Below are 144179 nucleotides of genomic sequence, written 5' to 3' on the forward strand. Positions count from 1 at the left end.
TATGTTAGATCACTCGGTGCGGTATTTATCCTGGAGACCTTTCTTCTATCCACAAACACTTATATGAGCAGTGCTAATATTTGCACTAATGTTGAAAGTCTAATGTTAAAGGGGCACATTTTGATAAAACCTTATGATGGATATATGTTGTCATTAAGCAATGAGCTGTAAGTAACGGCAAAACAAATACAAAGGATGTATGTATGATGGTTACTATCTGTGACAGACATAATAGTGCGGTCAGGGGACTTATGAGGTTGGATTGCAAAAGTGGTTGGGGCACCTGGACTCAGTAGGCTAAGGAGGACAATAAGGTTTTCATATGAAGAGCCTTCTAATGTTAAGGAAATCTACCATCAAAATCATCCATAATAACTGGCGACCCTTACGTATAGTTTCTAGCATTGTGACTATGGTAATCTCCTTTTATTTATTATGCATGGCATCCTTCCTTCTAGAATCAACTTCTAAAATCAACATTATTCTAATGAGCCATAAGGGCTTGAGGGCATTGCTAGAGCCCCTCTTTGCTGCAGCTTCACAGGCTGTGCAGGAGCAATTCCCCCTAACACTGTGTGGTGAAGGAGACAGTGTAACAGTCTGTAAAGCTAAAGCAGTGAGGGGGTTCTGATAACACCCACCAGAGCCTTTTGGCATTAGGTCAGTATGGTTGGTAATATTCCTCACTGTATAGTGGTAGTATTTCACATTGTTTGACGGTAATATTCCTCACTGTATGCCAGTAAAATTCCTCAATGTATGGCGGTTGTATTCCTTACTGTATGAGGTAATATTCCTCAATGTATGGCGGTATTGTTCCTCAATGTATGGCGGTAGCATTCCTCAATGTATGGTGGTAGTATTCCTCACTGTATGGCGGTAGTGTTGCTCACTGTATGGCGGTAGTGTTCCTCACTGTATGGTGGTTGTATTCCTAACTGTATGGCGGTAAGATTCCTTACTGTATGGTGGTAATATTCCTCACTGTATGGGAGTAGTGTTCCTCACTGTATGGGGGTAGTGTTCCTCACTGGATGGGGGTAGTGTTCCTCACTGTATGGAGGTAGTGTTCCTCACTGGATGGGGGTAGTAATCCTCACTGGATGGGGGTAGTGTTCCTCACTGGATGGGGGTAGTGTTCCTCACTGTATGGGGGTAGTGTTCCTCACTGGATGGGGGTAGTGTTCCTCACTGTATGGGGGTAGTGTTCCTCACTGGATGGGGGTAGTGATCCTCACTGGATGGGGGTAGTGATCCTCACTGGATGGGAGTAGTGATCCCCACTGGATGGGGGTAGTGATCCTCACTGTATGGGGGTAGTGTTCCTCACTGTATGGGGGTAGTGTTCCTCACTGTATGGGGGTAATGTTCCTCACTGTATGGGGGTAGTGTTCCTCACTGTATGGTGGTATTGTTCCTCTCTGTGTGGCGGTTGTGTTCCTCACTGTATGGGGGTAGTGCCCCTCACTGTATGGCTGTAGTGTTCCTCACTGTATGGCGGTAGTGTTCATCACTGTATGGGGGTAGTGTTCCTCACTGTATGGGGGTAGTGTTCCTCACTGTATTGGAGTAGTGTTCCTCACTGTATGGGAGTAGTGTTTCTCACTGTATGGTGGTAGTGTTCCTCTCTGTGTGGCAGTTGTGTTCCTCACTGTATGGTGGTAGTGTTCCTCACTGGATGGGGGTAGTGTTCCTCACTGTATGGGGGTAGTGTTCCTCACTGTATGGCGGTAGTGTTCCTCACTGGATGGGGGTAGTGTTCCTCACTGTATGGCGGTAGTGTTCCCCACTGTATGGGGTAGTGTTCCTCACTGTATGGGGGTAGTGTTCCTCACTGTATGGGGGTAGTGTTCCTCACTGTATGGCGTTAGTGTTTCTCACTGGATGGGGGTAGTGTTCCTCACTGTATGGTGGTAGTGTTCCTCACTGTATGGCGGTAGTGTTCCTCACTGTATGGGGGTAGTGTTCCTCACTGTATGGGGGTAGTGTTCCTCACTGTATGGGGGTCGTGTCCCTCACTGTATGGGGGTTGTGTTCCTCACTGTATGGCGGTAGTGTTCCTCACTGTATGGAGGTAGTATTCCTCACAGTATGGTGGTAGTGTTCCTCACTGTATGGGGGTAGTGTTCCTCACTGTATGGTGGTAGTGTCCCTCACTGTATGGCGGTAATATTTCTCACTGTATGGTGGTAGTGTCCCTCACCGTATGGTTGTAGTGTCCCTCACTGTATGGCGGTAATGTTCCTCACTGTATGGGAGTAGTGTTCCTCACTGTATGGGGGTAGTATTCCTCACTGTATGGGGGTAGTGTTCCTCACTGTATGGCGGTACTGTTCCTCACTGTATGGCCTTAATATTTCTCACTGTATGGCGGTAGTATTACATACTGTAGGGTATTAGTATTTCACACTGTATGGCAGTAATATTCCTCAATGTATGGTGGTAATATTCCTCACTGTATGGTGTTAGTATTTGACACTGTATGGCAGTAATATTCCTCAATGTATGGTGTTAGTATTTCACACTGTATGGCGATAATATTCCTCAATGTATGGTGGTAATATTTCTCACTGTATGGTGGTTGTATTCCTCACTGTATGGCGGTAATATTCCTCACTGTATGATGTTAGTATTTCATACTGTATGGTGGTGTTTCTTCCTGCATAATGATATTATTGGTGATGTTGGACTTTCTATAGTGGTCTGTTTATTATCAGTGTACTGGTATTTATATTGTTGTAATGGTCATCATGCGGCAGTATTATATGTCCCTTATAGAGTGATATTGTTGGTCATTTTAGTCTAAATAGCTATGTTGGCACTTGGTCTCTAAAAGGTTCGCCATCACTGCTGTAGGGTGACAGTGGGCGCCTTTACTTCATGGGTCCCCTCCTTTTGCCAATAGTATAATCCACCCTTGGTTACTATAGTGAAATCTCAAAGGCTACTGCCCCTGTACCTAGGGCTTTGACAATATAAGACTGATCACATGCGTCTCCATTGAATCACATATGTGATTGGTCATAGGGGCGGGGGGCGCACTTGCACCACAATTCTGTTGGTTTTGCGCCAAAACACTGTCTAAAATGCCTTGCACCACAGTCAATTTTTAAGACATTTTTGGCAGTCTTTTATTGTCGGGCCATGCCATTTTTTATGTCTTGTATTGTCGAAATGCAAGACACCGGGTGCAGGTTACTGATCGCAAATGTTTCCATATAAACGCATATGAGATTGGGCCGTGGCACGCCCCCCGTGAGCTTTCATTGCACTTTTAAACAGAATCAAAGTGGTATGTGTGACAGCAACATAATAATAAAAATGTTAAAGCATACTGACACTAATAATCTCTGTGTATGAAGCGATGTAGGGTTTCTTTTTGGCAGGACCAACCAAAGTTTTTTATTAATCACATTTTTTAATCACTTTTTATTAAGCATTTTTAGCTTGGATTTAAAGATGTTTTTCCTTTTACAGCATCCTCCTATGTAATGGGGAATTTAGATTGTAATATATTTTTATGTTTTTTTACACCCTCTCTCCCAGAGATATTGACACCCAATCATCATCTCCCATTGAGAGGTTGATAGCTCTAAATGGAGGGGGCTCATCCACTGAGTCTTCTCTATACAGGTCAATTGACCTGCAGTGTATTGTACATATACGGCATGTATATATGGCATGCATTATTAGAATGTTTCGTCATGAATGTCAGCTTCTGCAGTGCAGAGATTTCAGGCACATAACAAGCCCATTTCAGGTGTTTCAGTGGATTTTTCAGCGTGTCCACTTTACACATGTCCCATGTAAATGTTAAAACTTTAGCCAGCCTTAAAGCTTTATACACAGGAGGTTGATCCAGCCCTTTGAGAAATGTTCCATGAGGCGCAGGTGGAGTTATGCCATCATTTCATGTGTTTCCTGCTTCCACACAGTAATTGTTCATCATTACTGCAGATGGAAAAACCTCAAGTGGAAGCGGCCGCTCAGTACGTTTCGTTTTGCAGTACATATTTCGCTCTGGTCGGGAAGTTTTGATTGGACGTTTTTGCTAAGTGAACTTTTCAACAATCTGCTGGATAAACATTTACCCAAAACTCTGAAGATAAATCTCTCTCATCAGGCAATGGGCAGCCACTCCATGCAGTTCTGCCTCACACTAGATCAATATTTCCAACAGGGGAATGTTCCTGGTAAAGGGAAGGGAATCAAAATTGTTTTTAGATTGCGATGGCGGCTATTTATGGGGTGCGGGACTTGGCCATTGAAATTGGAAAAAGAAATCTAAAATAAATACTTGAGACTTTAATTGTGCTGTAAAACTATTCGGAGGACGACAGGGAGTCCCTCCTCCACCACCCTGCATGGGGAAAGGGGGAGTAGATTATTGTAGAGGAGAAAATTCTCCATGTATTTGGAGAATGTTCAGATGAACCAGTTTTATTCTATTTTCATGGATAAATATCCTTTCTGTCTAAGAACCAAAAATAACAAAGCAAATATGTTGGGCCGACCGTGCTTCCCTGCTCTTTAATGGGCCGCAGGCTGCGGCTGCTGTGTCATTTTTTACAGTCCATTAATAGTATACAGTCAGGTTCTTACAGTTCGGAGTGCGGACATGATTGGAGTGGGGTGAAATACGTTTGGGGAGGCAACCCCCTGCTGCTCTCCACTTTTCAGCCAGTAGCTGATTCAGCTCTTTGTACAAGAAGAATTTACCCTAAGTATCTGCAGAATGGACACATTGACGGGGATTTATTAATTCTGTCACAACCTTGACAGTCGGCATCTTAAATCCGACGACGGAAAGCATAGCCCGATGTATTAAAGTAGCACACGGCTGTAAGTAATTAATGCGCAGACGGAACTAATCAGTTGGGTGGCATAAAAATGCCGACACAAATGAGGTGTGTGCCAAAATAGTTTTACTTTTTCTCTTGATTTCAGACCATTTTCTTCCTGGTCTGTTCTGCGCCAAAAATTGCAGCTAAAAAAGCCGACAAACTCAACATAAATGTGGCGGATGATGTGGAAAATATAGGCCAAAAAAGGACAGCCGAGGCGGGATAATCGGAAAAATCTGTTCTTTCTGGTCCAAACACATTATAAATGATCTGCAACACTTTAGTGCCAAAAAAAATGTGACTTCCGAACGATTTTTTTGGTGCATATACGATAATACATCTGCCCCATTGTTACAGATTCAGTCTGCTTCGAGTCATACAACAATCATGGAACACTTTACATGCATGCTCTGATAATCCAGTCAGCTATCAGGAGAAAGCTGGAAGGTCCACATGTATATGAGATAGTCAGACAGTCCCACCAGCATTGGGAGGTTTGGCTAAAATTAATCTGATGTGCATGGCCAGCTTAAAGGGAACCTGTCATCAGGAGCCCTTCATTTTCTGGCTCCCCCATGTCCCCAAAGACATTAGGTATTGCCAAAAAGCTTTTATAGTAAAACTGTCTTTTTCTGAAAAAAAGATAAGTTAGATCAAAGTTTACCTTTCTGTATGCAGAGCTGTGCCCCTAGTCCCATGGGAGTGGCCACTGAGAAGTGGTTCAAAATAAAAACAAAACCTCCAATGTCCCCCATATCACCCCACCCCTATTGCTTGCCCCTCAGGCGGTCAAACATGTCTCCCCCACTCCTCACTGGCCACTCCCATGGGACTAGGGACACAGCTCTGCTTACAGAAAAGTAAACTTTGATCTAACTTTTTTGTGGAAAAAGACAGTTTTACTATAAAAACTCTTTAACAATGTGTACACTATTCTTTATGGGAACATGAGGAAGCCAGAAAAAGGGCTCCTGATGAAAGGTTCACAAAGATAGGAGATCTGCAGCAGATATTGCAGCCTTATATAAGAAAATAATGCTTTGAAGGGGAGAAGAAATATGAATTGTGTAAATTTAGTTTATGTTTAACATTGTAAATGCCTATTATAAACAATGATTTTGTTTTATAATATTTTCAAAAAATTTTTCAACTTTTCAAAAATATTTTGCTGTTTGGAGATTAATACTTCAGTTGTTAATACAGCTGTAAAATGCTGTATTTTTAGAGAATGTGTTGTTTTGTTATCCTGAGTATATTTAAAGGGGTATTCCCAAGAAGACAAGATTCTTAATATATACTCAGGATAACAAAATAACACATTCTCTAATTCACTGTTATTAACAACACAGATATAAGTCCAACCTTTCTCTAACAGTCCTGGTGTACACAATTTTGGTTGCTTTTGGATCCGACCCTCAATCTTCTTCTGACAAGGGTAAGGCATGGCAGATTTGTCTCATGAATAGTTTCACCTGTCTATTCTCTGCCCCCACCCTTGCATTCCAAAACGAGCTCACACAGACATGGTGAGGACACTAAATCTACAAGATACAGAAAGATAAGATCTATACAGCAGGGGAGGGATGCATACATCAGAGCTCTCTGTATGTGTTACAGCTGAGTGAGTTAGCGGAGCTGGAGTGTGTCATTGTGTGTTATATGCAACTCATGGATCTTATCATGTCTCATCTCTGATCTGTCTCATCTCTCTTTCTATGTGTCAGATGCTAGTGAATGTTCAGAAGATTTATGAAAGCGTAGATAAACCTGGATCCTGTTCATTTAAGCACATGGTCAAATCACAGAACTAGATGGATCATAATGTGTCTGCTTAGAGCGTCCCTGTCCACACACTGACCATCACTGAGTGATAGGAGCTAAAACAGCAATAGTAGAGTAACATTGTAAAGTAAGGGGTTAAAAATTATCTTGATTGTGTAAACATCACTAGGGGATTGAAATTTGAGAACTTTCTTTCATGGCAGAACCCCATTAAGAATCTTTGTGGTAAACCCCTTTAAGATCTCATAAATGTATTTGATATGATGCACTGTAACAAGACTATATCAGCATGGCTAGATTAGGAGGGTTTTGACTTTTATAAAGTAAAATATCTACAGTTGAGAAAACCCAATAAACTACTAGAAAGTTACAAACACCAATGAAACTGTATAATTACCTTGCCCTCAGCCCTCATTCTTTTCTGCAGTCATACCACTGTAAGGATAAGTTCCAAAAACCTCTATATTCCGACCCTCACTCTTTCTCCATACAGCCATGGATCCACTCACCCCCGCGCGGGGTTACTAGCACAGAGCTAATCCCCCATCTGTTATACAGATCACAGAGGTGTGAATCATTAGCCAACTGAACCAGGCACAATTTGGCAACTCTCGGCCACCAATTAAAAAGTACATTTATCAGAATGGCTGGAAAATCTGTGTAAAGCTGGAAAGTTCCGGGAACATTGTCCTATAAATTACATGTACAGAAGATAGCGGAAAAATAATAATAATAATACTGCTCTGTACCAGGAAGGTTCTCACATAATTGTAAATAATTAGTCTCACTGGGATATGAAATAAAGAACAAGAAATTAGATTTTATTACTTCAGAGAACCACCACCTGTCACATCCATGGATGCCATCAATCATTGTTCTACACATCCACCTTTTAAATAGTCATGGTAAAGACATGAATGCAGTCACCTGTCCCACTAGCCTCTGATAGTCTCAGGCATACCTAGGGGCAGCTGCTGATTAGGATCTTATCTTTCTTAATGTCTTCAAGTCTCTTAAAGTGAGGGGTGGGATAGGGTGAAAAAGAGAGTGTGGGGCATTTACCAATTTTGTTGCAGGGTTTATGTTTTTGGTGCACAAATCGTTTTTTGCGCACATATTTTCACTGGGATATTAGACTGTGACACAAGGAGTTAATGAATTGGTGCAGAACCAAAAAGGGTTAGAACTGTCTCCACATTCATGAAGGTGAAATAGAGCTACAAAAAGCTGTTCTATTGAGTTCTAAGTGTGCACCAAAAATTGTACCAAAAACAGTGTTGTGGAAACTAGAAGTGCAGGAAAAGTGCCGGATTCCAAAGTGGCGCAAAAATAGTGCACCCAAAAAAAAGAAACATTTGTGAGTCTCCGAAAAGCACCAATATTGTGGCACCTTCACTTTATAAATTAGGCACAATAGGCGCAGGAAAAAGTAAACAGCAGTGTTGGAAAGTCAATAATGAATGCCCCCAGTGTACTTAACCCTGTTTGGTCTTTGGCACTGATGGCTCAGCCGGAAGGGTCATGAGACCTGATTTGGCCAATTGAGGGCCTCCTCAGAGCATGGGACATCACATGAGAATGTGACATCTCTTGATCTGACATCCCTTTACCACTTATTGTTGAAGTACTGGGATGCCTTGGGAAAGATTTCATTTTTTGGCACCCCACCCCAGTTCTGTTTTACAGGAATCATGATCATACGTTTGCAAACATTCCCATTTGTAGCTGCTCAACCTTTCTTTGCTTTACATTAGGCCAGCTTTACACAGCAGTAGTCTGGACAAGATATCATACAGAAATCATCTTCTGAAATCAATCTTTTGTGATTAGCATCCATTTCTGATTTTGGTTTGCTGATGTCAAATACTGACCAGAATACTGTCATGTAAATCTGGCCTAACTCTTTTCCTTCAGAACTCTTCCTTCCCTTCTTTTAATCCTAAATGTTCCTTCCTTTTCTATCCTGTCTCTGATCCCCTCCATCCTCCAGCCTTATTTCACTTTTACCTTTATTCTTGCCCCCTTCCTCTGCTCCAACTGTTTCCCCTACTTTACTTCCCTCAAATCCACTTCTCCTGCCCTTTCATTCCTTTGCTGTGTTTTCCTTACCCCTCTTTCCATCACTTAGCACTGTCTATTTACCTTCCATCCCTTCACCTTTATTCTCAAATTCTTTGTTTCTCACTTTTCATTACCTACACCGAACTTATAACTTCTTAATCCTTTATCCACAATCACACTCTAATTCTTTTCTTGCCCTGTACCTTCTCTTATTGTCACCCCCTATTTTTTACTTCTGTTATTTTCCTTTTACATTTTTCTTGCCTTCTTTTTTTTCTCTTCTTTCCCCTTCTTTTATGCTTCATCATCCCTTTACCCTTAACTAAGCTCTTCTTTCCATGCCTTTTACTTGCCCTTATTGTAAATTTTCCCTCTAATCCCTTCACCTCTCTTGTATTCTTTCCTTCTTAATTTCTTCATGTAAAATCTTGATGTGGTCAATTTCTTTCTCTTCCACAAGATCCTTGAAATCCGTCAGGTCCATCTCAGTAATGTAGGTTGTAATGCCTTCACACTGGAATAGGATATCACACTAAATTAAGATGGTGATACAGGAATGTGCATAATAAAACAGACAGATATTTTTCAGGTTCCTCTGTGCTTCTGTCTCCATCTTGCAGTCTTCTCTCTCATTAGGTCCATACCTTGAAAATTCAGAGTGTGCTGTCTGCTTGCATCATGTAAGATGGGCCAGGGGCAACCATGATCACCTGTGTGTACATTGCAGCGGGCAATAGACTCTGTACTGGTGTCACAGCTGAACATTTAAGGATCAAACTGTGTTAAGGTAACTTTCAATGGATAGAATGAGGTGCTTCCAAGTCAAAACACAAAATAGGGAACCTTCTAGTCTTTGATATCATTATAGAACAAAATAAATCCTAAACATCAGGTAATGAAAGGGTTACATTCTCTTTTTTTTTACAGTGAAGTCTTCACTGTAGCTAGAAAATTTGTAAAACACATAAAAAAAAAGTTTCCTGCGTTGACCTACTCAGCAGAGAATAGTGGGTGGGGGATCTAAAGTTGATGGCACAATATACATTAATAATGATAAGGGCCCATAGCTTGCATGTTATCTTACTCATGTACATTTGTTGCTGTTTGGATTTTCACTCTCTCTCTATATATATGCGCTTGTTGGAGGGGGAACAGCTGCTGTTTTGTATATTGCACCTCACAGCTTTGTAATGTGTTCTAAAAACCTCCAGGGAAATGAATGGGGAACAAATAATAAACGGCAACTAATGGCCGGCGTGGGCTGCACAGAACATTTTGTGTTTATAGTAAACATTCATATACAATGCATTCATTAAAGAAAATCTACCATCAAAATCAAGCATGGGTCCAGGCACAGTGACTGTGGTAATCTCATTATATTTGTTATCCATGGCCTCCTTCCTTTGAAAATCAACTTCTAAAATGATGCTAATGAGCCTGAAGGGCTCTGGAGGGAATTACCTTGCAATGTAGCTTCATAGTCTGTTTTAGCACCAAGTTTTTTTGTACAGGTTATAGTCAAATTGGCTGTAAAAAGGATCTCTGCCCAGACCTACCTTGTGCCCCGCAGTCACATGGAACAATTGGACACAGAATGCTGCAAAATAGCGCAAAAACTTGATATGTTCGTACCACTGTCTCCTGGACAGTGGGGCAACTAAGATAATTTGTATAATTATTTGAAACACATGAGATGATTTCCAAAACGGTCTTAAAAGAATTTTCTTTGTTGCCCATAGCGACCAATCACAGCACAGCTTCATTTTTCAAGATTATGAAATCTTATAGGTTGCAATGGACAACAATGACATTTTTTCTTACTCTTTTGAATAATTGCATAAACCTGCCCCATTGTATTTATATAGAACATTTACTACATTAATGATGTTCATGAGAACTACATTTGCCTTTGTGTATTGGTCACCATACTGTCGTGGGCCGTGCTGCTGTTTGTCTACTGGGCACTTCCGCTCTAACAACTTCCGGCCACCTGCCACGCCCACCCATTCCCTGTTCCAGGCTGTATCAGGCACTGTATCAGGAGGAGGTAACTACAGGTTTATTTTGTGCAATAGCCCACCCCTCTGTGCAATAGACAACCCCTTTAAACTGGGATGTCAATGTGTTGTAATTTTAGTTATTTCTTATGGTGCATTATTTTCTTTGCAATGCGCAGATGTCAGATGACTGAGTGTCAGGATGCAGGATTTGTGCATCCTCTGGATCATCCTCCTGGGGGAGGTAGTACTAGCTGACAACTGGGACTGAAATCTAGGTGGCACCTGGTCTGGTGTAACTAGCCTGCGGTGGCAGCCAAGGTCAAGGTACCTTTGCAGGAGACAGTCTCATCGTAAAGTTCAGGCACAGGGTCAGGGCAAGGCAGAGATGCCAGGTCAATTCCAATCCAGGGTCAGCAACGGGCGGTCCAGGCAGATGGAAACGGGAACACAGGAACGGACAGGAACACACAAGAGCACGGGAGCAAAAAAGACGGAACACACAGAAGCACAGGAAGAGACACACAGGAACAGGAACTCAGGAACACACAGGAATACTGCAGGAACACACAGGAATATCGCAGGGAGACTTTGACAATGGCTTAATCACAAATATCTGGCAGGGTGTGCAGGAAGAGGCAGGCTTATATGGAATTCTGAAAATGGCCAACGCCAATTAACGGCACGCTGGCCCTTTAAATCTAGAGAAGCCGGCACACGCGCCCTAGGAGTCGGGAACACGCACGCACGGCTAAAGGAGCCAAGACTAGAGTCGGGACAGGTAAGATGCGCGGGCGCTACACCAGCCGGGCACAGGTGAGCCCGCGACCCATATCTTCCATGACAGTGAGCTTTTGATAACTGATGCTTGTGTATAGAAAGGGTAATGACACCAGAGTAGGACAACTATACACAGACTTGGATAAAGAGTCTTCGGCTACTGTATAGATCCCAGATTGTGCTTGTGACAGAAGAGGCAAGACTTTATAAAGTGCAGGTGAGCAAAGGAGAAGAGGTGTCTTCCTTTTCCTCTGAATTCTATAAAACATTTTCACTTACCAACATCTGATTTCCAATTGCAAACTTGTCCAGTGCACACTTCATTAAGTTTTACCGTATTTTGCTGACAGCACCTTCTTATAAGTAATGGAACAGCTGAAGGTGACTTTATAGAAATATTGTCAAATCCAGCAATTTACGATCTATAAAATCCTTTTTGTGTAGCAGCTCTTGATTGCAATCAAAATACGTCCCAAAAATATAATAGTTTACTCTGCAATCAGTTTATAGCAGCAGTAAAATCCTCTCTGGAAGTCGGGGTAGCTGCTGGTTTTATCTACAAAATTCATACAAAATCTGAATTTTACCGCTGTAGACAGAGAAGAGAAGCTGGACAGGACAGTTACATTCATGCAGCAGGGGATATGGAATCTGTATAGTGTACAGGAAGAGGAGCAACAGAGGGGATGCTGTGGCTATACCCAGGAATTAAAGTTTTTTGCAAAAAAAGAGGGCAGATCCACACTACTGAAGAAGTGTTCGATTGGAATTAGACACTTAAGGTCCATGGGCCAATTTTGACACTATTGAGCTATTGTCAGCATAAAAGATGAGTGAATTATTGAAGATTCAAATTGTAGAAGCTTTTCCTTGTAAGATTTGATTCTGGTCCAAAATGATGTTGTTTAGACATTTTAATCGATCCATAAAACTTCTGTTCTTATCTAATACACAATCTAATGTCGAAAACAAATTGAAAAATATTCAGAAGCAATTAAGTACGAGAAAATGCCCAGATTAATACCGAACTAATGAATCGAAGAATCGATTCACACATGATAGTTCATCAGTTTCAGATGATTAGGAGTCCGACACCTGGAACACACCAAATAGCTGTTACAGGAACAACAATATTACAGTGAAAGGAGCTGGATGCAGAAAGTTCCTCACGTAAATAGCTGTGGGGTCAAAGGAACTACATTGGACTGAGAATAGAGCATCAGTATTAAAAATGGCCGGAACTGTAAATAAACAATTACTTCATCAAATTATTATGAACAGTTCTTTCTAACTTTCTATTACATTTTGGTCCATGTGCATATTTATGGTGGGGTACACTCCTCCTAAATGAGTATATTTCTAATGATGAATGTCCCCTTTTATGTTTCAATTCCTTGCCATTTTCAGGATCTCTGCTTGCCTTCCGTGAACACGAAAAACATGAAAAAAAATACTAAGCAGCCGCTAGGTGATGTTATAGAGGATTCTTTATGGCAGATAAAAGCGTCACCATTCTCATTGATGGCAGAATGGACGTCACTTCCATTGTAATCCCCATTTTGAGCTATAACAATGTATGGAGTATAAATTTGTGGCAGAGGACAGGAGTATGAGGCTTAGTGAGCAAGCAGCTAATTATCCTGGATAACATAACAATGATTCAGCACCAAATATATCAGCATTCAACACGACGTTATGAGCCTCTTGTCCCATTCTGCCTATAGCCTCCCCCATATAAAACATGCAGGCGATGGCACCGAGAGCAGCTTATTAGAAATGTATCATTTAAATGAAGATCATGAAGCCGCCTCCTTCTAGCCTTTCTGAAGAATGTTGATTTTCAATAGCATTTTATTGCCTGTGTTGGACAGAGATAGCAGCTATAATGACTGGCGGCGGAATCACTGGTGGATTGGGAAGACTGAGTCGTGTTGTAGTTATCTGGGCTTCTGGATGTGTTACCTTAATACCGCCCTTCTGATTAGTCTCAGAGATACAAGAAAGATCAGTGCAGAGAATGTCACTTTCCACGTAAATTTAAGCTGACAGCGCCAATTGTGCGAATGTCTGAACCAAAAATCCTATACGGCCTAAGCCAAATACTTAAATATTTAACAAATCCTATTTAGCCGTAAAATCAATAGAGCTATCAGGATAAAGTCCGGGTGGCCGGAGGCGCTGCCGAGCGGCATTACCAATGTAAGAATGAAGCTGGTATTTATTTGTAGTAATCTGGGAAGAGGGCACCATCCTCACACATCTCTAATCTGTTTGTCCAATATATTATCAGGCGTCCAGGAAAAATAAATCCTCAGTAATTACAGATCTGGAATAAGTGTTTTAGCCAATCTTCAAATGACATTTCCCGCTCGCTGACCCCCAATCAAAGTCACAAGTCATCAATGCAGGTGCTCTATCTTTTACCTTCACATTCAAGGAGACAAATCAACATGATCAGATCTGTTGAAAGCTGCAGAGGGCTCTTTAAATTCATTGGGGCACATTTACTAAGGTCTTTGCGCCAGTTTTCTGATGGACTTTGCATGTTGTTTTAGGTGAAAATGACTTGCACAGGTATTTAAGAAGTGTACGTTCTATTATTGTGTCATACGCAACCCTATTGTGCCGCAGCTGCACTAGCCTCCATGCGACAGGGGGCGTTCTGGCACTTAGTCAGACCAAGCGCCGTATTTAAATTGCAAATTGTGTTGCACTTTTAGTGAAGTTTCTGACTATATTAGTGAATGTTCCCTATTGTGTAGTAAGTAAAAAAATTTTTAGTATCATTTTTTATTTCTGGGGTTTTGAATTCTAGTTGTCATGGCAAGACTCATCCTGATGCTGCGTTTTGTCCTCTGCTGTGGATTGTCTACACTGAGGTCTACAGTTGGGGACAGGACTGCTCAGAGGGACTGCTCAGAGACAAGTTTTTAGTATTGAGATACTGCGTTGCGGTCCCAAAGGTAAAAGTGCAGCTTGCACCCCAGAATAGCACATGAAGGCAATTCTATTATAGCATAACCCACATATCATATGGCTTCATTGTTCTACTACTTTAAAGCTTTTAGTATGAAATGTGGCAGAGACTCATTTAGAAGAAAGTGAAATGAAATATAAAGCGCAGCCGCCCCGGGACGGGAATGAAATATATGCTCGCTGTAGCTGTCGCTCTCGGCTGATCGCACTGATTATTTGGGGCTCTTCACACAGCAAATCTAAGTTCTGCAGTTTATGATCAGTTCTGTGCCATGCTGAGATTACAGAGGGGCATACAACACAGTGTAAGCGTGCAACTGGCAAAATGCACAAAAGATAAAATGATAATGAGGATGTGCTGCATCCAAGATACATACAGAAAGACAATGAGGGACACTAATGGCTAAAGTAAGCGTAGAACAGGTGCATCTGGCAAGTAGAGCAACACAAAGTATCAAGTATTTGTGAAGTTTAAAGAAAATGATAGCTACATGAGCCATGTTTTAGCAAATTAAAAATTGTAAGGTTAAATTCAGACGAACATGTACCGTAGCACGGCGGGCACATGTCGGCGCACAAGAGAAGAGGAGGGGGTGAGCGCTACGCGCCCTCGTCCCCCTCCATACAGATACACAGTGCACGGTGCCGTATTTCAAGGGAAAGATAGGAGATGTCCTATCTTTTCCCCGGGTACGAAACGGTATGGTGCTGCACTCCGCATGGCTCCCTGCGCCCATTGCCCATTTGTCCTGCTGGAATATGAACAAAAAACAACTCACAGGGACACATTTACTTACCCATCCCCCGCCGATCCGGAATGGCCGACGAGGATTCGGAGCTGCTGCGATTCACTTACAGCATGCGCCCGATTTCTTGAATGTGACGCTTTCCCGCTCAGGTCCACCGGAGTTCATCATCTTCTTTGTAGTGTATGTGAGTGCTGATTTGAATTTGAATTTTAATATCCGCTGCTTGTCCAAATGAGTCAGGTTGGCCGATGGCCACGCCCCCGATTTGTGTTGCATGAAAGCCGGCGCCGATGCGCCAAAATCCGATCCCGTGTGCCAAAACCCCTGTGCAATTCAGGGCCAATCTGAAATATTCGGGAAACCAGATGGAAATGCGTCCGGTGGACCCTTAGTAAGTATGCCACACAGTCTCATGTCGGTTATGCCGCCTACCAGGTTTTCCCCCTAGATTACCCAGTACTAATATTCCCATAAACTTTGAACTGCTTCTCATTCCCTGCTGAAGCAAAGTATCCCAAAAGCATGATGCTGCCATCACCATGCTTCATGTTGAGGATGGGGTGTTCAGGGTGATGTACAGCTTCCGCACATCATCTAACCAGAGCACTTCCCATATACATACCAGGCATTTGAAGGTTTACTTTTATAAATGTCTTTTTTCTTGCCACTTTTCCATTAAAACCAGATCTGTGGAGAACATGACTACTAGCTGTCCTGTGGACAGATTTTCCCACCTGAGCTGGGGCCTGTAGTGTGACCCTGGGTCTCTAGGCTACTTCTTAAATGTATGCACTGTTTATCTGGACTGTTAGTTTAGGTGGACACCTTGGCCCAGATTTATTAAAGTTCCTGCATCAGTTAGTCTGACTTTGCATTAGTTTCAGTGCAAACTGCTTGCACTTGTATTTAAGAAGTGTCCGTTTTTTTGGCGCATGTTACACATTTATCATGCAGAGTCTGACAGAATTGTGTCACACACCCTGGGGGGATTCAACAATGTAGGACTGTCGGTTCCTACTTTTTGAACCACTGACAATTTCCCTAAGGCCACGTCCCCTTAATCCGACAAGTCGGAAAAGTGCCAGAAAAAATCTAAAACCCTGATAACTGTGGTGCAAGTGTGTTTATTAGAGATGAGCGAGTATACTCTTCCGAGCTTGATGCTCGTTCGAGTATTAAGGTACTCGAAACGGCTCGTTGCTCGAACGAGTATTTCCCCTGCTCGAGATCGAGCATTTAATTAAAAAAACACAGTGAAGAACAATGAAGAATAGAATAAAAACAGTGAACACAGTGAACACAGGATCATTTAAGTGAAAAACACAGTAAAGAACACAGTGAAGAATAGATTACAGATGTTCGGCACATCTGCTTACTTGTCGGAAGATACGCGCGGAACGGTGCGAACAAAATAGCATGTGAAGAACAATATATATGTGTGAAGAACACATTGAAGAACACGGTGAGCAGGACAGAGACACCGGGGAGCAACACAGAGACACCGGGGAGCGGCACAGAGACATCGGGCAGCGACACGGAGCGGCACGGAGACATAGGGGCACGGAGACATAGGGGCACGGAGACATAGGGGCACGGAGACATCGGGGCACGGAGACATCGGGGCACAGAGACATCGGGGCACGGAGACATCGGGGCACGGAGACATCGGGGCACGGAGACATTGGGGAACGGTGACATCGGGCAGCGGCACGGAGACATCAGGCAGCGGCACGGAGACATCGGGGCACGGAGACATCGGGGCACGGAGACATCGGGGCACGGAGACATAGGGGCACGGAGACATCGGGGCACGGAGACATAGGGGCACGGAGACATCGGGGCACGGAGACATCGGGGCACGGAGACATAGGGGCACGGAGACATAGGGGCACGGAGACATCGGGGCACGGAGACATCGGGGCACGGAGACATAGGGGCACGGAGACATAGGGGCACGGAGACATCGGGGCACGGAGACATCGGGGCACGGAGACATTGGGGCACGGTGACATCGGGCAGCGGCACGGAGACATCAGGCAGCGGCACGGAGACATCGGGCAGCGGCACGGAGACATCAGGGCACGGAGACATCGGGGCACGGAGACATAGGGGCACGGAGACATAGGGGCACGGAGACATAGGGGCACGGAGACATCGGGGCACGGAGACATCGGGGCACGGAGACATCGGGGCACGGAGACATCGGGGCACGGAGACATCGGGGCACGGAGACATAGGGGCACGGAGACATAGGGGCACGGAGACATCGGGGCACGGAGACATAGGGGCACGGAGACATAGGGGCACGGAGACATCGGGCAGCGGCACGGAGACATCGGGGAGACTTCAGTGGAAGAAGAGCAGCGGATCCCGGGACAGCGTATCTCCCGACAAGTAAGCAGATGTGCTGAACATCTGCAATCTATTCTTCACTGTGTTTTTCACTTAAATGATCTTGTGTTCACTGTTTTTATTCTATTCTTCCCTGTTCTTCACATCTGCTAACTTGTCGGGAGATAATATACGCGCGGAACAGTGAAGAATCGATTGCAAATGTTTGCATACATCTGCTAACTTATCAGAAGACATTCTTTTTCAATTAATTAACACATTTTATTCCCGAACCATGGTCCCTTTGAAAAATGCTCGAGTCTCCCATTGACTTCAATGGGGCTCGTTATTCGAGACGAGCACTCGAGCATCAGGAAAAGTTCGTCTCGAATAATGAGCACCCGAGCATTTTAGTGCTCGCTCATCTCTAGTGTTTATAAATCCCCCCTTTGTTAAAGCTGCACCAAAAAAAGTTGGTGCATTCTGCCGGGGCTATTCTGGGGGTGCCAAATTAATGAAGAACGGGCGCCAGGTACAAGTTACCGTTCTGTGTCTAAATCTATGAAAAATGGTGGTAGGGGAGAGGCTTTTATCTACTGCCGGTCTCTGTTATTATCCATAATAGAAGAAAATAATGGAAACCTTGATTGTGGTAAGAATCCTACAAGGAATGCAGTATGGCTTTCCTTCTGCGTATCATTGTATGTGCCCGGTCTCCTCATCACTGACTAGTCAGGAGGCATTACACTGCTATTAGCTGTAAGAAAGCCGCTGCAGAACATTATAATACCCACCTCAGAGCCCACATTTATTAAATTGTTTGCACCAGATTTGTGTTTGACCTTGCACTGCTTAGAACGTCTTTGGATCTGGCACATGTATTTAAAAATTGTTTGCGCCAGTTTTGCTCACCTCTTCATAGAAGCAGAGCAGGTTAGTCTGAGAACTTCTGTCCTTAGTAAACCCATGCTGGATGTCACTTATTATACTATTTGATGCCACATACACCTGCATTTACCATTTTAGTAACCCTTCCAGTAGCTTCCCACAATTGCAGTTAAGCTTACAGGCCTGTAATTGCCTGGCAAAGTTGTAGAGCCTTTTTTAAATATTGCCACCACAAACCCCTTGCGCCAGTCACTTGGCAGCGTACCAGTCAATAGGGAATCTATTTTAGACAGCGGCACAGAAATAATAGAATTGAGTTCTTTAAGAACTGTTTCAGGAGCCCTGTGCACATTTATTTTATTGAGCTTAGATTGGATATCTACATATCTACATTCAGCCAGTCTAGTATATTACAGGATGCATGATCCACACTGGCACCACTCAGAAGTTCTTTCTTCTATTGAATAAACAAAGCCAAAAAACCTATTTAGTATGTCCACCTCCTCTTGGTCTCCAGTCACAAAAGCTCCATTTTCAGTATATAGGGTTTTCACCTACAGTGTTCTGTATTACAATACAGAATTCAATAAAAACAGTTTACAAAAATAACAAATATAAGAAAATTATGGTCATGTACCTTGACCTATGAGTAAGTGCCCCTGCTTTATCATGCTTGATTATGACAGTAGATATCCTATGGTGGCATACATCACGGGTTATCCATATGCTATGTTATTACCATTCACAATGTAAGCAATAATAATAATCTTTATTTATATAGTGTCATCAAATTTGGAACATATAGAACAAGAGGAGTGGGGGCCCTACTTACGGTCTATGAAGATGAGGGGGTGACATAAGAGGTATAAGAGCTTTTAGAATGGTCCATTTTTTTATAAGGGAACAGTATAAAATAATTTAACTAATAAAAATTCTGCTACTTGAACCAGCCATCAGCCGCAATCTTATATGCAAAGTCCAAGGTGAAAGTGACTGCAGAGAAGCATAAAGTTTGGTATATATCTGGTGTTTGCCGGATAAGCAATGGGAGGAGGACATAGGATACATTAGTAAAGGGAGAGTTGACATTTCCCCCAGTTAGCAAGTGTGATAGGCTTGCCTAAAGAGATGGGTTTTAAGAGCATGTTTGAAACCTTTGGAGGGTGGGTATTAGTCTAAGAGTCTGGGGAATTGGTGCAGCTCGGGAGAAGTCCTTGAAACGTGCATAAGAGGTTCGAATTAAGGTAGAGATTAGCCTAATTTTACTAGAAGATCGAAGAACATGGGTTGGGCAAAAGACTGAGGTGAGGGAAGAGAGGTAGAGGGGTGCAGCATTATGCAGAGCTTTGTGGATGAGGGTTATTATTTGAAACTGAATTCAGAAGGAGACAGGCAGCCAGTACAGCGACTAGCACAGACTAGAGGCATCCATGTAGCGTTTGGTCTGAAAGACCTGAGTGAAGTAGCCCCCCACACACACACACACATACCTTTTTCAAATCAAACAAAAACGTTTGTGCTATGTTTGTGCTGGTTTTCAACTTCACTCAGGTTGTAAGACAAGCCTGGGTGCTACATTAAGAATTGATTGCAGTGTAGAAAGTTTAGTGAGTGGAAGACCAATTAGTACGGAGTTACAGTTGTCAAGTCGAGAGTGAAACAGAGCAGCAAGTTTCAGTTGTCAGAAATAGTCATATTCTGGAGATGTTTCTGAGATGCATGCGGCAGGAGTGAGCAAGAGATTGAATATACAGTGCAAAGGAGAGGTCGGAGTCAGTTAGTCAATGGTGGAAAGAAAAGAAGTTCAGTCTTAGAAAGATTAAGTTTCAAGAAGAGAGATGACCTGATGTTAGAGACAGTAGAGAGACATTGGGGGTCATTTTCCCGACGTGTTACCCGAATATTTCCCCTGAACTGCCCCGGGATTTTGGCGCACGCGATCGGATTGTGGCACATCGGCGCTGGCATGCATGCAACGGAAATCTGGGGCGTGGCAGAATGAAAACCCGACGGATTCGGAAAAAACGCTGCATTTTTTAAAAAAAATCTGTCGCAGAGGTTGCACTTACCTTCACTCAGCCCGGCTCGGTGAACTCTAGCGCATTCCGATGCTTTTCACCGCAGCAGCGCCACCTGGTGGACGGCGAAGGAAACTACCTTAATAAATCCCGTCCAAACCCGAATCCAGCGCAGAGAACGCACCGCTGGATCGCGAATGGGCCGGGTAAGTAAATCTGCCCCATTAACTAGTGTCAGAAAGGAATGAAGAGTCTTGAAGTGCCTTTTGGGATTGTTAGAGAGAGAGGATAGTAGATTAGTAAAATAGACCTGTTTAGCAAGGTGAAGGGCAGAGTTATAGGTTTTAAGCATTAATTTGAAGTGTAGAAAATCTGCGCAATTTTCTCCACAGACGTTCAGCAATACTGGAGCACTGTCGAAGGAAACTATTTTTTCCATGTGCCAAGATTGCCTGTGTATGTGTTGAAAATTTTCAGATAGAGAGTGGTGCCATCTCATCTAGCGCACTTCTGACAGTATGATTATAGTGGTTAGTAGCCAGGTCTGGACAGACAAAAGAGGAGATGGGGGACAGTGCAGACTGTAAGGTGTCTGTGAGTAGGTGAGTATTAGAAATGAATAGATATGCATTCAATGTGGAATATTTTAAGTCTAGAATAATAGTTTATGTTATTACTGCAATAATACAATTGATTTTGTAAAGCTGCACATATACACAGAGTACTCAGATATGAAACTGCCAACATGTGTCCAGACACCTGCACTAATAACTCTTTATACATGATGGGGTGTATACAAAGGGGGTCAGAATGTGACAACCCCCATTAGTGTCCAAACATTCATCCACTTACCAAAATTACTGATCCCCTCAGTGTAATAAAATGGATCATGTTACCAGTGCAATCATCCCAATCGTGTCAACTGAACAAAGCTTCTAACATGTAAAATCTGCCTTGGAAGTTACATATGGCAACGCTTACCCCTTGTCATTAACTTCAAATGAAATCCAAACGACACAGTGAATTATCTTACTAATATATAAATATAAACTTATCATTCTACGCTGCTTATTATCATTACAGCAAGGCAAACAGTACATTAACTCCTGCATCAGCGGAAATATAGAAATGCTGACAGCTGCTTATCTAGAAATATTTACGCTTCACATAATGAATGATTCCTATTTATATCATCTAGATGAGTGAAACATAATCACCATAAAATTGTCATAATGCATACTATGTACAATAATAGAATGGATACAATACAACCCCTATGTTCAAGAATACATCTACTATAATACTGCCTTCCAGTATTATACACTACCCCTTTAATGCAAATCTATTTACTTTAATACTGCCCCTTATGTTCAAGAATATCACTACTATAATACTACCCCCTTTGTACTAGCATATCACTACTATAATACTACCCCCTTTGTACTAGCATATCACTACTATAATACTTCAATAATGATTACTACCAGAAAATCATTACTTTTACAATGTTACAGCTAGCGCATGTCCCCATTTACAGTGTGCGGCTACATTCAGACGCCCATTGCTTGCCGTACCGTAGCACTGCGGGCACACAGCGGCGCACAGGTAGAGGAGGAGTAGATGAGTGCTGCTCACCCCCACCCCTCTCCATAGGGATATATGGCACACGGCGCCATATGCCGTGAAAAGAAAGGACCTGTATTATCTTTTCACGGGATACGGAACGGTACGGTGCCGCACATGTGCTGCACTGTACCACTCCTGTAGGGCGACTTGCCCCTTTGCCATCTATGGGGGACGTATATTGGCCGTATATAGGTCGGCTGCATATACGTCCCCCATATGGCCGTCTGAATGTAGCCTCAGCGCTACTGTTCTGCCAGTAGACAGGGGACTCCATGCATCTTATTTCACTATGATGCAAGGATTTAATATCACTGAACTGGGCTTGGTCTGTGGGATCTAACCAGCACATGGTTCAATGACCACAAACTGAGCACAGTTGGACATTACAATACTGAACTTACATTTAAAATATAACCACAGTAATACTGCTCTAATAACATATTAATAATAATTGGTAATAATGCCCCTTATTTATAAATATATCATTTCAATATTGATATAGTATACAGCAATATTATTCCTAGAATGCTGCCTCTTATGTTTAAAACTATAAATGCTATAATACTGCCTCTTTGTAAAATACTGCTATACTAATGTTTCTATGTAGAGTAATATAACTTCTGTAATACTTCCCCTTCTGTAAAAAAATATGATTATTATAATACTTTCACCTTAGTATATCTAAGAATATATTTACAGGACCACCATGTATTGGTCTATATTATATAGACTATTATGTCATTCACCTCCTTACTAATGTGACCTATTATGTCAATAGGAGAAACCAGTGTTCAAAGGGCAATAAGGACCTTTGCATTTTGGAATCCTCTCCATAAATTATAGCTGTCAGGAAACCCTTGCTGAACATTCAATCCCTACAGGATTTTTCTTCAATTATGTTTGGTGTTTTTCTTGTTGGGAGGATTTTGCTGAATAATTTGCTGGCAACGAGTAACTTCACATATTACACGTATGTAAACATAAGATGGGAACCGCGAGTTTAGAAATAAATGGGAAAAATGTGTAATAGTCAATGGGGCCAGGAAACATGTGGAAATGATTTTAACCTGGAGAAGACGACGTATTACTTGTTCCCTCCAATTAACATAGGAGTATCTGTCACTTTATGCTGTGGCCACAACGCCACTACTCTGTTTTTACTGGAGATCTGCTTTCCAGATTCACATCTAATGTGCAAAAGTTCTGCTCAAAATATTGATACCGGTTTGATCCCAGGATACAAACGCCATGGGAAAATTTGCTTCCATCAGCAGTTTTGAAAAAGTCAAGTTTATTGTAAACGACACCAAAGTTCTATATTATTTTGTGGCATCCAATCCTTATATCACAAAGGTATATAAATTGTCTATTCTTGATGACATGGGCGGAGAATTGTGTAATCACAACAACTAAATTCTCACTTCATCTGTTAAAATTAAAATTGTATTCCTTTTCAAATGAAAATAAAATAGTTGCATTTATTAATAGTCGCAATTTCCACAACAATAATTGACTGTGGATTCATTTTGCACTGCAAGCATTTTATGCAGCATTTGTATAAATCCCATCTACTACTACTGTGGCAGCAATCCTGCTATAGTTACCCTTGTGCTTCATGTGTCCTAGGCCATAACTGGATTAAAAACTGCCACAGCACCCCTTCAACATGCTTCACCACTACAGAGCTGTAATCCAGGCCATGGAATAACACTTAGCACTACTCTGATAGTAATTAAATGTCCGCTTAATTAATGCTATCATCACATGATCATCACAATTAAACATTTAATCCCGACAATACATGATCATGGACTGAAGCAGCTGGGTAGTTCAAGCCGTGATCCTCCTTTCATGCCTACCAGAATCTTTTTTCAGTGCTGTCTCAGATAACCACCCTTAGTCTCCATGCTTGCCTGCTGTAACTCTGTATAGAGAATGAAGGCAGGAAAGAGGTGTTATAGTTGCCAACAGCAGCTGAAAACTTCTGATATTATCTAAGGGTTCTAAATTTCATCAGCTTTGATGACTCTCTGAAGTCAGATCTCCTTCTCCATCCACATTTACTGTAGGTATAACCCCCTGCATCCACCATATCCCTTTCCACTCCAATAATACGACTGCAGCATGAACTCTGGGACCTTTCCAGGGGAAAGAGTATCTCTTATATGTTCATTTACCTTCTTCCTACCAGAAAACTTTCCGATCAAGCTTAGTCTTTTGCTGCAGCATCTGGGACAAGCTGAAAAGCCTTTACGAATCTGCGCAATTTTATGATTCGATTGTAAAACGCCCAATGATGTGTGATTGAGGGGATCCAGATGGCGGCAGGAATGCTGAGGTTAAGCGTTTGTCATTATCACATACCCAACCTACAATCTGGTTCTGATTCCAAACCTGAGAGGATCACTCTGTGCCCCACAATCCAATCCAGGAACATGACAAATGCCCTTTGCATCCTGCCAACCCCTGGTTTACCCTTAAGAAGTTGTGCTGTCTTTGGGTGTGTCCTAACCTATATAGATGTGTAGAAACTCATAAAAACATCAGATGTAGAGTTTTGAGTACCATATGTATAATACAGAGACTATTGGTTTAAGCAGTGAAGACTGTTAGATATTACTAAGGAAAATGCTACATATGGACTATGACTGTGAGGGTCAAATTTAGCAAAATAAAAACAATTATTTATTGATTAGTCCAATTAATAATATGTAAATTAAATCACTGAATAAAAAAAGATCTGCCAGTGTTAATTCTGAATTTCAAAGCTTAACCATTTTCACAATTTTTGCTGCCAGTAAATGGAAACATCCTTGAGTGTATTCCAGGATTTTTTATAGGATTTAATAAATATTAGGCCACTCATGTTCCATACATCAGCACCCCCAATGATCAACTATTAGAAAAGGTTATAGGATTTGGTCCACTTTTGCACCTTTTATATCACTTGATTTAAGAGTTTATACATGGCTCATCAGTGGATGTCCCAGGGGTTGGCTAGGTGAAGAGTTAGTCATAGCCCTCATGCAGACAAACATGAATTTGGGACATGTGCTAGCTGTTGTTTCAACATCTCATAGGCTCATGCACATGGTCATTTAGTCTTTTTCAATTGGCATTGGTATGTGATTTTCTCTTATCTTTAAAGAATTATCAGGAAAAATAAATAACTATATAAGTTTTCACTGTCAAAAGCTGTTAAGAAAAGCCATGTCTTATTCGTGTCTCTGACAATGGTATCCCTTTGTTAATTATCCTTGATTGCGTCGATATACCAAGCATAGATGGCTCATCCACACTGGCAATGCTGCAACTTGTCTATATAATTCTCAAGTGATCTATATGAATACGATCCATGGAATCCCTGGAAAATATTACTTGGGGTTGAATAACATGCATTTCCTGACATCACATTTCTTGCTTATATATTAACAATAAAAACAGTTTAAAAAAAAAAAATTACTTGGGGTTGTTTTGCTGTGAGAACGTTGAGAATATGATTTGGTGTCATCGGTGTCTGCAGGAAGTGTTACATGGAAGAGGTTTACATCTAAACTGAAATATGCATAAAACATATTAAACAACCATTTGGATAATGTGCTAAGACCTGTCTGCAGTCGTTCCATCCACTGACACGTCGCTCCACCCATAATGTGTCCAGGTGGAGTTACCCTACAAGTGTTTGCAATGTGAAGGGTCTAAGCCAAGATCAGATCAGGAGCTGTGGATGTAAGTGAGACACTTCCTTCGGACTATATTGTCATCTCCCTCTGGGAATTCAGAAAGAATGTGCTAAGTCCATCTTAGAACACAAAACCCATTTACTGAGGCCAAGAAACACTTTGATTCCTAATGTGACAACATACATGTATTAGGTATAGAAGAGACATTTAACATGCTAGGTCTCAGCTCATTAAGACACAATGTAACACGAGCTTGTAGGCAACAATTGGTTTCAGCTGCTGCTCAGGATGCCGGGACGTTTCTGCCATATGGTGATAATGGTAATCAGCTTTCTTTGGCGCAGATAAATGTCTGGATCTGGCTCTCCTGGGTGAAGGCGACTGATGAAAGATCCTGCTGTAGAAGCCTTTATCAGTCAGTACTAGTCAGTGTTACATATGTATCTGTACATCGAGAGCAAACGTCTAACTTTACCCGACCAAGCACAATCTGATGCCATTAATCAAGGAGCCAGGAAGGTGTCCGCCGGGAGAGCTGCTCATTCCCGACTAAATACTAGGTTACAGGAGAACTGAGGACACACAGCAGAACCACACATTGTAACCAATAGGTTCAGCACATATTCATGTCTAAAGGAGGCAAACTAGACTAATCTGTACACTCACGTCAATCCAAGGTTCATGAAAAGTTTGGAAATGGACTCCATGCATTTACATGAGGACGTGCAACACTCTTCATAACATATCTGGTACATGTCACAGAACAGACATTTCTTCCATTAAAACCTATAAACTACTGCTATTTGTGCATTTATTGTATTGCTCTATAATCACACTTGAATAGGTTCTATAGCAAAAAAAGTGACAATGTTGGTTGCCTTCAATGATCGTTCTACCTGACACCCTCAGGTCTTGGTAAGATTGTATGTATTCTGCAGATTCAAAGGAATAAGTATACATTCCTTTTCAGGCAGATATTTAACAGCTGCATTACCGTTTATAGACACCATAAGGCTCCCGAAGGTGATCAGTCTACGAGGCATACATATTTATTTTGGAAGCATTATTTCATAACACACTGCGTTGGCAGGGGTGTTCACACCTACAACTCCTAAACGGAGCTGAATCGTTGACTTCAGCAGTTATATACAGTAGGTTTGGTCTGGTAAACCCGGAAAACAAATTTACCAAAACAAACTCAGGAAATAGATCATAGATGGGATCTCCTACCTGGCTCCCTGTATGCTGATTGAATAGTACCGGCAACAGGTAGCAAGTAGAGTAAGGGAGGATTCGCCTACAGTCTGGATCCTGTGGTGAATGCTTTTCACATCTACTTGGTTGTGGGATCAATAATTAGAAAGTGAAAAGGCAGAACAGAGACTGGAGGAGGGTGCAGCTTTTAAACTAATTGCCTATACATTCAAATTATATATTTTTAATGTTCTCTGAAATGTTGTCTGGGTCACAAGTAGTGGATCCTCTCTACCACCGTGGACAATTTAGAAGGTATTTAGAAGACAGCCACACCATATCTCCTGGAGAGAAAACTGGAGGAGGCCTGTGTCTCTTGTCAGACTGGGTCTTGGTGTGGGAGTAGATGTCGTCTAAAGACAAAAAGAAAATTCCGCCCAAGGCAGCAGGGCAAACCAGTCGTCCTATCAGGCTGAGACAAAATGGCGGAGATAACAGCCCAGGGTCTGATTAACCCTCTCAACTTGTCCATAGGACTGTGGATGGTACGCAGATGAGAAGTCCAGTTTAACTTGACAGAGACTGCCAGAAATGGGAAACTAACTGGACCCCATGGTACGAAACAATGTGCAAGGGAATCCCATGTAGCTGGAAGATGTGCAGAAAGAACAGGCTTACAGGCTTGGAGCCGACAGCAGGCCTGGGAAAGGAACAAAGTGGTACATTTTAGAGAAGCGATCCGTTACCAGCCAGACGACTGTTTACCGGAAGAAGATGAGAAATCCGTAATAAAGTCCATGTTTTTGTGAGTCAACGGGCAACTGGGTATCGGCAACAGAAGCAGCAGACCTGCTGGTTTAAGACATGATGACTTGTTATGGGCACAGGAAGCGCAGGTAACCACAAAATCTTGAACGTCCTTAAACAGATCTGGCCACCAGTAGTAACAAGATAGGAGGGCAATAGATATCTGCACCCCAGGGTGCCCAGCCACACCAGAGCAATGTCCCAAAGTCAGGATTTTCTTCCAAAGAGCAGGTGGGACATAGATCTTGCCAGGAGGGAGCTGCTGTAGGTCCACAGGAGCCGCAACAACCAGTCCTTCCGAAGCAACAATATGACGAGGAGCCGATTCCCCAACCACATCAGAGGCACAAGAGAAGGCATCAGCTTTGACGTTCTTCTCGGCTGGACAGAAGTGAATCAGGAAGTTGAATCAAGAGAAAAAGAGAGAACAGCGAGTCTGACGAGGATTGAGATACTGAGCAGTCTGGAGAAACAGGAGATTCTTGTGGTCAGTGTAGATATGGACCCGATGATGCGCTCGTTCCAGAAGATAGTGCCATTCTTTAAAAGCTAGCTTTATGGCCAGAAGTTCCCGATCACCAATGGAATAATTCATCTCGGCAGCTGAGAAGGTCTTGGAAAAGAAGCCCCAGGTGAGGGTTCAACCTTTGGGCCCTTTCTGTGTGAGGACGGCTCGAGCTCCAATGGATGAGGCCTCAGCCTACAACTGGAATGGCTTCAACGTGTTAAGTGGTGTGAGAACTGGGGCAGAGGCAAAGGCAGACTTAAGCTTAGTGAAAGCCTCTTCAGCTGCTGTAGGCCAAGAGTTTCAGATTGGCGTTCTTCTTGGTCAGCGCCACAATAGGAGATACAAGAGCAGAGAAATGTGGAATAAATTGCTGGTAATAATTGGCGAAGCTAAGAAATCTCTCTAAGGCACGTAGTCCCATTGGGCAAAGCCACTGAAGTACGGCAGACAATTTGGCAGGATCCATCTGTAGTCCTTCGTCAGAAATGATGTAACGCAGGAACTGAAGACTACTCTGATGCAATTGGCATTTCTCAAGCTTGGCATTTAAGGAAGGAACCATCCTCCTTGTCCACAAAGAAGAATCCAGCACCAGCAGGGGGAGGCTTCTTGCAGATGAATCCCTTTAACAAATTCTCCTTGATGTAGGCTGTCATAGCCGTGGTTTCAGGCACAGACGAAGGGTATACTCGATCTCATGGAGGAGATCTACCCGGCAGCAGGTCTATGGGACAGTCGTAGGGGTGGTGCGGTGGAAGAATCTCTACTTGCTTCTCAGAGAAAACATCTGCATAATCCTTAAGCAGGGGGAAAACCTGTCAGCTGCTTGGGAGAGTCCACAGAAGACATTAAGGACACCGGGTGAAGAGCCATGAGACAACGGGAATGGCACTTCAGTCCCCAGCGAAGGATTTCCCCAGTCTGCCAGTCGAGCACCGGAGCGTGTTGCTACAACCACGGGAACCCCAAAAGCACTCAGGATGTAGACAGGGGGAGCACATAAAATGACAGTCTCTCCTTGTGCAATGCCCCAATTTTCAGAGACCGGGGCTTAGTACGATACTGGACCAGGTCATGGAGAATCTTTCCACTGATGGAAGAGATAACCAGTGGCTTCTCTAGGCGAACCACAGGGTAGTGATGCTGGAAGACCAAGGCAGCATCCACAAAATTCCCTGCAGAGCCAGAGTCCAGGAATGCTGGGACTTGAAGCGGGTTGCCTGTTCCAAAACTGAGAAGAGCAGGGACGTTTAGACAAGGAGAAGCTTTGCTCTCACCTTGGGATGCTTCTCACAAGAACCATAGGTGCGGGCATTTTCCCGGATGCTGTGGACAGACTATACAAGACGTAAGAAAGTGCTTCGGGCCGGCACAATAGAGGCAGAGATTCTCCTGTCTTCATCTGGAACATTCTTGGAAAGACAGACGAGCTCTATCAACTTGCATAGGCTCCTTTGCAACAGGCACGGAAGATGGCTGAGGTGGTCTTTGGAAGACTGGAGCCAGGCGGGGCAGACGATGGGTCCTGACTTGCGATTGTTCCAGATGTTGCTCATCAGAGTGCTCAGTAAACCGGAGGTCTATCTGAGTGGCCAGAGAGACTAGATCACTCAGCTTAGACGGGAGTTACCGTGTAGACAGGGCGTCTTTGATCTGACCAGACAGTCCCTTTTTAAAGGTTGCAACTAAGGCAGCTTCGTTCCAGGCTAGCTCAGAAGCCATGGTACGGAACAGAACCACATAGTCATGACAGATGAGTCCCCTTGACACAAGTTCAGTAGGGCGGTCTCAGCAGAAGACGCCCGGGCTGGTTCCTCAAAGACGGACCGGAACTAGGCAAAGAAATTGGTGATATTAGCCGTGAGTGGGTCATTCCTGTCCTAGAGGGGAGTAGCCCATGTCAGGGCCTTCCTGGAGAGGAGGCTGAAGATGAAAGCCACTTTAGACCGTTCTGTGACAAACTGCGTGGGCATGAGTTCAATGTGCAGAGTGATAAAGCCCCTGCACAATTTGGGATCCCCATCATATTTAGACGTCATGGAGAGTCTCAGCTTGGGTTCAGCAGAGGGCAGACAAACCAGAGTAGCAGAAGGAACCGCAGGAACTTGACGCTGGTGCTGAGAGGACAACACTTGCTGCAGCATGGCAGTGACTTGTCCCAGTTGCTGACCTTGCATGGCAATCTGCTGGGACTGCTGGGCCACTACGGTGGTAAGATCAGCCAGCACAGGTAGCGGAACCTCGGTGAGATCCATGGCTGGTCTTACTGTCAGAGTCGCAGGTAGTGGATCCGCTGGTCCACCGTGGGCGATGTCGTAAGCCGACACCTGGGACCGGAGTCCAAGTGGTACCCAGTTTTCACCAGAGCCCACCACAAAGCGGATTGGACTTGCTGCGGCGTAGTACCACCAGGTCGTTCCACAGGCGCGACTTTGCCTGCAGTGGCAGCCAAGGTGTAGTACAGAATCATCAGGAAAATTCCTAGTCAGAGACAGGCAGCACATGATCAGAGTCGGGGACATAGCTGTAGGTCAGGGCAGGCAGCACGGGATCGGAGTCAGGAACAGAATCAAGGTCACAACGGGAAATCAGGATAAACACAGAGGGATTGGAATACAGCTTTCTTTAAGGCATGGAAGCACAAAGATCCTGCAGGGAACACAGGAAGGGGCTGGAATATATCAGGGCAGGCTGCTGGCCAGCGCCAATTATCCGTGTGCTGGCCCCTTAAATTTTACGGAGGCGGAGGTGCATGCACCAGGAGACGGGAACGTGCGCCGGGGCACAGGTATCGCGGGGACTGCCGCTGGAGCCAGTTAAGGTGACTTTACTTGCACTGGGGCACACGAAGGGCTTAGGGCTCTTTCACAGTAGCGTTGTTTTTCACAGCCGTGGTTCAGTGATTTCCACGGATGCCTCACAAAGCCATTGATTTCTATGGCAGTTTTCTCATTGGCTTGTATTTTCACTGATCCGCTGGCCATGGAAAAAATTATGAAACAAGTTCTATTGTTTTCATGGATTCGGATCACGGAAGGCAATTGAAGGTCCAAAAAAAACTGATGAGGCTGAAAAACCAGGTTTGATGTTTTCAAACCAATATTAAACCTTCAGCATTTTTTGCAGACACCGAGACAAAACGGATACATCCCGGAGCTAAAATGGAAGAAAAATGGAGGCAAACGCAACGGATGCACTACTAAAGCTGAACATCAACGCCAATGTGAAAGAGCCCTAACATGGACCAATGTGGTGCAATCATCCAGAAAATTAATTTTGAAGTGAGATGTAAATTGGTTGTATAAAGTCATGGAGGTGGAGAGTTTAGCACTGCTAGAATTGTATTCATTATGTTATAGAATTATGTTCATTATTCCCAATGTATTAGTTTCAAGGTCACAAACTGTTCTGTGAAGATTATATGCACTTTTCTACAAGCTGTACTATTCACACATAAGGGGTCATTTACTAAGGGCCCGATTCGCATTTCCCCGACGTGTTACTCGAATATTTCCGATTTGTGCCGATTTCCCCTGAATTGCCCCAGGATTTTGGCGCACGCAATCGGATTGTGGCGCATCGGCGCTGGCATGCACGCGGCGGAAATCGGGGGGCGTGGCCGAACGAAAACCCGACCGATTCGGAAAAACCGCCGCATTTAAAACAAAAAAATCTGTTGCGGAGCTTGCACTTACTTTCACTCAGCCGAGCCGGTGAACTCCAGCGCGTTCCGATGCTTTTCAGCGCAGCAGCGCCACCTGGTAGACGCCGGAGGAACTACCTTAATAAATCTTGGCCGGACCCGAATCCAGCGCAGAGACCGCGCCGCTGGATCACGAATGGACCGGGTAAGTAAATCTGCCCCATAGAGATTTCTCATGAGAATGAGACCTTGGGGCTCATTTATTAAACTGGCTGTGCCAGTTGTCTGCCATAATCTGCACATAAAACAAGCACTACAATTGGTTACATTGCTTTTAAGGATTTCGTTATTGCATATTAAAAGAAATCTACCACTTAATTTAACTTAGAAAATGTTCGAAAAGCACCAGCAGCCTACCAGTGCTTTGCTGAATGCCAACATTCCTCTATCATAGATTATTGCCAGCTCTGGGCTCCGGCACCTCCCTGCAGCACTTTTAACCTCCCCTACTGCCTCCTTTGGCCCTCCCCTAATGATAACGCCGGCCGCTTTAATGCCGGCTGCTGAGAATCAGACCACAAGAGGGGGCAGGGGTGAGGAGGCAGCAACGGGGTTAGGAGTGCTGCGGTGGGGCCTAATGTTGAGGCCTTTGCTAAAATGAACATAAATATAAAATGCATTTTTTAAAGGAATGAGACGGTTATTATCTAAAGATATCTGAAGATATGCCAACATTAAGTATTTTAACCTCTATAATCACTGGTGGTGCTATATAGAGGTTAAATCAAGTGGAAGATTTCCTTAAAGTATGATATGTTCACTTGTGAGTGTCGAGTAGTAGCAGGGGTGGATTATGACTGCCATGTACCCTGGGCTGTATGAATATTATAAAAGTCTGGAATTCACTTCCTATATATTGTACTATTAAGGATGCGTCCCTTCTGCCTGCTTTCAGTCTGTAGTTTCAGGACCTTTGGATGACCTTCAAAGGTCCCAAAATGGCTCTTGTGTACATGTGTATTGAGAACAGGAACAGATGTATGAGGATTTCAGGGTAAAGGTTCTTCTTAGAATAAAATTTGGTGGGTGGGTTGGGTGGCCATGAGCCCCCTCGAAGGCTCAGACCCTGGGCTACCTCCCGAACCCCCTCTATTATAATTCACTACTGAGTAGTAGTCATGGATGTACATTTTAGTAGTGTGCATATACCTATGTAAGACTGCTTAGTATAGTAAGTATGAAATCTACTGTAAATCACATCAATTTGGTGTGACCACCAACCAGCACCAATTCTTCTATATACAATTGGACACAATTTTGACTGAATTACAACAAGGGTTGTTTCTAACATTTTGAAGAACTGTAGGCTTGCTCATGTTCTTCTAATCCTAGACAGAGCCAATGATGTCACCACTTCTAGGACTCCTTGTTCTTTTTATGTTAAAGATAGTTCTTACTTTACATACTTTATTACAAACTTTTGCACAGTGCTGTAGTTTACAACTTTATTAGTCAAGTGTTACAATATGAACATGAACTTACATAAAATGTGAAGTTAACAAAATAAATATAACTATACTTGGCTGTCCTTTTAACCATTTATGGACACCAGTCCTCCTCAGTGGGATTTGTTGACATGACTTCTAAGACTTTTCTGTGTATATCCACTATAGCCTTGTCAATAATTCCAAGTGAGAGGACTGCAGAGCAGCAATGAGCGTGTAGGTTGGGAGGACAGGTAAATATAGCTTTATTGGTATTCTTAACGCCCTCCCTGCAATAAGACTCATTTTTTTAAAGATGTAAAGCCCTTTTAGTATTGGGGCATGGTTAGTTTGATTGCGGGTATGCCCTGTAATAGTATATCTGACTCTAGGTGATGTAACGGCACAAGAGCAGCCGGCACAAATCTTCTGTACAGGAAAATTACAAAAGAAAATTTCCTAAAGTGAGACAGATACAATGAAGCGAGCTGTAGAAAATAAAATTGTAAAATGCTTTTATTAATCCCTGCGCTCCCTGCGTGCCTTTACTGACAGCCTTTTATATGTCATTAATTTCACATTCTGCCATCGCATATTCCTTTTATCGTCGCTCTAATTTATTCCTGGGAAGTACGAGAAATGGACGGTTAACTACTGCTTTAATTAAACGAGCAGGAAATAATTAACTGAAAAGTAATAAACACACAAATACTCAATAGAAAACATCTCAAAGGCGGAATATTCATAACTTTGGAATCCGAGACAGAAGAGAAGACTGGAGGATCCTATCCAGGTAAACAGAAAGTTGAAACTTTTTTCACATAAGGTAAATTCTGTGTCCTACAGCACTATGATGTGTCAAAGAATGGAATAGAAAGCTGTACAGTAACTTAAGTTAAATATCGTGACCCTCCTCAATCCTTAACACACAATATAGTTGGTTGATTAACATATACAACAGGAGATGTAGTGATCTATACTCTAAGATGCTATTAAAGGACATCTACCACCAAGATGAAGGACTGTAAACCAAGCACATTTTTAAGAAAAAACGGCTTTATGGATTATGCAAAAGAGTGTGAGGGGCTGGAACACCCTGGCTCATTTGCATACAGTTAACAGCCTTTTTTGTAAAAACCAGATCAAAAGAAGCTAAAAGAATATCAGAAAGGGAGCACACTCCAGTATGCCTGTGCATCCTGGTGGTAGATATCCTTTAAACATGATTCCCTTAGACATGAAAACTAGAAGGGTTTGCTAGCCAAGAAATCGGGAGCTAGCAAAATTGTGAATGGAACTACGCAGATGCAGTTTCACATAATGTTTCTCACTGTTACCTGTGGTGGATTTGGATGATGTGACAATTCTACCTGGCAATTTAAAGTAATCTATAAGCAATGATGAGAAAGGAACATTTTTTAAGAAATCACATGATAATGTGTCAGGGCAGTTCTGATGTATTTCAACTCAAAGGAGTAATAATTGTAAATGAAGCTCCAGGTGTTACAATGTAGGCCAAATTCACACAGCAGAGATTGATGGGATTAAAATTTTTAACGAAAGGCTCCCATTAAGTGAGCCACGAAAAAAAAAAACTATTCTAAAATAATAATGAAATTATTTCAAATACTCATTATATTCACATCATATTTAAATATTTAAATTAACCTTTTAATCAAAATCCAAGCCTAGAATTCAAAATAAACATTAAACTCAGGGTACATTCACACAACCATCAGGGACAAGAATATCTGCTGCCGGATATGTGTCCCTGGTAGATGGCTATATATGGCACCCAAGGTTCGGCACGGTTAGCACAAGGTGTCTCACTGTTCCGTGCCATGCTCGCACAAAAGATCAAGCTAGCTTTATCTTTGGCCGTAAGAATCTCCTATGCAGAGGGGAGGGGTGAGCAGCACTCATACCTCCTCCTCTGAAGCACATTCTCATGTGCTCGCCCAGGCCACGGCAGGGCAAGCACACATCCATGTGAATATGAATAAAACCAATCTGCACAGATTACTTAGCTATAGATCTATATGCTGTCATGTATAGACAGCCCCTTTATCAGCTAATAAATACAAAATTGTTGTGTTAATTTCATAGATACAGATGTTAAAACATCTAAAACACAAGGACCAATTTTAATATAGCACCAGAGGCAAGATCATACAATAAATACATTCACAGAAGGAAGTTCTAAACATAAATACTGCACCAGAAACAAGCCTTGTACATATTTACTGCATCAGAACCAAGCTCAAAACATAATGTAAACACAGCACAAAAATGGAATTAAATACAACACAAGAGTCAATCTCATACACTAAATACAGCCCCACAAGCAAGTTCTATACATAATACAGCACCAGAACCAAGTCCAGTACATACAGTAAATGCAGCACCAAAATGAAGTTTTCACATATTTAAATAACCAGAACAAACCTTTGTACATAAATATAGATAGAGTGCCAAACCCAAAACATAAACACAATTAAGCACAAAATACAAGTTTGTACATATTTACATCACCAGAACCCAGCTTAGTACATATATTCAGTGACAGAACTCAGTTCAGTAAATATATGCAGCACCAGTACACAGCTTAAAACATAAAAGCAGCACCAGAACCAAGCTGGTGTATGAATACTTAGTATTGATTGCAGAATTGTGAGCTGATGGATAATATCAGCATTTACTGTAATTCATGCAACTCATAGACAATCCCATTGATCAGAGAGTCTCTTTTCTTTTTCTACCTGGCTGCCATGTCAATTTTTTTTCAGCTGCAACTCTACAAAAATGTGCAACATAAAAATTTTAGGTTCTTCACTTTATCATCATCTTAATAGTGTTCAATTGTTCCCTTAGAAATCACTATTAAGTCCCTACAATAGCCAAAAAAGTAACAGTGCCCTCACCTTAGCCAATATAATAACAGCGGCCGCCTACTGTAGGCAATATCCACACAGCAGCCAATCACATTCCTCCCTCACAGTAGCCATAGTGCCTACTTTCAGTAGCCAATGTTCACAGTGCCTGCTCCACTCTAGCCAATAATGATAGTGCCAACCGCACAGTAGCCAACAGTAACAACCCCTGCCCCAAGTAGACATTAGTAAAATAACCAGCCCTCTATAGCTAATACTGTAAATGCCTGCCCTCAGTAACACAGTAGTTACATTTTTTTTTCTGCAGGAGCCAGTAGACACAGTGACTTCCCCAAACAGTCACAGTGTCAGCCCCACAGTAGCCAATATTCAAAGCACTTACCCCACAGTCGCGAATAGTCACCTTGGTTGACCCACAGTAGCCAAAAGTCAAATTACTTTCCCCACAATCACCAAAAGTCAATTCCTGCTTTAAGAAGCCAGTGTTCGCAGTGCCTACCCCACAGTAGCCAATAGCGACAGTGAATAATTCCCAGTAGCCAACAGTCATGCCCCCTGCCTCAGAGTAGCCAATTGTCACAGTGCTTATTCCCAGTAGCCAATTGTCAACATGCCTGCCCCAGTAGGTAATAGTCAGAGTGCCTGCTCCCATGAGCCAATAGTTACAGTGTTTTCACTCAGTAGCCAATTGTCATCATTGTTGGCCCCAGCAGCTTATTGTCACAATGACTGCCCGTATTAGTTACAGCGCCTGCCCTAGTAACCAACAGTCACAATTCTTTCCCCCAATAGCCAGTTGTCACAGTAACTTCCCCCAGTGTTTGCCCCATAGTAGCCAATCATTAAAAAATACTTTCCTTATTACTATCTGCGCCTACTTATTTTGGCCCTTTCTTCTCTGTTGGAGCTGTGGTGCAAGCAATGCATGATGACATTAGATGCCTGTCTGCAGCCTTTTGACCCCCGTACACTAATACATTATATTCTAGTCCTATATCAGTATACCTACCATCTATTTTGGAAATAAAGGTTATACCAAAATCTGGCCACTAGAGGTCGCATTTCTTACCCCTACGATGCGGGGTGATGACATGCGCATGTGTGGAGGAACCGCCGGCCTCAGTTTGACTCTGGCGAGGTAATAGTCACACAATGGGATCACATGACCGCGGAATTCAGTAAGTTGCCGACATCTTCTAATTAGAGATGAGCGAACATGCTCGTCCGAGCTTGATGCTCGTTCGAGCATTAGCGTACTCGAAACTGCTCGTTGCTCGGACGAATACTTCGCCCGCTCGAGAAAATGGCAGCTCCCGCCGTTTTGCTTTTTGGCGGCCAGAAACAGAGCCAATCACAAGCCAGGAGACTCTGCACTCCACCCAGCATGACGTGGTACCCTTACACGTCGATAGCAGTGGTTGGCTGGCCAGATCAGGTGACCCTGGGATAGACTAGCCGCTGCCCGCGCTGCTCGGATCATTCTGTGTCTGGATGCCGCTAGGGAGAGAGCTGCTACTGGTCAGGGAAAGCGTTAGGGTGTTCTATTAGCTTACCGTTAGGCAGGAGTGATTCTCCAAGAACCCAATAGCCCTTCTTAGGGCTACAATAACGTTCTACTTTTTTTTTTTTATTTGCATCTAGTACCATTTTGTGAGGAATTAGCAGGGGGACTTGCTACCGTTGTGTTTAGCTCTTAGTGGCACACATATCCACCTCAAACACCAAAGTGGGAAAATTTAGAAGGGGTTGGATTTCAATTAGGCACAGTCTGCCATTTTTCCTTTTTTATTTTACGTTTATTTTGTTTAATAACTCAGTGTCATCTCATCTGGCATAGTAGTGTGCTTTCATACTTGGCTAGAAAATAGCCATAGGAGAATCCAAACGGCTTACGCCTACAGTAGCGTTATATATTTGATTTCTGGTTGATCTGCTGGTGGCTGTACTTGCTGCAGTGCATCTACTAGCCAATTGTGAGCAATTTGTAGTGAGACTTGCGACCGCTGTGTTTTGCGCTTAGTGACGCACATATCCATTGCAAAGACCGAAGTGGGAAAATTTAGTAGGGGTTGGATTTCAATTAGGCACAGTCTGCCATTTGTCCTTTTTTATTTTACGTTTATTTTGTTTAATAACTCAGCGTCATCTCATCTGGCATAGTAGTGTGCTTTCATACTTGGCTAGAAAATAGCCATAGGAGAATCCAAACGGCTTACGCCTACAGTAGCGTTATATATTTGATTTCTGGTTGATCTGCTGGTGGCTGTACTTGCTGCAGTGCATCTACTAGCCAATTGTGAGCAATTTGTAGTGAGACTTGCGACCGGTGTGTTTTGCGCTTAGTGACGCACATATCCATTGCAAAGACCGAAGTGGGAAAATTTAGTAGGGGTTGGATTTCAATTAGGCACAGTCTGCCATTTGTCCTTTTTTATTTTACGTTTATTTTGTTTAATAACTCAGCGTCATCTCATCTGGCATAGTAGTGTGCTTTCATACTTGGCTAGAAAATAGCCATAGGAGAATCCAAACGGCTTACGCCTACAGTAGCGTTATATATTTGATTTCTGGTTGATCTGCTGGTGGCTGTACTTGCTGCAGTGCATCTACTAGCCAATTGTGAGCAATTTGTAGTGAGACTTGCGACCGGTGTGTTTTGCGCTTAGTGACGCACATATCCATTGCAAAGACCGAAGTGGGAAAATTTAGTAGGGGTTGGATTTCAATTAGGCACAGTCTGCCATTTGTCCTTTTTTATTTTACGTTTATTTTGTTTAATAACTCAGCGTCATCTCATCTGGCATAGTAGTGTGCTTTCATACTTGGCTAGAAAATAGCCAAAGGAGAATCCAAACGGCTTACGCCTACAGTAGCGTTATATATTTGATTTCTGGTTGATCTGCTGGTGGCTGTACTTGCTGCAGTGCATCTACTAGCCAATTGTGAGCAATTTGTAGTGAGACTTGCGACCGCTGTGTTTTGCGCTTAGTGACGCACATATCCATTGCAAAGACCGAAGTGGGAAAATTTTTTAGGGGTTGGATTTCAATTAGGCACAGTCTGCCATTTTTCCTTTTTTATTTTACGTTTATTTTGTTTAATAACTCAGTGTCATCTCATCTGGCATAGTAGTGTGCTTTCATACTTGGCTAGAAAATAGCCATAGCAATAGGATAGCATTGTTTGGTTTTAAAAACTCAAAAACACAAAAAAAAAAAAAAAACACAAAAAAAAGTTAAAAAAAAATTAAAGCTATAACTCTCATTTTAAAAATGTTTAACCCGAGGGCTAGGGGTAGAGGACGAGGGCGGGGACGTGGGCGTCCAACTACTGCAGGGGTCAGAGGCCGTGGTCCTGGCCGGGGTGAGACACCACCTGCTTATGAGGGAGCAGGGGAACGCCGCAGAGCTACACTCCCTAGGTTCATGTCTGAAGTTACTGGGACTCGTGGTAGAGCACTGTTGAGGCCAGAACAGTGCGAACAGGTGATGTCGTGGATTGCTGACAATGCTTCGAGCAATTTGTCCACCAGTCAGTCTTCCACGCAGTCCACCCATGTCACCGAAATCGCCACTCCTCCAGCTCCTGCACCTCAGCCTCCTCCCCCCCAGTCTGCCCCCTCCCAGGAAAATTTGGCATTTGAACCGGCATACTCTGAGGAACTGTTTTCTGGACCCTTCCCACAGTCACAAACCACTTGTCCGGTTGCTGCTGAGCAATTTTCCGATGCCCAGGTTTTCCACCAGTCACAGTCTGTGGGTGATGATGACCTTCTTGACGTAGTGGAAGTGTGTAAAGAGGTGTCCGACGATGAGGAGACACGGTTGTCAGACAGTGGGGAAGTTGTTGTCAGGGCAGGAAGTCCGAGGGGGGAGCAGACTGAGGGATCGGAGGATGATGAGGTGACAGACCCAAGCTGGGTTGAGAGGCCGGGTGAACACAGTGCTTCTGAGACGGAGGAGAGTCCTCGACCAGAACAGGTTGGAAGAGGCAGTGGTGGGGCCAGACGGAGAGGCAGGGCCAGAGCTGGTGCATCAGCGCCAAATGTGTCAACTAGTGAAGCTCCCGTGGTGAGGGCTCTTGCGGCGAGGGCTAGATCTTCAGAAGTCTGGAGGTTCTTTAAGGAAACACCGGATGACCGACGGACTGTGGTGTGCAACATTTGCCAAACCAGGCTCAGCAGGGGTTCCACCACTACTAGCTTAACTACCACCAGTATGCGCAGGCATATGAATGCTAAACACCCCACTCAGTGGCAACAAGCCCGTTCACCTCCGGCCGTGCACACCACTGCTCCTTCCCCTGTGTCAGCTGATAGTCAGCCCCCTGCCCAGGACCCTGCCACAAAAACCCCATCGTCGCCTCCACGATCCTCCACAGCATCCACCAGCGTTCAGCTCTCCATACCCCAGACGCTGGAGCGGAAACGCAAATATAGTGCAACCCACCCGCACGCCCAAGCCCTTAATGTGCACATCTCCAGATTGCTTAGCCTGGAGATGCTGCCCTATAGGCTAGTAGAGACCGAGGCCTTTCGCAACCTCATGGCGGCGGCCGCCCCTCGGTATTCGGTCCCCAGCCGCCACTACTTTTCCCGATGTGCCGTCCCAGCCCTGCACCAGCATGTGTCAGACAACATCACCCGTGCCCTGACCAACGCCGTTTCTGACAAGGTCCACCTGACCACGGACACGTGGACGAGTGCTGCCGGGCAGGGCCACTATATATCGCTGACGGCACATTGGGTTAACTTGGTGGAGGCTGGGACCGAGTCTGACCCTGGGGCTGGTCATATACTGCCGACGCCGAGGATTGCGGGGCCTACCTCGGTCCAGGTGTTTCAGGCCTACTATGCCTCCTCCTCCTCCCACCCCTCCTCCACCTCCTCCTCCGAACTACCATCCGTGGGCACGGCGCCATCAGTCGGTAGCTCTAGGCACAGCAGCAGTGCCGTCGCTAAGCGACAGCAGGCGGTGCTCAAACTGCTGAGCCTAGGCGACAAAAGGCACACCGCCCAAGAGCTATTACAGGGCATCACGGCGCAGACTGATCTGTGGCTGGCACCGCTAAACCTGAAGCCAGGCATGGTTGTGTGTGACAACGGCCGTAACCTGGTGGCGGCTCTGCAACTCGGCAGACTGACACATGTGCCATGCCTGGCCCATGTGTTAAATCTGATAGTTCAGCGTTTCCTCAAGACATACCCCAATCTGTCTGATTTGCTCACGAAGGTGCGCCGCATCTGTGCGCATTTCAGGAAGTCCAGCCCAGATGCTGCCACTCTCAGGGCAGCGCAGCGCCGCCTCCAACTGCCCGCTCACCGAATGTTGTGCGACGTGCCCACGAGGTGGAATTCAACACTGACCATGTTATCCAGAGTTTACCAGCAGCGCAGAGCGATTGTAGACTGCCAGATGTCAACTTCCACCAGAAGTGGTAGTCAGGTCAGTCAGCTTCCTCAAGTCTACAATGAGGAGTGGACGTGGATGTCTGATATCTGTCAGGTGCTGAGTAACTTTGAGGAGTCAACACAGATGGTCAGTGGCGATGCCGCCATCATCAGCCTCACCATCCCGCTGCTTGGCCTGTTGAAAAACTCTCTGATCAGCATGAAGTCGGAAGCTTTGCGCTCGTCACAAGAGACGGGGGAAGAAGATTCCCTTGTTGATAGCCAAAGCACCCTCAGGTCTGTTTCTCAGCGCATATCGGAGGAGGTGGTGGTGGAGGAGGATGAGGAGGAAGAGGAGGAGAATGTTGGCGAGACACAAGAGGGGACCATTGTTGAGTCCTTCACTGTTCAGCGTGTATGGGCAGAAGAAGAGGAGTTGGAGGAGTTGGAGGAGGAGGAAATGGACAGTCAGGCCAGTGAGGGGAGTGAATTCTTACGCGTTGGTACTCTGGCGCATATGGCAGATTTCATGCTAGGCTGCCTATCCCGTGACCCTCGCGTTCAAAGAATTTATTCCAGCACCGATTACTGGGTGTTCACTCTCCTGGACCCACGGTACAAGCAAAATCTTTCCACTCTCATCCCTGCAGAGGAAAGGAGTGTGAGAATGCATGAATACCAGCAGGCCCTGGTGCACAAGCTGAAACAGTATTTCCCTTCTGACAGCGCTAGCGGCAGAGTGCGTAGTTCTGCGGGACAAGTAGCGAGGGAGAGTAGGCGAGCAGGCAGCTTGTCCAGCACTGGCAAGGGTACGCTTTACAAGGCTTTTGCCAGCTTTATGTCACCCCAGCAAGACACTGTCACCTGTCCCCAGTCTCGGCAGAGTAGGGCTGATCTTTACAGAAAGATGGTGAGGGAGTACGTAGCTGACCATACCATCGTCCTAAATGATCACACAGCTCCCTACAACTACTGGGTTTCAAAGCTGGACATGTGGCACGAACTGGCGCTGTACGCCTTGGAGGTTCTTGCCTGCCCTGCCGCTAGCGTCTTGTCCGAGCGGGTTTTCAGTGCAGCTGGTGGCATCATCACAGATAAGCGTACACGCCTGTCGACTGACAGCGCTGACAGGCTGACGCTTATTAAAATGAATAAAGGCTGGATTTCTCAGAATTTCCAATCTCCACCAGGTGAAGGAAGCTCAACCTGAATAATTGATCCACTCCTCCTCCTCCTCATTTTCCTCCTTCTCCTCCTCTTTGTACAGTAAAGCAGAGGAAACTGACTATTTTTTGACAGGGCCCACTGGCTCTTGCTATAGTACTTTATGCATTTAATTTTTCTGGAGGGCCACCTACCCGGTCCTCTGTTTGAAACAATTTTTGTGAGTGCCACATACAGGCACTCAATCTATTCCATTTTTCTGGAGGGCCACCTACCCGGTCCTCTGTTTTAAAAATTTTTTGGGACTGCCACATACAGGCACTCAATCTATTCCATTTTACTGGAGGGCCACCTACCTGCTCCTCTGGTTTGAAAAATTTTTGGGACTGCCACATACAGGCACTCAATCTATTCCATTTTTCTGGAGGGACACCTACCTGCTCCTCTGGTTTGAAAACTTTTTGGGACTGCCACATACAGGCACTCAATCTATTCCATTTTACTGGAGGGCCACCTACCTGCTCCTCTGGTTTGAAACATTTTTGGGACTGCCACATACAGGCACTCAATCTATTCCATTTTTCTGGAGGGACACCTACCTGCTCCTCTGGTTTGAAAACTTTTTGGGACTGCCACATACAGGCACTCAATCTATTCCATTTTTCTGGAGGGCCACCTACCTGCTCCTCTGGTTTGAAAACTTTTTGGGACTGCCACATACATGCACTCAATCTATTACATTTTTCTGGAGGGACACCTACCTGCTCCTCTGGTTTGAAAACTTTTTGGGACTGCCACATACAGGCACTATCCAAATTAAATTGTCTCCATAGCAGCCTCCACACGTTGTCTCCATTGCTACCTCCAAAAGTCGTCCATATAGCTGCCTCCATACATCCTCCCCTTATCAAACGAGGTGTGTCAGGCAGAAATTTGGGTTGTTTTCATGGATTCCACATCAAAGTTGTTAACTTTGTCGCCACCCTGCTGTGTTATCCACAAAATATACTGGCAAACTTTTATGATTAACCGATATTATTTCAGCGCTTCTTGCGCAGCTGTTTACATTCCCCTCACCCGCCATATCCCAAACTTATAAGAACGCTACTACACTTGATCTTATACAAAAGGTTCTTAGAAGTGCTGTTTGGGGAGTAGCCTAGAGACAGGGGCTTGGATTGGCGAAAGCTCGCCTGGCTGCAGAGCGCCAGCTCCTTCCCAAGATCCAACTAACATAGTTTTAACTGCAGCACCTTTAATCTACTACTAGTTCACTGCCTCCATAATAATAATAATAATAATCTTCATTTATATAGCGTCATCATATTCTGTAGCGCTTTACAAATCATAGGAAACAAATACAAATGTAATGTAACAGAGCACAACATTTGTATGGAACAACAGGAGTGAGGTCCCTGCTCGCCAGAGCTTACGGTTTATGAAGATGATGGGGTAACACGAGGTAAAAGAATATTTAATGGTCAAGCCATTCTTCTTAGGGAATAGAACAAAATATAATAAATGGAATTGCTGTCGCTTGAACCACTCAGCCGTCATCTTATATACCAGGTCCAGGGTGAATGGGACTGTAGAGAAGTCTGGTGCCTGTTGGTTGCTGGATAACAGATGGGAGGACGACACAGGACGGGTTAGTAGAAGAGTTAAAACTTCATGCAGTTAATGAGTGTTATAGGCTTGCCTAAAGAAATGGGTTTTAAGACCACGTTTGAAACTTTGGAGGTTAGGTATTAGTCTGATAGTCCGGGGCAGAGCATTCCATAGAATTGGTGCAGCTCTAGAGAAGTCTTGGAGACGCAAGTGGGAGGTCCGCACTAGGGTAGAGGTTAATCTAAGATCACTGGCGGATCTAAGAGCACGGGTTGGGCGATAGACTGAGATAAGAGAGGAGAGGTAGGGGGGTGCAGCATTATACAGAGCTTTATGGATGAGGGTTATTATTATTTTAAACTGTATTCGAAAGGAGACTGGCAGCCAGTGCAGCGACTGGCATGTACTGTAAGCATACATGGTCCCCTTATCAAACGAGCTGTGTCAGGCAGAATTTTGGGTTGTTTTCATGGCTTCCACAACAAACTTGTTAACTTTGTCGCCACCCTGCTGTGTAATCCACAAAAAATACTGGCAAACTTTTATCATTTACCGATATTATTTCAGCGCTTCTTGCGCAGCTGTTTACATTCCCCTCACCCGCCATATCCTAAACTTATAAGAACGCTACTACACTTGATCTTATACAAAAGGTTCTTAGAAGTGCTGTTTGGGGAGTAGCCTATAGACAGGGGCTTGGATTGGCGAAAGCTCGCCTGGCAGCGGAGCGCCAGCTCCATGCCAAGATCCAACTAACATAGTTTTAACTGCAGCACCTTTAATCTACTACTAGTTCACTGCCTCCATACATGGTCCCCTTATCAAACGAGCTGTGTCAGGCAGAATTTTGGGTTGTTTTCATGGCTTCCATGTTAACTTTGTCGCCACCCTGCTGTGTAATCTACAAAATATACTGGCAAACTTTTATCATGTACCGATATTATTTGAGCGCTTCTTGCTCACCTCCTTTGGTTCCTCTCTGCCACCCATTGGTTTGAAGCCTGAGTCCATTTAGGGTATGTCGCCATGACACTCTCTAGCCTGCTGCCGCTGCCTCTGCATGCCGTCCCCTATAGTGTCAGGGTCAATTATTGGATGTTTTAGATGCTATCTAGCTTCATTCTGTCACTCTGTCATGGCCATGCTGTTGCCCATAATTTTGGCATAATGTTGCGATTATGCAGCCTCAGAGGCATCCATGCATGCTGCCCCTGCTGTTTCCTGTCCATTTCCGTGGTGTTTCCATCCTTTTCTGAGGTTCCCAGGTGTTTGGCCAAGCTTCCCTGTGCAGAGCCTTGGTCCCCTTGAAAAATGCTCGAGTCTCCCATTGACTTCAATGGGGTTCGTTATTCGAGACGAGCACTCGAGCATCGGGAAAAGTTCGTCTCGAATAACGAGTACCCGAGCATTTTAGTGTTCGCTCATCTCTACTTCTAATCTAATCACATGCACCTGTCAGGGGTATCAGTCATCTGGGTAGACTCTGGCAATTTCAAATGCAGATAGGAGGAAATGTCATTACTCATCACCTACCATCGCACAGACTGGAGAGCAGTAAGTAGAAACTTGGTACCTCGCCAGGGGCGTAACTTGAGGGGGTGCAGAGGGTGCGGTCGCACCCTGGCCCAAGAGGTTTAGGGGGCCCATAAGGTCTCATTTTACCATATGAGAAGACTAGTACTATAAACCATACATTATAGTCAGGGGCCTGGCACAGACTTTGCACTGGGCACATCAGCTTCAAGTTACACCACTGTACCTCGCTCACAGTAATTTAACAACTAAATTCCCTTCCTTGGTTCTATTGTCATAATTGTCATAATAGGCCATCAATCAAAATACCTTGAAACTCTTCTAAGGCCCTTCTATTTGTAACCCTTCTATTTGTGAGCCAAAACCAGAAGCAAATCCTAAAAAGAAAATGTGTTATGGGAAGATGTTCAATGTTTTGGAGCTATTTGTGATTTGGGCCTCCAAATACTGATGCAAAACACTGGCCAGAACACCTCCATGTAAAAGTGGCCTTCAGTTGAGACCTTTATCTTAGGGGAATTAATAGTCACTTTGTGTCAAAGATGTAGCATCACATTTCCCATGGTGTAAACATCCTTGTGGGTGCATTAAAGGGGATCTGATTCATTCCTTTCATCAGAGCAGACGTCCTATTAGGATTCCACTTTCCAGCGCATTTCACTCCTCGCTTTTATCTATTACCTGAATCACATTAGATGGACCCAGAAATTTCAATCTGATTGAACTTGTTGCGCTGACTCCTGTACATTCGCCTCTCCGACATGGCACCTTTGACCTTGGCAGATGTAATTATTGCTAAACCTTGAGTGTTTGCAGCGTGCTCTGATTCATTTCTATTTTACCCATTAACCGACAGAATAAAAAAGGCTGTCAAATGGTAAAAGCTTCAGATGTTTCCACTGCCCAAAGGATCTCAGTAAACAATGGATGTAGAATGAAGAGTAGGAAAATTCATCGAGGTCAGAAGCATTCGCCAATACGTAGAATGTAAATTATCAATCACTTACAGGAAGTGCTAGGCTCAACAACCCTTTCATCCTCAGCCTTCACAGTGGATAGCACCCATCAGCGCAACTCTACATTAAAGAGGGTTTTTTTGTTATTTGTTAAAGAGTTTTTTACCATTGCAAAGCAAAAAAGGTTTTCAAACAAACTTCTCAAACTTTTCTTTTATGAGAACATTTACACATACAGAATATATTTAGATGTCACATTTTCTAGCTTTGTGTGGTTTTCTATCCCCGTATTTCAACTGATGATTTGACTACATATAAGGCTACATTCACACGAACGTATGGGGGCCAACAGGGCCGCATCTGCCATGAGGCAAGATGAAAATCTTGCGTCAGGCGGCAGATGGCAGCTTCCTGTAGGGGGCGGCATTGCACAGCCCAGTAACCTCACGCAGACCCACAGCCTGCGTTGTAGAGCCAGTGCTGCCGCCCCACTAGAAGAAGAGTCCTTGCTGGAGAGCAGGGGAGCGTCACCACAGAGGTGACAATGCTGCTGTATAGAAGATTAATCTCTTCCCTGCTGGACCCAGAGCAGGAGAAGCTGCTGGCTGATTCCGTGTGTAGTATGTAGGAGTGTGACTCAAGTTCCGTGCAGGAGAGAGAGATCAGTTCTGCCTCATTATACTATTTGCCTCCTCCCCCGAAGTCCTTACTGTCTTGCAGAACAAGCTGATGACTGGCCCTGGAGACAGTATACTAGACGCTGGAAGGTATGTGAGGACTAGAGGATTAAACTGTCCATGATATGCAGGTCCCTGTATCCCAGCAAACATACATAGCTCCCCCTCCCTGGTGTACTGGTAGACATGTTTTTTCATGGTTTTAAACAGACTGTCTGCACTAATTCCATATGCAATAAACACATGCACATGCTGAGATGTAGTAGTGCTGAAATTGTTGTGTAGCTGCATTAATTACATATGCACCATACACATGCTGAGATGTAGCAGTGCTGAAATTGTTGTGTAGCTGCATTAATTCCATATGCAGTATACACATGTACATGCTGAGATGTAGCAGTGCTGAAATTGTTGTGTAGCTGCATTAATTCCATATGCAGTAAACACATGTACATGCTGAGATGTAGCAGTGCTGAAATTGTTGTGTAGCTGCATTAAAAGAAATAAATAAATATATCCCTGGGGCACATTTACTAAGGGCTTTGCTCCAGTTTTCTGTCGGACTTTGAGCTTTCTTTTAGGTGGTGCGGCTGCACTATTTTTCATGCGAAAAACACTTTGTCATTGAAAGGGACATTCCAGTGCTCATTCGGACCGTCACATTTATCATGGAAAGCCAGACAGAATTGTGTTGCACGCCCCATGTTAAAGGTGCACCAAAAAAAATGGTGCACTCTGTCAGAGCACTGCAGGGAGCGCCAGATTCATGAAGAACAAGCACCAGAAATCCTGCTCTATAGACAGGTAACTGAACATAGTACACCCTGCACTGTTCTTAGTAAATGTGCCCCAGTGTATCAGTGGTCAATATAAACTTCTACACTATGGGACATAAATTATTGACTGTTTATGTTCTTTTTATTTTTCTTGTATATACAGAGGAGTGGTGTTTCTTTGAGCCAGAGATGCAGATATTCATGGTTATAGTTACGGTTGGCATTGAGATCTTCATATGTAGCTCTCATTAACAACTGTCACTTAAACAGTTAAAAATGTTGCTTCTATAGCACACGTTTCCATAACTTTTTTATGGGTTCATACACAGCTATGGTTTCCATGGGCTGATTATGAGCAGACTGCCCGGGCCGTCTATGTATTGTCCTCTGCACTCATCACATTTATGTGTCCCAACACCTGCGCACGTTCATGTGAAGTTCGCCGAAAGGTGTAAAAGGATGATCTTTGCCTTATTTTATCACATATTCATACCTGCCATCCAGAACTTGTCCAAACAAGAACATGTAACATTCAAATTAATGAGTACATTTTTTATTTTACACTGTCCCTCCCCTATTTCTACCTATGTTATGGTGGGCAGCATTTTAATTTTCGCCTCAGGCAGCACAATTGTTAGAATCGGCCCTGGGGGCCAACGTATATATGGCGTATATATAGTACGTCCCGCATACACTTCAATGGCCTCACGGCCCGACATGTCCTATCTTTCTACAGAATCTGGCTGCGTGCGCTGTGTATTCCTATGGAGACGACGGGCATACATTGGGGCAGATTTACTTACCCGGTCCTGTCGCGATACAGCGGCACGTTCTCTGTGGAGGATTCGGGTCTTCCGGCGATTGACTAAGGTAGTCCGTCCGATGTCCACCAGGTATCGCTGCTGCCGGTCGCTTGCTGATGCGCCACAATCCGATCGCGTGCGCCAAAATTCTGGGGCAATTCAGGGAAAATCGGCACAAATCGGAAATATTCGGGTAACGTGACTGAAAAATGTGATTCGGGCCCTTAGTAAATGACCCCCATTGTGTGCATGTAGCTTAAATAAAATTTTAAATACCTACCCACACTGATTACTTTCTTATGGATCTTACATGTACATCCCTTTTAACCACTTCAGGACTAAACCATTGTAGAGTTATAACTTTGTAATGTTTTAACATATCCAAGGTATATTGTTTTCTCATCAGACATTATACTTCAAATTAGTAAAAATTTGGATGATACCTTTTGTGTTTAGTTTTTTTTCGAAGTTCTAAATTCTGCTTTTGAGGCAGACAGTCACATCATTCAAATGACTTCATAACTAACATTTCCTGAATGTCTGCTTTATGTTGCCATGGCATTTTATGCATCCACTAATTTTCCTAGGTTGTTAAGTTTCAAATTTTTGGTATAATTTTAACGTTTTTTATGAAAATCGCCAAAACCTAGATTTAGAGGGACCTGCTCAGCTTAAGGTGACTTTTAGAGACCTATCGTATATATACTCGAGTATAAGCCAAAATGGTAACACTGGAGAAAGCATCTCATCCCGCATAAAAAAGGCCATCACATGACCCCAATAATGAAAAAGCTAATATTTTATAGCCAATGAGGAAACTAAAATCATGGCAGCTGCAGGGCACTCCTTCCCTCCTGCATCTCACTGTGCCCCCATAATTGTGGCGGGGGGTCTCTGTACTCGGGAAAATTGCATAACAAATTGTAAGTTGGGTTTTTCTCTTTTTATCTTTTAGAAATGTCTAAATTTTAGGGCTAAATGAACGTATAACTGACACAATTTGACCATTCTAAATTTCACCTTCATCTTGATTCAGTTACTATGAAGATCTCAAACATCCTAAAAGCTGTTTCTGATAGATTGAGGGGTGCAGATTTGAAAATGGGTTAGTTATATAGGGGGTTTTTGACAGGGCCGCTTCTGCCATGAGGCGGGATGAAAATCCCGCCTCAGGCGGCATTTTGCAGCTCCGTTCAGAGAGCGGCGTTCGGAGCGATCGCCGTTCACCACGCGTTGCCTTGCCACCGGCAATACCGCCACTGTGTCCCGGGCGGTGTTGCCGGCGTTTGCGCAGCAGTAAACCGCTGCGCTTAGTCTCCGCCCCCCACGTGTGCCTCCAGTCCCGCAGACCGCCCTGACTTCCTCTGGCGCCAGAAGTTTGCGCGCGCCAGAGGAGAGAGGACCGCTGAGGATCGCCACGCACCTGCTTCGACCAGCTCCCGGCGTCTGAGGTAGGAAAGGAGGCCTCTGAAGCTAAGGAGGCCTATGTCGGCCTGGTGTGTATTTGACTGAAATGCCTATAACCAGTCTTAGACACACCAGGCGGCAGCCCAGTGGATAGGGTTCGTTTTCTATATGAACCCTGTCAACTTGCACTGCAGGAATATGAGGAGAATATTCCTTTCATGTGGCTTTCTGCATTGGAAAGGGTTAATATGGCATTGCAAGGGTGGTAAATGTTGTCCTTTACCACCCTTGCAATGCCATATTAACCCTTTCCAATGCAGAAAGCCACATGAAAGGAATATTCTCCTCATATTCCTGCCATGTTGCTTTCTGCAAGGCAAGATGACAGGGTTAATACAGGAAATTTTCCAGCTTGATAGTTCTTAACCCCTTCCCGACGCGCGCCGTACTAGTACGGTGCACGCCAGATCCTGGGGCATGCAGAGGGCTCGCAGGCTGAGCCCTCTCCATAGCCGGTAAGTCTTTGCTGCATATTGCAGCAAAGGCTTACTGGTAACACCCGCTGATCGCTGCTAGTGGCTTCAAAAAGATGGCGGCGCATGGGCACCCCTTATACTGCCATACTGTAGTATGGCAGTATATGATAGGATTGATCAGACAACCTAGGGTTAATGTACCCTAGGGGGTCTGAAAAATAGTAAAAGTAAAAATAAAAAAAGTGTAAAAGAAATTAATAATAATAAAAAACCCTAAAAAATTCAAATCCCCCCTTTCCCTAGAACTGATATAAATATTAATAAACAGTAAAAATCATAAACACATTAGATTTCACCGCATCCGAAAATGCCCGATCTATCAAAATATAATTTACGTTTTTCACTGTGTTAACCCCATAACAGAAAATAGCGCTCAAAGACGAAACTGGCACTTTTTTGCCATTTTGAAAAATATAAAAAAAATCAATAAAAAGTGAACGAAGCCGCGTGACATCAAAATAAATTATCCAGACATTTTTAAAATTATGAAAATGTATAGTAGACATATGGGAAATGTTATTAAGCAACTTATTTAGGTGGTAAATCTATCTGCCTGAAAACGCAATGATTTCGAATTACGAAAATGCCAAATTTTTAAAAAAAAATCTACATTTTTTTCTATTTTTGCAAATAAATGCAAAACTTATCTGCCAAAGTTTACCACTAAAATGAAGTACAACAGGTGGGGAAAAAACAAACTCAGAATCACTTTGATTAGTAACAGTGTTCAAAAGTTATAACCATATAAAGTCAGAATCCAAAAAATGGGGCTGAGCCTTAAGCTGTAAACTGGCTGCATCCTTAAGGGCTTAAAAAATTTGTACTCATCTTCTGACGTCAGAAGGTGAATACACATTTTTATTTTCTTATAGGCTGGGCATTCCTCTGGGAGGGGCTGCCGGCTATATACTGGGGAAGGGGTTGCTGTCTATACTGTCTATATACTGGGGAGCATGGGCTGCAGGCTATATACTGAGGCAGGGGCTGCTGGACATATACTGGAGGGAATGGCTGGCTGTATAGTGGGGGCATGAGCTTGCTGTCTATATACTGAGGAAAAAGGGGATTCTGGTTATATACTGGGGGCATGAGTTTGGATGATATACTAGGCTTATACCCAAGTCAATAGTTTTTCTCAGTTTTTGTGTTACAATTAGGAATATATATGGTAAATAATAGTTAGACCCTGTAAATTATTCGATTACAGAAACTACACTGCTCAAAATATTAAGAAGCAATTTAAAGTTTGTTAACCCTTTAGGTATTTCACAGGGGTTACAACACAATGGAGGTGCAAGTTACAAACTGTAATCTTTTTAGACAATACGTTAAATTTGGATTAAATGATGAAAAGTTTCACAAAGTTTGATACCCCATATGTGTTGGTGAACTGCTGTATGGGCGCACGGCCAGACATAGAATGGAAGGAGGCGCCATCCAGAACAGATTTGCATTGTCACATTGTACAGGCTATAAAATGTTTAATTTGTTTTTGTAATGTGGACATATGGGAGATTATTTTTTGTGGGATAAGATCCACTCTTCAGGTACATCATTTAGGGGGATTGCATATCTAATTGATGAGATTGTATAACCTCTTTCTTGGTGGGTTTAAGTAAATCATGAATTCTGGTTTAGGGTTTTTTTTTTCCCATCCATTTACTGTACCATAAAAAGTAAAAAGTACCATAAAAAGTAACGGGAGAGGTTTATTAATCTGTCCACAACAGAATTATGTCTAAAAAAAAACTGTCGTAAATTAAGCCAACTAATAGGAAGTGCAGAGTACAACTCGACAGGCTTATACTAGGACAGATTTCTCATCCAGCACCAGACACATGAATGTGGTGCAGAATAGGACGGTCTAGTTTAACTCTGCACTGTCTAACCTTAGGACAATTTTTATAAATCTGCCCCAATGTGTTATATTTAGTCTATGGGTCACCTTGATTGTGGTTGACTTGTATTAACGCTTACAGGACTCAGCCCATTTTTTACGTTTTTTTTTTCACTCCCCTCGCTCCAAAAGCGATAACTTTTTTATATTTATGTTTACAGTGATGTGTTAGGGCTAGAGATGAGCGAGTATACTCGTCCGAGCTTGATGCTCGTTCGAGTATTAAGGTACTCGAAACGGCTCGTTGCTCGGACGAGTATTTCCCCTGCTCGAGATCGAGCATTTAATTAAAAAAACACAGTGAAGAACAATGAAGAATAGAATAAAAACAGTGAACACAGGATCATTTAAGTGAAAAAGACAGTGAAGAACACAGTGAAGAATAGATTACAGATGTTCGACACATCTGCTTACTTGTCGGAAGATACGCGCGGAACGGCAGCAGGGAGACATCAAGCAGCAGGGAGACATCAAGCAGCACGGGGAGACATCGGGCAGCGGGGAGACATCAGGCAGCACGGGGGAGACATCGGGCAGCACGGGGGAGACATCGGGCAGCACGGGGGAGACATCGGGCAGCACGGGGAGACATCGGGCAGCACGGGGCAGACATCGGGCAGCACGGGGGAGACATCGGGCAGCACGGGGGAGACATCGGGCAGCACGGGGGAGACATCGGGCAGCACGGGGGAGACATCGGGCAGCACGGGGGAGACATCGGGCAGCACGGGGAGACATCGGGCAGCACGGGGGAGACATCGGGCAGCACGGGGGAGACATCGGGCAGCACGGGGAGACATCGGGCAGCACGGGGAGACTTCAGTGGAAGAAGAGGAGCGATCCCGGGACAGCGTATCACCCCGACAAGTAAGCAGATGTGCCGAACATCTGTAATCTATTTTTCACTGTGTTTTTCACTGCGTTTTTCACTTAAATGATCCTGTGTTCACTGTTTTTATTCTATTCTTCACTGTATTTCACATCTGATAACTTGTCGGGAGATAATATACGCGCGGAACAGTGAAGAATAGATTGCAGATGTTTGCATACATCTGCTAACTTATCAGAAGACATTCTTTTTCAATTAAATAACACATTTTATTCCTGAACCATGGTCCCTTTGAAAAATGCTCGGGTCTCCCATTGACTTCAATGGGGCTCGTTATTCGAGACGAGCACTCGAGCATCTGGAAAAGTTCGTCTCGAATAACGAGCACCCGAGCATTTTAGTGCTCGCTCATCTCTAGTTAGGGCTTGTTATCTGCGGGACAAAATGTACATTTTAGTGGTGCCATTTAATATTTCATTCAATGTACTGGAAATCTGGGGAAAAAAAAGTTTAGGTTTTAGTAGATTTTAAATATAAAATCTTTTGTAAAAAAACAGTAACTTTTTCACACTTTGGTGTACGGACCTATGTAAGGTTTCTTTTTTTGCGGTACATGCTGGCGTATATACTAATATCAGTTGAAGACTAGAGATGAGCGAGCACTAAAATGCTCGGGTGCTCGTTACTCGAGCCGAACATTTCCAGATGCTCGAGTGCTCGTTTCGAGTAACGAGCCCCATTGAAGTCAATGGGAGACCCGAGCATTTTTCAAAGGGACCATGGTTCAGGAATAAAATGTGTTATTTAATTGAAAAATAATGTCTTCTGATAATTTGCAAACATCTGCGATCTATTCTTCACTGTTCCGCGCGTATATTATCTCCCGACAAGTTAGCAGATGTAAAGAACAGTGAAGAATAGAATAAAAACAGTGAACACAGTGAACACAGTGAACACAGGATCATTTAAGATAAAAACACAGTGCAGAACACAGTGCAGAATAGATTACAGATGTTCGGCACATCTGCTTACTTAAATACATCTGCAATGTGTTCTTCACACATATATATTGTTCTTCACATGCTATTTTGTTCGCGCCGTTCCGCGCGTATCTCCCGACAAGTAAGCAGATGTGCCGAACATCTGTAATCTATTCTGCACTGTGTTCTGCACTGTGTTTTTATCTTAAATGATCCTGTGTTCACTGTATTTATTCTATTCTTCATTGTTCTTCACTGTGTTTTTTTTAATTAAATGCTCGATCTCGAGCAGGGGAAATACTCGTCCGAGCAACGAGCCGTCTCGAGTACCCTAATGCTCGACCGAGCATCAAGCTCGGACGAGCATGTTCGCTCATCTCTATTGAAGACCTTTATGACCATTTGAACCCTTTTTATTCAAATATTCATGGATGGAAAAATGGCGATTCGAACATGTGAGCTCTATTTTCCGTTACAGTGTTTACAGGAATATTAACCCCTCAGCACTCCGCTACAGCTACTGCGCGGAGACAATGCCGGTTCAGCTCTGCACAGGAGCCAAGCCGGCATCGGGGGTCGCAGGATGTCAGCGGTAATCTAGCTCTAGCGGAGTGGGTTCCGATCGCGGGTGTTTAAATGCCAAAATTTCAGATGTTCTAATTTTTAGACAAAAAGTCATACCACAATTTTTTTTCTAGAAACCTTTTGCCATTGGTCTTCTTTTTATTTCCATAAGTTGTTTTCTTATACGTTTCCATTTTCAAAAATGCTACAATAGAAACCCCTGAGAAATTATACCATTTTGGAAACTAGACCCCTCAAAGAATTTATCTGGGGCTGTGGTGTGTATTTTAACCCCCAACATGCTGGCAAAAATCTAATGCAAAGTAAATGGTGCACAGTAAAAATTGCGTTTTTATCTCAAAAATGTCATTTTAGTGCCTCATATATTGTGCCCAACCCATGCCACTTCAGACAAACACCAAAAAAAATCATTCTGCGTGTTATTCCGAGTACGGCAATAATACACGTGTGCCAATAAATCACAGGCTGGGCACATAGCAGGCCTGAGAACGGAAGGAGCTAAATTTTGTAGCTTCATTTTCTCACGTTTGGATTTGGAGTGCCATGTCATGTTCACAGGGCCCGTGAGGTACCAGTGCAATAGAAACCCCCAAGAAATTATACCATTTTGGAAATTAGACCCCTCAAAGAATTTTTCTTGGGTTGAGATGCCCATTTTAACCCCCAACATGCTGGCAAAAATCTAATGCAAAATAAATGGTGCAGAGTAAAAAATGTGTTTTTATCTCAAAAATTTCGCTTTTAGAGCATCCTTTTCACCAGACTTGTGTTGGGGTGCCCCTGAGGTACCAGTACAATAGAAACCCCTGAGTAGTGACCCTGTTATAGGAAAGGGCACCCCTCAAGGAATTAATATAGGGTTGTATGAGCATTTTAACCCCTGGGATACAGGCCCAAATGTAATACAAAGTGAATGGGGCATTGTTTTCTCAAATGTGCCATTGTAGTGACAAATGAAATCCACCCAACTCATGGCACTGTGGATAAACACCCCAAAAATCATTCTGCAGGTTATTACAGGTATGGCAATACCCCATGTGCGGCAATAGTCTACTGGCTTGGGACACGGCAAAGCTGAGAAGGGACAAGTAAAATTTAGCTTTTGGAGCACCCTTTTCACTGTTGATGGGGTGCCCGTGAGGTGAGGTGCATGCCAGTGCAGGGGCAGGGGTGCTGGTGTGCTCATGTATTGTTGTTAGTACAAGGACATCCCTCTTGTCGCTGCTTAGTGCTCAGCTCTCGTTGCCTCTGAGCTTTTCTCCTAGCAGGTACTTCGGGAGACCTCTCTGATTCCTTCTAACAGTGCCGCATGCCACAGTTTGTCTGGAAGTGAGGCACTAGTACAGGGTAACACTGGACGCGCGCACCGGCTCTCCTAGCCTTAAAGGGCCAGTGTCCTCCTGATTGGAGCTTGTTAACCCCTTCGTGTCTATGCCATTTTAGACCTTTAGGACCAGGCCTGATTTTTAAAATTTGCCCTGTGTCATTATAGGAGGTTATAACTTTTTGACACTTTAACATATCCCGGGGATTTTGAGATTGTTTTACCGTCACACATTGTACTTCAAAGTAATATTCAAATTTTGATGATATCTTTTGTGTTAAGTTATGAAAAAAACTTAAATTTGGCAAAAATTTCTAAAAATTCTTCATTTTCATAGTTCAAAATGTTCTGCTTTTCAGGCAGATAGTCATAGCACCCAAGTAACTTTATAACTAACATTTCCCGAATGTCTGCTTTATATCGGCATAGGGTTTTATGCATCTTCTCTCTTTTCTAGGTTGTTAGGAGGTTCAGAATTTTGGGAGCAATTTTTCTCATTTTTATGAAAAACGCCAAAACCCTTATTTGGAGGCACCTCCTCAGCTTTAACTGACTCTGAGAGGCCTAAACAGCAGTAAACCCCCATAAATCATGCCATTTTAGAAACTACACCCCTCAATGTGTAAAAAATCAACTTTAAGAAGTATGTTAACCCTTTAGATGCTTCACAGTGGTTAAAACAAAATGGAGGTCTAATTTAGAAGCTGTCATTTTTTTTAGACAATATATTAATTTTGGCCAAAAATTAAACCGTCACAAAGTATTAAATTACAAAAAACTCCACAAAGTTTGATACCCAATGTCTCCCGAGTATGATGATGCCCCATATGTGGTGGTGACTGCTGTATGGGCGCACGGCCGGGCATAGAACGGAAGGAGGCGCCATTCAGAGCAGATCTGCAATGTCACATCTTACAGGCTATACAATGTTTATTTTTTTGTAATTTGGACATATGGGGGATAATTTTTTTGTGGATGAGATCCACTTTTCAGGTACATCATTTACGGGGGGGCTCAATAGCCAATAATCAGATTTTATTAACTCTTTCTTGGTGATGGTTAAAAAAATCATTAATTCTTGTTTATGGTTTTTAGCATTTTTTCCCTCGGACGTTCACCGTACCATAAAAATAATGTGTTATCTTTATTCTAAGGGGGAAATCACGATTACGGCGATACCCCATTTACATGGCTTTTTTATGGTTAACTTGTTTTGCAGAATATAGAACTCATTTTGTGAGACATTTACTTGTTTTTGTATCGCCATGTAACAATGGGCAGAACATTTATATTTTTTTGTTTACAGCGCTGGTTTAGAGCTTATTTTTTGCGGGACAAGCTGTACTTATTCTTGGTATCATGTTGGGGTACATTTTACTTTTTGATCACTTTTTATGCACTTTTTATGCGGTCAGATGTGAAAATTTAATAATTTTTGTGAGGTTTTTTTTGTGTTTTTTTTACGGCGTTCACCGTACAGGTTCAGTGACCATTTTATTTTATGTGACAGGTTGTTACGGACATTGTGATACCCAATATGTTGTGGTTTTTTTGGTGATTTTCACTTTTTTTATGTTTTATATGATTACTGCATGGGACGGGACTTAAGGGGACTTTTATTCTTTTTAAATAATTTTTTTTCAGTTGCACCTTTTTTTTAAACTTTTTTTTTACTGTTTTATTTTGTCCCAGGGTGGGACATGAACAAGTGATCATTTGATCACTTGTTCATTGTAATATGCTGCAATACTAATGTATTGCAGCATATGACATAGTCAGCCTATGCATTCTGCATAGGCTGACAGCTGCACTGTTAGATCGTGCACAGTGCACGATCCTAGCAGGCAGCTGCCATAGGCAGCCCAGGGGACCTGATCGTGCCTCTAGGTTGCCATGGCAACGATCGGCACCTCCGTGCCCTGCACGGAGGGTGCCGATCGTCGCGCCAATACACCATAGACGGCGCGGTTACTATGACCGCGGCGTCTACAGGGTTAAACAGTCGGGATCGCGATAGTCGCGATCCCGGCTGTTAGTGTGGGATCCCAGCTACCGCGTACCGCTGGGATCCCGCGGCGATCGCAAGGGCTCAGCTTCTGAGCTCGGGCGATAGCCATGACGTGATTCTACGTCAAGGTGCGGGAACTACCCGCATCCTATGACGTAGAATCACGTCAGGGTGCGGGAAGGGGTTAATCTGGCCTCACCCTTATAATCTGGCACCTCCCTACCTGCCTCCCCGGATCTTTAGTTCAGCATTCTCTAGGAACTTCCAAGGTTTCCAGACCTCACTTCACAGAGTGTTTTTAGATGAAGTGCAAGCCCTTCTAGTATTCCCAGACGCTCCTGTGTCTTCAGCATTGTTCCTGTAAGGAAAAGACCTATCTTCTGTGCCTAAAGGAACTTTAGTGGTTTCCGTACCTTTTGTAGCTTTCCTAAACTGTTCCTGTACTGGCGTGAGTTTTCAGCGTTCCCATATGCTCCAGTGTGTCTTCAGCGTTTCCAGACGCCTCCGTGTCTTCAGTGTGTCTTCAGCATTTCCAGATGCCTCTGTGTCTCCTGTGTTTCTTTTCTATTTGCCTGGGTTGTGTTTCAGCTCCTTCCTGCTTGCCTGCCATGAGTTCCTTCCAGGCTGTATTCCTGCTGTCATCCCAGACTCGGACTGTGTCCTGCTACCCCTGTTTCCCTGGCTGCCATCGCAGGCCTAGTTGCACCCGTGGAACAACCGGATGGCCCGCTCCTCCACACAACGCCTGCTCCTCCACACAACGCCTGCTCCTCCACACAAAGCCTGCTCCTCCACACAAAGCCTGCTCCTCCACACACCGCCTGCTCCTCCACACAACGTCTCCTCCTCCACGTTACTACTACAAATCCTAACAGATTGCACTTAAAAGTGTGGTTGTGGCGGATAGGAAAAACGGACAATGGGGGGGGGGTAATTGTGTGTTTTGGGGTACAGTAAATGGACAGACCACTAGCACAACTCCCTCTAACACCTCCAATACCAAAATGGCAATGTTAGAGAGCATTGGGCTAATAAGATCAGCCCCCCAGCGTCACAGATCGCTGTCATTGGCCAATTGTGGTGAATGACGTCACAGGACCAATCAAACCTCCCATTGCAGTGTCTTCCTGTCTCGCGACAGGGTGACGTCCTAAATACAAGTAACGCTCGCGGACGCTGAGTGTTAACAGGTTAAATTCTGCTAAAAGCACAATATAACAGGCATCTATTGAAGGTAGCCCTGAAGTCCGTCATTGGACCCCAGGACTACCATAGAAGCTGGGTGAGAACCCAGCTGTTCTTATAGATCTTTGCAACTTTTCTTTCCTTATCAAAATAAAGTTATACATACAATGTATGTAAATGAAGCAGAAGTGCTTTGAGGTGTGTTACTAGATTCCCTCTGGCTTTACTGACTAATTCATGCCCATATAGAACTTCTATGCCTGCCTGCTACATTGGTGCTTCTCCTCACTGCTCTCTCCCTAATCTTGCGGCCACAGTGATCTATATTAACATACACTCACCGGCCACTTTATTAGATACACCATGCTAGTAACGGGTTGGACCCCCTTTTGCCTTCAGAACTGCCTCAATTCTTTGTGGCATAGATTCAACAAGGTGCTGGAAGCATTCCTCAGAGATTTTGGTCCATATTGACATGATGGCATCACTCAGTTGCAGCAGATTTGTCGGCTGAAAATCCATGATGCGAATCTCCCGTTCCACCACATCCCAAAGATGCTCTATTGGATTGAGATCTGGTGACTGTGGAGGCCATTTGAGTACAGTGTACTCATTGTCATGTTCAAGAAACCAGTCTGAGATGATTTCAGCTTTATGACATGGCGCATTATCCTGCTGAAAGTAGCCATCAGATGTTGGGTACACTGTGGTCATTAAGGGATGGACATGGTCAGCAACAATACTCAGGTAGGCTGTGGCATTGCAACGATGCTCAATTGGTACCAAGGGGCCCAAAGAGTGCCAAGAAAATATTTCCCACACCATGACACCACCACAACCAGTCTGAACCGTTGATACAAGGCAGGATGGATCCATGCTTTCATGTTGTTGACGCCAAATTCTGACCCTACCATCCGAATGTCGCAGCAGAAATCAAGACTCATCAGACCAGGCAACGTTTTTCCAATCTTCTACTGTCCAATTTCGATGAGCTTGTGCAAATTGTAGCCTCAGTTTCCTGTTCTTAGCTGAAAGGAGTGGCACCCGGTGTGGTCTTCTGCTGCTGTAGCCCATCTGCCTCAAAGTTCGACGTACTGTGCGTTCAGAGATGCTCTTCTGCCTACCTTGGTTGATTTGAGTCATTGTTGCCTTTCTATCAGCTCGAACCAGTCTGCCCATTCTCCTCTGACCTCTGGAATCAACAAGGCATTTCCGCCCACAGAACTGCCGCTCACTGGATGTTTTTTCTTTTTCGGACCATTCTCTGTAAACCCTAGAGATGGTTGTGCATGAAAATCCCAGTAGATCAGCAGTTTCTGAAATACTCAGACCAGCCCTTCTGGCACCAACAACCATGCCACATTCAAAGGCACTCAAATCACCTTTCTTCCCCATACTGATGCTCGGTTTGAACTGTAGGAGATTGTCTTGACCATGTCTACATGCCTAAATGCACTGAGTTGCCGCCATGTGATTGGCTGATTAGAAATTAAGTGTTAACGAGCAGTTGGACAGGTGTACCTAATTTAGTGGCCGGTGAGTGTATGTATACAATTTTGGTGGGCAGATCAACAAGACAGGAGTAGTTGATAACACAGGTAAAATTAGATGATTTTTTTCCTTTAATAACACTTATAGTTTACTGTAAAGTTAAAAAATTATAACATTTACATAATATAACACCAGAACAGTGTTCTGTACATAAATACTGCACTAAAACCAAGTCCAGTACATAAATACAAAACAAGCAACATTAATGCATAGATACAGCAACAAAACCAAGTTTTGTAGATTAATATGTACCATAACCAAGCAGTGTATGTAAATATGGCTTCAGAATCAGGTTTAAACCATAGGGAAAAAAGTATGGTGCATGCCACAAATGATATGATGTGGCTTGTTTATAGATAAAGGCTAGTGAGTAGAGATGAGCGAGCGCTAAAATGCTCGGGTGCTTGTTACTCGAGCCGAACATTTCCCGATGCTCGAGTGCTCGTTTCGAGTAACGAGCCCCATTGAAATCAATGGGAGACCCGAGCATTTTTCAGTAAAATTACAAACTGAACGAGCACAGTGAAAGAACACAGTGCAGAACAGATTGCAGATGTTCGGGAACATCTGCGATCTGTTCCGGAGACACGCGTGCAGAACGGTGTTCTCCGCAATAGTATTTGAAGAACAATATGTGTGAAGAACAACTTGCAGATGTTTGGAAACATCTGCAAGTTGTTCTTCACACATATTGTTCTTCAAATACTATTGCGGAGAACACCGTTCTGCACGGGTGTCTCCGGGACATCTGCGATCTGCTCCGGAGACACGCGTGCAGAACGGTGTTCTCCGCAATAGTATTTGAAGAACAATATGTGTAGAGAACAACTTGCAGATGTTGCCAAACATCTGCAATGTGTTCTTCACACATATTGTTCTTCAAATACTATTGCGGAGAACACCGTTCTGCACGCGTGTCTCCGGAACAGATCGCAGATGTTCCCGAACATCTGCAATCTGTTCTGCACTGTGTTCTTTCACTGTTTTCTTCAACTAAACAATTAAATTAAATGTTTTAATTGTATCTTTTTACTGTTCTTCACTTTTTTAAAAAAAATTAAATGCTCGTTATCGAACAGGGCAAATACTCGTCCGAGCAACGAGCCGGTCCGAGTATGCTAATACTCGACCGAGCATCAAGCTCGGACGAGTATACTCGCTCATCACTACTAGTGAGTCTTTAGGGGTAAGCCTGTGTATGATTGGATCACAATCCAGCAGATTGAGTGGAGGGGATGGATTTTGCTCAGACTATGCCATCTACTGGAAGTGATTGTCTTAAGAAGAGGCTAGTGGAGCACAGCCAAAACCACTTCTGTAGCGGCCAGATAGACAAAAAACGCTTTTCTTTGTTTTATTGACCAGCTAAATAATTTACAAAAAATTTATCTAGTCCTGCTGGGTTAAAGAACATAAAACCCACATTTCCCATTAATATTTGATAACATCAGACTCCACAAAAAGCTGTAAGATCAGAGACTTGGAACACAAGGCTAAGATGCGAAAATACCTAAAAAATATGGAAAGTATTATCAGGATGACCATAATAGATGTTGATGGACTGTAATGGAAGAGCAGAGAACAGCTCACAGCAAAGATTGTATGAAGTAGAAGAGTCACATGGAAAATACCTCCATTTGCCGCTTGATATCAGGTAAAGTCAGGGTAAGTACTCAGAATATAATAGGCAATAACAGGTACTTGCACACTATTGAAGCTGATAATCAGAGAATACTCTATGTTTTCCTACGTTTGACAATGTAGAACTTCACAAGTTTCTCTATTCAAGTCTCTATTTTTGTAGAAAAATTGGGGGAGATTCATCATGGCTTGTATGGCACCACATGACTCTACCCAACCCCCCAAGTTTTCTGGCCTCTCCGACCCACACGCCAATTTGGGGCAGAGAACAAGTGGGTGCAGGCTGGGGTGTGAACAGAAAACCGGTGGAGACTATAGTAGAGAACTCCACCAGTTACAATCTGGTTTATAGTTCAGAACTGTTGGCGTGTGTGCCCTCTTAGTGAATATGGTCGCCGGACCACTGATGGGGGGAATTTTAAGACTGCGTTCTAAAAGCCAATCTTAATGAATTCCCCCATTTTGTCCAGACTGCCATGTCATGGAACCAGCTTTTAAATTTTCCATGGTGGCGGCACCCTTTATGGATGCCAATATGGAAATGAGATTACATGATTATAAAAAGGGGAATTAAGTAAGAAGTCAAGAAGTAATGATGTTTGATTTGCTGTTTAAACTGCAAATGGTTTGTTAATTTTTGCTATACAATAGTGTCCTTGGCAAAGCCATAGCTTGACATCAATGCTTTTGGTCCACTGGAAGACTATAACCAAGAGTACTGTGGAGAGGCAGCCTGTTCATATCTTGAGTTCTTGCGTATTCTTGGTGGCTACTGTAACAGTAATTAAATTCAGTGTCCACTGTTAGGGGTGCCTTACTACTGAATTACCTTGGAAATATGCAAATACTTTTACAGTACTTTCTGAAAGTTATGCTTGATGTTAAGTGGCTTGCCTTTCATGGTAGAAAAAGAGGCATTGGTTTTCTTGTCCCATCCTGGAAAATGTAGTTACAAATTTTCCAGAATCAACTAGTGGAGCATTAATGGCTATAAGTCTCCACACGCCTGTAAGATCACTTTAATTGGCAAAGCCTCCATAGGGAGACTCAACCTAATTATCTATGGATGCAACTGGGTACCACAAGCTTTACTAGCCTCCTCTTCAAAATGGGAGGACTGAACTGTATGAAACTGAAAGATGCTTCTGCAGCCTGCATGGGGGCCCATTATTTATTTTGCAGTGGAACAGTGAGGTATCTATCCCCTCACATATCCCAAGCAGACTAACGTCCATTGAACATCAGTTGCAGATGTTTCATATCACAGAAACATTAGATTTTACATAAGGTTCAGCTTAAGGGACACTAACTATCAAACAAAGCCTTAGAAATGTCAGTGTCAGCAGCATTTGTTGAAGGCGTGCGGATGCCAGTTTATCCAGTAACCCTTACTGAGTGGTATCAGTATTTAAACTCTGTAAAGATCCACAGAGTTTTAAATATGAAAAAAAAATAATTACTTAAAGGGAGGAAAATACCAATTATTTGTCGCACAAAATGAACTTTTTAAACATTTTATTAAAAAATCTATAATTTTGAATAAAGCTCTTAACCAGCAACATGGGAGCAGGTAATGCACAGGAGGCAGGCACTCTGTAAATGGGGAATTATCTACAAACCATTCATTTCTGGCCGCTGTAATTCTCAATATTATGATTGTTATTATCAGGAAAGCTTAGCACCACCGCTCCGGAGAAAGTGCCGGAAATACATATACCGAATATTATAATGGACCAGAGAGAGGTTGTGTTAAGTGATGATTAAGCCACATCTGGGTATTAAAAGCAACTTATCCAGAAGGCCTGCAGTTCTCAAGAAATTATCTGTCAACCCAGAAAATAGAAAACAAGCAAGGTGCTTTGCCAGATCATATGGGGTCAAAACTGCGACAACAGACCTGAGACACATTTTGCAGTCAATATAGTCAATTATGTACAGATTTAGATATAGTATACTGTGGCGAATATAGGAGAGGGATCACATGTCAATTTCATGAGCAGTAATACCCCCATCACACACAGGACAACCCCCTACCAAGTATTATCATATTTGCAAGTTGGATAACTACATGGAGTCTAGTTTTGGTGAATTTCCTACACCTTCCTTAGACGCACAGCCAAAACTTTTAACTCTTAAGGGAGTTATGAAGTTATGGTGCATCCCAGATTTCATAAGGGTAATATAAAGTTGTAGCACATTTTGTGTCTTATTTGGGGTTAAAATGTACCAGATCTGATGGATCCAGAACCATTGCTCTAACATCTTCCATTTTTGTCTTCTGGGAGGAGATTCATGTTGAACATCACAAGGATAGAAATTACTGTAGGCCGCCCTTGCTGCAGTGGTTCATCAACATGGTAAATAAATTTTTCTTGCCCATGTGTTAAATTGATCTTCCCACTGTCCACAGAGTTTATAATATATATTTCTCTTGTGTATAATGTTATGTCTAGTGAGTCCCTATATTAAATATCTCACTTTGACCTGAGTTGTTCTTTTATCTAGATCGACAAATGCATGTTATCGGTCTGTATATACGATATTTGGGCTGGATTTTGGCCTGATAAAAACTAGTTATGAATTGGGCTAATATATAATGAGACATGGTGGCATGGTATTAGCTAACTGAGCTCTGTTTCATTGCGACTAGTGAAAGGAGTCTCACAGCCTTTTACATTTTGATCGTGTGTTATGCCACTATGGAGGCTACATTGGCCATTTTCTCTCACTGTGTCCCTCTGAGCCCATGCGTCTAGTGGATGTTTGTGAAAACCAAAAATTAAAGCAGTAACTTATTGCTCCCTGGTCTTTAACAATGTTCAATCATATTGGCCTCCTGAGGACAGCAACACAGTAGAAAGAAGGAAGGAAAATTTGCATCATTGTAGTTTCTTTCTAGTGTTCCTCTGTACAAAGAGAATCATGGGGCCAGCAGAAGGTCCTCCAAAGATAATTAGGCCCTACCTACACATTCTCCCTCTTCCTACAGTCCCAAGTAGCCAAGTAAGTCACTTTAAAATATCACTGAGAGCAGCATCTTTGCTTCCAAGTTGCTTGGGACTGAAGGAAAATTCTTTGAATCCTGTCTGGTGTGCTGGGGCGATGGCCCGGGTGCCCACAGAAAGGGCTTGGAGTGCTTCCTCTGGCACCCATGCCATAGGCTCGCCACCACTGCACTAGGTGGTGCAAAACATCTCACACACTAATTTAAAGCATCATTTCACAATTGATGCAAAGGATTACAAACATTAGTCTCATGTTTTTTTTTTTTTAGCAAGGGGAGAGAGAACCACATCATCCTGTCTCTGACAAGGTGTTATTATAACTCTAGGTAAATGATGATATTAATTAATAAAAATAATTTTTGGGATCAACTGTAAAATCTGTAATAGGAATTCTCCAACCATGTGAAATTCATATTACTGGTGTCTACTTATTGCTATAGCCCTGTTGAAGTAATTTGGAACACAAATGTCACATAGCCCTGTGGGTGTCTGTGATTGACTGAAAAAAAACAGGGCTATCATTGATTGTTTGATCACAATGTTATTTACATTTAAGTTGGCAGTCCCCAACTTAAGAACACCCAACTGACAGATGACCCCTAGTTACAAACGAACCTCCTTCCCACCGTGGCGTCTGGTAAAGCTTTCTGGATCCTGGTACTTTACTAGACTTTAGCTCCAGGCTGGAATGTTCAAGATTACAGCTGTGAAAGGTGTCCATTTCAGATTTACATACATATGCAACATAAGGACAAACCTACAGAGCCTGTACGTAACCCGGGGACTATATTATTAAAGTCGGAGTAGGAACCATGACAACCTGTCAGACTTGATATAAAAGTGGGCTGATGTCAGTAATAATAATTATACCTAACAATAATATAATAATATTCCCTCATGGTCAGATTACTTGGGACCAGACCTTCATTATTTGGAATAATCCTATTTTCCTCGCTTTCTTTCACTTGCAGAAACAAATACCAAGCTTTGCCATAAATGCAAAAAATGACAAATGGTGCATAATAAAGAGGACGGAGTGGAAATATTTAGTGACAATAAACTGTGAATTTGTACAATAGGTGTGAGGAGCGAGAAACATTATTAACCAGGAACATAAAGTCTGGACATAACCTCTAAATTGGGGGTGTTATAAAGAAGCAGATTAAAAACGAATGTTTCCCTCCCCCCGTGCTGGCCATGTCCCTGGTCCTGATATTCATTTTATGGCAGGAGATGCCGTTATGTAAGGATCATTTTCTGATGTAAATTGCGCTTTTATTACCCTGAATACCCGATAAACCATGCTTGCTGCAGCGTTCCTCGTCCTGCTTGTAACTCTTTATTATTACCAGGAAGAGATAAAAGACTGAATAGAATTAGGGCCGTGATATAGGTATGAGAAATATAAGGCTGGATTGTAGTCATGAAGGTCCAGCCATATCTGACAGGGGAAGCCACAACTCATCTGCCAGGAGATCACAGAAATGGCAGATCATATGTAATTAATAGAGGGAGGTTGTGCAAATAATTTTCAACATTTTACAAAGTTACATTTTCTAAATGTGCCTAAATCCTGGCTTAGCACATCACATTGCACAAGACTTATAAGGACCGCTATGCATGTCTCTTATTCCTGACCCAAATGGTCCAGGGTTATTCCCAACTCAGCCATGCACAACTTGTATCTGCATATGTGTTAATGTATGGTCACACAGAGGACTTTGAGAGAAAATAATCCTCTTCAGGTATTCAGAAATTGCTTATAAGAGCAGATTTAGTAACAGATTTGAGAAAGTGGATTTTGATCTTTTAACTATTACTGATGTTATCATTAAAGGACAGGACCCTGTCAATCAAACTAACTCACACAAACTAAAGTTATCTTTGAAAGCTGATTTTATACAGCAGGACAACTATCCTTATATTGTTCCTGTCAGATCCGCTGGAAGGGACACCTCTTCTGCTGGTCCTTCTACCCTCCATGCTGACAATGCTAGCGGCCCTCCCCGAGTTTCTGCGCGTCGCACGGGGCAGCGGGCATCCAGGCCGCGTGCGCTTCAGGGAAATTACTTGTCTGTCTTCTGAGTCAGCCTAGATTCCTGCTCCTACGGGATTCTGGGGGCGGATCTCAGGCTGCATAAATTGGATCTGGACCTTCCACCTGTGCCAGTGTTTGTCCTTCTGGAACTTACACCCTAGCTGGATTCCTGGTCTCCAGTAGCATTGTTTGCTTCACCCTGGTATTGTATTCACCAGTTAGGTTACGCTCCCTTGTCTAGTGGTTTGACTCTCTGGTGTGACCCGGCAGTTTTGCTTACCTTTCTATGTTCAGTGTCTTTACATCTTTAGTTCTCTTTCCTCGTGTCTGCTTTGGTTTCTTATGCTGTCTTGAAATCCGCTTGTTTCATCATTGTTCGTCCTGTTTTTTTCCCCTGTCTGAATACTGTCCTAACTCCCACATTGCAGTTTTCTGTCTGTACCACCTCACTGCGGCTGACAGACCTATTTGGGTTCCTCTCACCTCCCAGGGCCTTGCAGGGTAGAAAGGAGGTTCCTGCGGAAGAGGCTCCGTGCCTTCAAGGGGGTTTCTGCCTTGGTAGGGTCTTGTTGGTAGAATAGCGCAGGGTTAGTTCATCCTCTTGCTCTGTTCTGTCAGCCTGCACTCAGACAGTGAGGTAGTTTGGTGTACAGGTAAGTTTTCCGAACAGTTCCTCCTCATGCCTGTCAATTTCCACAGTCCGTTTGTAAATTGAACTCACCATCTATGCAGATTTTTGTTCTTTCAGCGCAGGCGCATCTCCACCTTCTTTATTGACAAGGGGAATGTTTTCTTTGTACCTGAGCCAACTCAACCTTGCTACCTCAATACTCCCTGATTATTGCTGTATCACTTGCTGAAGAGAATTCCCAAGGGAGGGGGAATGAGAGGATTGCTTTCTATGCAGTGGGTCAGCAACTCTCTTAATTCAACAATTCCCCTTCGTCAGGAATGCTTTTCAGCGAGCAACACGGCCAGTGTTTCTATCAGGAGGCTGGATGTCTGGCTGACCTGTGGAAACATGAAAATGCTGGACTCAGCTCAAAGTAAAGACGATGATCAGACTCATATGAATAACATATGAGTAAGATATGTATATATAAGATAAGATATATAAGATAAGATATGTTTAGTTAGTGTGGGTTAGTTCAACTGGCAGGTTCTCTTTAATTAGAGAATATGGCCCACATTTCTCAAAACTAGTACAGTTTGCCTGTGGAGTCCACCAGATTAATCAAAACTGGTGCGAGTCAGTAATTAATGTGGCACAAACTCTGACTAAGAGGTAAAATGCCCTTTTTGGTGCACATTTTTTCAGTCTTGTTGGACGCAGCGCAGCCACGACGGTGAAGCAGGATGGTCTTGCTGTGGAGTGGTACCACAAGGTCGTTCCACAGGCGCAACTTCTCCGAAGTGGCATCCAAGGTCGAAGTACAGGAACGGCAGGCAATGTCAGGTAGTCGGGGATAGGCAGGAGGTCAAGACAGGCAGCACGGGATCATAGTCTGGGTCATAGCAATAGGTCAAGGCAGGCAGCGAAGGAGCGTAGTCAGGAACGGAACCAGAGTCACAACAGGAAATCACAAATACAGCGCAGGGAATTACACAAAGCTTTCTCTAAGGCACAAGGCAGGAAGATTTGGCAGGGTGCGATGGGAGAGGCAGGTTTAAATAGCCTTCTGGGAAATGGCCAGCCGACAATTAACGGTGCGCTGGCCCTTGAAAATTTCCTGAATCCGGCGCGCCCGTGCCCTAGGAGACGGGGCCACACGCCCATGGCCTCGGACGGGAATCTGGAGCGAGGACAGGTGAATCATGCCGGCACCTTGCCAGTGGGCACAGAGGGGCATGGGTGTGCCCGCGACCTGCGATATCAAGAGTCAAGGGAGCACCCGTAACAAATATATGTGAAAACAGTTTACACGTTCTTTCTAGTGCAAAGTCAGACAGAAAACACAAACACTTTAATAAATTTGGGAGTATATGTTTTTTATTTGAAATTTTCTATGAAACAGCTGCTTTACTTTTTTCCTCAAGAATCTGTGTTATTCCAGATGCAGGTTAAATAGGATGATTACAGGAGCAAACCTACTCTCCCACATTATATAACTAATATAATACTGTAGTCACGTCTTTTGTCACACCTTTTAAAATATTACTATCCAATTTTACTATAATACTGCCCTTATGAACAAGAATATACCAATTATAATGCCATCACATTATCATAATAAAATTGCTACAATAGCAATATACTGTAAAATACTGTATATACTCAAGTATAAGCCGACCCAAGTATAAGCCAAGGCCCCTAATTTTACCACAAAAACCTGGAAAAATCTATTGACTCCAGTATAAGCCGAGGGTGGGAAATGCATTGGTCACAGCCTCCCCTTTTATATGGCCTGCCAGACCCTGCCCCATAGTATATAGCCAGCACCTACCCCCCAGTATATAGCCTGCCAGCCCATATCCCCCAGTATTAAGCCAGCCCCCTGCCCCAGTATATAGACAGCAGCGGGGGAACCGGAAAGATGAGTTTTTATATTTTTTTTTTACTCGAGTATAACCGAGTCTGGGTTATACTAGGTCAGCACATTTTTTAGGCTGAAAAACTAGGCTTATACTCAATATGGTATATCTGTACTCCTACGTAAACTATATCTACCTACACAACATAGTTTGTTTTACACAACATACTTTAACTACTATAATAAACAATAAAATGCTATATATAGAAGAATATGTACCATTATAATACTGTCACCTGTATGTAATATACACAGAAATGTGGCAAACCACTCTCTACAGAAAATTCATATAACTGCTATAAAATTATACTGACCTACAACAAAATAGCTACCACAGAGCAGTTTTCTATGTACAAGATTATTACTAGTATAACAAGCCACAGGTATTGCAGGGAAGTGCTGTACATGTCTGTAGTTACCTCCATCCTCCACTTATATCACTAAGGACAGAATCATGTGATACCCGTGGCTCGTATAGAGCTTCCATGCACATTAAGGAAAAAAAAGTCCTAAGTGATACCTGCGGAGGTAACCAAGGACACATTCACCCTATACCAGCTTGTTCTTTTATATGTGCATGCAAGTGCTGTACAAGCCACTGGTATCAAATACACTTCTATGGGCTTCTATGGGCCCATACACTTCTATGGGCTCACGGCCCTGTTCGGGAGCAGTACGCATCATAATGATAATGATATTACAAGAATAATAGTACTGCATATTACCCCTATGTATAGAAGAATGTAAGTGCTATAATACTGCTTCTTTTTACAAGAATATCAATGTAAATGTACCCACTAACACACAATGTACAAAATTATAACTATTATAATACTGCCCCCTATGCACAAAAATGCAATTTCTATAATAATACCCCCTAAGGTTCTGACAGGTTAGAGAATTTCCTATCCTGCTAAAGCTGCTCTTTAACTACCAGAAAATTTGACTTAAATCACATTGATTGCCGGGATCCCACTGGTCATAGTGTGTTTTCGGCTTTTTCAATATTGTGTATGCAAAGCATTTTATGACCTGTGTAATTGGATGTGTGTTCTCGTCGCTGTATACGAGCTGCATGAAATGAATTTGAGCTGTGGAGATTAAAGATGAGAAACACATTATTTCTCCAGCCATAAAAATGTTCTTTTAGTAAAGAAATTAAAATACTAATCCATTCTTAAAGTCCCAGAAATCTTGAGCCCCAGGAAAGTCTCATTATTAAACTTCTGCTGTAACACTGTAGCTGTTAATATAAAACAGATATTTGCCTCTGACATTTTGGATGACAGGAATTTAAAGGGAAACTCCAAGGCACAAGTCATCCTATCAGTTTAATTATCCACCAAATTATCCTTCTCACCAAATCTACTAACGTCCCCAAACAAAACTAAAATATAATCAGTAGAAGTTTACTTTACATGCAACATTGGTTGTGTAGCTGACTGCCTGTGTATTGCTCTTCATTTTATGGTGTGGTTGGTTAGAAGTAAAGAAATGGCCAGAAGAAAATAATGGAGGCAAAGTAAAGGAAAGCAGTGCAAATAAAGTGTTAGAGAAAGATTTGCAATATGATGGCTCAAAGGGAAATTGGGTATGGAAAAGTAACGTTAGGTGTCCTTTGTCTTAGCAGGTATGGATGCCAATATGGTACAGATGCCAGCTAACATGTGCCACTCCCTAGATTGTAGGGTCTATGTGGCCCATGACCTCTGATACACACCTCTGGTAGATAAAAGAAACCCACCCCCAATGGGAGCTGCCCGTGGGTTCCTAATGAATTTGTGTTGTATCTGCTCTTTGGATTTCAAGTGTTTGACCTTGACTTCACTCTCTGACCACCAACCTGATCTTTTATACTCAGTGGGGGAGATCTATCATCAAGTTTCTGAGGTAAAACTGTTCTAGTTGCCCATGGAAACCAATCAGAACTCTGCTTTCATTTTATAAACAGCTGTGGGAAAATGAAAGCTGAGCTCTCGTTGATCACCATTGACAACTAGAACAGTTCTGCTCTAAGAGACTTAAGATAAAGCAATATTACGTGTACTCCGTGTGCCAGGCGGAGCCAAGCAGCTGCGGGCACCTGGCAGTGCAGAGTGGATGGTGAAAGAGAAGATTAGCATATTGACACACCCCCAACCCATGCTGCAGCTCCTCCTCTCCGACAATACCAAAGATTGAATAGTCAGACAGCGGTGCTCATATCTCAGGAACAGGAGGGGGAGAAAAAATCTAATTGCCCCTGAATCAGTGTGCAAGCATTCTGGTGTGTTAAATTTAATAAGTCTGGGGTGGTGAAAGGTCCTCTTTAACCAGTTCAGTGCCAATGCCAACAAGGCTTCTCCTACAGGCATACATTGACCTTACTCACAGCTTTCCCACCACCATTTAATACATTGTGCAGTGTGTGATATGTTATGTTGTGTGTCACACATTGGGGCAGATTTACTTACCCGGTCCATTCCCGAACCAGCGGCGCGTTCTCTGCGCTGGATTCGGGTCCGGCCGGGATTCATTAAGGTAGTTTCTCCACTGTCCACCAGGTGGCGCTGCTGCGCTGAAAAGCATCGGAACGCACTGGAGTTCACCGAGCTGGGCTGAGTGAAGGTAAGTGCAAGCTCCGCAACAGATTTTTTGTTTTAAATGTGGCAGTTTTTCCGAATCCGTCGGGTTTTCGTTCGGCCACGCCACCCGATTTCCGGCGCGTGCATGCCAGCGCCGATGCGCCACAATCCGATCGCCTGCGCCAAAATCCTGGGGCAATTCAGGGGAAACCGGCGCAAATCGGAAATATTCGGGGAACACGTTGGGAAAACATGAATCGGGCCCTTAGTAAATGACCCCCATTGTGTAGAGTTTGATACTTTGTGCAGGAGGAATTAAGAGAATTTTCAAAGCAGTAGAAATTTCCATCAAACAAGCAGCAGTACTCAGGTGTTGGATCAGCAATATGTTACAGGAGAGCAGCCAAAGACCAGCCATACATTGCTTCCTCTAAGCAACATGTCAATCTCCTGCCATGTGTCTTGAGAAATCTGCAACTTGTAATCACAAGCCTCATCATCGTCTTTGTGGATTCCATGTGTTCTTTAAATGGCTTGGAATTTCCACTCTAAGATGTTTTAGGGTCAATATTTGTGCAATAAGTGGTCCTTGGAGTTGTAGCATAAGTGAATCAGTCAGCGAATGCAGAAAAATTAGGACCACACAGAGAACAAAGTATCCAGTGTCTTATACACAAGTGCTCCCAGCTGCCACCTCACAAGATCACTCTACATAAGAGCCCTCAAACTAATTAGACAATAACATATCATCTGACTATTACATATGATTAACATAAGTTCCGCTGCGTTAAAACTTCACTAGGATTCAACAGCAATGACAGAAAAAATGAGCAATGACATTCTCAAAGATTAAGAAGACCCTACATATGCAACACTGCTAGTGCAGCCTAGCATCCTTATTGTGCTACTGAAGCATCTCACATGATGTATCTAAACTCACATAGGATACTGCAACTTGATGATGTAGCAGAGGCTGGACATTGACTATAGTTTTAAGTCCCTTCCCAACAGTGTTAAGTGCACTACAGTGTAACTATATGTGGTGGTGCATTTAAGCCAATTTGGAGTAGGCTCACAGGCTGAGTCCTCTCCATATAGGGAAGAAGTCTGCAGTATTATGCAGCAGACACTCGGCATGAACTGGCCTGATTTGTGCTAGCATCTGATTTGTAAGGTGCTGTGGAATATGATGTGGCTATAAAAATACATATTTGTTATTATCATTATTATGCGCCTTGGCATTACATGGCCCATAACATGACATTGTGCTTCTAGGCTTGAAATTACTATAACAAGTCTGCAGTAGCAGTATATTCACAATATAAAAATACCCCCTAAACCTGAAAGAGCTGTAAATAATTTTGAAAAAATCGTTCGAGCATTAGCGTACTCGAAACTGCTCGTTGCTCGGACGAATACTTCGCCCGCTCGAGAAAATGGCAGCTCCCGCCGTTTTGCTTTTTGGCGGCCAGAAACAGAGCCAATCACAAGCCAGGAGACTCTGCACTCCACCCAGCATGACGTGGTACCCTTACACGTCGATAGCAGTGGTTGGCTGGCCAGATCAGGTGACCCTGGGATAGACTAGCCGCTGCCCGCGCTGCTCGGATCATTCTGTGTCTGGATGCCGCTAGGGAGAGAGCTGCTGCTGGTCAGGGACAGCGTTAGGGTGCTAGTAGATTACTGTTAGGCAGGAGTGATTCAACAAGAACCCAACAGCCCTTCTTAGGGCTACAATAACGTTATACTTTTTTTTTTTTGTTTGCTTGTGGCTGGGCTTGCTGGCACTAGTAGTGCAGCTAGTACCATATTGTGAGGAATTTGCAGGGGGACTTGCTACCGTTGTGTTTAGCTCTTAGTGACACACATATCCACCTCAAACACCAAAGTGGGAAAATTTATTAGGGGTTGGATTTCAATTAGGCACAGTCTGCCATTTCCTTTTTATTTTCCTTTTATTTTTTCATAACTCAGCGTCATCTCATCAGTGTGCTTTCATACTTGGCTAGAAAATAGCCAAAGGAGAATCCAAACGGCTTACTTACGCCTACAATAGCGTTATATATATTTTATTTCTGGTTGATCTGCTGGTGGCTGTCCTTGCTGCAGTGCATATACTAGCCAATTGTGAGGAATTTGGAGTGAGACTTGCGACCGCTGTGTTTAGCGCTTAGTGACGCACATATCCATCGCAAAGACCGAAGTGGGAAAATTTATTAGGGGTTGGATTTCAATTAGGCACAGTCTGCCATTTCCTTTTTATTTTCCTTTTATTTTTTCATAACTCAGCGTCATCTCATCAGTGTGCTTTCATACTTGGCTAGAAAATAGCCATAGCAATAGGATAGCATTGTTTGGTTTTAAAAACTAAAAAACACAAAAAAAAACTAAAAAACACAAAAAAACACAAAAAAAAGTTAAAAAAAAAATTAAAGTTATATAACTTTCATTTTCAAAATGTTTAACCCGAAGGCTAGGGGTAGAGGACGAGGACGAGGGCGGGGACGTGGGCGTCCATCTACTGCAGGGGTCAGAGGCCGTGGTCCTGGGTGGGGTGAGACACCACCTGCTGATGAGGGAGCAGGGGAACGCCGCAGAGCTACACTCCCTAGGTTCATCATGTCTGAAGTTACTGGGACTCGTGGTAGAGCACTGTTGAGGCCAGAACAGTGCGAACAGGTGATGTCGTGGATTGCCGACAATGCTTCGAGCAATTTGTCCACCAGTCAGTCTTCCACGCAGTCCACCCATGTCACCGAAATCGGCACTCCTCCAGCTCCTGCACCTCAGCCTCCTCCCCCCCAGTCTGCCCCCTCCCAGGAAAATTTGGCATTTGAACCGCCATACTCTGAGGAACTGTTTTCTGGACCCTTCCCACAGTCACAAACCACTTGTCCGGTTGCTGCTGAGCAATTTTCCGATGCCCAGGTTTTCCACCAGTCGCAGTCTGTGGGTGATGATGACCTTCTTGACGTAGTGGAAGAAGTGTGTAAAGAGGTGTCGGACGATGAGGAGACACGGTTGTCAGACAGTGGTGAAGTTGTTGTCAGGGCAGGAAGTCCGAGGGGGGAGCAGACTGAGGGATCGGAGGATGATGAGGTGACAGACCCAAGCTGGGTTGAGAGGCCGGGTGAACACAGTGCTTCTGAGACGGAGGAGAGTCCTATAGCAGAACAGGTTGGAAGAGGCAGTGGTGGGGCCAGACGGAGAGGCAGGGCCAGAGCAGGTGCATCAGCGCCAAATGTGTCACGTAGTGAAGCTCCCGTGGCGAGGGCTCCCGCGGCGAGGGCTAGATTTTCAGAAGACTGGAGGTTCTTTAAGGAAACACCGGATGACCGACGGACTGTGGTGTGCAACCTTTGCCAAACCAGGATCAGCAGGGGTTCCACCACTACTAGCTTAACTACCACCAGTATGCGCAGGCATATGAATGCTAAACACCCGAATCAGTGGCACCAAGCCCGTTCACCTCCGGCCGTGCACACCACTGCTCCTTCCCCTGTGTCAGCTGATAGTCAGCCCCCTGCCCAGGACCCTGGCACAAAAACCCCATCGTCACCTCCACGATCCTCCACAGCATCCACCAGCGTTCAGCTCTCCATACCCCAGAAGCTGGAGCGGAAAAGAAAATATAGTGCAACCCACCCGCACGCCCAAGCCCTTAATGTCCACATCTCCAGATTGCTTAGCCTGGAGATGCTGCCCTATAGGCTAGTAAAGACCGAGGCCTTTCGCAACCTCATGGCGGCGGCCGCCCCTCGGTATTCGGTCCCCAGCCGCCACTACTTTTCCCGATGTGCCGTCCCAGCCCTGCACCAGCACGTGTCAGACAACATCATCCGTGCCCTGACCAACGCCGTTTCTGACAAGGTCCACCTGACCACGGACACGTGGACGAGTGCTGCCGGGCAGGGCCACTATATATCGCTGACGGCACATTGGGTTAACTTGGTGGAGGCTGGGACCGAGTCTGACCCTGGGGCTGGTCATATACTGCCGACGCCGAGGATTGTGGGGCCTACCTCGGTCCAGGTCTCAAAGGCCTACTATGCCTCCTCCTCCTCCCACCCCTCCTCCACCTCCTCCTCCGAACTACCATCCGTGGGCATGGCGCCATCAGTCGCTAGCTCTAGGCACAGCAGCAGTGCCGTCGCTAAGCGACAGCAGGCGGTGCTCAAACTGCTGAGCCTAGGCGATAAAAGGCACACCGCCCAAGAACTATTACAGGGCATCACGGCGCAGACTGATCTGTGGCTGGCACCGCTGAACCTGAAGCCAGGCATGGTTGTGTGTGACAACGGCCATAACCTGGTGGCGGCTCTGCAACTCGGCAGACTGACACATGTGCCATGCCTGGCCCATGTGTTAAATCTGATAGTTTAGCGTTTCCTCAAGACATACCCCAATCTGTCAGATTTGCTCACGAAGGTGCGCCGCATCTGTGCGCATTTCAGGAAGTCCAGCACAGATGCTGCCACTCTCAGGGCAGCGCAGCGCCGCCTCCAACTGCCCGCTCACCGACTGTTGTGCGACGTGCCCACGAGGTGGAATTCAACATTAACCATGTTATCCAGAGTTTACCAGCAGCGCAGAGCGATTGTAGACTGCCAGATGTCAACTTCCACCAGAACTGGTAGTCAGGTCAGTCAGCTTCCTCAAGTCTACAATGAGGAGTGGACGTGGATGTCTGATATCTGTCAGGTGCTGAGTAACTTTGAGGAGTCAACACAGATGGTCAGTGGCGATGCCGCCATCATCAGCCTCACCATCCCGCTGCTTGGCCTGTTGAAAAACTCTCTGATCAGCATGAAGTCGGAAGCTTTGCGCTCGTCACAAGAGACGGGGGTAGAAGATTCCCTTGTTGATAGCCAAAGCACCCTCAGGTCTGTTTCTCAGCGCATATCGGAGGAGGTGGAGGAGGATGAGGAGGAAGAGGAGGAGAATGTTGGCGAGACACAAGAGGGGAGCATTGCTCAGACCTTCACTGTTCAGCGTGTATGGGCAGAAGAAGAGGAGTTGGAGGAGTTGGAGGAGGAGGAAATGGGCAGTCAGGCCAGTGAGGGGAGTGAATTCTTGCGCGTTGGGACTCTGGCGCATATGGCAGATTTCATGCTAGGCTGCCTATCCCGTGACCCTCGCGTTCAAAGAATTTATTCCAGCTCCGATTACTGGGTATTCACTCTCCTGGACCCACGGTACAAGCAAAATCTTTCCACTCTCATCCCTGGAGAGGAAAGGAGTATGAGAATGCATGAATACCAGCAGGCCCTGGTGCACAAGCTGAAACAGTATTTCCCTTCTGACAGCGCTAGCGGCAGAGTGCGTAGTTCTGCGGGACAAGTAGCGAGGGAGAGTAGGCGAGCAGGCAGCTTGTCCAGCACTGGCAAGGGTACGCTTTACAAGGCTTTTGCCAGCTTTATGTCACCCCAGCAAGACACTGTCACCTGTCCCCAGTCTCGGCAGAGTAGGGCTGATCTTTACAGAAAGATGGTGAGGGAGTACGTAGCTGACCATACCATCGTCCTAAATGATCACACAGCTCCCTACAACTACTGGGTTTCAAAGCTGGACATGTGGCACGAACTGGCGCTGTACGCCTTGGAGGTTCTTGCCTGCCCTGCCGCTAGCGTCTTGTCCGAGCGGGTTTTCAGTGCAGCTGGTGGCATCATCACCGATAAGCGTACACACCTGTCGACTGACAGCGCTGACAGGCTGACGCTTATTAAGATGAATAAACCCTGGATTTCTCATAATTTCCAATCTCCACCAGGTGAAGGAAGCTCAACCTGAATAATTTATGCACTCCTCCTCCTCCTCCTCATTTTCCTCCTTCTCCTCCTCTTTGTACACTAAAGCAGAGGAAACTGGCTATTTTTTGACAGGGCCCACTGGCTCTAGCTATAGTACTTTATGCATGTAATTTTTCTGGAGGGCCACCTACCCGGTCCTCTGTTTTAAACAATTTTTGGGAGTGCCACATACAGGCACTCAATCTATTCAATTTTTCTGGAGGGCCACCTACCTGCTCCTCTGGTTTGAAAACTTTTTTGGACTGCCACATACAGGCACTCAATCTATTCAATTTTTCTGGAGGGCCACCTACCTGCTCCTCTGGTTTGAAAACTTTTTTGGACTGCCACATACAGGCACTATCCAAATTAAATTGTCTCCATAGCAGCCTCCACACATTGTCTCCATTGCTACCTCCAAAAGTCGTCCATATAGCTGCCTCCATACATCGTCCCCTTATCAAACGAGGTGTGTCAGGCAGAAATTTGGGTTGTTTTCATGGATTCCACATCAAAGTTGTTAACTTTGTCGCCACCCTGCTGTGTAATCCACAAAATATACTGGCAAACTTTTATCATTTACCGATATTATTTCAGCGCTTCTTGCGCATCTGTTTACATTCCCCTCACCCGCCATATCCCAAACTTATAAGAACGCTACTACACTTGATCTTATACAAAAGGTTCTTAGAAGTGCTGTTTGGGGAGTAGCCTAGAGACAGGGGCTTGGATTGGCGAAAGCTCGCCTGGCTGCGGAGCGCAAGCTCCATCCCAAGATCCAACTAACATAGTTTTAACTGCAGCACCTTTAATCTACTACTAGTTCACTGCCTCCATAATAATAATAATAATAATCTTTATTTATATAGCGCCATCATATTCCGTAGCGCTTTACAAATCATAGGAAACAAATACAAATGTAATGTAACAGAGCACAACATTTGTATGGAACAACAGGAGTGAGGTCCCTGCTCGCCAGAGCTTACGGTTTATGAAGATGATGGGGTAACACGAGGTAAAAGAATATTTAATGGTCAAGCCATTCTTCTTAGGGAATAGAACAAAATATAATAAATGGAATTGCTGTCGCTTGAACCACTCAGCCGTCATCTTATATACCAGGTCCAGGGTGAATGGGACTGCAGAGAAGTCTGGTGCCTGTTGGTTGCTGGATAACAGATGGGAGGACGACACAGGACGGGTTAGTAGAAGAGTTAAAACTTCATGCAGTTAATGAGTGTTATAGGCTTGCCTAAAGAAATGGGTTTTAAGAGCACGTTTGAAACTTTGGAGGTTAGGTATTAGTCTGATAGTCCGGGGCAGAGCATTCCATAGAATTGGTGCAGCTCTAGAGAAGTCTTGGAGACGCGAGTGGGAGGTCCGCACTAGGGTAGAGGTTAATCTAAGATCACTGGCGGATCTAAGAGCACGGGTTGGGCGATAGACTGAGATAAGAGAGGAGAGGTAGGGGGGTGCAGCATTATACAGAGCTTTATGGATGAGGGTTATTATTTTAAACTGTATTCGAAAGGAGACTGGCAGCCAGTGCAGCGACTGGCATGAACTGTAAACATACATGGTCCCCTTATCAAACGAGCTGTGTCAGGCAGAATTTTGGGTTGTTTTCATGGCTTCCACAACAAACTTGTTAACTTTGTCGCCACCCTGCTGTGTAATCCACAAAAAATACTGGCAAACTTTTATCATTTACCAATATTATTTCAGCGCTTCTTGCGCATCTGTTTACATTCCCCTCACCCGCCATATCCTAAACTTATAAGAACGCTACTACACTTGATCTTATACAAAAGGTTCTTAGAAGTGCTGTTTGGGGAGTAGCCTAGAGACAGGGGCTTGGATTGGCGAAAGCTCGCCTGGCAGCGGAGCGCCAGCTCCATGCCAAGATCCAACTAACATAGTTTTAACTGCAGCACCTTTAATCTACTACTAGTTCACTGCCTCCATACATGGTCCCCTGATCAAACGAGCTGTGTCAGGCAGAATTTTGGGTTGTTTTCATGGCTTCCATGTTAACTTTGTCGCCACCCTGCTGTGTAATCCACAAAATATACTGGCAAACTTTTATCATGTACCGATATTATTTGAGCGCTTCTTGCTCACCTCCTTTGTTTCCTCTCTGCCACCCATTGGTTTGAAGCCTGTGTCCATTTAGGGTATGTCGCCATGCCACTCTCTAGCCTGCTGCCGCTGCCTCTGCATGCCGTCCCCTATAGTGTCAGGGTCAATTATTGGATGTTTTAGATGCTATCTAGCTTCATTCTGTCACTCTGTCATGGCCATGCTGTTGCCCATAATTTTGGCATAATGGTGCGATTATGCAGCCTCAGAGGCATCCATGCATGCTGCCCCTGCCGTTTCCTGTCCATTTCCGTGGTGTTTCCATCCTTTTCTGAGGTTCCCAGGTGTTTGGCCAAGCTTCCCTGTGCAGAGCCTTGGTCCCCTTGAAAAATGCTCGAGTCTCCCATTGACTTCAATGGGGCTCATTATTCGAGACGAGCACTTGAGCATCGGGAAAAGTTTGTCTCGAATAACGAGTACCCGAGCATTTTAGTGCTCGCTCATCTCTACAAAACAACCTAAATTGAGTATTTTTGCGATTGTACTGACGCAAAGGAAATGTGTCATTTTGACTGCACAAAAAACAAAGCACATAAGAAAATGATGCAATTGTGTTTTTTTCACAAATTTCACCACATTAAGAATATACTTCCAGCGTCCCAGCGCATAACATGGAACATATTACATAGTGCCACTGAAAAGTACAATTTATCCTGTAGAAAACAATCCTTCATAGTAGAAAAGTAATGGCCTTAGGAAGGTGGGTGGTAAAAAAGAAACAAAAAAAAGTGCTGTTGCATTAAAAGTTTAATTCCTTGGCGCTCCATGTTGTACATATAAAGGAAAAAACACAGTGAAGAACACAGTGAACACAGTGAAGAACACATTGCAGATGTTTCCGTACATCTGCTAACTTTTCAGAAGACATTAGTGCAGAAAGGTGTTCTTCACAATAGTATGTGAAGAACAATATGTGTGAAGAATCTTCACACATTCACACATTCACACATTCACACAAGTCCGGCACGATTCATGAAGATTGTGGACCCGAGTTCCGGCATCCGTCCCTTTCCCGCCGAAGTTCACCATCTTCTTCCCGGTGCTTGTAAGTGCGTGTCTTGCGACACAATTCTAAATGTTAAATATTGTGCGTTTCCGTATCCGTTGGGCTGTCCGATGCCCACACCCCCGATTTCTGTCTCATGTAAGCCGGAGCCGATGCGCCAAAATCTGATCGCATGCGCCAAAAACCTGGGGCAATTCAGGGCAAATCGGAGAAATCCAGAAAACCCGACGGAAATGCGTCCGATGGACCCTTAGTAAATGAGCCCCAATGTGTTTCATAAAATTAAAAAAAAAAAAAAACACAAATTTTCCTTGACCCATCTTTATCTTGACCCACCAAAATGCAATAAATGGGGACAGAAAAATGTATCTACTCAAGAATGGAATAAAGAAGCCCCCAACCAGCTCTGTAGACAGATGAGACAGAGACAGATGCAAAAACTATGCTGTGCTACATTATAATGGGAGGTGCTGTGCTAACTAGATGAATTGTTGTATATACTATAAAATATTGAGGAGTCACTAGCTGTTTTGAAGTGGTAAATATTACTAAATAGCACTGTGGGATATGCAGGGCCGATTCTAGCCTTTTTGCCGCCTGAGGCGAAAATTAAAATGCTGCCCCCCCCCCCCCCCCATATAATAGGTAAAAAAAAGTCCTTGTAGCCTAGTACTGAATCATCCCCAATTAAATTAAACATTTAAATATAATGATGCATGATATGACAGTTAAATGACAGTAGTATTTATATTATGCATATTAATGTATTTTTATTTTTTTGGAGGCTCCTGGAACCTATGGATTAAATAACAAGTGGATTTTATTACGTTTAATAAAATGGTGAAAGAGGGGTCTGGGGGAGTTTTTATTTCAATAAATAATTTTTAAAAATTTTGTGTGTGTATGTTTTATTTATTGTTACCATTATGCAGCCTTAGTAATATTCGCTATCTTACAGACGGCGACCATTATTAAGGCTGCGGCTTAGCGTTGACCACTAATCCCCAAACAATTACCCCAGCACCCACCGTCACCAGGGATGTCGGGAAGAGCTGGGTACCCGCAGGAACAGACCATCTTCATTGATGACCTGGCCCTGAGGCGGCAGCAGGCTGGTTTTGCTGGGCCAGGAAGGGCCAATAATATCGTCTCATCCTGCCCTGGTACTGCCAGGCTGCTGCTGCTGCTGCTGCTGGTTGTATCTGGCTGGAGAAGGAAAAATATGGGGGAAGTCATGTTGTTTGTTAAATAAAATAAAAATTTGAAAAAAACAAACAAACATGACTTCCCCCATATTTTTCCTTCTCCAGCCAGATACAATCAGCAGCAGCAGCCTGGCAGTACCAGGGCAGGATGAGCCGATATTATTGGCCCTTCCTGGCCCAGCAAAACCAGCCTGCTGCCGCCTCAGGGCCAGGTCATCAATGAAGATAGTCTGTTCCTGCGGGTACCCGGCTCTTCCCGACATCCCTGGTGACGGTGGGTGCCGGGGTAATTATTTGGGGGTTAGTGGTCAACGCTAAGCCCCATCCTTAGTAATGGTCGCCGTCTGTAAGATAGCGAATATTACTAAGGCTGCATAATGGTAACAATAAACAAAACACACAAAATTTAAAAAATTTTTTTATTGAAATAAAAACTCCCCCAGACCCCTCTTTGACCATTTTATTAACTGTAATAAGATCCACTTGTTATTTAATCCATAGGTTCCAGGAGCCTAGAAAAGAAAAAAAGACACTTTTAAAGCAACCCAACTAACCATAACATGCAAAACACAAATGCGTTTTAGACGCATGCATTCTGACATGTGCATTTCAAAATTAATACAAAAAACAACTGTGTGAATACACCCTTAGGCTACATTCACACGACCGTTGGGGGACATATATATACGTCCCCCATAGGCTGTCAATGGGCTCACAGAGCGGTGCGGTGCAGCACCGTACCGATCCATACTCGGGAAAAGATAGGACATGTCCTATCTCACCCCGTATTATGGCGCGGTGCCCCATGTATCACCATGGAGAGGGGCGCGGGTGAGCAGCGCTCACCCCCCTCCTCCTTTCCTGGGCACCGCTGTGTGCCCGCCGTGTCGTAGTGCAAATGTAGCCTTAAAGAGGTTTTCCCACTGATCAAGTTAGGCCCTATCCACAGAATAAGGTCTAACTCACTGCTTATGTGGTGGACTCAGTGATGAGACCTGAGCAGATTACGAGAATGGGAGTCCAATATCCCCCTGTCGAACCCCCTGTTGCTTCCAGAGATGAATGGACCATTCTGCTCCATTCATCTCTAAGAAGGGGTCCGACTGGGGTACCTGGGACCCTGTCAGAACTTCTGTTCTTGTGATCTGTAGGGGTCTCACCACTGAGGCCCCCACTGATCAGCAAGTAAGGTCCTATCCTGTGGATAGGACCTAACTTGATTGGTGGGAAAACCTACCAAAATGGAAAATTTCCTGTATTAACCATGTCACCTTGCCTTGCAGAAAGCAACATGGAAGGAATATGAGGAGAATATTCCTTTCATGTGGCTTTCTGCATTGTAAAGGGTTAATATGGCATTTCAAGGGTGGTAAAGGACAACCTTTACCACCCTTGCAATGCCATATTAACCATTTCCAATGCAGAAAGCCACATGAAAGGAATATTCTCCTCATATTCCTGCAGTGCCAGTTGACAGGGATAATATAGCTATTCACTGGCCTGCCATCTGGTGTGACTGGGTATCGGTATGCCAGTCACAGACACACCAGACCGACACAGGCCTTAGTTACCTACCTACGACACAAGCCAGGAGCAGGAGGAGTGGATGCAGGTGTGGGGCGGTCCTCTCTCCTCGCGGGCAAGAGGAAGTGAGGGAGGCCCGCGGGACCGCGGAGGCAAATGATGATGTGGGGGGCGGAGACTCAGCGCAGCAGTTTACTGCTGCATTACCGTCGGCAACACCGCCCAGGACCCAGCGGCGGTATTGCCGTTGGCAAGGCGAGGTGAGCAGCGATCGCTCTGAACGCCGCTCTCTGAACGGAGCAGTAATCTGCCGCCTGAGGCGGGATTTTCATCCCGCCTCATGGCAGATGCGGCCCTGGGGATATGGCTGTTATGGAAGTGACAATATTTTGACTTGAATTTTTTAGGGCGCAGTGTGATTTGCTCCAGAAGGTGATATCCCCATGGCAGAAATTTCTGCATTTATAAGTCATGATTTATTTAAACTGCATCCTTGCTAAGTCATTACTCTATTGATCACTTATTAGAATAATTTAAAAAATGATTTTCGCTGTCCCTTTCTTTCCTTGGACTGTGCGATTTTAATTTTAAAATTTCAGCTGCGTAGGTCTTTGGCTTGTGAACATGTAAATAAAATGATATTTGTCACCCGGGAGCAGAGCAGTAAAGGGATGCCATTTATTTTAACTTGCAGAATGATCACCATTTTATTTGCTGTCAGATATTTTTAAGAGTCACTTTGTGTCCTGCGGACGCCCCTGTTTTCTGTCAGTAACGGGAATGTCAGTTCTTAGCATAAACGGCACCTCTGCGGCACTGGGAACATGAGACGTGGTGGCTAATCGACCAGTACTGAGGAGCTGAGGTTCTGTGCTGAAGTTTGTGACAAAAGCAGATAAAACTTGTAGTCTGTAACTAGGGAAGCAGCGTACATGCGCATCCTTAGGCATCATGGCTTCCTGGGACTTGTAGTACTATGGTAGGCACGTGATAGATTCACAAAGGTATCTTTTGGAGAAATAATTGTAAGATGCTTAAAAATTCTGATCTTTACACTTGATTCAGTTTGCAGATACAAAAACATAGTGGGCTCCAATGAAAGTGTGGAGGATTGTCCAGGCTGAATGCAGTACTAACAAACTCTCAGCCTTATGTTCCTATTCACTGGCAGCAAAAAGAAATCTTAAAAAGGGTTCAAAACTGGAGCCCAAATTCTATTCATGAGGGATTGTTATATTTATCACAGTAATATTCTACCTGCAATTGATCAGATGATGGAGCTCTCCAGCCTGTCATTCTGAAACATAGCCTTGTATCAGAAAATACATAATTATACTAGATGTGAGTCTCTATTACCTGCACGGCATCCATATTGCTCCTCCCCACCACCCCTCTAAATACACAGTGACATTTACTCAAGCTATTTGGAGGCATAATGATGATTTTATCAGAGAATTGGTTTCCTGGGGAATTGCGGATCAGCCTTTTGCTCTTTTCAGGTCATACTTGCCATTGCATGTAAGGTGTCGCAATTATCCCAACGTGTGAATGAGGGGGGTTAGAACGACAAGGTATTAGGCTGGAATATTAGAGGGGATCTAACGGTAAGCTCCAGGAAATTAAAACCAGGCAGCCAGCTCCGTGCAATAAAACGGAGCAGAGATTCAGTATTTCCAGTCATGTTAGTGCAGAACGTAAAAAGCAAAAGGTAAGGCACAGACAATCCCTCGAGTCCAATAACCAAGACATTTTGTTATGTTATGAACAGCCCACAGGAGCTGACACTCTACTCTGAAGAGCTAGACAAAATTATTAACAAAGATATCACTATATGCCTGTATCTAGATCTAAGACCACAATAGCTCCACCTCCAAAACACATAAACACATAATCGCAACCCTGTTTGGTAACATGACTACAGGTAAATAATTGTTAGCCACTTACCGACGCGCACATCGAGTGCCAGTACATGGAGAGGGCTCCTTTTTTGACACTTTTTCCCAATTATCTTAATCGATAACTGGGAAAAACTGATTAAAACGGGTTCAAAACGCTAACGTGTGCCACCACCCTAAGGCCCCTTTCACACTTGCGCTATTCACGCATGTCTTCTGTGCATGCTTTTGACGTGCAGAACTTGCATTGCACTCTGACCCATTATAATCAATGGGCTTCTTCAGACTTGCATTTTTTTTTCACACACTCACATTTTTTTTAACGCATGTTTAAATTTCAGCATGCTCTACTTTTGCAAGTCACGTGCATGAAAAATATATCATACAAGTTTATGGAGATGCATCAAAAACGCATTGCACTCTGAGACACATGCAAGTCCAATGCAAGAGCAATATGGTTTTCACTGATGAATTGCCTTAGAAAAGATAGTGCTCAGTCCTGAGTCCTTTTCACGTGTGTTATCTGCATGTGAAAAACACGTGCTTGAAAAACTGTACAGTAACACAGTGAAAAAACTCTGACTGAAAATAGATTAAACTCTGATGAAAAATGTCAGTTTTCACTGACCTAACAATGATGACACAGATGCATCCATGGAACTGGATCTAGGAAAGGACTCTACTGTAGTCTGCTAGTCCAGAGTTTCACCTTGTGTTCCTGAGTATGATGTAGTATTAGAAATTTCTTGTGTTATGTAAATTCATGGCCAAAACAGTATATAAATTGTGGCGGATCATTTCAGTATTTCCACATTAATCAGCAGTGCGTTACGCTCAGGCAACCAGATGTCTCCTCATAGTAGTAATTAAGTGTGAACTCCTTCACCCTATGCAATCCAAGTACAAACAAACACTCATCTTATAGACACATTTCCAGGTTTATTTATTCGTGAGGCGTCTCCTACTCCAGATGAGGGGCTCATCATCACCTGCAGCCGTGAATGGGTACCGTATGTCAACATTCAGACCCTCCCCATACATGTAAGAGCCGGATTTGGTCACTGTCCTATATAAGCAATTATGGATCCATAAAACAAAGAAGTTTGTCTGCTGATCTGTTATTTAGGAGACACACACATTGATGAGGCACACACAAATATTGTTATCACCAATTTTTCATTTGGTTTCAAGTGTGCTTTTTGTTTTATAGCTCCTGAATTATTATTATCCACCTCAAGTGTTCTATGGGGGGAAAAAGTCTTTAAATTCCCTTCAAAATACATCTGGCCTCAATTTAAATTAAAATTCTTTACACTTTTACCACTAAAAGTGTCCAGGTAGACAAACAGTTGATCTGTAGGAATGCCAAGACTCAGTTCATCACTACAAATATTGTTAACCTTTGCTAAGGATCCTGAAAAAAATATTTTGATTGAGGGCGCATTTTATTTTTGCCCACGTCATCCTTCACAAAAAAATATAGCCTGATAAACTGTATACAAATACTGGTGTCATAAGCTACTCGCACAATATGTATCACAGCTAAATCACCAAGGCTTAAAGAGCACTTTTCACCACCTCATACAATTAAAGATGGATATTCTGTAGGGGCTCCTACACAGATTCAGAGGTAGTTTGAATTTTCTTGTACAGATGCTTAAGCCGGGGGGTTGCAGGACTGGCCGTGCTCTATTGCTTGGGAGCACAGCCTGCAATCCCTCCCACCTGGCAGCTTTCCTGGGCCAGCGCTGCCGCTGGCCACACGGGGGTGCAGGTCCGGGATATTTATGCCCAGGCGCGGAGCATCCCGTCCTCTTCCAGGACGGCTCCGTGCCACTAAAGATCCTGCCCTCCCTAATTTGGTTTGTATTTTTGTTAGCGTTTCGGATTTGTAATTATTTGCCAAAATATGTTTATTACTTTTCATTGTTTAATAACATGTTGGAAGTCACAGCTTGGGCCTATGGCGGAATCCTTGACCCTGGCGAATCAACGAGGACATGCCCCCGCGGAGGCGGGGCCTGGCATGCTAGATGTTAGTAGAAGGGTCTCGGGTTCCCCATTTAGACCGACGGTTATTTTATTTAAAGATTAAAGCTGTGGCCGACCCCCCACATTTTATCCCAACGTAAGAGTCTGTGTTTTGTTTGCTAGCAGGGTGGGAAAGCTGGGCACCAGGACGTTAGTACTGCCAGGCTTCTAGCCCCCACAGTTTCTGAGATATCAATCCAGTATCTGACCATTGTAATCCTCCACTGTCAGAGTGGAGGTGCTGGGAGGGGATGTGCGTTATGATAATCTTCTCTGACAAGTAGAAGATTATGGTAACATACACCCTCTCCTCTTTTCCAGGTTCTCCCCTCTGACAATGAAGAAGATTATAAAGGTCAGATACTAGGACTTATGTTTTGTGAACCATGGGGACTAGAAAGAATATTCAACGTGCCCCTGAACCTGTAAAAACATTATGCCATGTTCATCCCAAAGTGATGTGGTCTAAGTTCTTCTTTAAAATCTACAGTAGATGCGGCATGTTTTGGAGACAACTTCTAGTGGTCACCACCACTGATTTCTGCAGTTCCTTACTTGCATCACGTTTCTATTTTTCTCGTAATGATCCTGATTCCATTCATGAAGCTAAACGTGGAGGTACACCTTATCATCTTTATTTTTAATTTGTTTCTTTGCAGAAAATCAAAGCTCACTCTGAAGCTGTAGGCCTTATGTGAAGCTGCCAGTGTTACTATCTTCATCTACTCTCTGGCTATACAATGAAAATTCAGTATTGGCATGCAGTCCATCGACGTCACTTACACAGTGACACATGGCTGTATATAGTCTGTAAATCTCCTTCCCCCCATAACACCATCTGCAGTTCGATCACCGATGCTCTTTTTAAAATTCATTTTTCAACCTCTTTGCTTCTCCAAATAAATTCTAGGAAAAAAAGTAAATGATGAAACATATGGCACAGCAGGTGGTGGCACCGTCCCCAGTTTCTGCACAGAAATGCATGCTCACTAACTGATCAGGCTGGCAATGATCGTCCCTGTATATTATATGACTTTCTCCATGTGACTTATGCCAGACAACAGCTACCAAAAGTTCTGCTGTCACTTGAAAAGTCAGAAATGCATAAAGTCCACTGGCGTGGCACAGTATGACAGAGGTCCTGAACAGTGATTTACAGGTTAAATCTTTATAACCCTGCATAATGGTATAACTCCTTTAATTGCTGTATGACACTTCCTCCAGATTCATCCAGGGCGACACTCACAACTCTTAGAGCTATCAGCACTGTTCAGACACACCAGTAACGGTTTAGAACCTATAAATGTTTTGGCCCAACTTATCAATAGTGAGGCAGTTCGCCTCACGAATGTGCAGGGTGCTCCTGATTATTGAATACTGGCGCACAGTCTTCAATTACCTGGCGAACCCTGCACTGCTCTGGAAGTGTGCACCAAAATAAACGGCAGATATTGCTTTTCAACCGTGCTTCAACAGAATTTAAAAAAGAAACAGCCTGGACAGAAATGATGGTACCCTGAAACATGTTGTCTGGAAAAGGAACCCTTCAAACCTCAGACAACTGGAGCAGTTTTCTAATGAAGTGACCAGAATACCTATTGAGAGGTTCAAAAATCTCATTGAAAGTTATAGAAATCTTTGGATTACAGTTATTCCCTCAAAAGGTTGTGCAAAAAAATAATAAGTTCCGTCATTTCTGTCTAGGTTCTTTTCATGAGGGAGGGAGGTACACAGAGGAGAAACAAGGGGAGGAAGGTTACCCACAATAACCCAAGGGTATGAACTTAGCAATTAATTGCTAATAAAGTGCCATGGTCAGTTAAGACTCCTGGAGCCAAGCAGATAGGGCGGGCAATTCCCTGAATGTTACCCACTTATACCAAGTCTTATTATATATATATCTATTTGGTTACTATCCAGTGCCCTAAGTTCTTCCATGCGTCTGATTTGATCCACTTCCTCAACCCACATTAGCCTGGTGGGTGGGGAAGTGGATTTCCTGGGGATCACCAATCTCATCACCACCAGGAAATGTCGTAATAGACTTCTCTTGATGTCTTTGAGATGTCCTGGAAGCATGGATAACAGAGCATTGGCCAGGGATAGGTTCCCAGTGGTTCCGCAGATCCTCTTATAAAGATCCCAGATAGCACTCCAAATAGACACCACCATCCCACACCAAACATGAAGCATAGTGCCCCTAGATATCTGGCATAGCCAACAGATAGGAGAAACAGAGGGTGAATAGAGCTTTAGATGTAACTGGAGAAGGAAATATTTTCCAATTAAAAGCAGAGTCTTGCAGATGACCACAGAAGGTTACCCTGAAAGGTAGCCTTCAGGAACATCTCAAAGAATATGGCTAGTATATATTATATTGTGAAACTCAGTCACTCTAACTAAAGATGTAGACTGGCCGTACTAATGTTACTGTACCTTAGCCTTACACACCCGGCGCAAATAATACATCTGTCACATTGTACAAAATTTGCCACAAAATTTGGCATTATTTAGTTTAGAAAAAAGACTACTGAGGGAGACCTCATTACAATGTACAAATACCTGAACGGGCAGTACAAGGATCTCCCCAAAGATCTTTTTATACCTCGGCCTGTGACCAGGACAAGGGGGCATCCTCTACGCCTAGAGGAGAGGTGATTCTACCATCACCATAGACAAAGGTTCTTTACTGTAAGAGCAGTGAGACTATGGAGCTCCCTGCCGCAGGAGGTTGTTATGGCAGACTCTATGTACTTGTTTAAGAGAGGCCTGGATCACAGGTTATGGGGAAAAAAAATTTGTTTAATTCTTAAAGGTTGGATTTGATGGACTTGTGTCTTTTCCCAGCCTTATATACTATGATATTATGATATTGTTTGGAGAAAAAGTGGGGGGTCAGCCATAGCTCAAATTTTTTGTAATATTGGGGAAACCAAGACCTTTTCTAATTTCACCTAGCATGCCAGGCCCCGCCTCTGTGGGGGTATGTCTTAGTTGATCTGTCAGGTAATCTGTGATAAATCCTGAGAGGATCAAAGATTCCGCTGTAGGTCTGGATGTGACTACAAACAACATTATTAACATTAAACAATACAACAAAAACACAAGCATGGAGCAGTCCAGAAAGAGGTTGGACTAGCTCCGCGCCCGGGAATAAGTATCCCGCGGCTACCGTTCCCGTGTGGCCAGAGGAAGCCACTGGCCCATGTGATAATGGGAAGGGGAAAGCACAGCCAGTCCTGCAACCCCCCAGCTTATGAAGCCCGCGGGTTAGGCAGTCTATTTTTTATGGAGAGGAACCACACTTCAATTCTTACATCTCAGAATCACATCTGAGCAGTGTTAGCATTTTAGTTTAATGCCACTGCCCCCTGTGTACCATTGCTGTTACTTTGTAGTAAAGTATCACCTTCTCGGGCCATGATACTGGAAAATGTAGTACTGCCACTTCTTCCACCTATTGGAAGAAGAACATGAATAAAAACATGAAGTAAGAAGCAGCCGTGTGACCCAGGGATCGATTGGATTTTGCAATGACAATCAAAGGTTATGATTTGCTTTCAAAGTGGTTTCACAAATCCTCAAAAACCCAAGCAGACTTACATGTATACAGTATCTTTACCCCTGATCATGAGTTCTGATACATATAGATAATATTTTTATACAGTTATAAATTGATTTTTTTTTTATCAGGAAGTCTTTAGTAGCTGGTGACAGGTTCCAATGGCCTATGATACTCTGATGCCTTTGTCAGGGGGTGTGGCTTGGCTGCCGTCAGGGATGGAAGGGTGGGACTGCTGCTCGGCTTCATACCTGCTACAGCGCATGGGAACCCCTTTCAGCTCCTGTGAACACCCTAACATCCTCTGAGATGACTAAGAAGAGAAAGAATCCAGAATCCCTTTTTTACTCCATCAGTCAAACAGGAGCAAATTGTACACACCTAAATGTATTGCAGATAGATTTAGGGATTATTAATCTTCATTGTATAACCTTTCAGCCGACCCTTTTACGCACCGACCAGTAGATCCAGACATAAACAAATTCCTAACATCAGCAGGTCTAAAACTCCTGCCTCCCGAACTCTTAGCATCCCTAAATTCCCTGTTCACTACCCAAGAAATCATTAAAGCAATGCACTCCATTCCAGCCCACAAAGCCCCTTGGCCCTGATGGATTTGCCATAGAGTATTTTAAAACCTTTTCCTCCCTCCTTCCACAATATTTTGTGGATTTTATCAATGATGCTGCCTTAAAGGGAACTTTTCCGGCAGAAAACCAACAGGCCATAACTGTAACCATCCCTAAGCCTGACAAGCCTCCTGAGACGTTACAGAATTTTAGGCCCATATCCCTCCTAAACGTGGATACAAAAATCTATGCTGCCATAATTGCATCACGTCTTATGCCACATATACCCTATATAGTACAAGATGATCAGACAGGCTTCATAAAGGCCTCTGACAACACGAGGCGGGTAGTAAACATTTTGAATTGCCTTCACTTGTGTCAATCCCCTGACCTGCTGCTGGCTTTGGATGCCGAGAAGGCATTCAACCGCATTAACTGGTAGTAAGCTTTCTCGGCCATCAGATGCATGGGCCTGGATGGGCTTATTTTTAGATCTATTCAGGCCTTATACTCATTTCCTTCAGCAATGGTATTCACTAACGGGACGGTCTCTGCCTCGCTTGATATAACAAACGGCATAAGGCAGGGCTCCCCCCTCTCTTCTCCTAATTTTTATTCTCTCTATATAGCCCTTAGCTTGTTTGGTACATCAATCTAGAAATATCAAGGCGGTACAAATCAGCAACAAGACCCACTTAATCTCTTTTACATGGATGATATCCTCCTCACTATGTAAGAACCTGAGGACTCGCTGGAAGCTGTGATGGATATCATTGTTAACTTTGGCAAGGTGTCCTTTTACAAGCTTAATGTGCAGAAGTCCCAAGCCCTTCCAATACACATTCCACCTGACTCTCTTCACCTACTTAAATCAAAATAGACCTTGGATTGGCAGTCCTCTTATGTTAAATACCCTCACCATATTGCCATCGCCCCTCTTCACTAATAACTACCCCCCACTATTGACTAAATTCACTTCAAGAGGGTGAATTCTCTTGGCTGGGGCCGGTGGTGGCTTAAAATTATGTTCCTCCCAAACAAGTTCCTGAGTAAACCCAAACCGTGGCCTCCTGATTCATGTGGGCAGGGAAAAACCTCGACTGGCAAGGCATATTATGATTAAACATAAAAAAGTGGGAGGCCTGGGTGTGCCAGACCTAAAAGCCTATTTCTAAGCTACCCTATTAGCACAGGGATCTTCTTGGTATAACGCACGCACACCAATAACGAACCTGGGTATTCGCAGTATTCTGTTAGCTTCTCTATCAGACATTCCCATCCCCAAGTCGCTCTCTTTCCTTATGAAAGCCCTTATCTTGGGTTGGAAAACCCTTCACACCGGTGGCCAGGACCAGCTGTCATGGGCCGATCTCCCTCTCGAACTCCTGAGATAGGCCATTCCATCTACCTCATTATCATCATGGAGCCCATTGGTGATTCACTCCTGTGCACAATCATATGAGGGAGAAAATTTACTGTCATTTAGCCGACTCAAGGAATGGTATCCTCTTTCGAATGCTGACTTCCTTAAGCATGCTCAGGTAATACATTACCTGAAATCCCGACCTCCATCCATCCCGACCTCCAAGGACCGAGAAGGTCAGAAATGCGTCAGATTTTATCCATCTTTGTAACTGCTGGTTTCCATGAATAAATAAAGACACAACTTTTGCAACAGAGAGTGTGGACCTCATCTTTTTCAATTTCCTTTGTATCTGGGAGAAGAAAGGCGTTCCTGGAGGTCAACGCACCGGGAGTAGAGCAGGTCTATGAATGTGTGATCATAGATCACGATTATTTGGACTTACGTCTTAACTTTACCCTACACCCCTGACCTTTTATCTTGTCTCCTTCCTATGAACCTCAGTCTGTACATGATCTACCCTATATGAAAGCAGTTCCTGTCTTATTCGCCTATTGTGTGTAACCTGTGACATTGTTTCTGTTACCATTATTTTTCTGTTTCTTGTTTCTCTGTTTAAAATACTATAAGCTTATTTATAAGAGAATGAGAGGCAACCCAATTGTGAATCTAATGACTTACCAGCTGCACGGCTGTAACAGCCACCCATGACATTGTGCATCATATCTTGTCCACCTGCGTGGGGATTATTACTTATGAGCTACTTGTACTGCAAACTGCCAGTCATATCTCTGTATAGTAATGTTTTATTACTGTAACATGAAAAACCCTTTAATAAAAAGAATTACAAAAAGATGCCTTTGTCAAAATTCAGATTCATTTTGATTTATCTTACATTACCTGGCTCCCCTGCCAGCAGCATGTGGTGCAAGTATGATAATTCTGGCTCTTCATAGTGAGTTGGATCATTAGGCTCCACTCACTAAGAAGAATCGGCTCTTCTGGCTCCTGAGCGGCTCCCTATTAAATATATAATACGGAGGCTTAGTCCATCTAGTAACCCCCTCCACTCCACTTTTAACCTGATTTTATTGTGTTAAAGGAGGCACGGTGAGCCGTGTATCTGCGAGTTAAGTGAGCTATCCATTCACTGAAGAGAGCCGACTCCGTTGATCACATGAAAGAGCCGGCTCTTCTTGCAGTCTCGTTCACAAACGACCCATCACTAATGTGGTGAGTCCCCAGGGAGGTGCGGCTGCAGCCTGTGTGCCTGTGTTTAAATCTCCTCTCCACCACAATCATTCCACTCCCTCCCCACTTCCTGCCATGTGCATTAAGCAGGGAGGGAAGGGAGAGGGATGGTGAGGAATAGAGGAAGCCATAGGTTCGCCACCATTGCTATAGAACTTCCTCATTGCCACCCTTTTGTAAGCTATAAAATTTTTGTTTTTCCGTTAGTGGGGCCATGTGTGGGCAACTTTTGGATGGGATGAGGAGCATTTTCCAGTGAAAAAGTCCAACTAAGGCCCCTGTATGTCATTTTATATCTAATTTTGCCCATTTTTATTCATTTATTTTTTATTGAATTACATTCTTTTTTACTTTTTTATTACTTCTTCTATGGGACATGAACAAGCAATCATCTAATTGCTTGTTCATGATAATACCCTGCAATACTGATGTATGATGTAGCTCAGTCATAGGCATAGTCACATGCATAGGCTGACACTGTGCCTGGGATCTTACAGGCACTGCCTGAGGACAACCTAGGGTCCTGATTGCACCTTAGAGCGGCCATGGAAAAGATCACGAAGATGGCACGGACGGGTGATGTTGGAAGAGAGACCCCCAGCAGGCACAACAAATGATTCAGTTGCATTTAACGGGTTCAACAACGACTGTTGGTGTTACACTGGTGTGTCTGCTGTTAGTTACAGTGGACACCTCCTGTTTTATTATTCCGGCCCAGCTCCAATTGCGATCTTCCATGAACATCAAGCATGATAATCCAGGACACTTACTCATAGATCCAGGCACTGTGACTGTGTGGTAATCTTCTTATATTTGTTATCTATGAATTTGTCAATTATGCTAATGAGCCTGAGGGGCTCTGGTGGGTGTTATTTCAGTTGTTTTCACTGGTGAGTGATCAGTTTGGAACCAGTTCTTTATGCAATCACTGACAACATTGGATCTAATAAACCACTACCAATATGTTGCAAGCAGCTGAACACCTTCCACATTGTGCTTCTTTCATGACCCATAATCGTGGTCTCATCCAGTTAATCAATTTTGAAGTGAGATCTAAACTGGTTGTATAAAGTCAAGGAGGCGGAGACATTACTAATCATTACTAATCAGATCTCCTGAAGTTTGATGCATGATATCAATCACAGAGAAGGAGGCGTTCAGAGCTTGAGTTCATTGTTAAACTCTCCTACTCTTTGACTTTATACAACCAATTTACAGCTCACCTCAAAGTTGATTTTCTAGATGATACCTTCACTCTAAACCATGAAAGAAACAAAAACTAGAATGTGTCACACTGTTTGATGATATACCGGTAGTGGTTTATTAGGCCAATTGCTGATGACAGGTTCCCTTTAATGAGAGTGAAGTATAGGACACACATTTATGAAAGCGTCTGCACCAGTTTTGTCTGACTTTGCACAATATTTTCATTGAAAACTGCTTATACATGTATTTATAAAGTGTGCACCACTTTTGTCACAACTGCACTATACCTAATGCAATAAAAAATTTTGCTGTGAAATAGTCGTTCTGGATGCACAGTTTGACAATTCGCCACATTTATCATGCAGTGTCTGACAGAATTGTGTTGCACACTTTAAGTTAAAGATGCACCAAAAAAATGTTGGTACATACTGTCGAAGCAATGCAGGGTGCACCAGATTCATGCAGAACGTGTGCCACAATTCATGAATCTGGTGCACCCTGCACGCTCCACTGGCAAACTGATGTACGGTCTTCATTTATCGCATGCCCCCTGCTCTGCTTTTTTAAGTACTTTGTTCATGCTGCAGAACTGTGGCACAGACAGAATCAGTAATAAATGTGGTGCAAACTCCGACTAAGAACCAACACGCCCCTTTAGGTGCACATTTTTTCTATCTTGTCGGACACAGTGCAGTCATGACACAAAACTGGGGCAGACACTTATAAATAAATGTGCAAGTAGTTTGCATGTTCTTTTTAGTGCAAAGTCCAGCAGAAAACTATTGTAAACGCTTTAATAAATGTTGGTCAATGCAGTACTAGATGCAGTATGTATGCTTGGATGAACTTAAAAAACTGTAAAATGATAAATGTGCCCATATTATGTAAAAAAGATCTGTAAATGTACCCAGTATTGCATGAGCTCTCATTGCTGCTGTCCAACTTTTCCATAAACAAATCTATGTTATGAAATAAGGATTTCTTCTGCCTATGCTATGAGATTTAGTAATGGGTATACTGCTTCTTTATTAGTAGGCAGTAACATGGCTCTCATTACGGTGCGGACTATTTTTCAGTCTCTGCTCCACTTTATAGACACTACTAATTATGGAGTGACCTTTACATTAGCGTGTACATACTGCCGCACGTCATGTATCATAGAGCTGACACACCTCCGATCGCTCCACATACCACCCTGGCCACCTCATTTATTTCACTGTGACTCCTCCATCTCCAGTCATATGTCCCATATTTCATATTTTATTTTTACCTCTCATCTGGAGCCATTAAGCAGCATGGACAGGTTTGTGCTGATGCAGATGACTTGATGCCATAAATAAATGCCAGCGGATTTGCAATTCGGCAGGTGATTCCTGTTTGCTGACATAGGACCTTTCTCTGTTGACGTCTTTGGGGGTACAGAATTTGTACTAGTGTGGAAAATGTAGCTAAAATTGTCAAAAACAACCTATGTTAACTCGTTAACAACAACCAAAACAAAATGCTTAATGAACACCAATATAGCTTCCTCAAGGACTATATTCCATGTATTGTTATCCATATGTGTTAATTAGGTGTACAATGAGGAGGGTAATATTTTGAACTTTGCACTTGCGGGCTTCATATCTCACGGTCCACTACAGCTTTCAATGTAAGACTACTATCATTTTATAGACAATTATCTCATGCATAAATTTGCTTGCAATTATTTAGCATATGCTTGTTAGGAAGATTCTAGTCATCGTTACTGTTTTGCTCCTGGTGGTGGATCAATCTTTTTCTTCTTGTATTCTATAAATCACAACCTATTCTCACATTCCTTAATAGTTCAGCATGTTATTAGGTGGATACCCAAGTGAAAGGTGACTTGACTTTAGGATACGGGATGGACCCTCATTTCATCATAACAAGAGGAGACACTGGGGCAGATTTATCAAGCAGTCTGAAAGTCAGAATATTTCCAATTGCCCATGGCAACCAATCACAGCTCCCCTTTAAAATATTCATGAGCACTGGTGAAATGAAAGCTGAGCTGTGATTGGTTGCCATGGGCAACTGGAAATATTCTGACTTTCAGACTGCTTGATAAATCTGCCCCACTGTGTCCAGTATAAATAAACACAAAACGCTTTATTTTATGGTGTCAAATAGGCCAAAGCTTTATTTAATTCACAAGACTAAAACAGTTAGAGGAAGAGTTGGGTGAATTGCTAGGAATGGGATTCACTTATACTGTGAGATCCCCAGTTACCTGACGTACAGCCCAGCGGCCAGACAGCAATAAAGGGGCGGCACGCTCTGGCTTTCCATTCTAGCAGAGCCAGTCCACTTTAAGGGCACCAATGACCCTTGTGAAGATCCTCACTCCTGTTCTTCACCACCGTGCCAGCCCCTGGATGACATAACCATTAAGACATCCTTCAGGCTGGCCACTTTCAAAGCTCAGCCTGTTCCCCACCATGAAGCTCAACATCCTCTATTAGTTAAAATGAGTCCACCTGAAACTTCTACCCAACTCCTCCACCGCCAACTGAAAGCTGTGACAGATAGCAAAACCTGCTATAATTTATTACTTAAAATTGCCCCCCATTATATTTTTATAAATATATGTTTCTATTCATATACTTTTTTGTAGATCAAAGTCATGAACATATACATTATGAAATAATGTCCAGGCAAACAAAAAAATCTGGCCAATATCTGACTTACAAAGAGTCATCCCACAGCACTCAGGAGAGGAAAAAACCCCATGTGGATGAAACTTCTAGAGAGCCCATGGCTGAAGGATCACAACTAGAGATGAGCGAGCACTAAAATGCTTGGGTACTCGTTATTCGAGACGAACTTTTCCCGATGCTCGAGTGCTCGTCTCGAATAACGAGCCCCATTGAAGTCAATGGGAGACTCGAGCATTTTTCAAGGGGACCAAGGGTCTGCACAGGGAAGCTTGGCCAAACACCTGGGAACCTCAGAAAAGGATGGAAACACCACGGAAATGGACAGGAAACAGCAGGGGCAGCATGCATGGATGCCTCTGAGGCTGCTTAATCGCACCATTATGCCAAAATTATGGGCAACAGCATGGCCATGACAGAGTGACCGAATGAGGCTAGATAGCATCTAAAACATCCAATAATTGTCCCTGACACTATAAGGGACGGCATGCAGTGACAGGCTAGAGAGTGTCATGGCGACATACCCTAAATGGACTCAGGTTTCACCAAAGGAGGTGAAATGATTTCCTATGTGAACAAAAGGTTGACGGTATATTTAGTCGATAACACAGCATGGTGGCGACATAGTGACCAAGTTCCATAACGTATCTGGTGAAACACCCGAAAAATGAGCCTGACACAGCTCTTTTGATAAGGGGACGACATGTGGAGGCAGCCATGGAGACGACTTCCATGATTAAGAGCGACAGTATGGGGCATTCATATTGCGCTGCTATAATTGCAACTTCAGGTCTCCAGCATGGCGGCGACAGATGGGCCGAGTTCCACTATGTATCTGGTGAAACACCTGAAAATTCTGCCTGACACAGCTCGTTTGATAAGGGGATGATGTGCTGCATATCCTCTCGTGCTCCAGCGTCTGGGGTATAGAGAGTTGAAATGAGACATTGGTGGACGCTGTGGAGGATCGTGGAGGCAAAATGGACAGGAAACAGCAGGGGCAGCATGCATGGATGCCTCTGAGGCTGCCTAATCTTGGGATGGAGCTGGCGGTCCACTGCCAGGCGAGATTTCGCCTGTCCAAGCCCCTGTCTCTCGGCTCCTCCCCACCCAAAATGGGCCTGGGGGCCAGAAGCGTTTACTTTGAAAAAATTATCATTTTCAAAGCAGGCCGGGTCGTTTGAATATTTCACCTAGGAATAATGGAATAGCATAGTGGTTCTATTTTTAATCGTTTTTACGGAAATGGTTCCATGATTAAGAGCGACAGTATGGGGCATCCATATTGCGCTGCTATGATTGCAACTTCAGGTCTCCAGCATGGCGGCGACAGATGGGCCGAGTTCCACTATGTATCTGGTTAAACACCTGAAAATTCTGCCAGACACAGCTCGTTTGATAAGGGGACGATGTATGGAGGCAGTGAACTAGTAGTAGATTAAAGGTGCTGCAGTTAAAACTATGTTAGTTGGATCTTGAGATGGAGCTGGCGCTCAGCTGCCAGGCGAGCTTTCGCCAATCCAAGCCCCTGTCTCTAGGCTACTCCCCAAACAGCACTTCTAAGAACCTTTTGTATAAGATCAAGTGTAGTAGCGTTCTTATAAGTTTGGGTTCTGGCGGGTGAGGGGAATGTAAACAAATGCGCAAGAAGCGCTGAAATAATATTGGTAAATGATAAAAGTTTACCAGTATATTTTGTGGATTACACAGCAGGGTGGCGACAAAGTTAACAAGTTTGATGTGGAAGCCATGAAAACAACCCAAAATTCTGCCTGACACAGCTCGTTTGATAAGGGGACCATGTATGGAGGCAGTGAACTAGTAGTAGATTAAAGGTGCTGCAGTTAAAACTATGTTAGTTGGATCTTGATATGGAGCTGGAGCTCCGCTGCCAGGCGAGCTTTCGCCAATCCAAGCCCCTGTCTCTAGGCTACTCTCCAAACAGCACTTCTAAGAACCTTTTGTATAAGATCAAGTGTAGTAGCGTTCTTATAAGTTTGGGATATGGCGGGTGAGGGAAATGTAAACAGATGCGCAAGAAGCGCTGAAATAATATCGGTAAATGATAAAAGTTTGCCAGTATATTTTGTGGATTACACAGCAGGGTGGCGACAAAGTTAACAAGTTTGATGTGGAAGCCATGAAAACAACCCAAAATTCTGCCTGACACAGTTCGTTTGATAAGGAAACCATGTATGGAGGCAGCTATATGGACGACTTTTGGAGGCAGCTATGGCGATGACGTGTGGAGGTAGCAATGGAGACAACGTGTGGAGCCAGCTAAAAAGACGACATGTGGAGGCTGCTATGGAGACAATTTAATTTGGATAATTCTGGTAGGTGGTCCTCCAGAAAAATTAAATAAATTGAGTGCCTGTATGTGGCAGTCCAAAAAAGTTTTCAAACCAGAGGAGCAGGTAGGTGGTCCTCCAGAAAAATTAAATAAATTGAGTGCCTGTATGTGGCAGTCCAAAAAAGTTTTCAAACCAGAGGAGCAGGTATGTGGTCCTCCAGAAAAATTAAATAAATTGAGTGCCTGTATGTGGCAGTCCAAAAAAGTTTTCAAACCAGAGGAGCAGGTAGGTGGTCCTCCAGAAAAATTAAATAGATTGAGTGCCTGTATGTGGCACTCCCAAAAATTGCTTAAAACAGAGGACCGGGTAGGTGGCCCTCCAGAAAAATTAAATACATAGAGTACTATAGCTAGAGCCAGTTGGCCCTGGCAAAAATAGCCAGTTTCCGATGCTTTAGTGTACAAAGAGGAGGAGGAGAAGGAGGACAATGAGGAGGAGGAGGAGTGCATACATTATTCAGGTTGAGCTTCTTTCACCTGGTGGAGAATGAAAATCCGGAGAAATCCAGGCTTTATTCATCTTGATAAGCGTCAGCCTGGCAGCGCTGTCAGTCGACAGGCGTGTACGCTTATCGGTGATGATGCCACCAGCTGCACTGAAAACCCGCTCGGACAACACGCTAGCGGCAGGGCAGGCAAGAACCTCCAAGGCGTACAGCGCCAGTTCGTGCCACATGTCCAGCTTTGAAACCCAGTAGTTGTAGGGAGCTGTTTGATCATTTAGGACGATGGTATGGTCAGCTATGTACTCCCTTACCATCTTTCTGTAAAGATCAGCCCTACTCTGCCGAGACTGGGGACAGGTGACAGTGTCTTGCTGGGGTGACATAAAACTGGCAAAGGCCTTGTAAAGCATACCCCTGCCAGTGCTGGACAAGCTGCCTGCTCGCCTACTCTCCCTCGCTACTTGTCCCGCAGAAGTACGCCCTCTGCCGCTAGCGCTGTCAGAAGGGAAATACTGTTTCAGCTTGTGCACCAGGGCCTGCTGGTATTCATGCATTCTCACACTCCTTTCCTCTCCAGGGATGAGAGTGGAAAGATTTTGCTTGTACCGTGGGACCAGGAGAGTGAATACCCAGTAATCGGTGCTGGAATAAATTCTTTGAACGCGAGGGTCACGGGATAGGCAGCCTAGCATGAAATCTGCCATATGCGCCAGAGTACCAACGCGCAAGAATTCACTCCCCTCACTGGCCTGACTGTCCATTTCCTCCTCCTCCAACTCCTCTTCCTCTGCCCATACACGCTCAAAAGAGAAGGACTGAACGATGGTCCCCTCTTCTGTCTCGCCAACATTCTCCTCCTCTTCCTCCTCATCCTCCTCCACCTCCTCCGATATGCGCTGAGAAACAGACCTGAGGGTGCTTTGGCTATCAACAAGGGAATCTTCTTCCCCCGTGTCTTGTGACAAGCGCAAAGCTTCCGACTTCATGCTGACCAGAGAGTTTTTCAACAGGCCAAGCAGCGGGATGGTGAGGCTGATGATGGCGGCATCGCCACTGACCATCTGTGTTGACTCCTCAAAGTTACTCAGCACCTGACAGATATCAGACATCCACGTCCACTCCTCATTGTAGACTTGAGGAAGCTGACTGACCTGACTACCAGTTCTGGTGGAAGTTGACATCTGGCAGTATACAATCGCTCTGCGCTGCTGGTAAACTCTGGATAACATGGTTAATGTTGAATTCCACCTCGTGGGCACATCGCACAACAGTCGGTGAGCGGGCAGTTGGAGGCGGCGCTGCGCTGCCCTGAGAGTGGCAGCATCTGTGCTGGACTTCCTGAAATGCGCACAGATGCGGCGCACCTTCGTGAGCAAATCAGACAGATTGGGGTATGTCTTGAGGAAACGCTGAACTATCAGTTTTAACACATGGGCCAGGCATGGCACATGTGTCAGTCTGCCGATTTGCAGAGCCGCCACCAGGTTACTGCCGTTGTCACACACAACCATGCCTGGCTTCAGGTTCAGTGGTGCCAGCCACAGATCAGTCTGCGCCGTGATGCCCTGTAATAGCTCTTGGGCAGTGTGCCTTTTATCGCCTAGGCTCAGCAGTTTGAGCACCGCCTGCTGTCGCTTAGCGACGGCACTGCTGCTGTGCCTAGAGCTAGCGACTGATGGCGCCATGCCCACGGATGGTAATTCGGAGGAGGAGGTGGAGGAGGGGTGGGAGGAGGAGGAGGCATAGTAGGCCTTTGAGACCTGGACCGAGGTAAGCCCCGCAATCCTCGGCGTCGGCAGTATATGAGCAGCCCCAGGGTCAGACTCGGTCCCAGCCTCCACCAAGTTAACCCAATGTGCCATCAGCGATATATAGTGGCCCTGCCCAGCAGCACTCGTCCACGTGTCCATGGTCAGGTGGACCTTGTCAGAAACGGCGTTGGTCAGGGCACGGATGATGTTCTCTGACACGTGCTTGTGCAGGGCTGGGACGGCACATCGGGAAAAGTAGTGGCAACTGGGGACCGAATACCGAGGGGCGGCCGCCGCCATGAGGTTTCGAAAGGCCTCGGTCTCTACCAGCCTATAGGGCAGCATCTCCAGGCTAAGCAACTTGGAGATGTGGACGTTGAGGGCTTGGGCGTGTGGGTGGGTTGCGCTATACTTCCTTTTGCGCTCCAGCGTCTGGGGTATGGAGAGCTGAACACTGGTGGATGCTGTGGAGGATCGTGGAGGCGAAGATGGGGTTTTCGCACGGGAGGTGTTTGGGCCGTGGTCCTGTGCTGGGGGCTGACTAGCAGATGACACAGGGGAAGGAGCAGTGGTGTGCCCGGCCGGAGGTGAACGGGCTTGATGCCATTGAGTGGGGTGTTTAGCATTCATATGCCTGCGCATACTGGTGGTAGTTAAGCTAGTAGTGGTGGAACCCCTGCTGATCCTGGTTTGGCAAAGGTTGCACACCACAGTCCGTCGGTCATCCGGTGTTTCTTTAAAGAACCTCCAGACTTCTGAAAATTTAGCCCTCGCCACGGGAGCTTGACTACGGGCAACATTTGGCGCTGATGCACCAGCTCTGGCCCTGCCTCTCCATCTGGCCCCACCACTGCCTCTTCCAACCTGTTCAGCTTTAGGACTCGCCTCCGTCTCAGAAGCACTGTGTTCCCCCGGCCTATCATCCCAGTTTGGGTCTGTCACCTCATCATCCTCCGATCCCTCAGTCTGCTCCCCCCTCGGACTTCCTGCCCTGACAACAACTTCACCACTGTCTGACAACCGTGTCTCCTCATCGTCCGACACCTCTTTACACACTTCTTCCACTACGTCAATAATGTCATCATCACCCACAGACTGCGACCGGTGGAAAACCTGGGCATCGGAAAATTGCTCAGCAGCAACCAGACAAGTGGTTTGTGACTGTGGGAAGGGTCCAGAAAACAGTTCCTCAGAGTATGCCGGTTCAAATGCCAAATTTTCCTGGGAGGGGGCAGACTGGGGGGAAGGAGGCTGAGGAGCTGGAGGAGTACTGATTTCGGTGACATGGGTGGACTGCGTGGAAGACTGACTGGTGGACAAATGGCTAGAAGCATAGTCCACAATCCACGACATCACTGTTCGCACTGTTCTGGCCTCAACAGTGCTCTACCACGAGTCCCAGTAACTTGAGACATGATGAACCTAGGGAGTGTAGCTCTGCGTCGTTCCCCTGCTCCCTCATCAGCAGGTGGTGTCTCACCCCGCCCAGGACCACGGCCTCTGACCCCTGCAGTAGTTTAACGCCCACGTCCACGCCCTCGTCCTCTACCCCTAGCCCTCGGGTTAAACATTTTCCAAATTAAAGTGTAAACTTTAAATTTTTTTTTTTTGTGTTTTTTATTTATTTTTTTTAAACAAAATGATGCTATCCTATTGCTTTGGCTAGTTTCTAACCTACACTGACAGCACACAACTGGATTTTGTGCTGTGCCTGATGACTTTGAGCTATAAAAAGAAATAAAGGTAAAAAAAAATAAATCAGCTGACTCTGCCTAATTCTAATCAAACCCCTAATAAATTGTCCCACTTCGGTGTTTGAGGTGGATATGCGTGTCACTAAGAGCTAAACACAACGGTCGCAGGTCTCCCTGCAAATTCCTCACAATATGGTACTAGCTGCACTACTAATGCCAGCAAGCCCAGCCACAAGCAAGCAAAAAAAAGTAAAATAAAACGTTATGGTAGCCCTAAGAAGGGCTGTTGGGTTCTTGTAGAATCACTCCTGCCTAACACTATTCTAATAGAACAGCCTAACGCTTTCCCTGACCAGCAGCAGCTCTCTCCCTAGCGGCATCCAGACAGAGAATGATCCGAGCAGCGCGGGCAGGGTCACCTGATCTGGCCAGCCAACCACTGCTATCGACGTGTAAGGGTACCACTTGTGATTGGCTCTGTTTCTGTCCGCCAAAAAGCAAAACGGCGGGAGATGCCATTTTCTTGAGCTGGCGAAATACTCGTCCGAGCAACGAGCAGTTTCGAGTACGCTAATGCTCGAACGAGCATCAAGCTCGGACGAGTATGTTCGCTCATCTCTAATTACAACACAACAGTGTTTGGGTCACAACAGTTCGAGGAATATAAAATGAAGTCCATCCACACATACAAATCTAGGGGGACACCCAGCCAAAATATTAGCATGTTGGCTGTATCATTTCTTGTGGCCACAAACATATCGGTGGAGGCGGCTCATTTAATTCATGACAGATAGATCACAAACATTGTGCAGGGTGCCCCCTACTATATAGGGATGGTTCCCTTCAGACGGATGGCGGCGCAGTTGGGATTAAATGCTTTAGGGAAGCATGGTGCCCTTTAATTAAGCTGATAAGGGTTGGGATGGGTTCGCCTCAGGCCAGCTTGCCGCCAGGGATGGGTATTGCACTCCTTGCGATGGCTTAATATGAGACATCTTTACATGTCTTACTTCTGTTTACTTTTTGTTTTCTCAACTTTGATACTATGATTAATATGTTAAATAAAATGTTCCACGGCCTCTCCTCACTAATGAAATGCACAGCAGCCATCCCCACTAGTGAAATACCGAATAGCCTCCCCCACTAGTGAAATGCCCAGCAGCCTCCGACACTAATGAAATGCTCAACTTCCTCTCCTCACTAATGAAATGCCTAGCAGCAACCCCTTGGTATATGAAAAAAATAAATGTAGTACTTACCTCCAGCAGACACCGCAGCTCCTCTTCCCTCTCGACTTCCTGTGTACCAGCGTGGTTAGAGACTGGTCCATGCGCTCTTCATGCACACTAGTGTGTGCGCTGGCAAAGAGATTGAATGCATCTCCTGTCAAGCAGTCATCAGATATAGATGAACTAAAAGTATTTACTTTTTATATGAGTATACTTCATGTATGTGTTATATATATACATCTGAAATGTGTATGTTTAGTTTGAAGTGCAATGTTTATGCATTTAATGTTCATACATGTCGATTATATATATGTACATATATAAATGTATGTATGATATATATTATTGTGGAATTTGTAAACAAACAGAACATATATGTTCCAATAATGTGTATAAATTGTATTTTGAGTAATTAATGTGTTAAAATGTGTGATGTGTATATGTGTTAGGATTGTGAATGTGTATATGGAAGAAGTATGTGTATATGTATGTGTGAATGAATGCATACATTCTATACAGTTTTACCATTTACAGGTATTATTTGTACCATTACTAATAGTAAGGTGCATATTGAAATACTATTTATGTGTGTACAGGCGGTCCCCTACTTAAGGACACCCGACTTACAGATGACCCCTAGTTACAGACGGACCTCTCTGCCCACTGTGACCTCTGGTGAAGCTCTCTGCGTTCTTTACTTTTGTCCTAAACTGCAATGATCAGCTGTAAGGTGTCTGTAATTTATTGATGATTCATGTTCGCATGACAGCAAAATATTTTGAAAATCCAATTGTCCCTGGGATAAAAAAAACTTTTGTCTGGAGCTACAATTATAAAATATACAGTTCTGACTTACATACAAATTCAACTTAAGTACAAACACTGCATGTACATGTTATATTTAATGTATTGTACTGTATTGCCATACAGGTAGATCGGCCAACAATAAGCTCACAGGAAAAAATACTTCTCAGTATACAGTTATACAGTTATATTTTGTAAAAATTTGTATAATATAGCATACTCTTTTATATATACAAAAGGGAACCCTAACCTCCATATTTTCCCTTATATGGTATGGTTGGTTTGGTATGGCAGCATTATTGATATGTACCATGTTTAGCGGTATTAGCTGTGTGTACAGTATATCTTTCACTATGTCAAGGCTTCCTTATACATTGGATGAAAATGATCTGAACCCAACTTTTATGGAAAGTTCAGGTGACCATGTAATGTGTATGGGGCCTCCAAATTCTCCCTCCCACAATAGTAGATAGGGAGAAGATTAGTATTAGGCAAGTTGGATTTCAACTACCCAATGGTTCTGATGCTGCTCTGTCAGCTTTCTCCCCACATTCATGCTCAAACCAAGCCAATCATATATGTGTATGAGGGTATTGGGAGAGATAGCTGTCAGCTGAATGAAGGTTTAGGCAGCAGCTATGACTATCTATCTATTGTGTATGGGATGTATTTACTTGGTGCCATTTGAAATTATTGTGTGAGCACCATAAATATTGGACCATACATGGTGTGATGAAATAAAGAATTATTATTATTATTATCCGCGGTGCATATACCGTAACTCACCGCACTGGGAAAGTACCCAGTAGAAGTCTATAAAACTATGATGTAGCCACAATTTACAGCTTAACCCAAACTTAACTCCCCCAAAAAACAGAACAATACTTTAACGAGGGGGTGCTGTATAATAATTCAATTGATAAAAAGATTGCTGTATAATATATTGATATGGGGTGGGGAGGCAGCATTTTAATTTTCGTCTCAGGCAGCAAAAAGGCTAGAATGGGGCATGGAGGCTGGTTGTAAACCGTAATAGATGAAATAGCAGTTAAGATATCATAAAATGTGTGATGATTTGATCTAGTTATATTACAATTACTTTTGGTGATGATGGTTACAGGGGGTGGGGCTGTGACAACCTCTCAGCCATTCTTCAGATACTTTATGTCACATGACCTAGTTCCCTGGTGACTTTCAATACAGATTTGTCCTTATTACAAGCTCTGTTATTTCCCTCTGTGTGTATAACAAGAATGAACGCAGATGTGAGGACACCAGACATGAATAGCTTGATGCCTCTATTTCTATGTATTGCTTGGAAAATGGAGGAAAGCAATTTCTCGTCACACCTCATTAGAGGCAGGTTGTAGCCTCCTGTCCTCTCCTCTCTTTCTGCTCCACACATCAATCCCAACCTGTTATTAATCCTTCCAGGAGAGGCACAGGCAGCTCGCGCCTCAGTCACCGCACAAATACATTTACATTTGGTCTCAGAAAATAAGATGAGGCCCCAAGGGAGAATTCAATCTCACATCTCCCCTCTCATCGTAGCCTCAAGAATCTTCACTATCTCCTTCGCCATCGTTATTACCAGCCTATTTGCTCATGGCGGCCCGTGGCGCGCTCACCATTTCTTGCTAATAGAATGCTCAGCTGCGATTACATTACAAATCGGATGGTTTATTTAAAGATTTTCCAGTGGTTACATTGATTTCAACCAATTTACTTGTTCTTAATTATGGAGCCGCCTGTGCAGGGGTCAGGCACAGCGGATGAGACATTATAGAAGGACAGGAGACACTTCGCCTCAGATCATCTCATCTCAATCCATTTGCTTTTCAAAGAGGTTTCATACTTGGAGCCTGGCGGGGATTTGTACAACGACCGCAGAGGACAATGTCTGGAGCAGCAGGAAGGTACATAGGAGGCTCCTGGCAGAACAGATTTGAGCATTCTACTTTTTCTACTTTTCGTATTTTCAAAAGGGTAAATGTATCACCAGCTACTTTGGGAACTTTCAGATAAGTCTAAGTAAAGAGAAGTTTCACCATATACACAAACATATATACAGTATTTGTTCTACTTAAAACTGATTTATAAACAGATTACAACACACATACACAAGTAATAAGATGCAATATCCATTGAAACCAGAAGTTTACATGCACTTTATAACAAGATTCAGAATAAACTTTTAAAGTTTTAGGTCAATTAGGATTACCAAAATTCAGAAATGGCCAAATGTAATGTGCGGAAGAGAGAATTTTCTAAGGCATTTCTATTACTTTCTGCAGAGATAAAAAAGCCTTTACTTTACATAAATTTTGTTTTGTATTTTGTACCATTGCTCTTAGGCCAAATTTACATAAACTTATGTCCACCAGGCCATAACCGAGCAGACATGCTTCTGGGGCACTGGTGAGGACGAGAGGTGACCCCTCCCCTCTCCATAGAGATGCATTGTGCATGGTCATGCATATGAAGACAAATAACATGTCCTATCTTTTTCTTGTGTATGTGGCAGTCCGGTGCCACACGTCTACGGGGGGAGGGGGGGGGGAATTATATATACGGCTGCAAGCTTGCGTAACCTTCCACAACCTTTTCACAATAGATTGGGTCCTTTCCTCCTGACAGAACTGGTATAGCTGAGCCATGTTTGTAGCCACCTTGCTCTTTCCTGCTTTTTCAGCTTTGCCCAGAAATGTTCAATAGAATTGAGATCATGGCATTTAATTTGTCATTCTTAAGCCACTTTGAAAACAGTTTGGCAGTATGCCTCTGGTCATTGTCTATTTGGAAAACCCATTTTTGCCCAAACTTTAAAGGAAATCTACTAGAGATGAGCGAGCACTAAAATGCTCGGGTGCTCGTTATTCGAGACAAACTTTTCCAGATGCTCGAGTGCTCGTCTCGAATAACGAGCCCCATTGAAGTCAATGGGAGACTCGAGCATTTTTCAAAGGGACCATGGTTCAGGAATAAAATGTGTTATTTAATTGAAAAAGAATGTCTTCTGATAAGTTAGCAGATGTATGCAAACATCTGCAATCTATTCTTCACTGTTCCGCGCGTATATTATCTCCCGACAAGTTAACAGATGTGAAGAACAGTGAAGAATAGAATAAAAACAGTGAACACAGGATCATTTAAGTGAAAAACACAGTGAAAAACACAGTGAAGAATAGATTGCAGATGTTCAGCACATCTGCTTACTTGTCGGGGTGATACGCTGTCCCGGGATCGCTCCTCTTCTTCCACTGAAGTCTCCCCGTGCTGCCCGATGTCTCCCCCGTGCTGCCCGATGTCTCCCCCGTGCTGCCCGATGTCTCCCCCGTGCTGCCCGATGTCTCCCCCGTGCTGCTTGATGTCTCCCTGCTGCCGTTCCGCGCGTATCTTCCGACAAGTAAGCAGATGTGCCGAACATCTGTAATCTATTCTTCACTGTGTTCTTCACTGTCTTTTTCACTTAAATGATCCTGTGTTCACTGTTTTTATTCTATTCTTCATTGTTCTTCACTGTGTTTTTTTAATTAAATGCTCGATCTCGAGCAGGGGAAATACTCGTCCGAGCAACGAGCCGTTTCGAGTACCTTAATACTCGAACGAGCATCAAGCTCGGACGAGTATACTCGCTCATCTCTAAAATCTACCATCAAAATCCAGCATTATAAAACACTTACTCATAGATCCAGGCACTGTAACTGTGGTAATCTCTAGGGGCTCTAGGGGTTTTCCTACTTTCTAATCTTTCCTACTAGTGGTCCCATCATAAAGACACAGTTACCATTGGTTCTTAACACCTTTGGTCATTAAAGGTACTTCTTCCGTCATGTCGAAGATTGCAGGACATCCAATATCATCACAGCCCAGCCCCAACACTAACACTAAGGCATGGAAAAGCTCTGATCCCAGGTATTTAACTACTTAGACACTGCGGTCAAATGTTGTTGCATTAATGATGCGAGGCCGAGGCCGATGGTGTGGCCGATGGTGTGGCAAAGCAGCCCGTAGTCCAGTGAAGGACACCAGGGCTGCCTGTGATAAGCACAATAAGCAGTGAAATACATTATATAAGAGATCAAACAATCTAATTTAAGGGTCCCCTTGTGGGACAAAGTAATATAAAAAAGGAAGTAAAAGAAAAATAATAAAGTTTTAATATTAAAGGAAACCTACCACTTGAAGTGGCAGGTATAAGAGGGAACTACCGAGCACCAGCTCAGGGTGAGCTGGTGCCAGAGCTTATTTTTGTTAGTGTTTTAAACCAAAATATTGCGGTTTAAAACACTTTTTAAACTTTATGGCCGAAGCTGCTTCGGCGCAGGGAGGTACGCGCTCGGCGCACCATGCGCGCGACCGTGCCCGCAGCTCTCATTCACTTCCTATGTAGCCGCGTGCACGGTCGCGCGCATGGTGCGCCGAGTGCGTACCTCCCTGCGCCGAAGCATCTTCGGCCATACAGCTTAAAACGTGTTTTAAACCGCGATACTGCGGTTTAAAACACTAACAAAAATAAGCTCCGGCACCAGGCCCTAATAACCCTAATCATCCATCACACCAAAAATTATATTAATTGCAATAATAAAACTATAAATCCCAAGGTTGCAAATAAAATCTCTAGGTCTTTTCACAAAAAAGTAAGTCCTGGCACAGCCACAATGACAAAAGATTCACAAGTAATAGTGCTTGGAATGTGGCAATGAAAAAAGTTTTTTTTTCCTCCCTAAAGAATTTCATTATTCAAAGGAAGGTAATTTTAAAAAAAACATGAATTTAGTTTTGCTGTATGCCTATTGACCCAAAGAAAAAAAGCTATAAACAATTTTTATTAGAAAAAATTTTCAGATTTGTGTTCTTTTTTAAAAATATTGCACTGAAAGGGTTAATAAAAGCTCACCAGTAGGGCATATGAAACCCAAAATTGTGACCGAAAAAAATTAAAGTTACAGCTTGTTGAAGGAGTTGATGGAAAAAAAACAGAAAAAAATGGCCTGGGATATTAACATGGCCTGGGATAAAACAGGTCCGGAGATAAGGGTTTAATGGTAGTATAGACTTGCCATACTTTTTCTGGATCAGTTGTACCAGCTACATGTTCTTCCTCTATCTTATACTGTATATACTGCTCAAATAATTACTTTTTCCTCCTTGTTTTCTGGGTACAAAAAGTAGCCTCCTTTCAGACTGTGGGTTGCAAAGTTTCCATGCTGATCCTTGCCTGGGCAATGGCAAAATTCACTATGAATTAGGACTTGGGTATGGGTATGGAGAGTATTCAGACCCTTTAGACCAGTGGTGGCGAACCTATGGCACGGGTGCCAGAGGTGGCACTCGGAGCACTCAATGTGGGCACCCAGACCATCACCCTGTACAGAGTTTGCCAGGTCTCAAAACCTCCTCCTGCAGTCCCTGGCCACCCAGGACATGCTGTGATCAGTGCTATTTTAAAGCTATGCATCCTTAGCTGCCTGGGACTATAGGAAGAGCAAGGAAGAGGTGCAGACAAGACTGCGTTATTATTGGAACTCCTGCTCTGGGCCCCGCAATCTTCCTGTACAGGGGCCCCTGGAAGGAAGCTACAATGATAATCGGAATTTCGTTCAACTGTATTGGTGTCCTTAGGACACAGATACAATTAAAAGCTGCCATGTTGGCACTTTGCATTTAAATAACTTGGTTTGGTTGTAATTTGGGCACTCGGTCTCTAAAAGGTTTGCCATCACTGCTTTAGACCCTTTACATTTTTCACTCTTTGTTTTAATGCAGCCAGTTGTTAAGATCAAAAAAGTTTTTTCTTCTCATTAATGTACACTCTGTAACCGATCCTGACAGAAAAAAAAGTGAAATGTAGATATTGCTGTCAATTTATTACACAAAAAAAAAATGAAATATTACACGGTCAGAAGTAATCAGACCCTTTGCGGCGACAATTCTATTTAACTCACATACTAAGCATTTCCTTCAGATATTCCTTGAGAAGGTTCTACTCCAAGTTCACTGTGGCTGAGCTCCATAGATGCAGTAAGAAGATGGGTGAAAGTTCCACAATGAAAACTATTACTGCAGCCTCCACTGAGCACTGCTCATCACCTGCCAAATAGAATCCAAAAAGTGAAGCATAGTTGGTGGCAGGCATCATGCTTTGGGGTTTTTTTCAGCTGCAGGGACAGGAATACTGGTTGCCATTGAAGGAAAGTTGAATGCGGCCAAGTACAGAGATATCCTGCATGAAAACCTGTGGACCTGAAGTTTCCCCTTCCAACATGACAATGACCCCATGCACACAGCTAAAATAATAAAGCAGTGGCTTCACATCGACTCTGTGACCATTCCTGACTGGCCCAGCTAGAGCTCTGACCCAATTGAGTATCTCTGGAGAGACTTGAAAATGGCTTCCACCAACATTCACCATCCAACCTGAGGGAACTTGAGAGGATGTAGAAAAAAGAGGCAGAGGGTCCCCAAATCCAGGTGTGATAAACATGGTGCATCATTCCCAAGCAGACTCATGGCTCTACCAGCTCAAAAGCTCCTTCTACTCAACGCTGAATATTTTTTTCTGTGAAGAAGGGGTGCAGAGTGTACATTAACCCCTACGGGACGCAGCCTCTTTTGGCCTTAAGGACGCGGCCCCATTCTTCAAATCTGACCTGTGTCACTATAAGTGGTTATAGTTTTGGAACGCTATGAGATATCCAGGGGATTTTGAGATTGTTTTCTCGTGACACATTGTACTTCAAATTAGTTTAAAAATTTGGATGAAATCTTTTGGAAATTTGGAAAAATTCTTTATTTTCAACGTTCTAAATTCTCTACTTTTGATGCAGAGTCATAGCTCCCAAATAAATTCATAACTTACATTTCCCAAGTGTCTGCTTTATGCTGGCATGGTTTTTTAAGATTCCACATATTTTACTAGAATGTTATGAGGCTCAGAATTTAGGTATCATTTTTCACATTTTTTGTAAAATCACCAAAACCCGTATTTAGATGGACCTGCTCAACTTCTAATTGACACTGAGAGGCCTAAATAATAGTGAGACTCGTAAATTACCCCATTGTGGAAACTACACACCTCAACGTATGAAAAACCACTTTTAAGAAGTTTGTTAACGCTTTACGTGTTTTATAGGGGTTAAAACAAAATGGAGGTGCAGTCTCCAAATTGTAATATTTTTTCACAATACACCCATTTTGGGTGGAAAATTAAACATTTACAATGGATTAAATGAATAAAGGCTCCACAAAATTTGTTACCCAATCTCTCCCGAGTACACGGATACCCCATATGTGCTGGTAACCTGCTGTATGGGCGCACGGCCGGGCATAGAAGGGAAGGAGGCGCCATCCAGATCAGATTTGCTATGTCACATTGTACAGGCTATAATTTTTTTCTTTTTTTTATTGTGGACCTATAGGGGCTTATTTCTTTTGCCACATGAGATGCACTTTTCTGGTACGTAATTTGGGGGAATCTATAGGCTAATTGGTGAGATTTTATTAACTCTTTGTTGGTGGAGGAAATGAAAATCATCACTTTTCAGGAAGATTTGTATGGGTTTTTTTTTTTGGCTGTTTACCATACCATAAAAATAGTATATTATTTTTATTCTATGGGTCACCACGATTACAAAAAGACCTCATTTATATAGATTTTTTATTTTTTCCCATTTTTACTGAATAAAAAGTAATTTGGCAAAAATGTTGTTAATTTTAGCATCACCGTCTTTAATATGCATAACTTTTTTATTTTTCGCCTCACAAATCTGTTTAAGGGCTTATTTTTTGCGAGAAGGATTGTTCTTTTTAGTGGTCTTATTTTAGAGTGCATAACATTTTTTAAATCCCTTTTTAGAGCATTTTTATAGGGTATTAATTGAAAATGATCTTTTTTCTGGAGCTTTTTTTTGTTTTGTTTTTTACGGGGTTCACTTTGCGGATCTAATAATGATTCTGTTTTATTATACAGATTGTTACGGACGCAGGGATACCAAATATGTGGGGGTTTTGTGTATTTTATTCAATTGTGCTGAATAAAAACCAATTTGGAGAAAATCTTGTTCATTTTAGCATCACCATCTTTTCATATGCATAACTTTTTTATTTTTCGGCTGACAAATCTGGTTAGGGGCTTATTTTTTGCGAGAAGAGTTGTTCTTTTTAGTGGGCTTATTTTGGAGTGCATAACATTTTTTAAATTACTTTTTAGAGCATTTTTTTATAGGGTATTAATTAAAAATTATCTTTTTTCGGAACGTTTTTGCGTTTTTTTTCTACGGCGTGTACCGTGCGGGTCCAGTAACGATTCTGTTTTATTATACAGATTGTTACGGACGCGGCAATACCAAATATGCGGGGTTTTTTGTGTTTTTTATACTTTATTAAGTGTTTTTATGGGAAAGTGACATTTTAGGGGCTTATATTTTTATGTATTTATTTTTTATTTATTATAATGTGTAGTGTTTAGTGTTTTTGCATATTTTTACTTATACATACTTGAACTTGAACCAGTGATGCTCTGATCACTGGTTTAAGTTCAATACACTGCTCTACAATACTATTTTATTGTAGAGCAGTGTAAACTGTCTGAGCAAGCTTGCGCATGCCCAGACAGTTTACAGTCAGACCCGGAAGGGGTCTGGCTGCCATGGAGACCGGGCAGCTCCGGGGCACATGCCAGTCCTCGGAGCTGCCCAGAAGTGGATCGGATCCCCCGGTAAGCGGCACGGGGGATCCGATCCACAGCGCAAACACCCTTACACGCCGCGGTCATGTTTGACCGCGGCGTGTAAGGGGTTAACACCCGCGATCGGAGCCGGCTCCGATCGCGGGTGTTAGCGCAGGCTGTCAGCTGTACTAGACAGCTGACAGCCGCTGCTTCTGGTACCGGCTCCGTTCGTGAGCCGGTGCCAGAAGCAGGACGTTATAGAACGTCCCCGTGCGCTAAGCATCTAGCCCCGGGGACGTACTATAACGTCCTGGTGCGCCTAGGGGTTAATGAGCAAAAAAAGATCTTTTCTGATGTTAACAATTGGCTACAATGAAATAGAGTGAAAACTTTAAAGGGGTCTTAATACTTTCCATACCCACTGTATATACAACTAATATATGAATGTGTTCTAGTCTGATAAATGCCATAAGAATAGTGATGAGAGAACGCTGTCTGAACTGCAGTGACATTGCTGCTTCCACCTCATAACTTTATTCCCAGCAGTCGTTTGTTGACAGCAGAAAACAATAGAGGAATATAAGATATTTTTTTCACCAAGAAAGAAAATCTTTGTATTGACAGCAATAACCAAGCAGACCCCCTCCTCCCTACAGTCCTGCCCCCTTCTCTAGGTGCTGCTTATTATGCAGAAATGACCAGCATACAGACACTTGTCTCATTACACAGAGCTGACCTTGCCGCTCTGCGCTCACCCGCCACCACTTAATAACTTCTTTTTGGGGTCCCCTGAGATTAAAGGTCAGATGCAATAGATCTATTAAGCTTTGATTGACAGACCAAGTCTGAAGGAGAAGCAGATGACAATAAAAACTGTGTATAAACATAGCATTTGTAGAAGTAATAATAATAATAATACTAATAAAAGATATGAAAGCGATTGTACTAGAATAAAAATATTTGTTTATATTGTGGTGGGGCTGTAAAAATACTAAACAGCTTTTAGAACACTCTCTGTATACAGAGGCAGGCGGTGGACACAAGCTGCGCCCCGGCTCAACTGGAGCGAAAACAGAAGCCGGGATTGACGAGCTGCACCATGACTGAACAGGAGAGAGGTATTAGAGGGTTTCTCACCCCCTACCCCAGCTTTCCCAGTAAAGGTTTTACCCCTCTGCTACCCAGAACAATCAGAGAGCACACTTGTCCTATATTGAGTGATCTTTTATTTTCAGTAATGATTTGATTTCATCCTCTGATCCTAATTAGAGATGAGCGAACATGCTCGTCCGAGCTTGATGCTCGTTCGAGCATTAGCGTACTCGAAACTGCTCGTTGCTCGGACGAATACTTCGCCCGCTCGAGAAAATGGCAGCTCCCGCCGTTTTGCTTTTTGGCGGCCAGAAACAGAGCCAATCACAAGCCAGGAGACTCTGCACTCCACCCAGCATGACGTGGTACCCTTACACGTCGATAGCAGTGGTTGGCTGGCCAGATCAGGTGACCCTGGGATAGACTAGCCGCTGCCCGCGCTGCTCGGATCATTCTGTGTCTGGATGCCGCTAGGGAGAGAGCTGCTGCTGGTCAGGGAAAGCGTTAGGCTGTTCTATTAGAATAGTGTTAGGCAGGAGTGATTCTCCAAGAACCCAACAGCCCTTCTTAGGGCTACAATAACGTTATACTTTTTTTTTTTTTATTTGCATCTAGTACCATTTTGTGAGGAATTAGCAGGGGGACTTGCTACCGTTGTGTTTAGCTCTTAGTGGCACACATATCCAACTCAAACACCAAAGTGGGAAAATTTAGTAGGGGTTGGATTTCAATTAGGCACAGTCTGCCATTTTTCCTTTTTTATTTTACGTTTATTTTGTTTAATAACTCAGTGTCATCTCATCTGGCATAGTAGTGTGCTTTCATACTTGGCTAGAAAATAGCCATAGGAGAATCCAAACGGCTTACTTACGCCTACAGTAGCGTTATATATTTGATTTCTGGTTGATCTGCTGGTGGCTGTACTTGCTGCAGTGCATCTACTAGCCAATTGTGAGCAATTTGTAGTGAGACTTGCGACCGCTGTGTTTTGCGCTTAGTGACGCACATATCCATTGCAAAGACCGAAGTGGGAAAATTTAGTAGGGGTTGGATTTCAATTAGGCACAGTCTGCCATTTGTCCTTTTTTATTTTACGTTTATTTTGTTTAATAACTCAGCGTCATCTCATCTGGCATAGTAGTGTGCTTTCATACTTGGCTAGAAAATAGCCATAGCAGAATCCAAACGGCTTACTTACGCCTACAGTAGCGTTATATATTTGATTTCTGGTTGATCTGCTGGTGGCTGTACTTGCTGCAGTGCATCTACTAGCCAATTGTGAGCAATTTGTAGTGAGACTTGCGACCGCTGTGTTTTGCGCTTAGTGACGCACATATCCATTGCAAAGACCGAAGTGGGAAAATTTAGTAGGGGTTGGATTTCAATTAGGCACAGTCTGCCATTTGTCCTTTTTTATTTTACGTTTATTTTGTTTAATAACTCAGCGTCATCTCATCTGGCATAGTAGTGTGCTTTCATACTTGGCTAGAAAATAGCCATAGCAATAGGATAGCATCGTTTGGTTTTAAAAACTCAAAAACACAAAAAAAAAAAAAAAACACAAAAAAAAGTCAAAAAAAAATTAAAGCTATAACTCTCATTTTAAAAATGTTTAACCCGAGGGCTAGGGGTAGAGGACGAGGGCGGGGACGTGGGCGTCCAACTACTGCAGGGGTCAGAGGCCGTGGTCCTGGCCGGGGTGAGACACCACCTGCTTATGAGGGAGCAGGGGAACGCCGCAGAGCTACACTCCCTAGGTTCATGTCTGAAGTTACTGGGACTCGTGGTAGAGCACTGTTGAGGCCAGAACAGTGCGAACAGGTGATGTCGTGGATTGCTGACAATGCTTCGAGCAATTTGTCCACCAGTCAGTCTTCCACGCAGTCCACCCATGTCACCGAAATCGCCACTCCTCCAGCTCCTGCACCTCAGCCTCCTCCCCCCCAGTCTGCCCCCTCCCAGGAAAATTTGGCATTTGAACCGGCATACTCTGAGGAACTGTTTTCTGGACCCTTCCCACAGTCACAAACCACTTGTCCGGTTGCTGCTGAGCAATTTTCCCAGGTTTTCCACCAGTCACAGTCTGTGGATGATGATGACCTTCTTGACGTAGTGGAAGTGTGTAAAGAGGTGTCCGACGATGAGGAGACACGGTTGTCAGACAGTGGGGAAGTTGTTGTCAGGGCAGTAAGTCCGAGGGGGGAGCAGACTGAGGGATCGGAGGATGATGAGGTGACAGACCCAAGCTGGGTTGAGAGGCCGGGTGAACACAGTGCTTCTGAGACGGAGGAGAGTCCTCGACCAGAACAGGTTGGAAGAGGCAGTGGTGGGGCCAGACGGAGAGGCAGGGCCAGAGCTGGTGCATCAGCGCCAAATGTGTCAACTAGTGAAGCTCCCGTGGCGAGGGCTCTTGCGGCGAGGGCTAGATCTTCAGAAGTCTGGAGGTTCTTTAAGGAAACACCGGATGACCGACGGACTGTGGTGTGCAACATTTGCCAAACCAGGCTCAGCAGGGGTTCCACCACTACTAGCTTAACTACCACCAGTATGCGCAGGCATATGAATGCTAAACACCCCACTCAGTGGCAACAAGCCCGTTCACCTCCGGCCGTGCACACCACTGCTCCTTCCCCTGTGTCAGCTGATAGTCAGCCCCCTGCCCAGGACCCTGCCACAAAAACCCCATCGTCGCCTCCACGATCCTCCACAGCATCCACCAGCGTTCAGCTCTCCATACCCCAGACGCTGGAGCGGAAACGCAAATATAGTGCAACCCACCCGCACGCCCAAGCCCTTAATGTGCACATCTCCAGATTGCTTAGCCTGGAGATGCTGCCCTATAGGCTAGTAGAGACCGAGGCCTTTCGCAACCTCATGGCGGCGGCCGCCCCTCGGTATTCGGTCCCCAGCCGCCACTACTTTTCCCGATGTGCCGTCCCAGCCCTGCACCAGCACGTGTCAGACAACATCATCCGTGCCCTGACCAACGCCGTTTCTGACAAGGTCCACCTGACCACGGACACGTGGACGAGTGCTGCCGGGCAGGGCCACTATATATCGCTGACGGCACATTGGGTTAACTTGGTGGAGGCTGGGAGCGAGTCTGACCCTGCGGCTGGTCATATACTGCCGACGCCGAGGATTGCGGGGCCTACCTCGGTCCAGGTGTTTCAGGCCTACTATGCCTCCTCCTCCTCCCACCCCTCCTCCACCTCCTCCTCCGAACTACCATCCGTGGGCACGGCGCCATCAGTTGGTAGCTCTAGGCACAGCAGCAGTGCCGTCGCTAAGCGACAGCAGGCGGTGCTCAAACTGCTGAGCCTAGGCGATTAAAGGCACACCGCCCAAGAGCTATTACAGGGCATCACGGCGCAGACTGATCTGTGGCTGGCACCGCTGAACCTGAAGCCAGGCATGGTTGTGTGTGACAACGGCCGTAACCTGGTGGCGGCTCTGCAACTCGGCAGACTGACACATGTGCCATGCCTGGCCCATGTGTTAAATCTGATAGTTCAGCGTTTCCTCAAGACATACCCCAATCTGTCTGATTTGCTCACGAAGGTGCGCCGCATCTGTGCGCATTTCAGGAAGTCCAGCACAGATGCTGCCACTCTCAGGGCAGCGCAGCGCCGCCTCCAACTGCCCGCTCACCGACTGTTGTGCGACGTGCCCACGAGGTGGAATTCAACACTGACCATGTTATCCAGAGTTTACCAGCAGCGCCGAGCGATTGTAGACTGCCAGATGTCAACTTCCACCAGAACTGGTAGTCAGGTCAGTCAGCTTCCTCAAGTCTACAATGAGGAGTGGACGTGGATGTCTGATATCTGTCAGGTGCTGAGTAACTTTGAGGAGTCAACACAGATGGTCAGTGGCGATGCCGCCATCATCAGCCTCACCATCCCGCTGCTTGGCCTGTTGAAAAACTCTCTGATCAGCATGAAGTCGGAAGCTTTGCGCTCGTCACAAGAGACGGGGGAAGAAGATTCCCTTGTTGATAGCCAAAGCACCCTCAGGTCTGTTTCTCAGCGCATATCGGAGGAGGTGGAGGTGGAGGAGGATGAGGAGGAAGAGGAGGAGAATGTTGGCAAGACACAAGAGGGGACCATTGTTGAGTCCTTCACTGTTCAGCGTGTATGGGCAGAAGAAGAGGAGTTGGAGGAGTTGGAGGAGGAGGAAATGGACAGTCAGGCCAGTGAGGGGAGTGAATTCTTACGCGTTGGTACTCTGGCGCATATGGCAGATTTCATGCTAGGCTGCCTATCCCGTGACCCTCGCGTTCAAAGAATTTATTCCAGCACCGATTACTGGGTGTTCACTCTCCTGGACCCACGGTACAAGCAAAATCTTTCCACTCTCATCCCTGCAGAGGAAAGGAGTGTGAGAATGCATGAATACCAGCAGGCCCTGGTGCACAAGCTGAAACAGTATTTCCCTTCTGACAGCGCTAGCGGCAGAGTGCGTAGTTCTGCGGGACAAGTAGCGAGGGAGAGTAGGCGAGCAGGCAGCTTGTCCAGCACTGGCAAGGGTACGCTTTACAAGGCTTTTGCCAGCTTTATGTCACCCCAGCAAGACACTGTCACCTGTCCCCAGTCTCGGCAGAGTAGGGCTGATCTTTACAGAAAGATGGTGAGGGAGTACGTAGCTGACCATACCATCGTCCTAAATGATCACACAGCTCCCTACAACTACTGGGTTTCAAAGCTGGACATGTGGCACGAACTGGCGCTGTACGCCTTGGAGGTTCTTGCCTGCCCTGCCGCTAGCGTCTTGTCCGAGCGGGTTTTCAGTGCAGCTGGTGGCATCATCACCGATAAGCGTACACGCCTGTCGACTGACAGCGCTGACAGGCTGACGCTTATTAAGATGAATAAAGCCTGGATTTCTCATAATTTCCAATCTCCACCAGGTGAAGGAAGCTCAACCTGAATAATTGATCCACTCCTCCTCCTCCTCATTTTCCTCCTTCTCCTCCTCTTTGTACAGTAAAGCAGAGGAAACTGGCTATTTTTTGACAGGGCCCACTGGCTCTAGCTATAGTACTTTATGCATTTAATTTTTCTGGAGGGCCACCTACCCGGTCCTCTGTTTTAAACAATTTTTGGGAGTGCCACATACAGGCACTCAATCTATTCAATTTTTCTGGAGGGCCACCTACCCGGTCCTCTGTTTTAAACAATTTTTGGGAGTGCCACATACAGGCACTCAATCTATTCAATTTTTCTGGAGGGCCACCTACCTGCTCCTCTGGTTTGAAAATTTTTTTGGACTGCCACATACAGGCACTCAATCTATTCCATTTTACTGGAGGGCCACCTACCTGCTCCTCTGGTTTGAAAAATTTTTGGGACTGCCACATACAGGCACTATCCAAATTAAATTGTCTCCATAGCAGCCTCCACACGTTGTCTCCATTGCTACCTCCAAAAGTCGTCCATATAGCTGCCTCCATACATCGTCCCTTTATCAAACGAGGTGTGTCAGGCAGAAATTTGGGTTGTTTTCATGGATTCCACATCAAAGTTGTTAACTTTGTCGCCACCCTGCTGTGTTATCCACAAAATATACTGGCAAACTTTTATCATTTACCAATATTATTTCAGCGCTTCTTGCGCATCTGTTTACATTCCCCTCACCCGGCATATCCTAAACTTATAAGAACGCTACTACACTTGATCTTATACAAAAGGTTCTTAGAAGTGCTGTTTGGGGAGTTGCCTAGAGACAGGGGCTTGGATTGGCGAAAGCTCGCCTGGCAGCGGAGCGCCAGCTCCATGCCAAGATCCAACTAACATAGTTTTAACTGCAGCACCTTTAATCTAATACTAGTTCACTGCCTCCATACATGGTCCCCTTATCAAACGAGCTGTGTCAGGCAGAATTTTGGGTTGTTTTCATGGCTTCCATGTTAACTTTGTCGCCACCCTGCTGTTTAATCCACAAAATATACTGGCAAACTTTTATCATGTACCGATATTATTTGAGCGCTTCTTGCTCACCTCCTTTGGTTCCTCTCTGCCACCCATTGGTTTGAAGCCTGAGTCCATTTAGGGTATGTCGCCATGCCACTCTCTAGCCTGCTGCCGCTGCCTCTGCATGCCGTCCCCTATAGTGTCAGGGTCAATTATTGCATGTTTTAGATGCTATCTAGCTTCATTCTGTCACTCTGTCATGGCCATGCTGTTGCCCATAATTTTGGCATAATGGTGCGATTATGCAGCCTCAGAGGCATCCATGCATGCTGCCCCTGCTGTTTCCTGTCCATTTCCGTGGTGTTTCCATCCTTTTCTGAGGTTCCCGGGTGTTTGGCCAAGCTTCCCTGTGCAGAGCCTTGGTCCCCTTGAAAAATGCTCGAGTCTCCCATTGACTTCAATGGGGTTCGTTATTCGAGACGAGCACTCGAGCATCGGGAAAAGTTCGTCTCGAATAACGAGTACCCGAGCATTTTAGTGCTCGCTCATCTCTAATCCTAATCTTGCTACATATTAACATCGCGACCCAGAACTTGTCCAAAAAAGTTGCAGATTACACATAACAGACTCACATTCCTGAATACATTTTACACTGACCCTCCTTTTTTTATACCAATCTTATGGTGTTCTAACTCAAATTGTTATGAATCGTGGGAGATTCCATTATTGCTCTGCTAATATAATGGGGCACATATTGCACCTGTCTAAACATGACCTTTGGTTTGATTTATGGATATACAGGCAGGCCCCGGGTTACATACAAGATAGGTTCCATAGGTTTGGTCTCAAGCTGAATTTGTATGTAAGTGGAAACTGTATATTGTATAATTGTAGATCCAGACAAAATGGTTTTTTTCCCAGTGACAATTGAAGTTTCAAAGTTTTTTATCAACAAACTTCTTTACAGACCCATTACAGCTGATCATTGTAGTCTTAAGTCTGGGACTATAGTAAAGCATTCAGAGAGCTTCACCAGGGGTGACAGAGGGAAGAGAGGCCCGTCTGTATCTAGGAGTCGTCTGTAAGTCGGGTGTCCTTAAGTAGGGGACCGTCTATATATTTATTCATTTAGGTTTCTGTTTCTGTGTAATAGACTGTAAAATAATATATCTATGTGATCTTCAGTGCAATTTTCTGCAAAAATTGTTTGGTGTAATGCGCAGATTTAACATTCCCTGTATATATTCCCTCCTCACATCTTACTGTTTTCGGGCAAGTACCTTTTCTTTATGTAAGTATTCTGGTTTTGAATTTTCATGTAATTTTTGCTTTTTGTGACAGTCAACTGCAAAATTGCATGAAGTGGTTGTGTATATTAATTATAAAGTTATATTTTTGTATACATGGCAGAATGTGCTTAATGAAAAAAGTTGCTTTTGTCAGCATAAAGGCTTTTCACTTTATGCGTTACATATCTTTTAACACATTTGTGGATTAAAACCAAATATTGCATGTGTTTTATTTTATCATTGTTGGGAGTGTCAATTCTTGTGTTTTGTGGTATGTATAAATCTGCATAAGGGTTCTCATGTCTATAAATTCCTTAACCCCTTCCCCCTGCAGCCCTTTTTCGTTTTTGCATTTTCATTTTTCACTCCCCACCTTCAAAGGTCTATAACTTTTTTATTTTTCCATGTACAGCGCTGTGTTATAGCTTATTTTCTGCGTAATAAATTAGACTTCAAAATGGTGGTATTAAATATTCCATGCCTTGTACTGGAAAGCAGGAAAACAATTCCAAATGCAGTGAAATTGGTAAAAACAACGCATTTGTGCCGTATTCTTGTGGGCTTGTGGGCCCCAAATTACATGTCTACTTTATTCTTTGGGTCGGTACGATTACGGGGATACCAAATGTGTATAGGTTTTATAATGTTTTCATACATTTAAAAAAATTAAAACCTCCTGTACAAAAAAATGTTTTGGGATTTTGCCTTCTTCTGGCGCTAATAACTTTTTTATACTTTGGTGTACGGAGCATTGGAAGGTGTAGTTTTTTGCAAATTTTGATGACGTTTACATTGTTATCAATTTTAGCACTGTATGACCTTTTGATCACTTTTAATAGAATTTCTTATTTTTTTTAAAATGGCAAAAAAGTGCCATTTTTGACTTTGAGTGCGATTTTCAGTTACGGGGTTAAACGCAGTGAAAAAATGTTATTATATTTTAATGGATCGGGCATTTTCAGATGTTTCAATACCTAATGTGTTAATGATTTTTACTGTTTATTTATATTTATATCAGTTCTAGGGAAAGGGGGGGTGTGATTTGAGTTTTTAGGTTTTTTTATTATAATTTTTTTAAACTTTTTTTTTATTTTTATTTTTACAATTTTTCAGACTCCCTCGGGTATTTTAACTCTAGATTGTCTGTACAATCCTAACATATACCGCCATGCTACAGTATATGGGGATTTTACTCCTCATTCATTACAATGTGCTGGTAGCACATTGTAATGAATAGGTTAACCCGAAGCAGCCTCGGGTCTTCGGAAGTCCCGAGGCTGCCATGGCGATGGATCACCGGTCCCCGATGACATCACTGGGAGCGACGATCCTCAGAAAGATGGTGGCGCCGATCAGCGGGAAAACAATATGCAGCAAAGACTTACAGGCTATGGAGAGGGCTCAGCCCGTGAGCGCTCTCCATGCACCTACACCCAGCATGTGACGTAGTATTATGTCACATGTCAGTAAGGGGTTAATGCAATTTTGAAGATTTGACAAGTCTCTGCTTTTCACACTATAGATGTCTCTACTGTAAGAGTAGTCACACTATGGACTCTCTTTTGTAAGAGCAGACACAATATGGACTCTGTTTTGTAAGAGCAATCACACTATTGAGGTCGGTAATATATGCATAGTCACACTATGGATGTCTCTACTTTAATGAGCAATCACGCTATAGAGGTCTCTACAGTAAGAGAAATTACAGTATGGAGATCTGTATTGTAAGTGCAGTCACACTATAGAGCTCTCTAATATAAGAGCAGTCACACTATAGAGCTCTCTAATATAAGAGCAGTCACACTATGGACTCCCTTCTGTAAGAGCAGTCACACTACGGAGCTCTCTACTGTAAGAACAGTCACACTATGGAGCTCTCTACTGTGAGAGCACACACACTAAGGAGTCCCTACTGTAAGAGCAGTCACACTATGGAGTCCCTACTGTAAGAGCAGTCACACTATGGAGCTCTCTACTATAAGAGCAGTCACACTATGGAGCTCTCTACTGTAAGAGCACTCACACTAAGGAGTCCCTACTGTAAGAGCAGTCACACTATGGAGCTCTCTACTATAAGAGCACTCACACTATGGAGCTCTCTACTATAAGAGCACTCACACTATGGAGCTCTCTACTGTAAGAGCACTCACACTAAGGAGTCCCTACTGTAAGAGCAGTCACACTATGGAGCTCTCTACTGTAAGAGCAGTCACACTATGGAGTCCCTACTGTAAGAGCAGTCACACTATGGAGCTCTCTACTATAAGAGCACTCACACTATGGAGCTCTCTACTGTAAGAGCACTCACACTAAGGAGTCCCTACTGTAAGAGCAGTCACACTATGGAGCTCTCTACTATAAGAGCACTCACACTATGAAGCTCTCTACTGTAAGAGCACTCACACTAAGGAGTCCCTACTGTAAGAGCAGTCACACTATGGAGCTCTCTACTGTAAGAGCAGTCACACTATGGATTCCCTACTGTAAGAGCAGTCACACTATGGAGCTCTCTACTATAAGAGCAGTCACACTGTGGAATCCCTACTGTAACAGCAGTCACACTATGGAACTCTCTACTGTAAGAGCAGTCACACTATGGAACTCTCTACTGTAAGAGCAGTCAAACTATGGAGCTCTCTACTATAAGAGTAGTCACACTATGTTACTCAAGATTGTAAGAGAAGTCTCAGCATGGTTCTCAAGACTGTAAGAGCAGTCACACTATGGAATATTTACTGTAAGAGCAGAACACTATGGAATAATCTGCTATAAGAGCAGTCACACACTGGAGCTCTCTACTGTAAGAGCAGTCACACTATGGAATAATCTGCTATAAGAGCAGTCACACACTGGAGCTCTCTACTGTAAGAGCAGTCACACTACGGACTCCCTACTGTAAGAGCAGTCACACTATGGAATAATCTGCTATAAGAGCAGTCACACACTGGTGCTCTCTACTGTTAGAGCAGTCACACTATGGAATAATCTGATATAAGAGCAGTCACACACTGGAGCTCTCTACTGTTAGAGCAGTCACACTATGGAATAATCTGCTATAAGAGCAGTCACACACTGGAGCTCTACTGTAAGAGCAGTCACACTATGGAATAATCTGCTATAAGAGCATTCACACACTGGAGCTCTCTACTGTAAGAGCAGTCACACTATGGAATAATCTGCTATAAGAGCAGTCACACACTGGAGCTCTCTACTGTAAGAGCAGTCACACTATTGAATAATCTGCTATAAGAGCAGTCACACACTGGAGCTCTCTACTATTAGAGCAGTCACACTATGGTGTTCAATAATGTAAGAACACTCAGACCTTGGAGTCTCTACTGCAGTGATTTTCAACCAGTGTGCCGCGACACATGGTTGGGTGTGCCGCGGGGAAAGTTCCCAAAACTATGGTGCCCCCTGTGTTTTGTTTCCCCGGCAATGCGCAGCGATGCACAGTCACGGCTTCTTACAATGTAGGAGACGTGTACAATAACACATGCGCAAGCTTTGAACCTCACGCGTCAAAATGACGTCACCAAGGCTGGCGCATCATCCTGAGAGCGGAGAGACTCTCGCATATGCCCACCGCCAAGGTAATGCCCACCAATAATGCTGACTATATGAGCTTTTGCCTGAGTATATGAACTGTTGGCAGAATACTCAGCATACGAGCTGGTACTTTTAGTACTCCAGCAGTATACTGCATATAACAATGAGAAATGTAAAATGAGAAATACTATAGTCATGAGGCTGGAGTACTACAAGTACCAGCTCATATGCTGAGTATATGAGCTGGCACTTGTACTCTGGCCTCATGGCCATAGTACTTCTCATTGTACCCCTTAATTTTGCAGTATATGAGCCACATAATAATCAGCACCATATACAAAAAAACAGGTAGAAACTGAGAACTGTTGAGGAAGAGCTCAGGCCCAGGTTTCACACTGAGTAAGTAAAGTAAATTTAGAATCTATATTATTAACTATATGTATAATATGACTGTTTTAGTGTCATTTTGTGCTATGGATTTTATAAGTATAAAAAGTGTCCCGCGGCTCAAAAAAGGTTGAAAATCACTGCTCTACTGTAAGATCAGTTTTACTATTAAGCTCAATACCATAGACTGGCGAAATGTATAGCCACCTTCTCCCTATACTCCCGGGGCACTTTCTTGAATAACCCACATAAAACACCATTTTCCTGAAATAATTGACACTGAGGCTCATGTTGGGTGGTGGAAACCGGTCACAGCTTTACTATCACATATCTTGATATAAATAGTTATAAAACTCAAATTTCAGCATTATACACATTTTAATGTAAATCTCCACAGCGAAGAAAACGGCTCGACTGCACTATGGCCATCCGGACTCCCAGATGACAAGTCGACCAGACGAGCAAAGCAGCATTCCATTATTTCTCCATTTCTCACCGCCACTAGTAGCTCCGTGTACCCCTACACGGAGCTACGACCACCACCCAACAAGACCGCGCCTGCTCCACACCCTCCTGCAAAACAGTCAATTTTAACCAAAAGCCATTGTCGGGTCCGAGCGAGGCAACGTTGCCACCCACTGGCTCCCGATTCCCACACACTTTCACCTCACAAACCATGCCATCTCAATGACGCCAGAGCAGCGGGACCTCTCCACCGCTGCTGTGTCCCCGATTCCGCACCACCACTTGTGCGGAACAATTTCCAACCATAATAGTTCGACTCCCAAGAAATACAACAAACACACTACAGAATGCTATACGTGAAAGTAAGGAGCACAGGCAATCAGAGAAAACCAAGAGATTAACCAAACTAGATCCCCACAATTCTCATCCAGACCATTAACCTGCTGAAGGCCCAAATAACGACCGTGGCACAGCCGCCAAATAAAAGTGCTAAGTACAACCACAACGTGCCGTCCTGTTGGGATCTGTCCCCAGGAAAACAGGGAATAGCAATAGCCCCGCCCCACCAATTGCTTCCCGCTATCAGAAAATCCTACCATTGTAGAACAGCAAAAATCAGCGCCAAACTCGCGAATCAGCACGCTTGGGCTCCGAGAGACAGATACCCCGTTTCGGCAAAAGAGATGACTAAAAATATCCGACCCATATCATGACACCCAAACGGCCCTGCAAGGACTGCATGTTGTGAAAACAACCTACATAAAAGCACAAAAACCCACAACCCGGGCCAACAACTCCTCCGATTTGTCCAGCAGAAGGCAAACACAATATCGACACCGATCCAAACAAGCCAAAAATACCTACCAAATATCAAACATCTTATAAGGAGACTGGTGACTAAACTCAAGAGGCGGAAGCCTTGGATGACTCTGCAAACAACGGAAAGTAAACACATTGACGATTTAGGCATCAGCCCCACCCTACAAAAACTGACAAAACGCCCTGTGAAAACTATGAAACAGAAGTCTCCCGGGTAAAAACAAATCATCACCTGACGAGGCCCTTGAAAAACTGTGTGGAGAATGAGCATAATTATTTCTCACCCGGTTCTTAGATTCGGACAACGGGCAAATCACACCCCCTAACATCATGCAACACTCCTCAGTAACCATTCTGGGTACTCTGTTATGTACAAAAGTGTCTCCGCAGCCCCTCGACCTCACACATAAGATGGAGGCTGATGACCGATGCAATCAGCAGCATCGTATATTTTACACTACTTCATGCCATTCCCTTATGAAATGGCAGGACCAGTATACAAGCTCCTATACTTCATGTCCCCCCTTCATCCTCACAGACTGTAAGCTCTGGTGAGCAGGGCCGACAATCAGATTGTGTTGTAAAACTCCAAAGTGCTACAGAAATTGACGGCATTACATAAATAATGGTCATTACCATCATAAAATTAAGGAGAGAATCACCAATTTGGGATCTATCCAAATCATATCCCTTAAACCACAATACATTCCCTGGTGAACTTAAAGGTTTCCAGCAAAACCCCAAGTGCTCTGTATATAGAAAGGAAAACCACCCCTAAGCCCTGCTGCAGCTGCCCGCCGCCTCTTTATCGAGACACAGGTCGGGCCATGGCACCATCTCTAGGAGACTCATCCGCATCTTTATGCTCCGAGGGAAATTCAGACATAGACCCCGGCTGTTACCAAAAAGAAAAACAGAACAAAAAGAACAACTGTATCCGTTGTGAACCAACCAGCACATGCCCCGGGCGTCAGGAAACACCAATAAGGAGCTGCTACCTCAGACCCTAGTGAGAAGAGCTGACAAAACCTTGGTGACACCATAAGGCGCAATAACATCCGTCACCTTCACACCCCTCCCCATCGCATGCTGCAGCGCCAAGTGCCGTCTGAAATCTACATCATAACGTCACCATGTACTACCACCATGAGTCTTATGATCCATGACAGACCCCAAAACAGAGAAAGCCGGAATCTTATTATTAATTGTAATAATTAATAGTCTGCGCCTTCTTGTCCTGAGGCCAAGCGGTAGCCATCACCTGTCTCTGGCCAACCGTATGCGGATCAACAGACGCCAGCGACCAAATATCTATGTATGAATTAGCCCAAATCTTCTCTCACACCTCAGCGTCCAGCTGTGCACCAAGCGTAATGCTACAATATACAGAGTCCAGCTGTGCACCAAGCATAATGCTACAATATACAGAGTCCATCTGTGCTATGAGCAGAGTAATGCTACAATATACAGTGTCTAGCTGTGCACCGAGCAGAGTAATGCTACAATATACAGAGTCCATCTGTGCTACGAGCAGAGTAATGCTACAATATACAGAGTCCAGCTGTGCACCAAGCATAATGCTACAATATACAGTGTCTAGCTGTGCACCGAGCAGAGTAATGCTACAATATACAGAGTCCATCTGTGCTACGAGCAGAGTAATGCTACAATATACAGAGTCCATCTGTGCTACGAGCAGAGTAATGCTACAATATACAGAGTCCATCTGTGCTACGAGCAGAGTAATGCTACAATATACAGAGTCCATCTGTGCTACGAGCAGAGTAATGCTACAATATACAGTGTCTAGCTGTGCACCGAGCAGAGTAATGCTACAATATACAGAGTCCTTGTGTATCCCCGCCAGGGGGGTTGTTCTGTCCCCACATGAGATGAGTGAAGGTAACTGGCTGGTAGACTGGGAGACTTAACTACCTTCATATCCAGAATGTGGAGCAGACAGGACCAGAGCTCAGGGGATAAGATGCAGTAACTCAGAGATGTGAAGCAGGACTCTGTTCATTACCTCAGATACAGCCATAGTCTCTGACTGGCTGTGATGTGAGTAGTCACTGATACAGTATAACTGGCTGTGATGTGAGGTAAGGCCTGGGCTATTATACAGCCACAGTCGCTGATATATTATTGTGCTCGCTCTGAGATTGTTGCTCGCTGTAGTAGCTGCTCCTGCTGGAGCTATCGTCACCCGTTGCTGCTGGTCAGAAATTGATGCTTCAGTGGCCCAAAACATGTGTCATCCCAGTTACAGGCAACCTAAAATGGCTGCCACAGGAAAACTAGGGCTCCAGAAACACACCCACTTAGAAAACTATCACCATGAGCAGAGGGAGCGCATGTACCTCCTGACCAGCAGATGGCAGCATAGCACCATTATATGTCACATATAACAAGAGTGGAGGCAGAATACAATACAGTAATGTGAACAGCTGCATAACAAAATATATATAACTGAGGAGAACTCACAGGGGAGCAGAAGACACTGAACGGAAAGTCGCTGGAACAGGGGGGTGATGGGGGAGGATAATGGTCTAGCAACAACCTAATGGAAACTACCGGATCAGAACTTATAGTAACACCCTCCCCAGCACCCCACAGACTTGAAATTACCTTGCTCTGGAGCACCCATGGCAGAAACCACGGGCGACGACGCTCGCACCGCCGGAACCAGGCAGGCTGCCCTGGATGACCCACTGCGGTCCCGCTGCTGCCGTACACGGCGACATGGACCAGGCCTCGCTGAGGGGCTCAAACCGTCCGAAATGACAGGGAGCGCACCCTCAACGCCCTGGATATCCGCTGAGTTCTAGACGACCTGGAGCGGTCACTGTTAAGGGAAAAATGCTCCGCAAAGCCGCGGCAACTGCGCCAGCGGTTCTCCCGGGAGGATGATAGAGCGCCTACTGCGCCGGGACCAGTGGCAGGATGGAGGAGGTATAGTACTGGGAGCCCCTGCGGGCAGTGCATAACGCAGAGAGGGAGCTACGGGGGGCGGGTTGGGAACTACAGAGGAGCAGCAGGGAGAACATGTGCCTGCACTCCTGAAGCCCCAGCCGGGCAAGGCAGCGGAGGGCAGCATAACAGGGGCATCCAGCCCAGCATAAACACCAGTAGGCTCGCTGGTAAACCCCACAACCTCCTGAGAAGGAGGGGGGTGTCAGTGGAGGAAGGGGCAGATGCTGTGGCTAACAGGGCAAATGCCCAGGGACAGGGAGCTTGCATATGCGGTGCATGCCTGGGACCGGATAAAACCAGTCCGGGGGACGAAGCCTAACTCCATAACTGCATCAGCGATAGGAGCGCGCGCAACAGGGCCAAGAACGCCATAAGGACACAGGAGCGGGCGCCAGAGGCGGGGGGAGGAGAAAGGGCGGAGCTAAGGTGCTCCGGCGGTCTGTAGACCAGGCCAGATCATTGAGCAGCGGCGCTATGTGTAAGAGGCAGGTGAGGGAGGATAGAGGAGAAAACCAGGGCAGATGGAAGCTGGGACATCAGGTAAAAGAACCTGAGCAGCTAAGGGAGTCATCCATACAAGTTACCAGACACTGGGAGCTCTCAGCGCACACCAACTGCTTTGGTGTCACAGATCAAAGAGGAAGAGGAGTAGCTGACAGCCCCTTATAAAACCAGGAAACAGGAAGCAGAGGGGAGGAGAAAACACTCTAGCAACACCCAGCTCAATAAAGTGCCAAGTTAACCCTGTAGTGCAGAGACTAACCTAAAAACAGCATTCACCAGTCCAGGTGCACCTTCCCTAATTGGTCAGGAGTACACCACAAACACAGGAGTGTTTTTTTCTGTAAGAGCTGTCACACTATGGTGCTTAACACACAACAGTAACACTATGGACTCTCTACTGTAAGAACAGTCACACTGTCCAGGTCTCCACCAGGGCTGGTGCCAGCACCTGGCAAACCCGAGAAAGTGACAGGGCCCAGAGCTGCTGGGGGGAGCCCACAAGGCCGAATCACAGTCCCCAGCAGTCTGGAAGTGCCCTGTGAGGGGGACTGTATGTAATGAATCCATGGGTGGCTGTATTTAATATAACCCATGAGGGGGCTGCTTGGGATGATAAATAATGGAACATTTTAGGGTGCAGGGGGACTATTTTCATTTCTTAACTTTTAAATGCCGCCATGTGACACTGCAAAAAGGCCTACTGAGGCTCTGACTGTTGCAGAATGCAGCTATCTGGAGTTGAAGCATCAGCACACAAACAGTTGTGGAAGTATATTCATTGTGAGATACACAGCAACCATTACATGCCTAACATGGGTTCTCACAAACATGGAGGATACAAGAGAGATCTAACAAGCAGAGTACTAACAGAGCAGTTTATAAGTAAACACATTAACACTTAACGCTGCACCACCTGCTGTCCTAAGTCCTCTAACATAAGCTAAAGCTGTTGTATATTCTTCAACACCCCTTCTCAACAGCTAAGGCTTAGTCCATTAGGCCAAGCTTCTTCGTGAGCCAGGAATGTCTCTCTGTGCTTAGAGGTTTCGTGAACATATCCGCGAGCATCTCCTCAGTTGGGCAGTACTGTAATTCCAGAACTTCTTGTTCTTGAAGATCCCGCAGAAAATGAATCTTAACATCAATATGCTTGGTTCTTGGGTTGACTCTCTCCACCTGTGCAAGTGCAAAACATCCTTGGTTGCCTTCAAAGACCTTTGTTGGTTCCAACTGTTGTTGACCCAAGTCGAACAACAGTTGTCGTAGCCAGATAGCTCCTTGACTTGCATGCGCTGCTGTAACATACTCTGCTTATGTTGATGAAAGTGTTACACACAGCTGTTTTCTGCTAGCCCAGCTTACAGCACCACCTGAAACGAGAAACAGATAACCACTGGTGGATTTTCTGTCGCTCGGGTCTCCAGCCCAATCAGCATTAACGTATCCTATTAGGTTACATTTGTTACTTGCTGGTAACTTCAGCTTACAATGCAAGGTTCCCTTTAAATAGCGTATTACTCTCTTCACGCCATTCCAATCTAGCTGACTTGGCATTGAGGTTTTTCTGCATAAAATTCCTACAGCTGCTGCAATATCTAATGGCCAGGGGCCTACTGAAAACTGGAGCTGACCCTGGTCTCCACTGTAAGAGCTGTCACACTATGGTGCTCAAAACTGTAAGAGCACTCACACTATGGAGTCTCTATTGTAAGAGCAGTGTTACTATTGAGTTCTCTACCATAAGAACAGACAACACTAGCTCTCTACTCAAAAAGCAGACACATTATGGCGCTCTCTTCTGTAAGAGCAATAACACTAAAAAGCTCTTTACTGCAAAAGAACTTACACAATCTCTTATCTGTGAGAGCAGTCACACAGTGGCGTCTCTACTATCAGAGCAGTCACACTACTGAAGCATGCTCTGTAAGAATAGTCACTTTTTATAACATCCTCTACTGTTAAAGCAGACACACTATGGAGGTCTATTCTGTAAGAGCAGTCACTTTCTATGGTGCTATATCTGAAAACTTTCCCTTTGAGGTGTTGGCAACTAATTCATATGGACATTTTTCCTTCTGGATCCACCGCTGGATGACAGATTGCCTTTCTTTATGCTTCCAACCTGACTAGTTATGTTTTTATGAAAGAATAATGTCACACAGAACAGGGTAAAACATTGTCACCATATTATCACAACACTGTTAGCAATAGAGGGTTTGTGGACTGTGGCTGTCACGCCACGTTCTCATGACGAGCTTCATGGTCTTTCATTTCTTCATCAAGCAGCAATTAATACATTTTGTAGTTTACAAAGAGTCCTCAGCTGCTGCTTGTGTGATGTGCGGGGTTCCCGCGCTTTGCCGCAAAGTATCGTCCTCCCTTTTTTTGCCTTCATCATCAAAGCCCAGCTCCTGACGCCAGAGATAGTGCAGGCCTCTCTTCTCACAGACTTCTGATACTGCCTTACTTATCTGCGGGATTCAGACACTGTTGACGGATTAATATAAAGCAGTCATCTTCATGAAAGTAACGGTAAAGCTTTCATGTTACAGTCAAATCCTCTTCCCCTCCTCTATGCATATACCTACTACACAGATGTAGATACATACAGCGGGATGGCTACTTCAATCCTAGATTTAGGCACAGAAAACTTTTCCATGCTACAGTGCTATGTGGGATTTAAAATATGCTTTATGCGTTTAGTAACATTTTTGTAGCACGCTATATCTTTTTATGTCTCTGTACACTTTATTGAAGCAGTAAAACTACCCCATAAGTAACTTAACTAAGTTATAAAGGAGTTATTTCTTCACAATTTGCCAACTGTTTCAGTAATAAACTGCAGAATAATAAGCACAGCTCTGAAGGAAGGATTTTACTCAGGATCAGTATAGGATGAGAAACATTATATGTACACAATAACTCCAGCTACAGAATAGTGAGTACAGCTCTGAAATATAATACAACATGTAACTCAGGATCAGTTCAAATTATTTATAGGCTAATACAGCCCTTCATAGTTTTAGCCTGGCTGTATATAATTTATCTAAAGGGGCTGTATATACTAAAACTATGGAGGTCTGTATTGTAATTATCCTGTATATATTTTTTCCTGTAACGGCCCCTCATAATTTAAGTACCGTATTTTCCGGACTATAAGGCGCACATAAAAGCCTTGGATTTCCTTGGAAATCCAAAGTGCGCCTTATAGTCCGGTACGCCCCCTGTGTATGGCGCAGGGCAGCGGACCATACTTACATAGGTCCCCGCTACCGGAGACTGGAGACAGCAGATCTCCAGCGGGAACTGCAGACCATGCGGCACGAACAACTTCTGCCGCGTCGGTCTGCAGTTCCCGCTGGAGATCTGCTGTCTCCGGTAGCGGGGACCTATGTAAGTATGTTTTCTGATGATGCGGCCAGTGTGTGCCATGGGCCCTACTGGGAGCTCTGGGCCCGGCACTTGCCCAGGTAAGCTGCGTGCTGAAGGCCTACCTTACTAAACTGGATGCAAATATCTCCACCCTGGAATTCTAATGCAACACCTGTCTTTTTTATTTAAATCCACCTTTGTCTAAAATGTTGTCCAGCGGCCTTGTTTGCTTCTTTTGGGGGCTGCAGCTCTGAAGCATAATGCAGGATATTAGAAGATTAGCTCTTATGATCATCATAGTATTGTATGTGATGTGGAGGAAGTACTGGTGGCATAGGTTATAATCTAACCAGCCTCATACGTTCAGTGAGCAAATGTACCATATACATTCAAATATAAGCTTACCCTATTATAAACTAAGGCTCACGGGGTGAGCCCTCATTATACAGAGGTGATTGAGGGTTTGTGCCGCTTTGTTTTGATCCCTGTGACATCATCGGGGAGCGGCGATTGGTTGCTATGACAGCCTCGATATTTGTAAGACCCAAGGCTCTTTGGTTTCTGCAGATTGGTTACAATCTGCCAGTGGCACATTGTAATGAATACTGTGTAAAAACACCAACAGTCCGATTGTGGAGCAGCACAGGGAGTATAATGGATCAAGTCCAATGGTGGGTGCACGTCTCCAACAAACCCGATTCACCGGTTTGTATGGTCAGATATCCCAAAAAATGCAATGAGGCAGCTATAAAGATCACTATAAAGGTGATCTTTATTCACCCGTGGCAAAATAAGGTGCAAAATTTCAGCTCATCCATAGAGCCATTATCAAGCATATAAAACGCCATATACGACAATACAGTTGTATTGCCGTATATTGTAGGAACGATCAGACTGTCTAGGGTTCAAATTTGCAAAAAAAGTTAAATGAATAAGAAAAAAATAAAATTCACCTCCCTTCTCCTAGCACTGGTATAAAAATAAATAAATTGTAAAAATCACAAACATGTCAGGTATCGCTGTGTCCCAAAATTCCTAATCTATCAAAATATAAAAATGGCTATTCCCGACAGTGAACCCATAACGGAAAACAGCGTCCAATATCAGAAACATCACTTGTATCCTACTTTACATCACATAAAAAATGTAATAAAAACTACACACAATTGTTTTGCAGCATGCATAGTGCAGCCATGACACAATACTAGCGCAATCACCAGAATTCTGTAATAAAATGTAATGTAATAAAACACAATAAAACCTATATAAATTTGGGATCACAACGATCGTACCTCACCAAAGAATAAAGTAAATGTATGATTTGGAGCACACAGTTAAAGTCGTAAAAACGGAGCACACCAGAAAGTGCTGCTATTGCGTTTCTTCACCAATTTGACTGCATTTGGAATTTTTTTCCAAATGAAAAGGCTTTGACATGAAAAAAAAGGCTGCAGCATTAAGGGGTTAAAAGCCATAAATGTCAACTAAGATGCTTCGCATTGAAACATGTTGGTTGTTGGACTTGCTCTTTACTTGCTTTATGGTTTTTATTTTGAAATATTCCCTGTGTAGCTCAAGCTTTGCGGGGCATTCATGGCTTCTACTTAGTGAATTGCAGCTTCGGTTTGTGACTCGTGTACCTAACTTAGCACAGGATAAAATTAGGATTAAGAACCATCAGGTCAGATGGAGTGTTTCTTCATTAGAGATGAGCGAACATGCTCGTCCGAGCTTGATGCTCGGTCGAGCATTAGGGTACTCGAGACGGCTCGTTGCTCGGACGAGTATTTCCCCTGCTCGAGATCGAGCATTTAATTAAAAAAAACACAGTGAAGAACAATGAAGAATAGAATAAAAACAGTGAACACAGGATCATTTAAGATAAAAACACAGTACAGAACACAGTGCAGAATAGATTACAGATGTTCGGCACATCTGCTTACTTGTCGGGAGATACGCGCGGAACGGCGCGAACAAAATAGCATGTGAAGAACAATATATATGTGTGAAGAACACATTGCAGATGTATTTAAACATCTGCAATGTGTTCTTCACACACATAAATATTGTTCTTCACATGCTATTTTGTTCGCGCCGTTCCGCGCGTATCTCCCGACAAGTAAGCAGATGTGCCGAACATCTGTAATCTATTCTGCACTGTGTTCTGCACTGTGTTTTTATCTTAAATGATCCTGTGTTCACTGTTTTTATTCTATTCTTCACTGTTCTTTACATCTGCTAACTTGTCGGGAGATAATATACGCGCGGAACAGTGAAGAATAGATCGCAGATGTTTGCAAATTATCAGAAGACATTATTTTTCAATTAAATAACACATTTTATTCCTGAACCATGGTCCCTTTGAAAAATGCTCGGGTCTCCCATTGACTTCAATGGGGCTCGTTACTCGAAACGAGCACTCGAGCATCTGGAAATGTTCGGCTCGAGTAACGAGCACCCGAGCATTTTAGTGCTCGCTCATCTCTATTCTTCATCTTTGGATAAAAAAGGGGAACATTGTCACCTGTAAGTTACTACATGCCACTTCTACATGTGTCTGATGTGTACTCCAGTCACCTCCTAATTTGTGTGCTATTGGTAATTTGTGATGTGCGCTGTGATGTGGGGCTGATCTGACTACAGGTGGTCCCCTACTTAAGGACACCCGACTTACAGACAACCCATAGTTACAGACAGACCCCTCTGACCTCTGGTGAAGCTTTCTTAATGCTTTACTATAATCCCAGATTGCAATGATCAGCTGTAAGGTGTCTGTAATGAAGTTTTATTGATAATCCTTGGTCCCATTACAGCAAAAAATGTTTAAACTCCAAATGTCACTGGGGCCAAATTTTTTTTTGTATGGAACTACAATTATAAAATATACAGTTTCGACTTACATACAAATTCAACTTAAGAACAAACCTCCGGACCCTATCTTGTATGTAACCCGGGGACTGCCTGTATAGAGAATCTAGACGAACTATACATCTCCCCTATGGAGAGAAGTAATGAAAATCAAATATTTCTGGAAAATGGTTGTCCTTCTGTTTACCATAATTTACAATAGACTTGATTGCATGTTATACTTCAATATTACAATATAAAAATGAATGCAGACTGCAATGTTATTATTATATATTATGGCAGAAGCATGATGAAAGGTAACTTTTCATGCATGCAACACTATTGTAAATGGTGTGGGGCCCTATTATAAATATTGCTCAGGGCCCAGAGCACTGCAAGTGCGAAATATGGCCATGAGTGTCCATACTGTTTATGTGGAACCTGTAGTAACTTGGGCAGAAAACTCTCACATATTATAACCTTGTTAGAAGGTATCTACAGCTTCCCCTCCCGGGCTTTTCCACTACGGTTTCATGTCAGTCAAATGTCTCTGCTATTTGGTTGCTTTATTTGTTAATCATGTGGCCCCTGCCACGGCAAGTCATAATTCCAAACTCAGGTTTTCTTCTGCTGTGTTCTTCATACAGCGAATTACAAGTTCAACATTTCCAGGGGAAAAAAAGCCGCAGTTTTTCCTCCCTGAATTATGGCTCTTAGTGAAACTAACTGCGCAGCAACAAGATTGATTGAAGCGTGTTTTCCTGAAAGACTGATTACACACAGCCCCGGAGGACGAGTGCTGAACTTTCATATTCTTCTATGTCCGCGCTCCTTCAGGGAACCTATTGATTTGTGTGACCGCTGCAGGAGAACATGGGAAATATTGTCTGAAAACACATTTTTTCTTTAAGTTTATTTTTATTTGCCCTCAAGCTCGGGAGGAATCAAAACATTGTGCATTGTCCAAAGATGGAGAGTACTGTGTCTTGTTTGGTTTTTCTACTGACAGAATGGCTGGGCTGAGAGAACGAAATGTGTGTGGATATCACTAATAAATTCTTAACCCAATGACCTCAGCGTAAAGATTATTCATTCTCAATAAATTGATTCATCTTACAGATGAATAGATTGTACAGCAGCTATATACATATGGCTTAAAGAAATTTTCATTTTTAAAGGGACCAATGCCAACTGTATATGAAATCTGTTCCATAAACTTGGATATTATGACATATCCAGCAGATGTCATGAATACATCATATGTGCAGGATCCAAGTGTTTAGACTATTTCTGGCCATGGGAAGGTGATCAGCTCATCCCTGTTATGGAGATATGCGCAGGATAGGACCTGCACCTATCATGTATTCAAATATGTATTCAAATCATGAATATCAAATTTAGGAATATACCTTTAAGATCAAACTTTATTTACTGAAGACTAGACACGGGCTTTAATAACCATAAAATGTCTATATTTTATAGCACCAGATTAAATTACACAAATACAGTTATTGCAGAACTACAGAATGAAGCTGTGATATTATACAATTATTAGAACAATTTTTTTGCATGCAGCAAAGTATTATGGGCACTCTGTAGAAATCTAAGGCTTATCTTCTCACCGCCTTTTAATCCATAAGGCTTTGCCACAGGGTAAACCAGCAAGGACAAAATGAAGTCCTGGACTTGCTCCTGAAGAGAAAAACAAATGAAATTGGAAATTAATGAGACGAGAAAATGTATTTCTTTTTATGGGGCCAGGACTTGTCGGCACCTGGCGTGTCTGCAAGGTTTAAATGCTAGGGCTGGCAACACAAGGAAGGTGACAATCTCAAAGTGTAAAGACCTTGCCTCACGACGTCTTCACATCTTCAGATACTTCAAGTTTCTTGTTAGTTTAGATCCTTGGTTCTTTTGTGATGAAATGTGCCATGGAAGTGAAACGCGTATCCTTGTCGGTACTCCAGACCTTACTCTTAAAACCTTTTCTCCTTTGTCCTCACGCTGATCCATAATATATAGTCTTTCTCCCTCACAACTTATGCTGTTTTTACTTTTATATCAAACCGCCTCCAAAGTTTTCTGGTAAAGTTCTTCCTTTTAATTATGGACTAAAATCATCAAAAATCAGGAAGAAAAGAAACCATTGAGAGATACATTGTTTTGTGATTGGATGAAGATTCAAAGGTTCAAAGTTAATGGAAGCGTTTTTTTTAAACACCCTCCCCCATCCATTAGAATTTTTTAAAATAATCTAAACCCATTAATAACACCACTATTTATACCTATTAAAGCAAGTTCCTGAAAACAATATGCGCATAATGTTACATCACAAATTTTATGTCATTCATTTTCGACTGTTTTGATTTTCTGCCATATTTATTAAAATGCTAAAAGAAGCCAGGATCTTTTTATGGGAGTAAAAATAGCCTTTAAGGAATAAATTCAGTGTAACAACTTTCTTGACAGATTTGCTATAGGACATAAACATACTTTATTATGAGTCCTGTCAGTCTACATCTCTGCACCTATTAATTAATTACCGCAGCTCATTGCCAATTACTGTGCCGTCTGTTCTCTGGTAACGGCCGCATATTATGCAAAGCTCCGTTCTTTGTCAGAATGTTATTTAAATGGTGTAAAATTAATACTAACATTATCAGTCAGCGCATAAAGAGTTCAAACAAAGCAATGATCTGCAGATCTGTAGAGAGATCAGTGTTGTAGTAATAAATTGTGGGGGATTTATCACAAACAGAACCGTGCCATCTTTGAGCAGATTTTGGCACAAAAAATGTTGCAATATTTGCAGGGGCAAAAAAGACACACATCAGACTCATTGGAGATGTGATAAATCCTCCCCACAGTCTAGACCACTATCAGTAGAAAGAATAGTTATATAATAAGCTGCCGAAGGAAGAGGTGACGGAGAAATGGTCTGCAGAGTAGATTTAATATACTACTGAATAGATCACGGTCAGAATTGTATTCATGAGAGAGGTTGTTGCAGAACATTCAGTGAGAAATAATTTTTTGTTTATGATAAAACAAAGTTATTCAGATGTTGTATTACAATATTTCACTCTCTCCCCACCTCATACCCCAAATACCTTGACATGCCTGACAACATGATATAAAGAATAGAGATGAACGAGCACTAAAATGCTCGAATGCTCGTTACTCGGGTCGAACTTTTCCCGATGCTCGAGTGCTCGTATCGAATAACGAACCCCATTTAAGTCAATGGGAGACTTGAGCATTTTTCACTGAAAGAACACATTGAAAGAACACTAAAGAAGAACACATTGCAGATGTTTGCAGATGTTTTCACTGAAAGAACACATTAAAAGAACACTGAAGAACAGATTGCAGATGTTCCGTACATCTGCTAACTAATCGGAAGACACGAGTGCCGAACGGTGTTCTTCACAATAGTATATGAAGAACAATATGTGTGGAGAACACATTGCAAATGTCTCCATACATCTGCAATGTGTTCTTCACACATAATGTTCTTCACATACTATTGTGAAGAACACCGTTCGGCGTGCGTGTCTTCCGATAAGTTAGCAGATGTTCGGAACATCTGTTCTGTGCTCGGGCTGGGCTGTGATGTGATCAGGGTCACACGATCATGTACAGTGATGATGCAGAGAGCTGACACCTCTCTGCACTGTCATCTGATCCAACTGAGGACGCAGAAAGAGTTGAGGTAGCGGCACAGCATGACAGGGGTGGACTTCGCAGATGGCAGCGGTGGTGCCAAAAAGCGTTGCAGCCCAGTAGGCAAATCCGGGGGCCATATGAGAGGCCAGAATATTATGGGAATTTGGACAGGGCCACAATATAAGGAGAAGGAGAGGGGTCACAATATAAGGAGATGAAAGGGAGTAATAATAGGGGAAGATGAGGGAGCAACAATAGGAGGGAGAGATGAGGGGAGCAACAATATGATGGGGAGATAAAAGGTCACAATATGAGAGGGGCCACAATATGAGGGGAAGATGAGGGAGACCAAAATATAAAAGAGGATGGGACCATAATATGAGGGGGCAATGTGAGGGGGACATGAGGGGTCACAATATAAGGGGAAGATGGTGGATGCACTGATTGATTTTAATAAAAGGTAATCCCTAATGCTGAACCCTAAGTCCATGCTCAGACAATGCATTTGAATTGCATTTGAAAATGCATTTCAAGCTCATCTGGAGAATGTATACGCTTAATTAAGGTAAGTAGCAACAAGTGTTTTTTAACATGAAAAAACATATTACTAACCAAAAGAAAGCGTTTTGGTCTAAACACAACTGTGATCTTAGAGAGATACTCTAGATGAGCTTGAAATTAATTTTGAAACATAATTCAACCACATTTGCATTTTCACCATCATTAATACTGATGTGTTTTGAGATGCATATAGCATGATACATTTACAATAAGTTTCAAAACTCAAAACACATCTCATATATACGAGGCCTAAAAATGTACAGGTAATATTTACACGTAACAGTAGCTGGGCCCCATAATCTATTTCACTGATGGGCCTTAGGCCTGCCAG

The sequence above is a fragment of the Engystomops pustulosus genome, chromosome 7 (assembly GCF_040894005.1).
Source record: "Engystomops pustulosus chromosome 7, aEngPut4.maternal, whole genome shotgun sequence".
NCBI lineage: Eukaryota > Metazoa > Chordata > Amphibia > Anura > Leptodactylidae > Engystomops > Engystomops pustulosus.